This window comes from Adiantum capillus-veneris, chromosome 5 (assembly GCF_014529385.1).
Source record: "Adiantum capillus-veneris isolate H3 chromosome 5, ASM1452938v2, whole genome shotgun sequence".
NCBI classification, from domain to species: domain Eukaryota; kingdom Viridiplantae; phylum Streptophyta; class Polypodiopsida; order Polypodiales; family Pteridaceae; genus Adiantum; species Adiantum capillus-veneris.
Genome location: NC_140935.1, coordinates 59,367,312 through 59,511,490, shown reverse-complemented (window position 1 = coordinate 59,511,490; position 144,179 = coordinate 59,367,312). Strand labels below are relative to the sequence as shown.

At 43.4% G+C, this 144,179-nt stretch overlaps 2 protein-coding genes across 2 annotated transcripts; one reads left to right on the top strand and one right to left on the bottom strand.

Annotated features, from left to right (window-relative positions):
- Nucleotides 1–46,970: 46,970 nt before the first annotated feature.
- On the bottom strand, nt 46,971–139,197 carry ATAN11 (Transducin/WD40 repeat-like superfamily protein). Its single transcript, XM_086512265.1, has 3 exons — nt 139,041–139,197; nt 138,815–138,939; nt 46,971–48,454 (listed from the first exon to the last, which is right to left on the bottom strand). Exon 3 carries the CDS (start codon nt 48,436–48,438, stop codon nt 47,413–47,415), a length of 1,026 nt encoding a protein of 341 aa, XP_086368391.1. The 5' UTR covers nt 48,439–48,454; nt 138,815–138,939; nt 139,041–139,197; the 3' UTR covers nt 46,971–47,412.
- Nucleotides 84,985–87,088, top strand: LOC147457374 (uncharacterized). The gene is given in 7 exon segments (XM_086513312.1): nt 84,985–85,235; nt 85,319–85,862; nt 85,965–86,094; nt 86,152–86,322; nt 86,418–86,780; nt 86,820–86,912; nt 86,961–87,088. Coding segments are annotated over 7 exon segments (1,680 nt in total).
- Nucleotides 139,198–144,179: the final 4,982 nt, after the last annotated feature.

The window sequence follows — 144,179 nt, the reverse complement described above, 5'->3', positions numbered from 1 at the left end:
ATGAGGATGCAAAGCAAGAGCGACAAAGGGCACGAATCGAGTGGAGACGGGGAAGACTACCACCGATGTACTATCCGACGGGTCTGGAGAGCCTACCAACCTTCATGAGCTTAAGATGGTTGCACAACCAATTGAAAAGCGCACAACAATGCGGTGACGAAGTGACTGAGGAAGAGTGGGAGTACTCTCGGGGTTGCGTGACCAAGGTAAGTTTGCAATGTACGACATGCTAGTGACTTTATTTCTAAATGTTTGAACGGCCACTCATAATCTTTGTTCGTTGTAGTATAAGTCATACACAGCAGCATGGTGTAAAGGTCGACATTTTAGGGTGGAACGCATCGACAAAAAGCGTTTTACTCAAGATTGTGGAATCATGGCAAAATTTGAACAGTCTAGTCGACGACGTTCCTCTGATGCAGATCCTGTGGTGGCGGAACTCACTTACTTCGGCACGCTGCAAGAGATTTTGAGGATCTATTACAGAGGATTTTTTGTCGACTTGTTCGACGTGCAATGGTTCAAGATAATCATGGAGGGTCGCAACGCTACTGTGCATAGAGGAGAGTCTGGTTTTCTTGAGGTGGATTCTACTAAGAAATGGACTGACCTAAGAGACACTTTCGTACTACCAGAGCATTGTGAACAAGTAAGTATGTAAATAGTTAACATCCCCCTTTTACAAGTTATGTGCTTGAAAGCTCTCATGTAAGTTATGTGGCTCTGGCAGGTAATATTTCATCCTACAAAGTCTACATCAAACTGGTGGTACGTCATAGAGGTAGCCCCTCGTAGTGCAAGGACATATGAAGGCTACCATGTGCCAATCACAACGGCATCAATGGAGGAGATCAGAGAAGATGCTCAATCAGAAGCCGTTGCGGTGGTGCCAGACGAGCATCAAGATGCTACTACTCTATATGGGGTGCATGCAGAGGAGCTACAAAATGAAACAGAGGATATGTGTTTAAACAGAGAGCTCTATATAGATATAGGAAGTTATGCTGAGTTATGCGAGGATGAGAGAGAGATCTCTTAAAGCCACAAATATTGTATTTGAACAATTTTGCTCCGTGTTGTAAAAGCTCTGGCTCTCTAAGTACCTTCCATGGTGTATAACGCTCACATCTTTTGATTGAAAAGACAGTGGTACGTGCTAGTGACAAAGAAGAAAGAAACTCCTCATCATCCATACCTGCATTAAACACATGAATATTTAAACTTAATATTGAATGAATAGAGTAGACAATGACGCAAAGACCATTAAATACAATGACGTAATGACACATATAAATACAATGACGCAATGAATTGAGTGATAGAAGAGGCAAGTCGAAAACTCAGAATTTTCAATCAAAAGATGTGAGCGCGAGTAGAAAAGAGCGTTATACACCATGGAAGGTACTTAGAGAGCCAGAGCTTTTACAACACGGAGCAAAATTGTTCAAATACAATATTTGTGGCTTTAAGAGATCTCTCTCTCATCCTCGCATAACTCAGCATAACTTCCTATATCTATATAGAGCTCTCCGTTTAAACACATATCCTCTGTTTCATTTTGTAGCTTCTCTGCATGCACCCCATATAGAGTAGTAGCATCTTGATGCTCGTCTGGCACCACCGCAACGGCTTCTGATTGAGCATCTTCTCTGATCTCCTCCATTGATGCCATTGTGATTGGCACATGGTAGCCTTCATACGTCCTTGCACTACGAGGGGCTACCTCTATGACGTACCACCAGTTTGATGTAGACTTTGTAGGATGAAATATTACCTGCCAGAGCCACATAACTTACATGAGAGCTTTCAAGCACATAACTTGTAAAAGGGGGATGTTAACTATTTACATACTTACTTGTTCACAATGCTCTGGTAGTACGAAAGTGTCTCTTAGGTCAGTCCATTTCTTAGTAGAATCCACCTCAAGAAAACCAGACTCTCCTCTATGCACAGTAGCGTTGCGACCCTCCATGATTATCTTGAACCATTGCACGTCGAACAAGTCGACAAAAAATCCTCTGTAATAGATCCTCAAAATCTCTTGCAGCGTGCCGAAGTAAGTGAGTTCCGCCACCACAGGATCTGCATCAGAGGAACGTCGTCGACTAGACTGTTCAAATTTTGCCATGATTCCACAATCTTGAGTAAAACGCTTTTTGTCGATGCGTTCCACCCTAAAATGTCGACCTTTACACCATGCTGCTGTGTATGACTTATACTACAACGAACAAAGATTATGAGTGGCCGTTCAAACATTTAGAAATAAAGTCACTAGCATGTCGTACATTGCAAACTTACCTTGGTCACGCAACCCCGAGAGTACTCCCACTCTTCCTCAGTCACTTCGTCACCGCATTGTTGTGCGCTTTTCAATTGGTTGTGCAACCATCTTAAGCTCATGAAGGTTGGTAGGCTCTCCAGACCCGTCGGATAGTGCATCGGTGGTCGTCTTCCCCGTCTCCACTCGATTCGTGCCCTTTGTCGCTCTTGCTTTGCATCCTCATATTGTGAAATCCACTTTTGCATCACTGGATTGTGAAGCATGCAAAATCGGTTGACTTTAGCCTCTAGATCTTCCGTCATCTTCTTCTCAACACCGAGATTGCACATGACAATCCCAGATATGCGCTCATCATCTATGGTTCCCCATAGCGTGTCCCGGGCTTTATCAAATCTGTCTAGCCACTCTCCAATGTACACTAGGGACTCTGATACCAACCAACCTTCTGCCATGCTACCCTCCGGACGTGCCTTTTGACGCACATATCCCTTAAGCGTTTTCATGAAACGTTCTAAGAAGAACATCCATCTGGAATGAACTGTGCCAGCTATTTCCACCTCATCAACTATGTGAACAAGAAGATGCACCTGAATGGTTAGCATGGTAGTAGGAAAATGTTTCTCAAACATGCACACAAGCTCCGCAGCATTTAGTTTGGCGAATGGTATGGAGTCTACGTTGATCTCCTTTTGTGAGATCCATTGCACCAGCTTTGCAAGTTTGTAGATTGTGTTACGGATGTCGAGAGACAAACATCCCTCAATGGCAACCGGTAAAATAAACTGTAAAGTATGTGCAGCAATGATATTAAAGTCCACATTTTATGCAATGATATTAAAGTCCACTATGAACGTACCTGACACATTTTATGCCAATCGTGTGACTTCAAACCGGTAAGCTTTCCGTCTTTAGTAAAACACGTTCGGAGCGAGTGCATTACACCAGTGGGGGTCCGCAAAGATCGAATGGTCTCTTTTACTTTGCGTTCTTGGGCTCCTGTGAAAATCCATGGTGCTTTAGGGAGTTTTATCGATCCATCAGACAATGTTTGCGGCCAATATTGCTCCATACGATCCACATTTCTAAGGTCAACTCTGGCTCCCAAAGTATCTTTCTTGCCGGTCAGATGGTCCCATAGTAGATTACCCACATTCTTGAATATGTGCATTGGATCGAGCAAGTGATTGATCATGAGTCGGGGCCAGTATGGTAACTCGTACCATAGAGATAGTCTCTTCATCCCTGGAGGCAATCCGTCATCGCACATCTCCTTCTGCTCTAACCATGCTTGTGCAGACATCCTTGGTGGCTCTCTTCCCAAAAAGCCGTCGCGTAACACATGATTCTCTGGAAGATACGCTTGATGACCTTCGTAGATTTGCTTCTTCAGTGAGGGCGCCCTACGTGCATTCAGTCTAGGTCCACATGTGACACATGCTCTGTATCCGCTTGTTTGAAGCCCTGCATGTATACACATGATAATAGATCAACTATGGGAAAAAACAAGATTTACAGTGTCTGACTGAAGAGTGTCAATAGATCACCTGAGCATTCTGTTAGCCCGGGATAGTCATGCATGGTCCACATTAGAATGCCTCTGATCAAAGCATTCCGTCATCCTGTGTGTCGGCTCATATCCACCACCTCTATGCCAATCCACAATTATTGTAGCTCTTCCAATAGTGGACGAAGATACACATCCATATTCTCCACTTTATATTGCCCTGGTGCCCCTTCTTCGTAGTCAACCACGGGGGAATGTTGTAGTTGACGATGACAACGGGCCATACACTGTAAGATGTTGATCTTTGACCAAATGGATTTACGCCATCCATAGCCAGGCCTAAGCGCAAATTTCGAGCTTCCCTGGCAAAATCCGACCATGTTCCATCTATATGTTTCCAGGCTGCGCAATCTGCAGGAATTCGTAGCACACCATCCGAAGATTTATTCTCCTCATGCCATGATGCTAGGGCGGCCATGGACTTACATTCGAAGAAATGCTTGATGCGATGAAGCAGAGGAAAATGTCGCAAAACCTTTTGTGGAATTTTTGTCCCGTGGAGATCTACTCGATATCTTTCGGAATCACATTTCGGACACTTCTCCATGTCTATGTATTCCCCTCTAAAAAGATTGCAGTCATTAGGACAAGCGTGGATAGAATTGTAATCCATCCCCAAGTTTCGCAAAATCTTTCTTGCTTCATCTCGGGAATCTGGCATCACATTGTCAGCTGGTAGTATGTGCTCTTTAAGCAATCTACACAACATAAAAATACGATACAGTCGTGTAAAAATCTATCAGATCATTATACATTTAGAGTTTTATTAAAGTAAACTAATTGTAATAGATCACCTGAAAAGCGCTGTGACGCTAATGTCACTCCATCCAAACTTTGCCTGCATGTTGAGAAGAACCAGGAGTGCTTTCAGTCTAGACATACGTGCTCCATTATACAATGGTGTATCGGCTTCACTTTTCATATCATCATAGATAAGCCTTTCTGAATCCATGATCGTCTCGATCATTTCATCAATCTCGGGCTCAAACATTGCCTCGTTGGGAATGTGCTCTGCATGATCATCCCCCGAGCTATCAGAGGCTACATCTTGTGGCCTCACATATGCTGCTTGACCAAAGCGCCTGCGAACACGTCTATTGGGTTGCAAGATTGCTGCTTGTTGGCCAGCGTCAGAGTCCGACGAGTTATAATTGGCAACAACTCGATCTATAATAGATGGATCAAACTCGCCAAATTCACGAACGTGCTGCAAAGAAACACGTCTTGTCCGTCGCACAGCATGCTTGCATTGATTACAAGGACATAAGACCCTCGTTGAGAGATAGGTGATTCGGTTGGACGGTCCCACATCCTCGTCACTACTCATAATGAGGATAAAAATCTTATAACCTGGACAACAAATTTAATATTCTATTGGCATTCTTCGTCTTATCTCTCTCTCTCTCTCTCTCTCTCTCTCTCTCTCTCTCTCTCTCTCTCTCTCTCTCTCTCTCTCTCTCTCTCTCTCTCTCTCTCTCTCTCTACCTCACATTCTCCAGTCATGTCCAATCCCCGCACACCTCGATCTAGAGGTGCATGGAGATCAAAACCACCGGGTTATAATCTCGTCTTTATTGGTCAATACCTATATTTGTGGGTACAAGAAATCTACAGACCCACGTCTACATGATACTGCATGTAGTGGACAAAACCCCTTTGCCTCTTCTCTAGCTGTAGCACTTCACAGCATCTTAACATCTTTTCACAGTAGATCTTTTCACTGTTCGTCTAACTCTAAACCCTAAACCGTAAGTAATTCTTGCATGGACTCGATCTAACGTAAATAAGCGTAAATCTAAATAAACGTAAATCTAACTAACAATAAACCTAAATCTAATTTAACGTAAGTCTACATCTAACCTAATCTTTAACGTCTTTTGGGATAGTTTCCTACGACGTTAAAACTCTCTTCTTCTTGTGTGTGTGTGTGTGTGTGTGTGTGTGGGTAAACCTAAATAAACCTAAGTCTAATCTAATATAACATAAATCTAAATCTAACGTAAATTATGTTATATTAAAAACAAAGAACTAAACTAACAGGGATTATAAGAACCTTAAAACTGATTTAACACATAATTTTTCACATAACTCGGCAAGAGTTGGCATTCTCATCACTAAAGATGTGAGAGTTAACTTCCGACGGTGACGCTGCCTCATCTCCATCCACATCTGACGACAGCAATTGGCCCTTTGGACCGTTCTTGCTCTTGTTACTAACTTTGAAGTTGCTGTTGAATGACTAGAGGTTGTCTAGATGGTCATTGTCGGGGATGTAGTGACTCTTGCCGCCCTGAAGATCCACCTTCTTCCCTATCTTCTGAAGACATTTCACCAGTACTTTTGGATCGACGGAGCCCACCATGAGTGAAGGCAGCAATACCCTATATTCCATTGAGGGCTTTCTTCACCCGCTTCATGCAGGCATCGCAGTCTATGGAGACCTAAATCTAATCTAATATAACGTAAATCTAAATCTAGCGTAAATAAACGTAAATCTAACTAAAAATAAACCTAAATCTAATCTAATTTAACTTAAATAAACCTAAATCTAATTTAACGTAAGTCTACATCTAACCTAATCTTTAACGTCTTTTAGGATAGTTTCCTACAACGTTATAACTCTCTTCTTCTTGTGTGTGTGCGCGTGTGTGGATGTGTGTGCCAATAAAAAGAGATAAATGGTATAACCTTTCTATCACCCATGCCAAGTATGATAGCTTGGTTATGCCATTTCCCTCTTGAATAATAGGTCTTGAGTTCAACTCCTCGTCGGCTAGATCTTTAGGTCTTTTAATTTTAATTAGTTTCCTACGACATTAAATTAGTTTCTCTCTCTTTCTCTCTCAATGTGTGTGCGTTTTTTTGGATCGTATGCATGTTTTCTCTCTCTTTTCCTCTCTCAATGTGTGCGCTTTTTGTTTATGCATGTTCTCTCTCTCTTTTCCTCTCTCAATGTGTGCGTCTTTTGTTTATGCATGCTCTCTCTCTCTCTCTTTTCCTCTCTCAATGTGTGTGTGCGTTCTTTGTTTATGTATGTGTGTGTGCGTTTTTGTTTATGTTTGTACTCTTTCTCTATCTCTCTCTCTCTCTCTCTCTCTCTCTCTCTCTCTCTCTCTCTCTCTCAAAAACACTATGTGTGTGTGTGTGTGTGAGAGAGAGAGAGAGGGAGAGAGAAAGAGGGGAAGGGAACATGAGAGTGAGGAGAGTGAAGGAGCATACTTGGCTCTCCTTCCTCTCCTCGTGTGTGTGTGTGTGTGTGTGTGTGTGTGTGTGTGTGTGTGTGTGTGTGTGTGTGTGTGGAGAAGAAAGAGAGAGAGAGAGAGAGAGAGGGAGAGCGTTACCTGCTCCTTGCTTGAGGGCGCCGAAAAACTCAGATCTGAGATCTGAGTTTTTGGGCGCTCTCTGTTATTTTTTTTAGCCCAGCCCGCGTCGCTATTAGCGTCGCAAATTTACTTGTAAATTTGCGACGCTCATAGCGACGCCGGGAATTTTTTTTTTTGAGCGTCGCTGTGTGAGCGTCGCTAATATGAATAGCCTCTTGTAGTGACTCCATTCCACTCCGGCTTTGCTAGAACATCGTCGACGGACTTCCCCTGGCAGTGTGCGTCGACGCTCGTCTCAGGGCAGCGAGCATTGTGAGAGACGAAGCGGTGGCGGATCTTGTGGTTTCGCATGTTTTGGTGGTGGCGGAGAAACGGAGTCCCCACTTTCAGAGCGCCGCCCCTGATGCAGAGGACTAGGATACAGACGCACCCGTGCCAAACACGCATGGACGCTACTATAGGGTTAAATATGGCGGGGAGGTTGATTTCGGCACAGCACAGGGCAGGGAATTTCGACGCCATCTATAAATTCTTATACATTCAACGTATAAGAATTGTTTTATGAAGTTTAGAGACCAACTGCCCGATCATGCACGGTACATTGAGGACGCTCTGTTAGCTAGATTTCCAAACACCTCCGATCAACGTTTTTCACAACAATGGTTGGAGGGCTATATAAAGACATCTCTAAAAAACAAGCAGTCCACTGTGCGGTGCACAGTAGCCAACCAGGTCAGAGATCCAGATAGGGGTTACCACTGTGGCAACATGGCAGAGGTGGAGTGGGAGTGGGCAATTCAAGAGAAGAACGATCAAGCTGACGGGGTCATCATATAGACAACAACGCGAGGCCCGTGCAAGAAAAACTCCCACGCACTATGGCTCAGGAGGCAAGGGAGCTTGGAAGGATAAATATGTAAAGATTATTTGAATTATAACATTGATCGGTGATTATAAAGATTGTAGTTGATAATTTGATATTGTTATTACAAACTTAGGAAAATGTCACTCTCTCTCGACCAACCAAAGAGATGGTCAAGTATCAGGAGCAAATACAAAATTTGATACTTGGCGATGGTTGTTCAAAAACAATCACATCTCTCGGGAGCAATTTGACGCGGCGGTGACCACTACAAGCGGTAAGTTTAAACAAGTAATTTTGTATCAATTGTTTTGAGCTGTGAATAATTGTTTAATTTGGTTTGGGTTTATATAGAGTCAAAGTGATCCAACATACGTGCCTCTGGATGACGACGAGGATTAGATTAAAAAATGTTTTGTCAAAACTTTCGTAAAGTCCCAATGTGGCACAATGTATATACAACTATTTACTTTTTATTCTACATTTTTAATTGTCAAGGTAAAGTGAATTCAATTTCAATTCTTTGGTATTTTTTATACTCTTCCAAAACAATTGATGTTTTATTGTTTTATGCAGGTCAAACATAAAGGTGCTCATTTGGGCCACCCAAATGAGCACCTTTATTTTTGAATTAGTGTGTAGCGGTAATTTAAGCGCAGTAATAACAGCGACAAAGGTCGCCGTAATAGCAGCGGGTATATTGACGCGACTATTACCGCGCTTATTGCTGAGAAAACCACTACCGCGTTCATGGCCGTGGTTATTGCCGCCCCCGCAAATTTTTCTCTCCTTTTTCCTTTGTTTTTCCGTGGCAATGTTAGCGGTTATAAACAACTCCTCTTATAGTGAGAGATTAAAAATTTTAGAAAGGAGGGAACATAAATTCTCTCCAAGAGCTATACTAATAATATACATATAGACATATATATTATTGGGATTTCCTTGATAGTACACAAGCCAACTATTGCTAGTGAATTACATATGTTTAGCCCTTACATGCTCCTATAAATAAAAAACAATCCAATATGATGAAGATATTGACTTAGTGTAACTTGAATGGAGTAAAGTTTTTTATATAAAAAAAACTTGAAGGTTTCCAACTATACGTAAACAGATACATAAGTTAGCGACATAATACTATTTTAGCCATTGCATGTCGTATAAGTGTTGAGAGGGGGGTCATTTTTACCTCACATGGGTAAATAGGGGGATTTTTCAAAACACTTCGTTCGTAGGTGATCGCGTGTCGTTTTCTATAGAGAGTGAATCTCTCAGGGGAGGGGGAACAAATGAAGGAAACTAATGTGTCTCCTAAGAACGGCTATCCAAGTGAGCAACATCCATACCATCCAACTTGTGAAACAACAGTTGTGTAGATGCAAAAGGTATTATTGTCATTGTATCATGATCTAGGTTGTTTTCCAAAAAGAAATCCTCATTTAGTACTTGATTTTTTGAAGGATTTCCTTGCTTTTTTCTTTGAAACCATGTCTTTGTGAAAAAAATGGCTATTAGTTCTTATCACAAAAGGCAACAAAAAGGATCTCCATTCATAGCCAATCTCATAACGAAATTTAAAGAAAAATCTCCTCTCTCTCTCTCTCTCTCTCTCTCTCTCTCTCTCTCTCTCTCTCTCTCTCTCTCTTTCACACACACACACACACGCATGCACACACATGCGTGCGCACACACACGCACAATCAAAGTAGAATCTTTGCATCCAAGGATCACTACATGGATTTATATGTCATCTTAGTGAATAGGGGTGACATGATATGTATGCATCTTTAAAGAGTTAGAGATTGGCGATCGATTGGAGAGTCTCCAAGACACCAATTTAAAGCATAATATAGGAGAGAAGAAGATAGAGAGGTTTCACAATGATGGTTTTCACGATACATAAAAAACCAAGTTAAAGGGATAACTACTAAAAAAGTGATGATCTATCTATCCATTAGTGAAGGTGCGTAAACTACAGCCAGAACCTAGCAAAATATGAATAACTTCTAGAAAATATGATCACCTCACTCCACAACAATTACGTTCGCTTTAATATTGATGATTATGACCATTATGAAAAGGATATGGTTTAGGAGAGTCTCTTAACTTTTCATGAGATTATGGAGTTAATTAGCATTTTGACAAATAGACAAATGCCATCTGAGCAAGAATGGTAGGTGTAACAAAGAGGTGTAAGAGTGGTCAAAGGATGCAGTTTTCTCTCAAGAAAAATTGTACCTACCATAATTTGATGAGAATGGGAGTCTTCTAGCCTAGCATGAACCTTGATGTCCACATGCATGTTCAAAACTGTATTTCATGTTTAGCTAGACCCCTTTAGACTATGCTTCATTGTTTCAAGTGACCCTAGCACCTCGCTGGAGTATGTACATTCTAAATTCATGTTTAGCTAGACCCCTTTAGACTATGCTTCATTGTTTCAAGTGACCCTAGCACCTCGCTGGAGTATGTGCATTCTAAATTGTTTGAACCAAATTTCCTTTCCATTAGATGTTTTTTTTTTAAAAAAAACAATCCAAACAGAGGTATAGTCATATATGTTGATCAGCAATTAGTTGTACAAGCATTGTAAAGATAAATAGCTTGGACTTTGTGCATCAGAAAGTGAATACGTGCCTATTTTGCAAGAACCACATTTGAGGCAAGCTAGAATGTTTACCAGAATCTGGTGGCCAACACTCGTCATGGATGCTAATGCATACATAAAGAGGTGTGGCAAATGACAATGAACAAAAATTCCACTTAAAAATGTTGAAATGCCTATGAGGCCAATGTTAGGAGCATAAGCATTTTCCAAGTGGGGCTTAGACTCATGTAGAATACATTAGAGTAGCCATAAACTACCTAACCAAGTGGGTTGAGACAAAAGATACACAAAATAATGATGCAAGAACCGCAAGCAATTGCACAACCTTTTGCACTCTTTTAGGTTCAATAGCTCACCCTCAAGATCTCACCTCATCTTCCTATATTTATGCGATGGCAGTCAAGTTTTGAGAGCTACAAAAAAATTTCTCCACTTGAAAGATGATTTGTGCTTGATTGTAAATTAATTCTTTGGCCATAACTGCAAATCAAAACAATGTGTTCAAAATTGATTCGTAATCAAAACCACACACATCACTTAATTCACTTGTACCACTAAATTCTCCAGTCATTAAAATCACCTAATTCACTTGAATCGCCCAATCACTCAAGTCATTCGCATCACTTAATTCACTTGAATCACTTGATCACCCAAGTCATTAAAGACATGTAATTTACTTGAATCACTTAATCACTCAAGTCATTAAACAATTGATTCACTTGAGTCACTTAATCACTCAAAGTCATTCAAAACACTTAATTCACTTGAATCACTTAATCACTCAAGTCATAAAACCACTTACATCACTTAAGTCACTCAAATTTTATAGTGCATTGTACAATATACACAAAACATGAGATTTATATTCAATCATCGGCTAGTCGTAGTAGACCAGAATTGGGTACATTAGCATAACCATATCGATGGGCTCCATACATACACAGAGATAGATTGAATGCGTTGGGTCTACTTCCAAGAGCATAACTTTTTTTTGGAGATATGGGGCGATATATATTTTTTACAAAAATTTTATTTCAAGTTCTATAGGATGCTATGAGAAACAATTTAGTATGCGACACAAAGTGTGGAATACAATATAAATATTAGTTTCCCTAGAGAAAGGGGGAGGCTCGGTAGATATGTATTTTGGCGGACCCCAAGGGTAGTCTTTCCTGCTTCACCTTGACCTTCGATGATAGGGATATAAGCTTTGGGAATGCCTTGGTGGTGGGAAAAGTGGATGCAGACCCCCAATCACAGATGCCTGCATAGGCGCCTTTGTCTCCAAAATGCAACATTATGTTGTGACCATGCAGATCATTGTAAAGGAAGTGACGGTGGTGAATAAAATCTACTATCTGCAAAATTTCATTGATGATGTGAAAACATTGCTCTAGAATCTTTCAATTGTGCCACAAGTGTCCAAGTAGTAGAACGTTTGCTACCATTTGAGTTGCAGTCCTAGATCCACTGCTCGACGTGGTCACCATTCTAGAATTTGTATAAAAGTGTAGGGAGAGGAGTGTAGCGAGATATGGCCATCAAAAATATCATCCCTTAATTTTGGGTGTATACCATTGTGGCTTCTTCAAAATCTTTTTTTCGGGCCAATGTAGGATTTTGAACTAGTTCACTACGTAGATCGGCTCTGGGAAGTGAGGATTTTGTTTATAACTTGCTTTACTACAACACACCTACCCTCATGCAACAATGGCATCGACAAATCAGAAATGACTTTATCGGGGAGAAGATGCAGCACTGGAGGTTGGGTACTCTTGTCATCAAGACTTGTTGCCTCTAAAATAGAAACTTGTGGCATCGCAGAGGTGACATGATCCCTCTCTCCTTCAGCTCGCATACTTGATGCTAGATCATCTTCTGTACGCTTGCACGTTCAAGAAGAGTCAATATTTTCCTTGGCCCTCGACTCTGCATGTAGATGCTTCACAAGTTGCATTTGCTCCCACACATCAAGAAGTTAGTGAATGGTCAGATCATGCAAACTATAAAAGGAGACAATGATCTATCTGATGATTTGTCAAATTGCATTCTCTATAACTCCATTCAAGAGAAAACTAGTCTAGAAGGAGGTGGTTGGATATGCCTGCTATAATTGGACGAATGAGTGGTAGGAGATTTCTTTGAAGAGACGGGTAAAATTTGTAGGTGTGGTAGGGTCAATATGACTACGCATGTCATTCTCAGGCATTTGATGCAAAAAATGAACACAACATCCCCCTATGTACTTGCCATGTGCTTGTGAAAGTTTTGTCTCAACCATTCTTGTAAATACATAATTGTGAATGGCAAGCACAATTAAAACAAAATAAATGCTAAAAATTAAAGATAGACACACTAACTATCTTCAAACACCATTACTATGTGAGACATAGAGAGTATGTAGTATATATAATCATGCTATTCGTGTTTATAAGAAATAGAAAGATACGAGAGAGAGAGAGAGAGAGAGAGAGAGAGAGAGAGAAAGAGAGGAAGAAAAAAACATAGATACAAAGAGAAAATGAGAATAGTATGTGTGCAATCCAACCGTGTGAGGCGTCCATCTCTAGCACAAATCTAGGTGCTGCACCAAAAGTTTTCATAGATTCTCTATCAAGCCAATGTTTGAGTGTGGAACATGTCTCCAACACAAAGAATCAATTGAATATTTTTGAAAATACAAATATAGCATTGGCACGCAAGTCAAACACAACAGCTATGACAATCTTAGACTGAACACATATGATTCATCTAATAACTTGTACAACAGTAGATAAAGAGAGGAAAATTTTCAGCTCAACGCTCCTCTTGTTGTTTAAGATACTAGATGAATAACATCTACACTCTCAAGCTACAGTATCAAATTTAGAGAGAAGATAAACTTCAACTCTATTCTTTTATCATAGTTTGAGATAGAAGATGTATAACGAATGTGAATTGTTCTTGCATCACAACCAAGATGGTGCATTGATCAGTATGCCAACGCATAGATTATATTTCATTTTTCTCCTTTAATGAATAGTACTTAGAAAATTTGTAACGGAGACAATTATATCTGGCAAAAAGGTCTTCAAACACTCCTTAAACTGATCTATCTGCCATTTGTATGCAAAATTGTGCTTGATAAAATGTAAAAATATAAAAATTTGCATGTAAAAGCTAAAATTGTGCTTAGTAAAATATAAAATTATAAAAGTATGTAAAAATGTCTTCATACACACTTTAATCTTTTTCACTAAATAGTTGATTGACAATTGCTTAAGCGAAAAAAAAATTAGCCTCTTAAGTGGAAATTGTTTTGCCGCTTATGCTCACCCTGCATATTTTACACCTGAATCTCCTCAAAAATTTGACCAGGAACTATCTTTGTTATCTCCATCACTGTGCTAGCAGCAGATAACACATGTTACACCGATTATGCACCAAGTTGAAGATTTGCTATGGATGTGCGTAATATTTCCTGTCCACATTGTATAAGGTTTTGGGCTCATGGGGAGTTCCAAGTTGTATATGCTAACTAGAGAGCTCAACTTAAACCCATAGTAGAAAGGATTGTGGTGCAAGTCTTTATAAGAAATCCTTTATGCAAGAAGGTTTCATTCTTGAGTAGTCATTCTTGGGGGCTCTCTCTCTCTCTCTTGAGTGTCCACTCTATTGATTGGCCTAGCCTTGAGCTTAATGCACATGCTTAAGAGGCTAGTGCTAATCCATTATAAATAAAGAAGCATTTCTTAATCTAATCTCTACTTTCTTCATTAGTATTCATTCTTCTATACTCCATTATGTCATGAAGTAGTTTCACCTTCTCATTATTCTAGATTTGAGTGTGTGTGTGTGTGTGTGTGATGACTTCTTGCTTATTGACCACTTCTATCCTTCTATGAGCACTCGATTTGCAACATTTAACATCTCTAATTAGATCAATTAAGTTGGTCCTTAATCTTTTGATTAGTGTATGTGCCCTATTGTTTGCTTGTGTGTGGATGGGTTTAATGAAACTCTAGCACCATTCACCTTGTGTGTGTAGCTTTTGATGAAGTACCTTGATTGGCATGCGGTGATTGGAGAGGCCAACGCCAATGCAATTAGTGAGTGATTTTCATGAGTGTGCTTTGAGATTCTAGTCTATGGCAAGTCAGACTTTGGTGGGTTTAATGTGTGTAAGTGATGCTTGATTGATGATATGATTAGAGGTAGTGATTCATGGCTAATCTCTATTTGCATTGGAAGAGCATTCCCTTGAATTCTCTCATTTGATATATCCAATGATGCTCGTGCTTCCATGCCTTAGCCGGGTTGCCGATCCTAGAATTGATAATTTTGTTGGTCTTGGGTTGATTAGGTTATGCTACAATTGCCCCCAACATTTGGCGACATTGCCAAGGATTGATAACCTAAGCTAGTGAGTATAGGATGTTAAGGATAGAGTATTTTCACTACTAATTTCATTGTTTTTGAGTGTGTATAACTCAATTTTGGTTTGATTTGATGATGTTTGTGCAAGTAATTGAAGCTAATTTTTGAGTTATGAATACTCCAAACCCCCAATTTCATTAACTTCTCACTAACCATTACTAATTTTTACTAATGTTTCTAACCTAACCGCTAACATTGATGTGTAATGTATGTTCAATCCCCTTATAAGAGGTGGAATCAACACTTTTATCAAGTTCTTTGTGCTAATCCATGCCTAATTGATGATTTGAGTGTTTGATTTTTGGCCATTAATTGGTCAATTTTGGAGCCAATTTGGTGGTGCACACACTTGTGTGTGCAATGATACGTCTTCGCATGGAGCAAAGAAATAGCGTGGAGTGTGATTATGATGTAAGTGCACTCACTTGCTCGTGTCAATTTTTGATTGATTAACGTGGTTCAATGTGTGCTAATCACGTGCTAAAATTAGGTGTGTAAATCAATTGACCTGCACTTTGCACCTAATTTGATTCACTTGGAATGAAATTTATGGTGGTCAATTTTGACTAATGAATGATCTGTGTGTCAAGATTAAGCTTGATTTGCAACAAGAATTCATGTGTGTGTAATGTACCAAAAACTGTCATAAAATTCAAGTGTGTGTGCACCTAATCTTGAGTGTGTGCATGCATAGAAATTGATGGAATTGATGATATGTGAGTGTAAAATCATGTAATTGATGTGTATGTTAGGCATATTCAATCATTGGATAAGCCTAAATGCCAAAAAAAATGGGCAAAGTTTGAGTGTGTGTGTGCCCGTCCAAGACCACTTGATTTTCAATGATTGATGGCCAATTGGGGCACCGCAAATGATTTTTTATTGTGAAATGTGCATGAAAAGTGTGTGTAATCGTTAGGTGTAAGCCTAAATGCATTGCCAATTGAGCCAAATTTGAACTTTTGTGCTTAATTTTTTAGTGTGTGCATTACTTGATTAGGGAAATTAAGATTGATTTTGACAAATTAAGCATGCATGCATTAGTTTATTCTTGAACGAGGTTGCAATTTTAGCATTGCAATGAGAAATTGATGGATTATTTGCATAAAATTTTGGTCTAAATTTGGGTGTGTGTGCCTTCTCAATGGCATTTGATGTCCAACTTGAAGATGAATGATTGGTCTTGGTTGCCAATTGTGATGATTAAGACCTAAAGTTCGGTACATGTATGATGTATTGAATTGAGATGACTCAATTACACACAATTGAGGATGATTTAATGCACTACCGTTGCATTGAAGCCAAATTGATTGGAATTTTATTGAATGTGTGCCTATGTATTGATGTAATCGAATATGTATGGCCATAAAAACCAAAGTGACAAGTTCAATTGGACTTGGATGATAAAGGCTTAAAGATGAGCAATGAAAATTTGCAAAGATTGAAAGATTGGATTTGTATTGGCTAAAAAACATTTCTTATGTGCATGATTTATTGATTTTGGATGACTCAATTGGTATACGATTGAGAATGATTTATGGGTATTTTAATATGCCAAATTGATTGGAGATCCTAGAGCATGTATTCATTTGTGCAATCATGACTTGCCATAATCAAGTGTGCATAGCCTTACATGCACCAAAATGGAAAATTCAATTGCGGTTTGAATGGCTTTAAGATGGGATATGAGCAATCAAGATTGCAATGATTATGCCTGTGGTCGTGAAAATGGAAAATAATTTTGCCTTTGTATACAATGCTTAATCCAAAGTTATTTTCAATTAAGAAAGCAAATGCGTCCAGGCTTGCATATGGGTATTGATGCATGAGCGACTTTAAATGATATTTCTAATGTATTGAACACATGTTGCACCAATTATGCACCAAGTTGAAGATTTGCTATGGATGTGCACATTATTTCCTATCCACATTGTATAAGGTCTTAGGCTCATTGGGAGTTCCAAGTTGTATATGCTAGCTAGAGGGCTCAACTTAAACCCATAGTAGAAAGGATTGGTGCAAGCCTTTATAAGAAAGCCTTTATGCAAGAAGGCTTCATTCTTGAGTAGTCATTCTTGAGGATCCATTCTTGAGAGCTCTCTCTCTCTTGAATGTCCACTCTATGGATGGCATATCCTTGAGCTTAATGCCCATGCTTAAGAGGCTAGTGCTAATCCATTGTAATTAGAGATGTATTTCTTAATCTAATCTCTACTTTCTTCATTTGTCTTCATTCCTCTATACTCCATTATGTCATGAAGTAGTTTCACCTTCTCATTATTCTAGATTTGAATGTGTGTGATGACTTCTTGCTTATTGACCACTCCTATCCTTCTATGAGCACTCAATTTGTGACATTTAACATCTCTAATTAGGTTGATTAAGTTGGTTCTTAATCGTGTGATTAGTGTATGTGCCCTATTGTTTTCTTGTGTGTGGATGGATTTAATGAAACTCTAGCACCTTTTACCTTGTGTGTGTATCTTTTGATGAAGTACCTTGATTAGCATGTGGTGATTGGAGAGGCAAACACCAATGCAATTAGTGTGTGCTTGTCATGAATGCCATTACAATGCAAATAGAGATTAGACATGAATCACTAACTCTAATCACATCATCAATCAAGCATCACCTACACACATTAAGCCCACCAAAGTTCGACTTACCATGAGTGTGCTTTGAATCCTAGTCTATGGTAAGTCGAACTTTGGTGGGCTTAATGTGTGTAGGTGATGCTTGATTGATGATGTGATTAGAGTTAGTGATTCATGGATAATCTCTATTTGCATTGTAAGAGCATTCATGACAAGCACACACTAATTGCATTGGTGTTGGCCTCTTCAATCACCACATGCCAATCAAGGTACTTCATCAAAAGCTACACACACAAGGTGAAGGGTGCTAGCGTTTCATTGAACCCATACACACACCAGCAAACAATAGGGCACATACACTAATCACAAGATAAAGAATCCACTTAATTAACCTAATTAGAGATGTTAAATGTTGAAAATCGAGTGCTCATAGAAGGATAGGAGTGGTCAATAAGCCAGAAGTCATCACACACACTCAAATCTAGAATAATGAGAAGGTGAAACTACTTCATGACATAATGGAGTATAGAGAATGAAGACTAATGAAGAAGGTAGAGACTAGATTAAGAAATGCTTCTCTAATTACAATGGATTAGCACTAGCCTCTTAAGCATGGGTATTAAGCTCAAGGCTAGGCCATCCATAGACTGGACACTCAAGAGAGAGAGAGAGAGCTCTCAAGAATGGATCCTCAAGAATGACTACTCAAGAATGAAGCCTTCTTGCATAAAGGCTTTCTTATAAAGTCTTGCACCACAATCCTTTTTACTATGGGTTTAAGTTGAGCCCTCTAGCTAGCATATACAACTTAGAACTCCCAATGAGCCCAAAACCTTATACAATGTGGATAGGAAATATTGTGCACATCCATAGAAAATCTTCAACTTGGTGTATAATCGGTGTAGCATTTGTTAAACTTAGAACTCCCAATGAGCCCAAAACCTTATACAATGTGGATAGGAAATATTGTGCACATCCAAAGCAAATCTTCAACTTGGTGTATAATCGGTGTAGCATTTGTTAGCCGCTACTAACATTCCCCCCTTCCTAATTTGGCGCACGTCCTCGTGTGCCGCTAAAGCAGAGCACGGAGACATGGTAGAAAGCACGTCCATGGAATAAATGTTGAGCTGCAAAACATAAAACATGTCATGAGTATCAAAATCCAGCAAGGATGAATAAAACATGAAGTACAGTGAACAATCCTGCAAAGTGAATTTTTGCTTCTATAAGATGGGTCAATCGTAGTCAAAAAAACAACATAAAGCAAAAAAACAAGGAGACGGCTAACCCCTATCAACCCAGGGCATTGGTTTAGGGCCTTGACCAAGCGAGCCAAGGTGATTCCCCTCGCTTGCCAAGTACCAATAAGACGCTAGGCCTTACATAGACACGACATACATTGAATTTTTCTTTTCATGTGTCTAGTAGAATTTTTGCTACTTTTTCTTGACACTTTTTTGCTTCATTTAGCACTTTTTTATTGCTTCCATCATGAGATTGCTTATGGCAAATGGACTAATGGGACTAAAGCCTAATTATATCCCCAGGTCATGTTAAAAATGAATGGAGTATTAAGACTATCATTAAGATTCTATGACTAATGAGCAATGATCCTACATTAACCTAAGGTCAAGGCTAATTACCTATGATTATCACACATAAAACCAAACTTTTAATGAGTTAATATTCACAAAGAAAAGTGTTGAAACTTTAGTATACCTAGATTTTGAAAATGAAAGAACCATAGCTTGAAAGAAAAATCACTAAATCCTAGCATAGAGAATGGAAAACAAAAGAGAAATATCATGGAAGGATTTCACCTATTCATGCTCTTTTGAACATCCTTGAGCAAGCATCCACTTTATGCAGGCAAAGCTTCTTGAAGCATAGTGTAAACACAAGCTACAATGGCCTTTTATTAACATCCAAAAAACGCACACACAAAAAAAACATTAATGAAATCCTAATGCTAGGGTCTCAATTACCCAAATATGCCAAAGGGGAAAAACCCGAAGGAAAAAAGTGCCTTTGGTTATGCACATGATCCTCTTTCTAGCCGGGTTGCCAATCCTAGGATTGATAATTTGGTTGGACTTGGGTTGATTAGGTTATGCTACGATCCTCTTAGATTGAGGCAAGCATTCCAAGCAGACATAATTCCTATTATGCATATTGTACGATTCTATGGCCAAGGAGCTAGTTAGAATCCATTATTTCATCAAGGTTTTGCAATGAATATCCTGTGCATCTTCTCTCAGTGTTGGTCAATCTTAGGTACGCTTTGTCACTGCAATTATGACATGCATTAATTCCAAGTACTTTTTATGCTTATGCTACTCCATACAACTCGACAATGTTGAATATTTGTTGATGAGATTGACAAGCTCGATTTAATTTTTGAGATTGTGTATCATGCATGGCATGTGAATTTCTATAGAAGCATAAAATGGCCATGAGCACACAAGCTCAAGAAAGTTCTTAACATGTTAGTATGTGAAGCAAGGCTTCATTCACATAGTAGCTTCTAAAGTTTGAGATATGCTACTAGCATACAAACTTGGAGGAGCTTTGAATGTATCTGAATGGTCTCTCACTAGGTGTCAACATGAAACAATCCAAGAGGGCTTACATGGTACATATGATTGCTCTCAATCTATCAAAATCCATGGCTATGAGTCAGATTCATGCAAGGAAAGAAAAATTAAATTGGAATTTTCTCTCAATTGAGCATGTGCTTTCAGATTTTGAGACAACTTGCCATAGATAGGCAACAAGGTTAGACAATTTCACTTCTTTTTTTTGCATGTTTTTAACCTTTAATTTGGAAGGATCTCTTGTTATGCAAAGAAAATTTCTTTTAAGGATATAACAAGAATCAAGGCTTCTACCCCATGCCACATTACTCCTCCTTTACTTACGATCAACGTAAATGGAAAACAACACCAAATAATATATCAAGGATAGCATTCTCCACCTAATGCTCAAGGGGTATTCAATTCAGTGTGGTCTCCACATGCATTGGAATCCCATGCTTCTTTAAGACAAGGTAAGATCTTGTTTGTTCCATGTGATTTTTTATTGATAATTCTTTTGTACAAACGGTTGCAAGGAATACTTAGAATAACCTTCTACTCAATAGCAATTGAAATTGGTGTATCTGCTTGTATTCGTTACATATGATTTACATGGATGGGCACTCTATATCATTGGCTATAAGCACAAGATGCATACACTACAAGTGCTAGTTTTCTTGTGTAGTAGACATGCATGGCTTGGCTATCAAGGAACTAGTTCATGTTCTACATGCCCGGAGAGTTCACTAAAGTATATATAACATAGCACGTGAGTTCAACTGAAGGAATTTAATATTTTTGTAAAGTTACAAAAACATGTGTACATAAGGCCTATAAGAGGTACTTTTAATCCATTTTGATGAACGCACATGATATAGGAAAATTTTACATAGTGAATGTCCCGGGTCTACATGACTCTTCTATGAGAGCCTCAAGGAAATTTCTTGTTTACATTACACTATGCAATGCATATCTTCAACAAAACCAAAGAATACGAAGTATGAATACTTTGTTCGGGTTTTGCAAATCTTTCTCTTCTTCAAAGGGGAGATACAATTGTATCAAAGATCAAATTGTGAATATGATTCCAACTTGAGAGGATCTATTGCTTTGTCTATAGTATTGGGTGTGTCTATAGAAGCACATTTTTTGGGCACGACCTAGCTTGTGAACAAAAAAATCATTTAATCAATGTTGATGGTTTCTTTTTTGCCTCTTCTATAAGGTATGGTCTTTATCCTAGAGCCACTAGAGTGTGAGTGAATGAGAGAAGAGGTGGAATTATCCCACATGTAAAGGTGTGAGGCTGTAGAGCTACTTAAAGCTCCTTATTTATGAATAAACAATAATTCCAAGTTTGCATTACATGTCTCTTGTCTATGATGAGCTTGTGATGGGTTGGCCAACTACTCAAGATAGTGTTTATGAGTCCAAGTTAATCTATCTTGGAACCTAATTTTCTTGATAACAATCTGGCCTACACACACTCACTTGTGTGTATAATGTTTGTCTATCATCCATCTTAGCTAGCACGATCCCATTCCCATCAAGTGGTATCAGAGCCATGGTGTCATGTGTGCTAGCTAGGTTTGTTGTTATGCATTTGTGTGTCAAAAAATTTCATCTCCTAATATTTCAATATGCTAGGTCACATTAGCACTTCCTCTCTTCTGATTATGATCATGAATATAGTTCCTTGCAGTTGTATTTTTTGGTTAGCACCAACTCATTTGCTTAATTAACTTGTAAATGAGGGATATGTTAATGGTACTAGACATTGAGGCACTACCCTCATTATGAGCTTGATTAGGCAAGCAATAAACGCATTCAATTTTTATAATAAGCTCTCGAATTGAGCATCATTAAGTAGGTTATTGAATTTGCATTTAGCATTACACTTAGTGTTGGAATTATTTTTTTTGCACATTTTGCATCTTCAATTAATTTTTCCATCTTCACAATCACCTAACACTACTCACATCATCTCAAAGCCTCCTTCACAAGCTCTCTATAGAGCCTTCCAGCTCTGCAATTTGAGCTCGGGAGCCCCTTCATCTCCATGCTCGAACGTATTTCTAAAATTAGGTGTGTGTGGGCATTGTGTGTGTGTGTGTGTGTGCATCCTCTGTTATACTGAGCTCAAATATTCATTTGTGGAGACCATTTTCACAAGGAGCCAAATTGAGGACTAGGCTTAGCTCAACACACTATTAATAGTTTGTGTGGGTGGAGTGAGTTCAAATGCTTGTTTGACCTTGAGGGAAAGTGGGTGGAACGCAATCGGAATTCATTTTGGCAAATACTCTTGTTGGGTCTGTTGAGGTGTGTTCACGCATGCAATTCTCTTTACGTGCATCTGGATGCCAAAGGAAATCAAGTCCAATCTTTTCCAACGTCAGATCCATGGAGGGGATTTTTATGTAAGTTGTAGTGCTCCAAGAAGGTACCAAAGCTCCTACCCTTCCAAGCCAAAGGGGCACTCCCACGTGCTTCCAACTTCATGCCCACCGGCTTGTCTTTGCGAAGGGGCCATTCCCGCGGTCGGTGCTCAGCCTCTCTATAAGCCCGCCTTCTCACACACTTGTTGCACCAAGGCAGCACCAAGCAAGAGCGGTGGCCCACACTACAAATGAGAGGAGTTGAACCAATTCAAAGGAGATTCTCAATATTCTAATAGTCATTCAAAGATTCAAAAGGCAAACTCAAAGGAATCTTCAAGGCTTCAACAAGCACAACTTTATGTTATGTATGCCACGCCTATTAAGGCATATGTGATGAAATTAAGCTTGAGGGGAGGAGCAAAGGATTATCATGAAGTTTCCATGTGTTATGCAACTTAGTTTACATAATTTTGCACAAAATTTATTTGTGCATTTTGTACAAATCCTTGCATTCATATTTTCATGTACTCAAGGCAAAAAAAAAAGATTTTCTATGATGTAATGAGTTCTAGAAACTGCCTTGGAGAGTCTCTAAGTGCAAAGACCACTCAAAGGCACCATGGGAAAATTCTCAAAAATTCACTTCAAGGGGAGGGAAAATCAGCAACAACATGAGAAGCTACAAAGGCAAGAAACCTATAAGAGGATCAGCTCATGTGGTGGAGGATGAAGAAGAAGACAAAGAAAAGGTGAGAACAACCTTGTCTATTATGATGGCATACTCTCAAGATTGTAGCCTCTCTACTTCAAGGGGAGGACTTTTCTTTTGTCATCCTTTGTGGATCTATCATCCTTTGTGGATATATATTGACATCCTGTGTGGATACCATGTGTCATCCTTATTTAGTGGATATAGAATCTTCAGTGTATTGTCCTAGTCCAAGCCCAAGGGGAGGATTATATGTAGGAAATGCGGATTACAATAAGGATCTAGTAGCAAGGAGAGTAGAGAGAGATACGATGCAAAGTAGATTAGTGGCAAATCAAAAACTTTAGATTAGCACACTATTACAAAGTGATGGCGTCATCCACCCATGCGCTCTCAAGGTAGAGTTTAGATGGTAACTTAGACAACTAGAGCAAGTAGGAATACAAGGGACTAACAATTCTTCAACAAGGATGTGTTGTGTGCATCAAGTGTGCACACCATCTATCAAACTAGTCATGAGAAGGCCTCCTTATATAGATGTAAGGGAGCCTCTAAATGCCCATGTGCAGCCATCCTTAGATAGCCAAGTCCAAGTAGGACTCTCGCATGCGTCCATGTGTAGCCATTTTTGGGTAGACAAGTCCTCCTAGAACTCAGCCACCGGCCGTCGACCACCGGCCAAAGACCACGGACAACCGGCCACTGGATGGCCATTTTCCGATTGTCTTTCGCCGGTCAAGATATTCCAGCAAAAAGGAATAAAAAGTTTCGGGGCCCTAAATTTGCTCCGTACTGTCCACAATCACAAATAGAGATCTCATCAACGTGAAAAGCTGGAATCCACCAAATATAAATGCACCATTGGCTTCTCCTCATATGGGGTCCTTACTAACTGTGCAGCATATATTGTGGTGGAAAAACTGAGAGAGGTAGGCTTTGTAAGTATACCAACACCCCCCCCCCCCCTCAATGAACACCCGAAAATGCTCTATGATGGCCGTGTGCCAACTCCAAGTTGATGACGATGTCAAAGTAGCTGGTCTTTCCCTAGAGCTGATGTGAAGTATTCTACACAATTATCTTTAGTAGGATGATAGTCTAGCTCCACAATTTCATCCTCAATTAGCTCCCGAACATAATGATACTGACCTCAATATTCTTTGTGCGTGCATGGAAGACGGGGTTCTTGGCAATCTCCATGCAACTCTGGTTGTTGCATTGAAGTGTTATTGCTAAATCAAGAGAAACACCTAAGTCCATGAGGACTCGCCTTACCCAAATTGCTTCACAAGCTGCAAAACAAGCAACTTTATACTCTGCTTTTGTTGAAGAAAGAGTGACGGTTGGCTGCTTCTTGCTAATCAAGAAAACACTCCAGAACCAAGTGCGAAACAAAATCCAGAAATTGACTTTCTAGAGTCACAATCTCCTGCCCAATCGGAGTCACAATACCCACTAAGAGTGTTTTTGCCAATGCCATAGGCAATTCCATGGCCTAAAGTACCTTTGATGTACTTAAGAACTCGCATACTTGCCTTCCAGTGAGATTCTCTTGGTTGGTTGGAAAATCTGCTTAAAACACCTACTGCAAAAGAAATATTTGTCCTAGTGTTGCACAAGAAAATTAAGCTTCCCACAAGTTTTTTGTACTTTTTAATGTCGAGTAAGGGAGAATCTTCCATGGAGAGTTTTGCATTTACCTCCATTGGATTGCTGACAGGTTTGCAATCCATCATGCCAAAATCTTTTAGGATCTCTGCTGCATACTTTTGTTGAGAGATGAAGATGCCTTTTGAGGATTGCCAAACCTCAATCCCCAAACAATAATGCAAAAAACCCAAGTCTGTCATTTCAAACTCTCACGAGTTTGTTGGATGATCTCTTTGTGGTCACTTGTGATTATCAAGTCATCGATATACAAGATATAATGACAAGCACATATAGATTCTCTTTAGAAGCACTTCTTCTAAAGCCAAGTTTTTAAAAAAACTTATCAATTTTGACATACCATACTCTTGGAGACTGTTTCAGGACATATAAAACCTTCTTCAATCTGCAAACCTTCTATTTTGAATGAGATGTCTCAAACCTTGGTGGTTGCTCAATATACACCTCCTCCTTGAGAAGTCCATTTAAAAATGCAGACACAACATCCATTTGGTAAACAACCCATAAATAGATAGCACCAAGAGCAAGCACAAGACGAATAGTTGTCATTCGAGCTATGGGAGTGAAGGTGTCACTAACATCAAACCCTTTGACTTAGAGAATCCTTGTGCTACTAACTTGGCTTTGTAGTTTTGCAAAGAGCCATCAACTTTATGCTTGAGCTTGTACACCCATTTTGTGCTGATGACTTTCTTCTTTGGAGGTCGATCAACTACTTTCCAAGTTTCATTCTTTGTGATGTTTTTGTACTCAGACTGCATCACTTCCTTCCACCTTGAATCATCCATGGCCTTGTCGACGGAGGCTGGCTCCTTCACAGAGCCCACAATTTCTGTCACAAGATCCATGTTGACGATTGTTTGGAGGATCTCCTTTGCTCCTCTATTCTCTTTTACCATTGCAAACCCCCCTCCTCTTCATGAGGATTGTGAACTTGAGGGTTTCAAACGTCAAAAAGTTGTTGAGCCCACTTTGGTAGTGGCTTTTCATGTGATGCTACAATAGATTGGTTAGATTTATTTGAGTCGTCACCATTGAACAACTCCTCCTCTTGATTTTTTACTTGACTTTGGTCTGGCACATGGTGAGTTATTTCTTCATTTGATGAGAAATTAGATGAACCTGGTTTCTCCATTGTATGTGGCCCTTCTTTAAATACCACATCTCGACTATGATGAGTATTTTCTTTGCCCGTGGATCATAGAGTCTATAAGCCTTAGAGTCTTCATTGTATCCAAGAAATACGTACTTCTTGCTTTTGGATTCTAACTTTGTTCTTTGTGAATCAGGAATATGTACATAACAAAAACACCCAAATGTTTTGAAATGCAAGACCAAAGGTTTCTTACAAGATAGGCTTCTTGAGGTGTTTTCCCTTTCAAAGCCTTTGTATAGCTTTGATTGAAAATGTACACTGTTGTACTTACTGCTTCAGCCCAAAAGGAATCTAGTATACCCTTGGCTTTGAGCATACACCTTTCCATTTCTACCACCATCCAATTGCGACTCTCCACAAATCCATTCTGTTGTGGTTCGTAAGCTGTATTAAGGTACCATTTTATGCCATGCTCGTTGCAGTAGTTGTTGAAATCATTTGAGATGTATTCTCCTCCTCGATCTATGTGAAGCTTCTTCACCTTCTTTCCTGTTTCATTTTCTACAAGCTTTTGCCACATTTTAAACGTTCCAAAAGCTTCAGACTTCTCACGAATGAAATACAACCACATCTTTCTACTAAAGTCATTGACTAACAGCAAAAAGTAGGAAGATCCACCCAAAGCGGATGTAGACATTTTAGCATAGAGATCTGCGTGTACGAACTCTAGAGGAGACTGAACTTGATTACTACTCTCTTGTGGAAATCCCTTTCTTTGTTGCTTGCCCATCATGCAAGCTTCACAAACTTCATTCATATCTGAGATTTGAGGCATGTGTGCCACCATCCCAGATTTTTGCATCTCTTTTAGCACAGCAATGCTTAAGTGATCAAACCTCTCATTCCATAATTGAGTTGTACCTTTTTCTGTAGTGATAGTAAGTGCAAAAAGTTTGTAGATCTTGTTGCACCTTACGCCCTTTCCCACTGTGTTGCCTTTAGAATCCAAGATTTTTGCTCCATTTTTTCTTGAAACGGACTTCAAGATCATGATCAATGATTGCAGCAATGGACAACAAATTCTTCTTGATTTGAGGCATGCATAACACATTAGAGAGTTCTTTAGTTTCACATGTAGCTGCTAAAAAAGAAATTATCACAGACCCTTCGGCTAGACATTTGGCATTATTCTCAACAATTACACTTATGGGTTCCTATAGACGCTTGCAAGAATTATACTAGTCATATGTCGGGATACACCACTATCTAGAATCCAAGAACCATCAACAAGTGGAGTTTGTGTTGTTGAGCATACCTCTTATAAAACGATCCATACTTCAAGGTCTATTTCAGCATTGTTGGCGGATTCTCTTTCCTTCCAAGAAGCTTTCATGGTGTCGTTCTTCTTGTCTACTTTCTTCTTTTTGTAGTCTTTAACAACATGACCCTTCTTGTCACGATTAAAACAGCTACTTGAAATTTTCCTCTTCTTGGGATTCTTCTTAGAAGCATTTGACATAGTCCTCTTGCCTTTTGCATTGGCTGTGAAGGCAGCATCACCTCCACCCTGAGTCGCAGCTCCTCTTCAAGCAACATTGCACTCAATTCTTCAAACATAAGAGGGGTTGGACGAACCTGAGTGTTGAGTGTCGTAAGGATACCATCATATCTTGCCAAAAGTATGTGAATGTAGTATCGAGCTAAATCTTCTAGAGAAATAGCCACACCAACGGCAGCTAATTGATCTTGGAGGTCCTTAATGCCTCCACCTTCTCTCCATCAGCAAGAATGTTAGAAGCAAGGTGATTTTCCAAATTTTGAATTTTGATGTGATTGTGCACCTCATATTGGCAAGCCAATATGTTCCAAGCTCATGTGCTTTAGTGGTATGCTGAACCAAAGTGAGGACAGAATCACTTACACACGTGACAATGGCGCATAATGCATCAGCATTCCTTCTTTTCCATGCACGTAGAAGAGTAGCATCCGAGGGAATTACAACGCTTGGATTTGTTGGATCATTTATTGCAGTGGGCTCTGGGTCTACACCATTTGGCCCCAACACCGTATCCAGCAATTCATATGAATTTAGAATTGCGAAAATTTTGAATTCCCACAATGTGTAGTTGGTGTCGTCAAGCTTTCCTTCGGTGAATGTTGGTGGACGAATGCAAAGCGGAAATAGCACCAACAACAGCACTTGAAGATGCCGTCATAATTGATTTTGCAAAGTAATATAAGTACTTCTCGTACTTTCTTAGCTACGAGCAGCTAGTGCTCTGATACCATGTAGGAAATGCATAATACAATAAGGATCTAGTAGCAAGGACAGTAAAGAGACACGATGCAAAGTAGATTAGTGGAAAATCAAAAACTTTAGATTAGCACACTATTACAAAGTGATGGCGTCATCCACCCATGCGCTCTCAAGGTACAGCTTAGATGGTGATTTAGACAACTAGAGCAAGTAGGAATACAATCGACTAACAATCCTTCAACAAGGATGTAGTGTCTGCGTCAAGTGTGCACACCATTCTACCAAATTTCTCATGAGAAGGCCTCCTTAAATGGTGGGGTGCATTTGGTGATGGGTTGTCTAGGATACAATCTATAATTTTTCCATAGCTCAATATGCTTCTTTTCCTCTAATCTCATTTCTTCAATGGCAGAAGGAGAAGTTTCATAAACCCTATTCAACATGGAGATGATAGATATCTCTCTTAGTAGGATTCATGGCCAAAGCTTGGATATAGGGAAGATCTTACATGGCGGGTTGGATATGGTGCAAAGAAAGGTGAAGAGAAAGGACATAAGGAGAAGGGGGAAGTTTGAAATTTGTAGTGGAAACTTTATAGCTCTTGAATAAGTTTAGAGCAACCCCCCCCCCCCCCCCCAAAAAAAAAAAAAAAAAAACAATAATCCCACTTAGTGGCCATGTCAGCTCACTCGTTTGAAATCGAGCGCTTGTCCTTCCTACATGCAAAGTGCCACTTTCTTGACAGTCAACTATCTTTGTTGTGTGCACAAAGGTTCTTCCCATTCCCCCAACATTCAAGTAGAGTAGACATAGGTATCTTCCCCCCCTCCCTCCCCCCTTTTCCATACACACACACACATAGAAATAGTGTTGTGTGTCTGCTCTAAGTATTTTTCCATGTTGTCCTTGGAAAGATTCCCTATAGCCAAGGCAACCTGCCTCTATCATCCCCTCCCCTCAATGTCTACTCTACTCTTCCCCACTTGATGTCTTTGAATATTTGTGTGTTTTGTTAGTGTTGTGCATGTGCTTGTTTTGTTTTTGCATCATGCATATGGTTTATTTCTTTGTGTGTGTTTCCTTAGTTTTTACTTGTTGGTGTGCTTGTTGAATTGCTTCATTTATCCATGCAAGAATGCTCTACAGAGATCTCGATTCCTAGTACTGACTAATGATCATAGCAATGCTGCTATATAATGATCTTTGTTGCTATGTATTGACTTTTGATCATACCAATGTTGTTGTATAATGATCTTTGCTCTAGTCTAACTATCTAGGTACACACATGAAAGCCTAGAACTTATATTAGATAGCTAAATTTGTTGCTATACTTCCATCATGCTTGCATTAAGTTTTCTATTGTTGGTCCAAGTCCACTAGTATATAGTTGTTTCACCAGCAATAAACCTAGATGTGCATGTGTTGCACAAGCTATATAGCCTGAGTTACATCTATATAGCTTCTTCACGAGGTATATAGAAAGTATACAAAGAATGAAAAGTTTTATTCAGCTAGATTCAAGAATTATATAGTTTTTCAAGATACGTAGTTGTTGTTCCAAATATACAATATTCTAGGTATAAAAGTATAGTTGTTTTTGCTAGCTATATAGTTGTTGTTCAGCTAGCCTTAATAATTAGCTAGGTGAATATAACTAGTTGATTTGGTGCACTATTTATTAGCCATACATTTGACCACGTTATTGTATGCATGTCAGTCAGTAATGTTATTTGTTTTCAGTTATTAAGGTCATTTGATGGTTAAAGAAGAGTTATAATCAAGTTTCAAAGCTATCCTTAGGGATAAATAGTGTATTTAAGACTAATGGTCATCATGTATGCTTCATGGAAGCTTTTCTAGTTCTTTTTTTGTTATAGTGTGTAATGTTATACTAATATGAATTGTTAATGTGCAGAGTTCCTTAGCTTCGTGTCATATTGAGCTTGAAAAGGAATATGGGCACTCCCAATTTTGTGTTAGGTTAAAAAAGGAGGTTGAGTCAATGGGGCAAAATGCCTTTATGGCACTCCCTCCCAAAGTACCCATGAGATTGATGTTTGCATTCTATATTGGAGACTCTTGTGCATGCATGGAATGCGGTGCTGCTTTTGATGCACCTGCACTACATGTTTTGTCTTTGCCTTTTCTGCATGTTTATCACATGTTGTGCTTTGCACACATGTGCTTAAAAGCATGGAACATGTGTGGTTGTTGAGTGCAGTGAATCTCTACCTGAGAGGGTGATGTTAATGCTAGGCCTCTGCTCAACAATCATGGCAAAGAAAGAGATCAATTGTGGTAAGTTATCTAATCCATGTTTGTGTAACAATACAGATTGAGTACTTTCCATAGTTTTTTTTTATGTTAGGCAAAGCAACCTCAGAGTATAAGGATGGAATGCTATGTCAAACTCCCAAAAGTGCACCCACAACTCTAGTAGGGGCTGGTATATTTTCTTACCCTTGCACCTACATGTGACTATAAATGCTTTTCTAAACTAACGCCTTGTAATGGAAACTAAAAAATTGTTTAAGGATGGTTTAGACAAGAGTACTGGTGTAGAGGACGTGGAAGATGGCTTGGCCATTGGGAGGCACACGACTAGTGAAGTCCAATCTTCCATACTAGGTGAGTCCCCAATGACACCAATGGATGAAGGTGAGAGGCAAGAGATTTATCTAGCTCCAAAGACACATACAATGTCCACAAAAGGTGGGCATGGGTCCACTGTGCCTATAGGATCCTCCCCAAGGAGGACAAGAAAACAAAGTACAAGTCCTGAGAAGACTCTTGCCATATCTAAGCTACCAATTATACATCAATGAACTGAAGATTTGGGCATGGACGTGTAGTTGGCAGAGACATAGGAAGAGATCAAGGAAAGCATTTCTCAAATTGAGACCTCTTTATCTCTAGAGAAGGCTACACCAAAATCAAAGCGAACACAATTGTCAACAACTGTTGACTTTGGCTATGATCTCCTACTCGAAACTTTTTTTGTAGAGAAAAAAAAGTCAACCACAAAGTTGAATTTGTAGCCCAATAGAAATCTCTAGGATGTACTTGCCTCCTTTCTGCACAAGGGGGCATGCCAAGGCAGCCCAACTTTTTGCTTTAAGGTATTTATAGATATAATTGCAAAAATTGTCCAGCCTCCATTGTTTGCCTCTTCTTACTTTGGTACATTTGGTGTCAACATGTTTCATGTCTTCATGCATTTTTTGTTAAGTTCCTTGCACATCTTGGCTTGCATTTAAGTGTCAATATGGTGTAGGTCAGTTTAATTTTCTCACCCTTCAGCTTGAGAATCACAACATTTGATGAAATTTTCAACAAAGGAAGGCTATCGACCTCTTTATTTGGGTAAACACAAGAAGCTAGTCAAAGTTCAAAATTGCGGTCCTTAGACCAAAGTGTTTGCCTAAATCAATGGGTTCTTGATAGCTTTGCTTTGCAAAACACCAAGTTGTTAATAACATAAAAACTGCAACATGTAGAGATAGTAAATTGAGCATGCAAAGTGTAGAGTGAATATGTTAGGTAGTCAATAGGACTAACAAGAAATTATATTTTTGATTACACGTTATTTGTTGTTCTTGCCCATCATGGTGAAAGGACCCGAGTGGAGTTACGTAGATGAGGTGGTGACAGGAAAAACAATGTCGTGTTTAATATGTAGCTCATGTACACCACATTTTTTTAGCAAAAATGCAAGTAGAATAAAGGAACATCTATTTAAAGTGCTTAGCAATGTTGCATCTTGTAAGTATCCACCAAGAGAAATCTTTGAAAGATTTCCTAAATATGCCAAGAATTAGGCACATGCAACATAGCCAGTAAAGGAAAGGGTGCACCCAAGGGTGTGTCTCCATCAATGGACATGAAAGTGGAGTCTTCTCTTAGAAATGAAGAGAGGGAACCAATGAGTATTCAATGTTCACCATCAATGAGTCAAAACAATGTACACCTAATCAGAGTGTCGATATCTACCCAAGCATCTCCATCAACATCAGCATTTCCATATGGATCTACATGTGTGTCAGCTAGTGATGGTGCATGAATGCTACACCAAGTGTTTGATAAAAAGTGGATGCTTGAGCTACATCTCAAGTAGACTCAAGCATTTGTTGCATGCAAGATTCCATTCAATGTATTGTGCAATCCAATTTTTGAATATGCATTGATGAGCACTACCAAAAAAGGGTTCATCGTGCTAAATTATAATAAAATATGCACAAAATACCTTGACACGGTGAAAGATACCAGTGAGTCTATCTTCAAATGCACCGTGCTGGATTTTGTACCAACATATGGTTGTACAATAGCACTTGATGGATGGACAAATTGTCAGAAGAAGCCATTGACCAATGTAATGTTGAGTTCTTTGGTGGAGGGATGGTGATGAAAAGCCAAGTACTACTTGTATGCACACAAATTGTCGGTTGTTTAAGAATGATCTCTTAATTCTAGCTTCATGGACATCGTTCAAGAAAGCAGGGAATTGATTGTTTCCATTGATAAAAAGGAGGGACGATATAGGTTCATCAATGCCGTACTAACTAATTAGAGCTGACCAAAATATGGGCATTTGTTTGCCTCTTGGTGAGGCCTGGTAGCTTATCCATGTAACATGAAATTCTCAAGGCTTGACACGAGCTTGAGGTTACTTTGTACATTTATTTTGGAGAATACAATACATCCATTCACTATTGTGAGTTTGGAAAAAAAAAAAGACTAAATGTATCCTCTTCTAATCCCATTTGAGTCAATATAATTCATGCTTTCATCCTACTTTGCTTTTCTTGCTCTTTTGCAAAATTATATCATGTAACATATCTATGGAAAGAGCTCAGTCTGCAGCCTTCTAGATCTATAATCTCCACTCAAATCGGAGATCATATGTAGGAGTTATGGAAGGCCAAAAATTATAAATTTGTCCTCCCTCTTTTTGGGGAAAAAAGTGCATTCTTTGACCACTCTTACACCTCTCTTACACACCCACCATTCTTGCACACATGGCATGTATCTATTCGTCCAAATGTTAATCACTTCCATAATCTCATGGAAAATAAAGAGGCCCTACTAGACCCCATTCTCTCCTAATGAAGAATTGGGCTTGGATTATTCATAGCCCCCTGCAAATTTTGTGTAGGTTTCTCCACCCTCCATATTCCATTTGGAGTGGCAAAATCATTGGACAAATCAAGTTTAGTGAAATCAATCTCTCTTTCTTTTCCTAGATTATCACATGATACTTGGTGATTCTAGATATTGGGATTCCTTTGTCCGCTCAATAATAGAATCATTCTTTTTGTAGCAAGAAAGATAACCTTGTGCTCTGATAAAATGTCAAATAATTAGGCTTATAGTAGCAAAATAAGCTGATAACTTATGAGAAATTAAATTATTTACTTTCATGGATGTAGGTTCATTACCAATACATGCATCACCTAGATCTACACACAATTACACATGCATTGATAAAAGAAGAAGAAAGACAATTCACACTAGTTGAAGGCTAAATTTTTGGAGCCAACCCCCCCCCCAAAAAAAAAAAAAAGTTTGTATTACTTACTTCTCCAAAAAGAGTCATTTGATCAATATAACTTTGTCATTAACATTTATTGAACACACCATAGGCTTTCAGAATCCAAGAGAGAGTATGTTCTATGATCTGTCAACATAACATGTGTTCAACAGCGCATCACAACCCATCAAAGACCTCAATTCAAAATACTCAGTGAACCAAGAAAATTATTTGGGAGAGAGGAAGACCAAGAGAAAGAGGAACTATGCATGAGATTACGACATAATACTTGTCTTAATGATGATGCTTAGTATACAGGGATTTAATATTTACGTAATTACCTAAAATTTTGTGTGATCACAAGGTCTTATTAACATATTTGCATTACAAAAAATATGTTTGAGAGCAACCTGGAAACCCACAAAAAGCCCTTCGGGAAATTCAATTTCCCTGCGAGCTCGCCAGCATTCATGTGTTCCTTGCAGGCCCATTGAGGAAATTGAATTTCCCGGTGGGCTCGCAACTAAATATATAGAGGGCCCCGATTGGGCCCGTTGGGTGTTATTTCTTGAGACACTCTGTATGTGTGTGTGAGTGTGTGAGTGTGTGAGTGTGTGTGTGTGTGTGTGTGTGTGTGTGTGTGTGTGTGTGTGTGTGTGTGAGAGAGAGAGAGAGAGAGAGACAGAGACGACGACCGTCACAGGCATGTCCTCGAGAGGAAAGAGGGAGTGAGGGGGCCGTGTGGAAGCGTGCTCTCCGTTCGCAGTGCACGACAGCAACGGAGTACGTGACCACATGACCTGAGTGTGTGTGTGTGTGTGTGTGTGTGTGTGTGTGTGTGTGTGTGTGTGTGTGTGTGTGTGTTGCGTGGTAGCGTGCTTTTTTTGTATTGCATGGCAGTCATAAGGTACCTTACCACACAATTTGAGTGTGTGTGTAAGATGTTCTATGGCATAGTGCTTACCAAGGGGCATCACCTCAGTTACGCGGGGAATATGGTGTCCTTGTGGCAATTATTGGCTCACTGCATGTGTACTATGTCGGTAATGTGGCAATTCTAGTATCCTTATGGTGAGTCAACTTCCCTTTCCCTTTCCAAAAAAACATATGGGCGTCGGTCGGTAATGCGGCTATATGATGCTCGTATGCAAGCCATTATTGCTCTTTAGATTTGCGCGGCAATCGGTCTATAACGCAACTAATTGAGTGTCTTTTGTTAGAAGCGTATGTTTTTGCATAAATGTGGCATTCAGATCATTAACCCGACCATAAACGCCATATAATTTGTATGTGCATGTGCATTTTATTTTTTTAAGTATTAAGTATATGAACTACTTGGTCGGTAATGCGGCTGTGAAGAGTATTTCATATACAAATGTTTGAATTATCTAAAATTGTTGTTTTTAAGTGTTCTTATGAAAATACATACTACCTTATCATATTCAAAAGAATGTTTTATTCATCAATCATCATTTCTATTTTAAATGCTACATTTAGAGAAGTAATATTCACATGATGCTATTTCTCTATGTCTACAAATAGCTAATATACTTTTGATTTCAAAAAGTATATGCACACATTTTGCATGGTAGACATTCATTTTAATCTTTTTAAAGAGCAAGACGTTCTTTGCAATTTATGAGCGGTTTGTCAAAATCGCACCAAATTTTCAATGTTTTTTGTATACTAGCAATGTTTTAAAATGAGCTAAAATGAGATTGGCAATATGTACATCACAAAGCACATGTCTTCTACTATATCTATTTTGTTTTAAGTGATAACATGCGAACTATAAACTCACTTCTTATGTTCTATCACAATATTTTGAAATGTTTTGGGTTTTTAACCTGCTCTATTGGATCTGGATGATTTTCTTAGGAGTTCCTGGTTTTTATTGCATTTTGCACGATCAAACATAGCATTTTAAAGTGAAAATGATTCTCAACCTGAATGAATATAATCTTGCATAATTTTTTGAATTTTTTAAGTCACAGGTATGGTTTGTCGGAACTGATGTGAAAGTGTAACGTGAAAAATATGAAATATGAAAGTGTGTTGCAGAGACTTAAAAGAAGATCTCCTTTCCACCTGCGATACGCCAAAAATAGAGCTGTGGAATAAACAATGGAAGGAGCAAAAGGTCAAGATGAAGTGAGTGAAAGCTCAATGCCAAGCCTCCTTACCCAAGAGATTGAAGATGGCCCAAAGTGGTTGTGGGTGGTCGATCGGATGCCAATAACACTGGCACAATCATGCACAGAGCATTGAATGCTAAGTGCGCTCTTTTGATCATCATTCCCCACGAGACTCTAGTGGAAGGTGCAAGGGTTGAAGTAGGCTCTTTTGGTGTATGCACATTATACACCATTAAAAGCATTTCTTTCTTTCCAGAGCACATTACATATGTAGGAAAATGCTACAAGAGAGGGAATGAGGCAAAATTTGATAACTTTCAGACAGAGCAAGGAATGCAAACACTTCACCCCTCCATTGTAAGATGCATTGGCTCCACCACAAGGGCTCCCTGGATCACAATCTTTCCATACTACAATGGGGGCACCTTGGGAGACATGATATACCCCCTGTCATTCTCCCACGGAGCATTCAGATACTACATGCATAGGCTACAATATGGCTGGAGGACTTTGCCAACCAGCAAATCAGAACTTACCTGAGATAGAGACTACATGGATCAAAGCAGTGATTGAGCAGATGCCAACAATCTTACACGCTTTAATTGATGGCATTGCGGCTCCCTCATGGAGAGATATATTGGGTGAAAGCATGTTAACCTGTCGCGCTTTTTGTGCTAATTAGCAGTTTCAAGTAGCACATCTTCGAAAAGTTGGGCGTCCGGTAAATCTCTTACAAATAATATCAAAATTTGTCGGAGGTTGTACATTTGGATTCCTTGTTTCAAGTGCTTTCTTTCTATTGATATATGATATGTCATAGATCTTGGAGATGTAGCTCAAGTTATTGTACTAGTTAGCATATGTCAAAATTGTGCTAGTTAGCATTGTCCGGGACATGAAAAAGCATGACAGGTTAACATGCTTTCACCCTATTATTAATTCTTAGGATATCATCTACGTATCTGAAAGTTTGTGAGAAGTGACTAAGCTTCTTCCAAGAATTTTTGCAACCCATGTTTTTCATAAACAATGCATTACACTCAAAAAGAATCAAGATGTAGGCTACACACGTCTAGTGAGTAGGAAAAACCCATTGGGATTCTTTTACATTGTCTAAAGAGAAGTCCACCAAATTGAATCGAATAATATTCTAAGCATTGATGGTTGTAGATAGCCAATTTGGATTTCCCAGTAAGTGAGATCTTATTAGAGCCTTGAAGCTTTCTTCCATCAAAGGCTAGGTTGATAATTTCAAGTAATATATTAGTGAGTCCAAACTTCCCGATAAGAGGGATATTTTCATAACATTGGGTAATGTATGTAGCGAGAAGACATGAAATTAATTTTCCACGAGATTAAAAATTACTTCTGTAAAGTTTTTCACAATCCAAAAAAATTTGGAATCAATCTGCAAAAAATCTTCACAAATTTTCTATTTTTTCACAAATGTGTTCAAATTCCAAAAAAATCAGATTGAGACAAGTTATGCTATCTTTGGTGATATATGTCGAGATGCAATTAGAAGCATAAGATATCCATCTAAATTTGTGTTTATGAATTGTGTACATAGGAAAGAGTAGGCAATTGTATAGTACCAAGAGAATACTCAATATTGATGCACTAATTCTCAAAGGTAGAGGAGATGAGTCTGTTATGAGATGCTAGCCAAGCAAGCCTTTTACACATGAAGATTGCATTATTTGATGCTTTGTCAAGCCTAACAATGAACCAATTTTGTGAAAGGTTTTGAAGGTAGCCTCCAATCTCCTGAGTAATCCAAGTATTGTTAGATGAGAGCAATTGAGGTGGTGAGTTTACAAAAAAACAGTCTTTCAAATAGTTGTAAAGGTCTATTTACAATTGGATTGTAGAACCCAATTAGATTATACAAACCAAGTCGGTCAAAGAGCCAAATAAGGCTGAAAAGGCAAGATGAGAATTTCTAGATTGAACCATAAAATGGTTCAAAACTTTAGCAAATAATCTTCTTGTTTTTAGATTATCCATAATTTTCAAATTACAACTACACATGTTCCCCAAATCCATCAAATATTCAAAATTGATTACATCTTATGTCAGAAACAATTTTTTTTTGAGGAAATTAGTATTTTATACTAACTTCTTGACTGGATTATGATAAGTCAACCCACCATCTTATTGTTAGTTAACACTAGTGGTAACAGGACACTTTTATGTCGTGGGACACCTTTTTGTCTTGTTAACCAAGCAACTTTCTAGAATTATTGGAAGAGATACATATTGGTTTTTGAAGTGTTCTATATCCACAAAGTTGAATTATGATCTAAGAAAAACTTGGCATTTTTGGGCATATGGATTCCATCATTTACCTTGTGCTTCCAAACAATTTTTCAACCTAAACTATGTTGAAAAAGGAGTGTTGTTTTTGGAGTTTTTTCATGATTTGTGAATATGACTACCTTTAAAGTCATCTTGGTGAGGCTTAAAGTGATATATATTTAGCTATTGTCATTTTTAACGTGCATGAATGCTTAAAATAAGTAGTACATGCCTAGATTTCAAGTTATGTAGTATATACAAGGATTTGATCGTGCAGATTTATTGACAAAATATGAAGGTTTTGGATTTTTTAGGAAAATCGGATGTTACCTGTGGTTGCAAGTATTAGTGTGGATATGGATCCCATATCACATGGACATTCTTCCTTGAGTTTTAACTAATACCCCATATGACTAAAGAAACAATGATGTTTTTTGGCACTTCTAAAAAAAATTATGGTGCCTTAGAAACCATAGATTATGATCAACAAATCATGAAAGTTACTAGGAAGAATACAAAATTTCTTTAGAGTCATTTGGACTAGATTGACTTTGCCACTTTGTTGTTTTTTGTTGAAATGCACTAACACATACACTGTGGAGGGTTTACATGACCAAATGGTAAGGAATTTTACCTAATTCTTATTTTTCCCTTATAGATTTTTCTTTTAGCTTCAACCTCAAGTCACCATTAGAACAAATGACATGTTGAGGAAGAGTATTGAATTGCTTCCCAATATCCTAAAAGGACACATTTATGTCATGTTAGGTTACCAAACTAGTGTTAATATACTCATGGTGAACCAAATTTTTATCCAAACACTGATGATAGATAGCTTTGGAAGGGAGCTAGTCCAGAAGATCGTTTTCAAACTAACAGTGTACAAAAATCATTCCTTTATTTTGCACTTCATTAAGTATCATCTTTCTTCCACATGGTCCTACATGAAAAGTAGACACCAAATAGAAGCACTCTTGCCTCTGCCTCTAGTAAAACTACTAGCCTTCTCTCTATTATTCCTAGAGGAAGATCCAAGAGTCAAAAAAGATGTAAAGGACTTGTCAGGTGAGTTAAGGGAGACATGTCATTTTAGAGTGGATGTCACTTCCTTATCAATATAGGTTTTAAGCATGTTAGTAGCCAATATGACACCCTTATTATTCCCATATTTTATCAAAAAGATGTCAAGCTCATCGGACTTAAGCTCTTTAAGAATGTCCAAAATCATGCTTCTAAAATTGGCAATCTAGGAAATAACGAAGGACTTGGCTTGACCTCCCAGCCCTCAGGGGATTCACTAGTACCTTCCGTATGGTGGCACGTGAGTGTACAATAGGGGGTTTTTTTCAAAACTCCCATAACTTCCATTTACAATAGGGGGTGCCCCCAAATTTGGGTATGTATATATCGTACATGAGGAGGAAACAGGGGAGGAGAGGGGACACAAGGGATGGGGGACTATTAAATTTGTTCCAAATAGCATTTTTCATGTTGTAGTGAACATAATTTTGAATAAATAGATGTTTATCTACATTGAAAGAGCACTCAACAATTTATAGAACATATATTTCAATACAAGGATGTTTATTTATATTTTTAATGGCTAAAATTCAATGAGGGGATCCTACATAGTAGATGACAAATTTGTTGAATAACAGTATAGATGTGTCTTTGTTGGAAAAATTTAGTAAAGGATTGCCTATTTTCCATTCAAGATGAAAATAGGTTTAGTACACATAAGGAAGGGGGGCTTTGCAAATATTCAAAAACCAATACATAGGGGTTTATGTAAGTTATATGATCTCCATAGATAGGGGTTTATATAGGTTATATGATCTTTGTAGATAGGTGTTGGGTCAAGACTCAGTATGCATGGTTATATATATTGGGGAATTTTGGCTTGAGGGTTGCTCATAGGTGATGTCCCCTTATAGAGTTAATTGTGGATCCCTTGGGTTCTAGCCAAGCATAGAAAAGTGGCAGATGAAAATCGGTTGCTTTATTTAAAAACAAAAGCTTCAAGGTGGTAAGAGCATATCACATTTCATGGTCAAACCAAATAGTACTAGATTCACATGTTGCTTTTGGATCCCAAAAAAGTGCAAGCACATTTTAGATAGGGTCTAAAAAAATTCCAAACAAGCTCTAGTCCAGATTACTCTTAGCAAATTCCATGGCCCCTTTAGTTCATATAATCCAACATTGGATTATATGAACATTTGTTGGAGGAGTGTAGAAAGTTCAAATTGAAAGGGGGTTTTATAAGTTTCCCTTTGTCGAGGAATTACACCCCCTTGAGAATCTTGGCCCACAATCTTTAAGAGTGGAGGCGGGCACGCTAGCCAAAACCACCCAAGTTCAACTAAGAATGGGGACCCAAAAAGCTTTTTTGGGAAAGATTTATAGCTGATGTTCCACACTAAAAGACTCCCCTTCAATTTGTCTAACAGGTAGGAATTTTGGACACCTTGGCTATCTCTAGTGAGGTGGTTTCACTAAGAGTGCAAAGGCTATTTTGAAATTCTTTTATAGCCTCAAGAGAAGTTGGATCTCTGAAAAAAAAAATCACCAAATTGGGAGACAATTGGAGTAGCTAGGGTGGTAACAGAAGCCAAATTGACCACATATATTTCTTCAATAAGCACCCCAATAATTATGTATGTGTTGTTATTTTAAATAGATCATACTTAAAGAGAGTTGGCTCTAGACATCAGGAACGTATTTGCAGTAAACAAAAAAATGTATTTGAAGAATTCTAGTACAATTTAATCAGAATGAGTATTCATTATAACTATCCTATACATCAAGACATGAAGTAAGTCTATAGATGAACAAGGTCTTCATCTTCAAGGTCAGGGACTACAACTAGCCTAAACACCTTTAAGCAAGGATAAGACTCTCACTTGAACAAAGCAATAGATTTTGTTAGTCTTGAATACATATTGCCAGTGTCAAAGATACTCTCAGTTGTTATCCATGTCAAACTCCACAAATTGCTAGATTAACTACAACCCTACTTAGTCCAAATATTAGGGGTTAGGAGTAAAATTTTTAAGTGTTTATCATATCCAAGGTTTGAAGCACTTTTGGTGGGACACAAAGAGGTAGTGACATCCTCAGAGTTAGTTTTCAGAAGATTGTATTGATATAAGCTCTTCTTTCTTCTCCATCTTGTTATCCAAATTTTAATGTCTTGATTTTGACCATTCCCCCTCTTCAAGGGTATGGCAAAAGACGGTATAAGAAAAAGGCTCATCTTAGATTTTCGTGGTTGCATTCTAAAAGACTAGTGCTTAATTCTTTCATATTTAAGAGAGGACTCCCCTCTTTTCAAAAACATTAGAATCCCTAAGTTAAGTATAGATTTAAAGTTTTCACAACTTTTAGGCAAAAATGGACTCCTCCTAAACCATCGACTCAACATTCCTTGTACTACCTCAAATGTTGTAGCATACATACTAATTTTTATTTTTTTTTAGTATGGTAATCCTTTTTGCACCAAAAAACACATTCATCATAACCTGAATCAACTTGATATCCTTTTGTACAAAAACACTAAATTGAACAATGGGTACCATTTTCACTAGAACCAAACATGTGTGGCTTAAAAACAGTCTAAAAACCTCTCCATACATCCCAACAAAGGTAGCGCTATGAAGAAAAATCATTTAACCTTTTCTACAAATCCAAGTATTTTCAACAAATTCAAATCACACTCACTATCTTTCGAAGTAGTATCAGCCAAATAAAAAATACAATAAATTCCTTGTATTTTCTTATCATCAGAAAGGTTGGAGCATAGTTTCCCCTCTCCTTTGTTCTATATATGTGAAGACATGGATTCCTTGATTTATCTGTGCGTATCCTTAGAATGACATGAAAGGAGAAGTTCATTAAATCGTCTACCTACCCATTTATCAACAAAGGACCTTTGTGTAGGTATCCAATAAAAAACTTGTCAGTGTTTTCAGGGGTCTAGTGGCCATGGTTGCAAAAAAGGACCTACAACTAGACATTTCTCATAGGATCAGGGTCAATAACCTAAACACAAAGAATTTGCTAATTCTTGAGCTAGTCAAGATTACTTCAACCATTTTCCATTCTAGGTGTTACCCAAGTGAAGCCATACTTAAGAGCCATGTCTTATATATCACCTTGTTAAAGATGCATTAAAAAAAAAAAAAAGAGTTCGATTTGTAGAATGCAGATTCATCACTCCCAATTTTTTCAAAATGACCAAATCCAAGTGTATTGAACAAGGTCCAAGTCAACGAGTATAATCAGAAGGATCATTACAAGATATCAAGCATCGGGCTAGGTCCTTCCAAAGTGGATTTTTTTCAGAAAGAGCCAACAAGACCATGTGTATGACCCCCTATTTTTTACAAATCAATAGGACACAATGAATGTCCTAAAATTCAAACAATAAGGCCAGGCCAAATATAGATTGTCTTCATTTTCATTTAGGCCACCTCCTTTGACAACTAAAGCAATAATTTCTTGCTATAAGGTAGTCATTTTGACAATGGGCTGAAAGTTTTTGTCAAAATATATATCCTAGTTATGCTTGAAACTTTTGAAAAACCATCTAGCCTCAAGCTTATCATAATTTGCTCTTATCTTTAACTTGTAGACCCATTTGCATGGCAAAAGTATTCTTTCCTTGTGGCAAATGTACTAAATTCTTGAGTCTTTGATTTCATAGCATTCTCCTACTTAAGCTTGTTCCCCTATAACACAGCATCATCAAAGCACGAGGATCTCCACATAATCCAATATAGGCTTGTCACAAACCATGCACGAAACCTATGACCTCTAGATGACCTTGTCAATGTTGCATGTTTCCTATGAGAAATTCACTGCTCCACTAGCGTTTTTATAGTATTAATGGATGAATTGGAATTACTTTGTGCATGGTGAGAGATACTAGGAGCATCACTCTACAAACTTTCTTCACCATCATGTGGACCATGGACAACGTATTTTCTTTGCTAATAAACAAGAGGCATACCATTTGGTAAAGTAACCTTATCTCAACTTCTTTGGGACGAATCTTGTGCATGTTATTCTCATTGTATGTGATATCACGATTATGGATTATCTTATGAGAATTTGGATCCCACGAATGATATCCCATCTCATCATCTTCTCCATAGCAAAGAAAAATGCATGTGTATGACTTCAGTCTAAGCTTTTCTTGAATCTCCTTTGGTGCATTCAAACAATCATATGAAGGTTTGTATTCAGTCCAAGCTTCTTCTAAAACACCACTATGTAGTGTCGCCATTGGGTATCTATTTAATGCATCAAGTGCAGGTTTTATAGCTTTAACCCAAAACCATTTGGCAATTTGGCATGAGATAATATACTGCGAACTTTCTCTTGAATTATGTGGCTCATTCATTTAGCAACTCCATTTTAGACACGCGAATGAGAAGAATTAAGCCCTTTGCTAATGTCATTTGGATATAATTCATAAAAGACAAATTCCCCACACTTATCCTGACGCAATTAAGCTTCTTGTTCGACTACTGATTTTAAGCATATGAAAGCCACTACTAGTGGTATAAAAGGGATCACTCTTATGCTCTAATAGATATGTCAATCTTTTTGAGTTGTGTCATCTCCAAAAGTATACACAGTAAGCAATACCACCTAGTACCTTGGTAGGCCTAGACCCACAACACATTTGAATACACTAGGTCTAACTTCTCAAGAATTTTATTTCTTTACAAACAAGTATGAAATAATCTTGCATTCTTACCAAACACAAAGTGTTCACATTTCAAACTCAATTTAAAACGAGATACATAACCCATACGAGACAGAGTGTTCATTACGCTTAGGCTTAAATGGCCTAATCGACTACATCACTAAGAGGTATTTGGCTATTCTATTAAGTGTAAAACATTATCTTAAATTGTAGGAACATACAATGGATAAAACACACCACACTTACCCCCATAGCAATGACCAAAGATCTCTTTTGAATCTTCTGCAAGCCATTGCCAAAGCATGCATGGCAGTCACAATCATAAATCTACCACTAGAAATCACTATTGGTGAGATTTTAGAAGTACCTCACATTACTGCGAGTAGATGAAGAACCGTTTGGCAAACCTCAAATGTATTTCTCAAGCACCAACTATGTCACAAGGAAAGTCAAATCCCAAGTGAGTCAAATCCAAGTGTATGCATCCACCTCTGCTACTGCCATAATTAGAGAATCACTCTCTGTGAGGAGCAACATGAAAGAATGCACCAGAATCCAAGATCCAATCTTGGATAAATGAGCCATCTTTGTTTGTCAAGAAACATGTTTGTAAGGAAGAGGCAAACAATGTGTCCTCATCATCATTTGTAACTGCATTAACCTCTTCAATTTTGGCCTTACATTTGTCCTCTTTCACTAACTCCCAACTAACTCAAAGTATTGTCAAGCCGACATGGCTAACAAGCAAAGCACTTAACATTTAGCGAAGTTGCAAAGGGGGGGTCTTGACCAAACTTCTTCGAACAGAGGTAACAATGCTCCTCATCCACTGCTTCAAAAACATAACCCTTACAACGAATGCGAAATATATATATCAAATTCGTACATGTGCCCATACTAGACCACTTGGAAATGCAAATAGGATGGGGACACTAACATACAAAGCCAATATTTACAATATTTGCTAGATGATAATATCTATCAAGTGGACTCACCGTAAACAGGAATAAGTGTCATAACCATTGAGCATAGGGTTTGCATCAAGAGAGCAAAGTGCATTTACGATTGGCATATATTTGCTCAAAATTATAAACTGACAAATATTGCAAAATTAAAAAATGGCTCATCCCACCCGTAAACTTTAATAATCATGCATACACCGGCAACAAAGACAAAATTAGTCAAAAGGATGCTTAAGAAAACATAAACTGCTCTCTTTCACGAGCTTTGGCTGTAAATAGCCTCAATTTAGATGCGTAAGATGACCAAGATGAGTCTTCTTAAAAATTTGGATGGAAAAAAACCACCACCTCTTTCAATGCATAACTATCCAGTTGTGCAACACCATTTTCAATAAACCTTGCATAGGCCACGGTCTTGACTCTATTCAACCGCATCAATTGTACACTCTTTTGGGCTGAACAAAAAAACTGGCACTCAACACACATTGGGTGCAAGGAATGGGCACTAGCTAAGGGCTACCTTTGTGGTAAGCCGTGTTTCCCACACACCCTTCGACATTCAACAACAAAGCATGGCAAAGTGGACTACATTGGAAAGCTGCTTGTCTTTAGTATCACTTTGTTGCTGCTGCTTTTAATTTTAAAAATAACAGGAAAAAAAAGAAGTGTTGTTGAAACCTTGGCTCTGCGCTGCAACGACTCTGTGTGGACACCCGAACAATAGAAATTGTACATGGAGAGTTGTTGCTACCCATAGCAAAGGTATCAGTTAGACTTTATGTATATATGTGTGGTACAGTGCCTAAATATAGCCGCACTAGAATACCTTAAAACATGAGTAGGCCTGTAGCCAGTCTTCGGGAAAAATGTGTCAGCTCAATATCATGCCGTTTTCAATTTCCAAAATGCCGGTTGAGGGCAAGGGGAAAAGGAGAAATTCCGCCCCAAAATAGAGAAACATAGTGCAAAAACCGATAAAAACAACGTAATTTTTAAAATTTCCTCTTGGCAAATTCAAGTAAAGGAATTTAGTACGATTGGAAAAATGAATTTTCCCGAACACTGCCTGTAGCATTTAATTATTGTCCAGAAAAAAAAAACGAACAAATTGACACTGAAAACACAGGCAGCATTCAAATGTAGTCCGTTCTGTTTCAGTATTTAACAGTGACATACTTCTCAACTTCCTTCTTGCTTTGATGCATTCCAGCAAGTGCAGGCAGAAAGTGATATCATCGTCTCTCTCTGGAATTTATATACAAAATGGATACGCTAGTTTGTGTGAGCATAAATTTTATTTTGTTGTTGAACCAACGAAACAACCCATTCAGGAATATGCTTGTGTGCTCGAGCATTCCCTTGCTACTTGCAGTCGATGCTAAAATGGTTAAAATGCAAGCCACAGGAAAGGGCCAGGCTACTTCAATGGGTACAAGAGCTAATTGCATTGTCATTTGGGAAAAAAGTCCATTTTTTACTTAAAAATAGCCACAGGTTACTCGAGACTCATTTACCCTGTTCGAAATCTGTGGCGCACTTCCCCATATAGCAATAACAACACTGGACATCAAGTCAGATTTGGGAGGCTCCTGCAAGCAATCCATGGTGGCTTTATCTCTATGAAGCTGAAAAAGGCTAGTAAGTAATTGAAATCATTGCTGTTGAATATTCAAAGATCAAAATGCTACATGTCAATTCTAAAGCAGGTTATGATCGACCACTTCAGTCTGCTTGACCTAGCATCTCACTTATATGCAGACATTGACACACTCATTTATAAAAATCGAGTTCATGAGATGGCAATTAATTTAGCTAGTTTGTCTATGAAGCTTATGCCATTTCTAGAACCAGCTATATTCTTGACCTTACATCGATTAAAAACCTATTCCTTGCACGGCTCTCAACACGACATAATTTAAGGCTTACCCCCTTGTGCATTCCAGCCAGCGCAAATTGCTGCCAAAAATCAGGCTACAAGCACATAAAGCTACCATAAAGGATGGACAGAAAGTAAAACTACAGCCTTCATGGCTTGAAGAAAACAAACTACTTTGCTGCTCTGATACAATGATAATTTCACCGATCTTGGATTGACAGAAGAAAAAGGGCAGGAACATGCAAAGCTGAGAAGGCTAATCCCTGGATTTGACCAACCTTAGAACTCTAAATGTTGTCTGTGCAAGCAACTTGCAACATATTCAGATTTAAAGTGGTCTCTTTCTACCATCCCAAGCATTGAATGAATTGTGTATGCACATAGATTAAGGTTTACACAAGTGTGGCCAACACGAAAATATAGAAATTCCTGAGCCCCAAAGTACCCTTATTAAACATTCGAGAAATGCCGACGACGGAGGGGCTGACCTTCCAAAAAACCCAGACCTAGTAGGGTGCGACCGTCGTAATGCGCACCACATATACTTAAATTGCACCACAGTGTCATCATACCCTAAGAATTTGCAACTTCGAAGAGAATGCAATGGCCACCCAATCAGTTTGAGTAGACGACCACTGGAGTTGATTGATTTCTGCCCCTGCTGTATAGGCGAGTATAGGATCGAGGCCACCATCAACAGGTTGATTCATCGATGACAGGTCCCAAATCAAAGCCTGCGAATCATCCCCTGCAGTGCATATGTGACAAGAGCTATGAGGTGCCCATGCGATCGCATTGACACTTGCTTGGTGGCGCTGAAGTTCCGCTACAGGTATCGTAGGGTACCTAATATCCAACACCACTACCTTCGAGCTGTCCATAAGAATTGTCGCCATATATCGAGGGTCCTGTTTGTTCCAGCCCAACCTTAGCAGGGGAGTATCTGGTTGTGGACTCTCGTAGATAATGGTGGAATGCTCTTTATCCCTCAAATCAAACACCCTTACAGAGCCATCTGCAGAGACAGAGGCAAAAACTCCAACTCCACCCCAAGCAATGTCATAGACCTCTTTGTCATGTGCAATCAGCTGTGTATCCACAGCCTCCTTTTCAATATCCCATATGGTGCAAGTTGTATCGATGCTCGACGTCCCTATCCTCTTTGGCTCTGCCTCATTCCAATCGAAAGAAGTGAGGGGTGAGCAATAATCACTATTTCTATTATTGTTCATTGTACTTTTCAGCTCCACCTTATCATCATGCACCTGCCAAATTCTGAGATAGTCCCCAGTTGTTGCCAGCAAATCTGGCTTCTGGCACTCCTTGTCAGGAACAAACATGATCTTGGTCGGAGGAAAAGGATGCTCAAACGAAAGCTGCGGGTCCGATTTGAAATCTCCTGTCTTTTCATCAAGCTGCACAATCTCAACTTTGTTACTGAACTCTTGAAGAAAGCTTCCTATCCCTAGGCGAAATCTTTTGTCCTTTCTAACACTCCAGTTCATTGCATATATCAGCCAGGAAGCTTCATAGGTGTAAATTTCCGACCTTTTCTGTGGCTCTTGTGCATACGAATCCTGATCGTTTGCCATTTGTTCCCCTCCTAAACTGTAAATAATAAACTTTATGCAGTTAGGACAAATGATTCAAGCACATGGAACAGCTCAGGTAAAAATAGACGAGTCTTTTATTAGGTCCAATGAAAGCATTGATAGACATCAAGCACATGAAAGATTCTTCTATTTAACCAGTATCAAGCAATGACTAGGTACCAGTTTATATGATGAACAAAGACTACTGTCACTCTTAAGGTATGCGAGAGACATCAAGCACATGAAAGACTCTTCTATTTAACCAGTATCAAGCAGTGACTAGGTGCCAGTTTATATGATGAGCAAAGGCTACTGTCACTCTTAAGGTATGAGGGAGATGGAAGGGAGCTAGGGTCACAAGGGGGCCAAAGGGTTGGTTAGGATGCCAAGGAGCCCATTTTACAATCTTGACAAATCTCTTTAATATGACCAATTAAGTTGTGTGACATAAAATTGCGTTTCGGCGATCTAAAACCCCGATACCGCCAAAATGTTTCGGCGAAATGGACGTAACGCCAGAAAGAGGCTTCTTTAAAGGTGAGTTTTAAAAACATTTTTAAGGCGAAATGGACGAAATGCGAGAGAGGGGGGTTTTTTAGAGGTGACTTTTGAAAACACTAGAAAGGGGTCTTTTTTAAAAGGTGAGTTTTAAAAACATTTTGGACCATTTTCCCTGACGAGTACGACTAACGGGAACTTCGAAAGCTAAATGCTGCTCTTTGTCTAGTAAATTCACTGTGCACTGCCAAGTTGAAACGATTCTCTCTGTCTCCTTTATGCACAGCTTATGGGATACTACCAGAGACAGATATGCCAGATTGACCCTTGACACAGATGTCATCATGGTTCCAGATACATGGCTTCAACATGGACAGCTTGCCTCCCTTCCAGTACTCCCTTGATGCACCATCGTTGTCTCTTAAGACGGGTGGAGATTACTAGACTCATTCACTAGGACGTGACCCCGGTGGACACCAAGAGGAAATGGATAGAGCCAACACAGGAGTTGGGCACGAAAATGGCTTTCTATAGCGAGCATCTTCTTCAACTCACAGGGGATGGGTTTGTGATTCATCCTAGCTATATGCATACACGTATCTCATGGGTTACGAAGTGCAGGATATGCCGCATATGCCAACAAAGCCAGAGACGGACGTCTTCACACCAGCTTGAGATTGAGACTGGTAGATTCAGAGGGATACCATCAGCTAGCAGGATATGCCGCCTATGCCATACAGAACCAGAGACGGAGACACATTATTTATGTCAGTGCACAGTGTATTACGAGATACGGGGTCACTTCCACTGTGTATTCAGAGAAGGCTTCGGACCCTTCTCGAGAGTCGTGAGCTATCAAGACCAAAGATGTGTTGGCATGTATCTACTTGAGTTGCACAGAGTCACAAACACACAATTTCCTGAGGAGATCTGGAGAGAGAAAATCCCAGAGACAGATTATTAATTTCTTTACACCAAACACTACACAGATAGAGGAGCAGCCACCACTGCAAAGCTCAGCTCATACTCACACCCGTGGTACTCTCATTGACCGAGCATTGGAACTAGGGAGATCGTGACGACCACGACTGAGGAGAGGAGCTTCACAGCATCGACTGAGACTACCACAAAGGATTCGAGCCAATACTACCTCGACATCCAGAGTACAAATGAGGATGGATCCATCATCCATTGTATCTTTCTCTTGTATTGGGCACCCATTGTATCAATGATCACACATACCCCACACAGTTCGAGCTAGTAGCACTTCTAGATTCATTTTAGTATTTCTTCTTTTGTACTTAGACACGGTACCAGATTCACAAGTTTGTAATGGATTAGTCTCATAGGTCATTTTGGCCTTTTGAAGACGTTAATATAACATTTCATTCATTCATTCTCTCTCTCTCTCTCTCTCTCTCTCTCTCTCTCTCTCTCTCTCTCTCTCTCTCTCTCTCTCTGCAATCCCCCCCCTCGCGCCACTGCCACAGCCCCTCCCCTCAGCCCACCCCACCCAGCACAGCCACTCCCCTCGCGCTCCCTCACCCCCATACAGGGGGCAACGTATGCGCGTGGGACTGCATGATTGGGCAGACATCAGGTCGTAGAGGGATTCGCAATGAGACAGCGCATCACCTAGGGTGCGCACAACAAGTCATTAGACCTTCGCGTAGTTGGTGCAGCAAGGAACTGGTCACACGACACTCTCAAAGTATTACGCAAGCTGAATCTATTGTTTTGCATTACGTAGGGTAAAGATTTGAGCTAAGGGGCTGCTTGCTTAGGGGCTGTTTGGCTGGAAAAAGCAAGAGAATAGATTACAGCTTGTATCTGGGCTGGACTGCGCCCTCCCCCCCCCCACCCCCCCCCCTGTTGTGACAGTGCGCCCCCATCCCCAACCCCCCACCACACGGGATTACTCGCGGCTGGACTCCGCCCCACCCCCCCCCCCCCCCAACCCGCAGGTGCATTACAGTGCGGACCTGCAAAATTTACATTTTCACATTTTCAGATTTCTTGAAGGGAAAGTTCAGAATTTCAGGATTTAAATAATTTTCAGCATTGACAGAAAATTGCAAAAAATAAAAAATGTATGATTGATATGGGGAGCACACATGTATGCATCATGCGGGACAGGGATGTATGTGTGATGTGGACATAGTGGGTTGCCTTGGCAAAAGTGCAGATTGTATTTTTTATTTTTGATGGACGTAATGACTGCTTCGCCGATATGTAAGCCCCATCCGAAGGCAACTTTTGTGCTTACAAACAAGCGGATTACACAAATGGAGAGGGAGATGAAAGACTGGAAAGCACATATGGAGGGATGGTGGAAAGAGAAGGCTAACCTTCTTCAAATGTTTCTCAACGAAGGCGCACAGTGGAAGAAAGAGAAAGAGGACCTGCATGCAGAGCTACAAGCACTTAAGGCGGACTCCAAAGCACTTAAAAAGAGGTCTCAGCTCTCAAGCGAGAACTTGCTGATAGAGCGAGCAGTGGACTAGAGGAGGGGGAATTCCAGCCTTCGGTAGTAGAGGAAATCAAGGTCATCAAAGAGCAAGTACGGATGATCAAAGAGGAGGAGAAACAAAAGATGGTAAAGACGTCTTCGTGGATGGATGTGATCACGAAGACGCAAAAGAAGGCGGATGAGGCCGAGAAGTGGATAGAAGTCGCTAAGAAAGGCAAAGGGAAAGAAGCCACATCTGTCCCCACTCCTACAATCATCAACATGACTCTAGAAGAAGAACAACGAAGGAAAACTAGAGCTTTGCATATAAGAGTAACCGGTCTAAAGGACCGAGATGATGTGGAAGGGGAAGTTGAAGAACTTCTCCGCATGATGGGTAGTGAGGCTACTCATACAAAGGCATGGAGGGTGGGGAAGAAGACACAAGGCAATGGGGAGACTTCAAAAGGGAGAGCTCTAATCATCCGTTTCCCATCCGTGGAGGCAAAGAAGGACTTCTTGAAGAAGCGTCCTACACTAAAGAAAACGGGCATATTCCTTGGAGATGACCTCACTCTCACACAGCTTGCGCATATGAGAGAGGTAATGCAAGAGATTCAAGCGGCAAGGGAAAAGGGAAAGACGGCCTTCTACAGAGATGGCCGGGTTGTGATTGTAGAGCGACGCTCCACATGACGGTGCGAGACCTGTGGGAACACCCTCAAAGTTGCCACGTGGAATTGTAATGGATCTATGTGACTTGATGTGGGCGCCTTTGAGGATAGTTTCAAGGGAAGAGACATCGTCTTCTACTCTGAGACACATCAGGCCCATGGGCAGTCTATGCCTCACATCAATGGATATAGATGGGAGACTGCCTATAGACAGGAGACACGATCAGAGCGCAGAGGGCGGGGATCAGGAGGAGTGGCAGTGTTATTCAGGGAGGAGTTGCAGCCATTGATACATATAGCCCGCAGAGATGAGCAAGCTAGGTACATGTGGGTGAGACTGAGAGCAGAGACAGACAGATATCTTTACATTGCTATTTGCTACTTTCCTCCGAGCACGTCAGTGTATGCACCACCCAGAGGACAGTCCCCTTTCTCTATTTTGGATGATGACATATGGGAGTTCTCTAGAGATGGTGACATCATCATTCTAGGGGATTTCAATGCTAGGACTGCCCATCATCAGACAGTATTTTATGATACTTCGGAGATGCTGAGAGAGCTGGATGTTGCAGAGACAGGCCTATCAAGACTATCACAAGATGGAGAACACACTGAGTATGGACGACACTTGATAGACATGGGGACTGCACATGGATTGGCCATCTTGAATGGCCTACAGAGATTTCCCGCCTCAGTGGGTTTTACATGCTTTCCACACAGACATGGAGCCAGCACAGTGGACTATGTCATGGCACAGCCGAGCCTCATCTCTAGTATCCAAGATCTCACGATTGGACCCACACCTGTTGGTGTGGCAGTGGATCATGCTCTTGTGTCAATGACCATCTCTTTTCAGTTTAGTGTAGCACACAGGCTACGGACAGCAGCCCTACTCGCTACACCTTCACGTGGGAGACAGACTCTATATACATAGATGGGATCTACAGACGCCTATGCACAGAGGAGCCAGGGCAACCTCTGGAGGAGCTTACTACTATATTGACACAGACACTACATGATGCAGCAGCAGAGGCATACCCACATACCCAGCCTGAGCAGAGACGCCGTTCGGGGAGCATGCCCCAAAACACTTGGTATGATGAGGAATGCTCGGACACTAGAGCTAGACTTCAGAGGGAGGTGCTTTTGGGGGACATCACTCACAGACAGTCACGGATTGACTTCCGACGCCTAGTGCGGCAGAAGAAGAGGGCATTTTTGGCTCAGCTAGAGCAAGATCTATATCAGCTGTTCTTGAGTCAGGACTCACGTCAGGCATGGCGGCTCTTTCAGGAGCACTCTCCGGAAAGTGGTTTGTCCGTCAACCTTGGTAAAACCAAGGTCATGGTATTTAATACCACCCCACAGTGGATCAGGAGGTCAGCACCAGCATTCACATACGGCCAGGAGACTGTGGAGTATACAGATGCGTACACTTACCTCGGAGTGGTTTTTAGTGGGCCAGCATTTTCATTGAGGAGGGCAGCAGAGACTAGACTGACCAGAGCCCATGCAGCATTGGGTAGATTGGAAAGGATGTGTTCACAAATTCAGTTTCAGGAGCCTAGGACGAAGCTCTGGCTCTTTGACACTCTGGTGGCTTCTGCATTACTTAATGGAGCTGAGATCTGGGGACCTTCATTAGATCATCACGGGAGGATAGGCCGCAGTGATGGATGGGGGGACATGGAGAAGCCTTTGGTCTCTATGATCTCGCGGCTCATTAGAGCCAAGGCCTCAGTACCACGTGCTATTGTTCGAGCAGAGCTAGCTGCCCCCCCACTAGTGGTTGAGGCACTCACCAGACCGGTCTCCTTCATACACCGCATGTGGGAACTTCCCAGAGACAGATATGCCCGCCTTGCACTTGAGTCCTCTCGACAGTTAGCCATGCAGGGAGATACAGCATGCTGGTATGGGGAGATGACATCATGGTTTCAGGCGCATGGGTTCAGCATAGACAGATTGCCTCCCTTCCAGTACTCACTGGATGCACCCTCTCTGACTCTTACACGGTCCGAGATCACCAAGCTCATCCGCCAGGACTTGACTCAGCTAGACACCAGGAGGACATGGATACAGCCAGCACAGGAGCTGGGCACGAAAATGGCTTTCTACAGAGAGCATCTCCTCCAGCTTACGGTTGATGGCTTTCTGACGAGATCAAGATACATGGACACCCACTTGTCTCATAGGATACGAGACTGGGAGATACAGCGGAGTACCAACAGAGGCCAGGACATGCCCCCTGTGTGACATCGAGCCTGAGACAGAGTTGCACTACACATGCCACTGCCCCGTCTACTACGAGATACGAGGCCGCTTCCATTGCTTGTTCAGAGAGGGCTTTGGACCATTCTCCAGAGTCATGCAGTACGAGGATCAGAGATGCTTGGGTTTGTTTTTGCTCGAGCTACGCGGACACAGAGAGAGCCTGATGAGAGGAGAGGCTAGCCAGTCCCAGAGACAGATCATAGATTTCTTTAGAGCTGCCACTGGACACCCGGAGGAGTTACTACCACAACAGAGCTCGTCGTCTCACACCAGAGGCACACTGATCGACCGAGCGACTGAGCTTGGAAGATCCAGACGCCCACGACTGCGGAGGACTACACAGCATCGACGGAGGCTGCATCAGAGGATTCCGATCACTTTGGCTCGACATGCACGACGCGCCCGGTCAGACTACTGACCATGGAGGAGATTGATGAGATCCGCCAGCGACCGATGCTCGATCTCTTGTGATCTAGCTATCCCAGCTAGCTGCTGTTCACACCTAGTAGTTTAGGATTTCATAGCATTTTATTGTGACATTAGTCATTTCATTTTTGTCATTGTTGTCATCTTGTTACCCTGACTCTGACTTTGTATCAGATCCACCACATTGTAACTTTCTGGTCTCATAGGTCACTTTGGCCTTTTGAAGACGTTAATATAACATTTCATTTCATTTCATTTCTCTCTCTCTCTCTCTCTCTCTCTCTCTCTCTCTCTCTCTCTCTCTCTCTCTCTCTCTCTCTCTCTCTCTCTCTCTCTCTCTCTCTCTCTCTCTCTCTCTCTCTCTCTCTCTCTCTCTCTCTCTCTCTCTCTCTCTGTGCGCTATGCGTCATTTGCAAGGTGGTCTCGTACGGTCACGTACGTTTTGTCCACGTACGAAGACGTACGGTACTCATCGAACTAGAAACTTTTATGTCATACGACATGGTTACGTACGTTCAAAAATAAAAACATGCAATTCTTAACCCTAGATTTTAGACTTGGGACAATTAGACAATTGATTATCACATTGAACAAGAAGGCAACTTGCAAGTGCCAAGTGCCGACACTCAAGAGTTGAGGATCAAGACAATGAGACACAATGGGCAATGAGACAATGAGACAATCAAGCAATGAGAGAGAGGGAGAGGGAGAGAGAGAGAGAGAGGAGTCTAATGGAATCCAAAGCAATGTGTGTGTGCGTACGCGCGCGCGTGTGTGTGTGTGTGTGTGTGTGTGAGAGAGAGAGAGAGAGAGAGAGAGAGAGAGAGAGAGAGAGGCATGGGGGGGGGGGGGGGGGGGGGGGGGAATCCTAGGCTAGGTGGGAGGGATTTTATGCCAAAAGGTAACCCAAAAACCTCCCAAAAAAAAGCACAGTCAATGGACTAAAAAACCGGTCAAACGTACTAAAAAACCACCAGAAGCAACGGACACCTTGACCGCACGGGACGCCACCGTACGCCTCGTTCAGTCCAACAGACGAGAACAACCTTGGTCATTTGGAAGCAGGAAAGAGAGCATATTATGCATTTGAGATGTAAGGTGCAGCGGAAGTGAATGTTGAACTTTGCTCAAGATGAGTGCTTCGAACTATGCTCAAGGGTTCCTTTTACTTACGGAAGGAAGAGCCTTCCGTTCCTTTAGTGAGAGAGTGCAAGTGATTACAAACAAAGTGGATAAACACTGTGAATGAAGGTGTTGAGACTGAGAGATAGAGAGAGAAGAATACGACACCAGAAAGTTGTCAAACCCTCCTCCAAGGGCCCCTCTCTCTATGGCGAGAGAGGTCTACGCTATTGATTGCACAAATTTGGTACAAGATACTGATGCAAGTCGTGAGACTATGATGCAATGTGTGTCTAGGTCCGAGACGACGATGACGACGCAGACGGCGACGACGTATCTGCTGAAAACGCTGGTATGCTGCTGAAAAAACGCTGGTATGCTGCTAGAAAAACGCAGACCTGAGGTTCTTTAAATTGCTGACCTAAGGTTCTTTAAAACGCTGATCTGCTGAGCCTTCAAAACGCTGAAGTGCTCGCTGAAATGCTGAGCCTTCAAAACACTGGTCTTGCTTGCTGAATTCGCTGATGTTTTAGGGCTGAAAACGCCAGGCATCAAAGCTGAAAACGCCGGTGGTTCATTGCTGAAAACGCCAGGGCCTTAGGGATCTTGCTTGAGAGAGAGGGAGAGATGCCTGTTGCAAGCCCGTTGCCTATGCACTTCTTCCACTTCTGCCAGATAAGCCTAGCGCTAGGTTTGCGTATATATTATCTTAGTAAAATTGCCCTCCCTAGTTCCCAACAAAAGTCACTTAAAATAATAAGTGAAAAATGTCAAAACTAGGGAAATTAGGTCTATGCACTGTAAAAATGCTCTTGATGGGTTCTGATGGAAATCTGATGATCATGCTATGTGCAACCAGAGGATATGCATCTACTCTAAGTGTCTGGACATGCACGGTCTGCGAACAGACTCACAAAAGTGCCAGATCGCTTCCTAATCTAACTGAACTGAACCCATGTCGTGAAGTCGCTTGTCCACGTGCACATAGGGTTAGATGTGTCACGTGACATGAGAACAGGTGTAATGCGGGAAATATCGAGTGTTGGGTTCTCAAGAAGTACCTTTTTGATGCATTGGTGACATCGGTTCTTCTTTATGGAGTTGGAAGTGTGGGACGGAAGCATCTCAAAGTCTACTTGGAAAGAGTTTGAAAATGTCCAAAAGCGTTTTCTTACAAACTTTGTCCAAGTTAAGACACAAACACCATATATGCTCCTACTTCTTGAGTCAGGATCTCTTCCAATTCAGGTTATGGGCAGGGTTGTGGAGTACATGATAAAGATGCGTCAAAACCCCTCACCTCAACTTCCTACAATTGCATAGGAAGCAACCAAAAAAGTTCAAGAGATGAGAAGTGGTTTGGGACATAGGATGCATTACACTTGCTACATGATGCTTCAATTGACTCCCAAGTGAATAAAGCTTTTCTACAACGCCAATGTAATACGGCTTGGGAGAAATCCGGTGGGTCACGCTTAATACATTACACCATGTTCTTCGCTGAAAGAGGAAACCATACTCACTTACATGCTTGAGCCTATCTACTTGTCGGCAATACGGACTATCGCAGCCATTCGGCTTAGCTTCCATTCCCTTCGATGCGAGACAAGGTGTTGGGGCAATGGAGAAGAGTCAAATCGACTATGCACATTATGCTCAATGCAAGTTCGAGAGTCTGAGTACCACACACCACAGGAGTGCTCAGCTTTTGGTCACATCCGAACTTGCTCCTCTCACATTTTCAGCCATGACTTAGACCTACACACTTTCCTCTCCTAGCCACAATATGGGCTCTCCATTGCGACTCTCATCACCACAATTTTGGAGCATCGAGAGTCACTCATCAACCATACACATACTACATCACATGTAACATTGGTCCCACAGGTCATATTTAACCTCTGAGGACAATAATAAAATCTCTCTCTCTCTCTCTCTCTCTCTCTCTCTCTCTCTCTCTCTCTCTCTCTCTCTCTCTCCGCGCTCCAGCTTCTAATGACGCGCTCCCTCTCTTCCTCGCGCACCCCCCCCCCCCGGCAACCCACCTACAACAACCGCCTGCTTGCGCAGCACCAGGGCCGTGCTTATTCCCTTTACTCTCCCACACTACCCGCTGTTGTCCACCCTGCCCACCCCCTCGTTACCCAATATTGTTCATTGCTCGGCCCGTACAACGTAGAGGGCGGTACTATTTCAATTACCTGTTAACTTTACACAGAGCACTGAGAAGGGAAGAGAACACAGTTGCGTCCAACGACTAGAATGTCACTGCGCACACGAGACTGACACCCTGTAGGCCCCAAAGACTGGCACCCCTTTCGGTATTTCTTTATTCAAATTAAGGTAGACGATCCGACCACTTAGCACAAGCTTTCACAAAGCTGTCCAAACCTAGCGAGGGCTGAAAACGCAGGTTTTCGAACGGATTTCGACAGCATAATGGCGCAAAAACCCCTGTAGGTCAAAAACACCTATCTAGGACGGATTCCCTCGATATCTGGAAGCTTTCTGGTGAGCTGTCACAGAAATTCAGCGGGCTGTAATTCTCTGTTTTTTACTGCCGGGAGCCCAAAAGCCTGTACACGCATCCCAAGGCTCTCACGAGGCTCCCCCGATGTTCCCTTGCAATTTAGGTGCGAAACCCTAAACCTGCAGAAAAACACAGCAGGCTGTAATTCCCTGTTTCGGATCGTTTTTAGCGGAGCGAACACGCCTACGCGTGTCCCAAGGGCTCCCGCACGCAATGGGACAGTTCCCCTATCAATTGGACGAGTTTTCACGCGAGAAAACTCTCCCAACTCGCAATCTCGATGGAACTGTGCGTACCTGTGGGGGATTAGCAATTAGCTAATCCGGTTCCTATTCAGAAGGCTCTTGCCTTGGCAAACACGCATAAACCCCCAGAACTGTACATAGCTCAAATGAGAAGCCCACTAGTGGGGCATAACATACTGTACGTAGGGGAGAAAGAGAGCAGTATGTAGCGTGCGGGGCATCACTCCCGTCACCATACTGTGCATAGAGGGCAAGGTAAGCATTCCATAGCTTCTGTACCTGCTACAATCCACCTGAGGCTGAAAATGGCGCCCCCTTTGTTGATATGCAGCTCGTTTTTGCCTCCCAGAGTGGCAGAATCGCTCACAGGCTGACACGTCGCCCAGTTTCCGAGTTTAGGCTTTCCCTGCTAAAAATATCCCAACTGGTGCGTCAGTTGACTTGGCAACAGAGCAATAAAATGTTCCCCTTGTCATTCGAGAGCTAATGACGCGAACACATTTTCCAGTCAAAAATAGTAGTTCCCTAAATTTTAGGAGATGCTTCCATGGCGTCCCTATCGGTCTCCTGACCATCATTGAAGACTACCATTTGACCAACATCTACAATGTGGGTTAATTTACTGGCCCCTTTCAACTTATAAAGTTGCTATGACTTGACGAGTGGCCCAAATTCCAGTTTGGCGCACACGAGCTTCCAACTCATCAGAATTCAGTGCTAACTGGCCCGGGCAATCCCTATCTGACCGACCTAGATCCCCGATGTGAGAAAACCATTTGGCTGCAGCCGTTTCACACTGGCCATGCAATGTCCACTTGCACCTTTTCAAGGGTTTTGGGACAAACAAGTAAAAATAAAATAAGTATATCTAATACTTATTTACGGAAAGCAACAGGAAAAATACACCTGGTGACACACCCCACCCTTGAAATACTGCAAGCGACCTCGCTTGCATGCCAATAATACATGCGGATATCTCCTAATATCACATATATTCTATGATGGGAATCCAAGATATACATGCTTCCGGAAATGTAGCGTTGGACGATTAAACAATCCCACCAACCTCGCTATGACACATATATCAAGCATAGAAGTCTTCTAGTGTACTCTTGAGCACAAACTTCTCTAGCTAAATTCTGTATGGAAAGAGTAGATACAATTGCTTAACTACTCTCTTGAGCATCATGAACCATGCTCTTGCCTTGCTCCAAAAAGGCTACATGAAGTCACTATGGGTTCCATTTGAAAGGCTTCAAGATACAATTGCAATAGCTGAGGTGAATCAAGTAATTCAGACTCTTCCATCCATTTGGCATCTAATGATGGATAGTTCTTGAACTTCACCAAATAGCGTCTTGCAACCTTTCCTCTAACCTTTCTTTCTTTATGTGCCAATATCTGTTCAGGAACAAGGATTTCATCCAATTCTTCCACTTCGTGTTGTTCCTCATCAAGCATATTCTCTGGCACATCACCAACAAAGGGCCTTAGAAGGCTGACATGAAAAGCAGTATGTATTTTCCAGCCTTCTGGTAGCTTTAACCTGTAAGCTACATTGCTGATCTTTTCTAAAATCTGAAAAGGACCATAATATCGCATACTGAGCTTAGGAAACAAGCGTTCCTTGCCTTTCCTTTTCCTTAACCTGGCCTTTTCAAAGCGCAAAAGTACCCAATCACCAAGTGAAAATACAAGTTCACGACGGTGACGATCAGCAGCTTTCTTTTGCTTAGCCTGAGTCTTCTCAAGAGCAATCTTTATCTTCCTGTATGTTTCATCCATATCTTGCACATACTTGTCTGCCTCAAATATCTTGTCCTTAGTCTGCAAAATGGGCGGGACTTTCTTTCCTCCTTCCACTATCTCAAATGGTGCCTTACCTGTTGACGTATGCACAGTGTTATTGTAAGCATATTCAACCAATGGGAGATGGTGTTCCCAAGTTGCCTTGTGCTCTGAGACATAACATTTGAGTAGGTCCAAGACAGTAGAATTTGCCTCTTCTGACTGTCCATCAGTTTGCGGATGAAACGAAGAAGAGAACTTGAGCATAGTGCCCATGTTCTCAAACAATGCCTTCCAGAACACACTCCTCATACGTGGATCCCTGTCACTGACAATTGACTGAGGCATCCCATGATATTTAAAGATATTGCTCATGAATATCTTGACCATGTGTTCTGGCTTTATCTTCTTCCTAACAGGAATGAAATGGGTCTACTTACTCAACCTACAAATGATAGTCCAAATCCCATCATTTCCTGTTTGCGTCCTTGGAAGATCGAAGATAAAGTCCATTGCTATACTTTCCCATGGCCTATCAGGGATCGGCAATGGCTGCAACAATCCCAGTTGCTTTTGTCTGTCAAATTTGACTTTTTGGCATACTAAGCATGATCTTACAAATGTGTCAACATCTTGACGCAAAGCTCGCCAATAGAAGAATGCCTCAACCCCTTTCACTGTCGCATCAATTCCACGATGCCCAGCATAAGGTGGAGCATGACTTTCCATCAAAATCTTTGGCCGTAACTGTTTAGTAACGCATAACTTTCCATGCATCATGAGAAAGTCATTCTTAAGCATATAGTGCTCATGATGTTGCCCATCAACAAGCTGGTCATAGATCCTTGCAAAATCTAAATCTTCAGCATATTGTGTCTTCATTTCGTCTAGTTCACAATGGTACGGAATTGACACTGCTAAAATTTGGGGCTTTCGTGACAACGCATCAGCCACCACGTTCTTTCTCCCTTGCACATGCACAATCTGAAAATGGAACATTGACAAGATGTTTGCCCATCGCATGTGCTTCTCAGACAACTTCGTCTGTGTAAGAAAATATCGCAAGGTTTGATGATCCGTTTGCACAACAAAATCAGCCCCTAGCAAATAGTGTTTCCAACTAGTGAGAGCATGAATTACTGCCAGCAATTCTTTCTCATAGACTTGCATGTTCCTTTCAGTCTTCAAAAGAATTCTGCTCTCATATGCGACTACTCGGCCATTCTGCATTAAAACTGCACCAAGACTATGGCCACACGCATCACATTGAGCCACAAAAGGTTTAGAAAGATCTGGCAAAATAATTACCGGATCTGAAGTCAGCTTCTCTTTCAAGTGTTTGAACGCTAAAATCTCCTTGGCTGTCCACTTGAAAGTAACTCCTTTTCCTTGCAGTGCATGGAGTGGAGAAGCAATCTCAGCAAAATTTCGGATGAACCTCCTATAATAGGAACATAAGCCTAGAAAGCTTCGAATGTCATGTACGGACTTCAAGTCTGGCCATGACCTAATTGCTTCCACTTTAGCGGGATCCATGCGTACCCCATCCTTTGAAACAATGTGCCCAAGGAAGTGAATTTCTTGCAAAAAGAACTCACTTTTCTTCGCATTAATGAGTAGCCTATTCTTGCGTAGCTCATTGAAAACTGCGGTCAAGTGAATCTTATGCTTCTCTTCAGACTTTGAGTAGACAATCATGTCATCAAAGAAGGTACCCACGAAGTTTCTATGTGGTCTAAAAATTATGTCCATCGTTCTATTAAACGTGGTAGGAGCATTTGTGAGACCAAATGGCATGACAAGAAACTCATAGAGACCAAATGTTGTCCTGAACGCAGTCTTATGGACATCTTCTGGTCTAATGCGTATCTGATGTACCCGCTCTTCGGTCTATTCTTGTAAACAATGACGCTCCCTCAAGCCGATCAAGAATGTCATCTATCCTCGGTATGGGGAACCTGTTCTTGATAGTATTCTTATTCAAGGCGCGATAGTCAATGCACATGCGCCATGAACCATCCTTCTTCTGCACTAAGAGTACAGGCGAACAAAAAGGGGATGAACTGGGCTGAATCAGCCCCTTCTCTAAAAGCTCGTTGACCTGACCCATAATCTCTTTCTGTTGGGCTGCACTAACCCTGTATGGTGGTCTATTCGGTGGACTAGAACCTGGCACAAGATCTACAGTATGATCCTCAGGTCTCTCAGGAGGTAACTCCCCTGGCAAAGAGTCCGAAAAACAATCACTGAAACCACTCAAAAAAGTTGACCTGTCTTTATCTAAGGTAGACAAATTAGATACAACTTGAGGTACTTCTTTTGCAAAGATCAAGTACGCAGAAAGATGATTCTTTATTACAGATGAAATAGCAGAAGCAAAAACAACTGGAACAGACTCGCCTTTAAGCTTTACATCAAGGACATGAGTCTTTCCTATATGTACAAGGGTAATCTTTTTGTTGTAAGTATCCACCATAGCATGCAACCTGTAACACCATGGGATACCCAATAACACATCACAGCCCTCAAGCAACATAATATGAAATTCTTCCGCATCCACATAGCTCTGAATGTGCAGACGAAGCTTTCCCAGAATGGGAGTAACAGGCTTTGAATGTCCTGGGCATGCCAAGCCTGCTTCGCCTGTCATACCCATCTCCTCTACACGAATGCCCAACTTTGATGCCAATTCTGGTGATATGAAATTTGCACGAGCTTCTGGATCAAAGAAAACCAGCACTGTCTGGTCTCTAACTTTGCCCCAAGCTCTGCACAGCTCCGTGGCATCTGTGTTTGGCTGGTCTCCAACCAAATCTGGAACAAGTCCTGCACTTGGCTTTGGCTTCTTCCCTTTATGGTCTGACTTGTCATCCTTATCCTGTGACTTCTTCTGTGGGCACTCATTTGCAAAGTGTCCTTCCTGTTCACAAATGTAGCATTTCTTGGCCTCCCTAAGAGCTTTCCTTTCTTGAAAAGTTTTGCCAGAAAAATGCCTTTTTTGTCCTTGTCCCCATTCCAAAGAAGATTTAGACTGCTTCTTGGACGTATCAGCTTCTTGAGTGGAGGGCTTCTTTGCAGGAGACTCAAAAGGCTTTGCTGCAACCTTGCCCTTGGCTGAAAACTGTTTGCCCTGGGCCCCTTTCTTGTGGCTATTAAATCCATCGGAATCTCCCTTCGACAGATTGTTGGCCACTCTTGCATTCTCTATCAATTGAAACATATTCATGACAGTAGTCTTTGTGCAATAGTCCCTGATTTTCTTGGGCAATCCGCAACAGTACTTCTCAATTTGTTCTAACAAAGGCACAAACCTGTAGGAGGTGACTGGCAACAGTGCGGCCCAAAACCGTTTATTGTACTCTTCCAGATCCGCACACTGTTTAGCATTCAACTCGTGCCATTCCGTCATCACATCCACTTCAAAAGTGTTTGTCAACCATGCAGACGCAAAAAGTTGTTTGAATTGGACCCACGTTGTTGGGGCTTGACCTTGGTTCAACAATGCGGTCCGCCATTGAAGCGCATTCCTTTTCAAGAAAGTGGCAGCCTTGCATATCTTTGAAGATTCCGTGAAGTTGCCTCCAGCATAAGCTGCATCGAACTGCTGTATGAAGGTCAAAGCCTTTAATTGGTCCTCAGTTCCTCTGAAAGTTTCAAACTTCACTCCCTGCCCACCTTCCTTGTAATCCTTAGGCTGACTCAAAGGAGCCACATTATCATAAACACGTGCCTGTAACAGTGGTGCTCCATGAGTGTTCATTCCAGCACTCGCATCAACTGTTTTCCCTGTCATATCTGCATTTTGTACGCATGGTTGGGAAAAACCAGCCATACCAAATTGCGTTCCAGGCACTCGAAACTCGCCATAGGCACCCTGAAAACCTGGTTGGACACCCATGTTCGCGTACATAGGGTTACCCATGCCTGTTTGCATTGTCCCGAACACATTCCCTGGCATATAACCTGTGGAAGGTCCAGCCATAGCTTGAAACACTGAACCACCTCCAAAATAACCAAGATAAGTATTGGGTAATGGAAGGGTCTGACGCATAGCCTGTTCATTGCTCCCTTGACCATTCACAAACGGTTCATGTCCAGCCAAAGCAAGTTGCTTTGGATCATTGGACACCGCTAGTTGCTCAACCACATGGGCTTTCCCTCGAGCATCATGAGTCCTCTGCGCATTGGAAATCTCCTTTTCTTGCACAGTCATGCCCTGTGTAGGAGGCTAAAAACCTTGTGTCGGAGCCTGTAAGAATTCCTGCATCCTTGGGTTGTTAGCCAACTGCTGAAACATGTCCATGCAGCAACGCAGTTGAGTTCTAAACAACATGTCCTCTTCTTGAAGAGTTGAAGGAATTTTCTCTGTGCCATGTGAGGAAGATCCCTCTTCAGGTACTTGGTCTCTCTTCTCTGCCATATCGACAAGCTATGTGTTGCTTTCACCCACAACAATCCACGCTGCACTTTTTGAAGAAAAAGTGACTCCCGTCGATGGAACCATATAACCGGCCCGTACAACATAGAGGGCAGTACTATTTCAATTACCTGTTAACTTTACACGGAGCACTGAGAAGGGAAGAGAACACAATTGCATCCAACGACTAGAATGTCACTGCGCACACGAGACCGACACCCTGTAGGCCCCAAAGACTGGCGCCCCTTTCAGTATTTCTTTATTCAAATTAAGGTAGACGATCCGACCACTTAGCACAAGCTTTCACAAAGCTGTCCAAACCTGGCGAGGGCTGAAAACGCAGGTTTTCGACCGGATTTCGACAACATAACGGCGCAAAAACTCCTGTAGGTCAAAAACACCTGTCTAGGACGGATTCCCTCGATATCTGGAAGCTTTCTGGTGAGCTGTCACAGAAATTCAGCGGGCTGTAATTCTCTGTTTTTCACTGCCGGAAGCCCAAAAGCCTGTACACGCATCCCAAGGCTCTCACGAGGCTCCCCCGATGTTCCCTTGCAGTTTAGGTGCGATACCCTAAACCTGCAGAAAAACACAGCAGGCTGTAATTCCCTGTTTCGGATCGTTTTTAGCGGAGCGAACACGCCTACGCATGTCCAAAGGGCTCCCGCACGCAATGGGACAGTTCCCCTGTCAATTGGACGAGTTTTCACGCGAGAAAACTCTCCAAACTCGCAATCTTTCGCGATGGAACTGTGCGTACCTGTGGGGGATTAGCAATTAGCTAATCCGGTTCCTGTTCAGAAGGCTCTTGCCTTGGCAAACGCGCATAAACCCCCAGAACTGTACATAGGTCAAATGAGAAGCCCACTAGTGGGGCATAACATACTATACGTAGGGGAGAAAGAGAGCAGTATGTAGCGTGCGGGGCATCACTCCCGTCACCATACTGTGCATAGAGGGCAAGGTAAGCATTCCATAGCTTCTGTACCTGCTACAATCCACCTGAGGCTGAAAATGGTGCCCCCTTTGTTGATATGCAACTCGTTTTTGCCTCCCAGAGTGGCAGAATCGCTCACAGGCTGACACGTCGCCCAGCTTCCGAGTTTGGGCTTTCCCTGCTAAAAATATCTCAACTGGTGCGTCAGTTGACTTGGCAGCAGAGCAATAAAATGTTCCCCTTGTCATTCCAGAGCTAATGACGCGAACACATTTTCCGATCAAAAATAGCAGTTCCCTAAATTTTAGGAGATGCTTCCATGGCATCCCTATCGGTCTCCTAACCATCATTGAAGACTACCATTTGACCAACATCTACAATGTGGGTTAATTTACTAGCCCCTTTCAACTTATAAAGTTGCTGTGACTTGACGAGTGGCCCAAATTCTAGTTTGACGCACACGAGCTTCCATACTCATCAGAATTCAGTGCTAACTGGCCCGGGCAGTCCCTATCTAACCGACCTGGATCCCCGATGTGAGAAACCCATTTGGCTGCAGCCGTTTCACACTGGCCATGCAATGTCCACTTGCACCTTTTCAAGGGTTTTGGGACAAACAAGTAAAAATAAAATAAATATATCTAATACTTATTTACGGAAAGCAACAGGAAAAATACACCTCCTGGTGACACATCCCGTGCCCCACACCCACAACAACCCCCATACACACACACACACACATTAAAACACACACACACACACACATACATATACACATCCACATAGTGCCATAGGGCCGTGACAATTCCCCGGCCACGCAAATACGAGAAGGATGGCCAAATCAAAGGAAGAAGTGGGGAAGGAACTGAACAAATCGGACGACAAGATGAAAGACAACAAGGAAGTTGTCGACGCCTCCATCACCACCATGATCAACCACCTTGTGAAGCTCGAGAAAGCAATGGAGCACCTCACCAAGGAGAAAGGAGGCATAGAAGAGGGAGAAGGAGAAATGGGAGGCGGAAAGAGAGGAGGAAATGGGAGAAAAAGAAAGGAAGAGTTGAAGGAGCAAATCAACCTCTTGCGTGCTTCTATGGCATCCCTCACTCCCGAAGGGGAGATCAAAGCGAAAGCCAAGGAAGCCTTCAAGGAGGAGATCACCAAAGCTCTCACCGCACGCATCAAAGACAAATTGGAAGCCAACAAGGATAGATGGGTCGAAGTCGTCGAGAAGAATATCAAAAAAGAGGCAAAAGAGGAAGCCCAAAAGGATGAGGCGCTCATTGTACACACAATCATTGAGGAAGAGAAGATGCACCAAGCCCGACGTCTCAATGTACGAGTGACGGGCATAAAAGAAGAAGAGGGGTCCACACCGGAAAGCAATGGCAAAGCCCTATGCACAAAACTCGGCTACAAGGAAGAAGAGGAGCTACCCTTCTCCAAGGCGTGGAGAGCCAGCAAATATTTACAGAAAATAGCCCTCATCCTCCAATTCACCTCCAAGGAGTCTCGAACATCCTTTGTCACAAACGTGAGCGCATAGCAATATAGAATATACTCGGATAAATAAAATTTATCACTTAATACTGAAGCCACAGTATTAGAGAGAAATAGAGAGAGAGAGAGAGAGAGAGAAGATCAACACAGTAGTCAGGACCAGAAGGTGGGGTGGTCCCCCCCCGGTAATAGTATCTTTATTACTGAGGAGAAGTCTATACAAGCACTTGAACCGAACGTATTACCACGTTCATTCTAGAAAAAGACTTATGGTTCCCCGAAGCCTCAGCTTCCTATTTCTAGGGCAAAACCCCATTCCAAGGAACTCTCCATCTTACCTTCCAGACTCGGGATATAGCATCCCTGCAACTCTCTTCCGACTTGATTTCCAAAGTCCTCTTCTTGCTAAATAACTCTACTTTCCTGGACACAAAGTCCTTCCCTTGGAAACTTCAACTTCGGTATCACATCTCGAGAGTCTATCACTCTCGGATCCGTGGATCTACTTCCCAAACTCGGGTACGAAACCGTTGGGCTGATCTGGCTCTAGTTCCTCATAGCGCTTTTCTCCTGTAGAAGCTCATGCCGTCCTCTACTCTACTCCCTCACTAAGAAGAAGTACACCTCCAAACAAATACTTAGAGATCATAACATGAAAATCGATACCTTCAAAGTCTCGACGCTCGAAACGCAACTCGGTTCTCAAAAAGCAATTCCCCGGAAGAGATCTCTACATAGAAAATCCTCTCTTCCAATCCTACACACAAAAGGGGTGTGTTCTCGGGTTCCTTCTCATAAATCAGCCCCGCCTACGACGTTTATGGGCTGTAAACAGAGAAAAACTATAGCTTGTGGCGATGGAAACACGCTCCGTAGGCACTTCTGCGCGAGGGAACTTACGCACTGGGTCCTCGTACACTTGGGGCAGCCCTGGGCATCACCGGCTTTGCGGCTGAAATCTGCACCAGCTTCTCCTCCTTGCGAAAAACTGGTCTTCCCTCTGGGAGAGGACATGTGATGCTTTTATAGCTCCCTGGCCACAGCAAAGATAGCAGAGCGCTGGCTGCACGCGAAGAGATTGCGGCTGTTTTTTTTTTCTCTTTTTTTTTTTGGGCGCTGTTCTGCCAGAAAGAGAGAGAAATCGCTGGCTGGTTTTTTGCTGCTTTATTTTCCAAGGGGCTGCCCACTTATTAAGTGGGCGGTCGGCATATTTTTGAAAATGGTTTGAATCTGTCCAAAAACTCAATAAAACCTTATAAGTTAGAAACAATGCTTACACAGCACTTTCCAAGCGTCGCTAGATGCAATCACATGCACAGTTGCAATGCAGACATAGAATTCCTCACGGGACTTTCACGAAAAGCAATCCCGCTTTCTCAATCTGTTTTTCCTCAAAGTTTCCTTTGAACCGATCTTCATTCAAGTGCTTGTTTTTCCTTGTGCACAATTCTAACCTAGTTCGGAATTTCCTCTCGGCTATGGATATCCCCTTTCCGATGCACCCGTCACCCACCTTGTGACACATCAATAATACCCATCACCTAGTCCTTTCCTACCGAACTTATGGGGAAACTATCTCCTTCGCGATGCTCTATGTCACCCATCCTATGACGCTTCAGAGATGTCCATTCCCAGGTGGTCGGATACTTCTTCCTGATACTCCTTGTCACCCATCCGATGTCGGATGTGACACATCAGAAGTGCCCGTTCCTGGTGGCCTTACAGATATTCCCTTTCACAATGCTCCCGTCATTACTCCGAATGACGCACTAGGAATACTCTCTACTCGGATGTCTCCAGTGAGAAAAACCCTCACTTAAAATTCCAATAAGTCATTTAGAATTATTCTTCTTGGTGTTCCAAGCGAGAAAACCCTCTCACTTATAAATCCAATAATTCATTTAGGACTGTCAGATAAAGCCAATTTTCTTGGTGTTCCAAGTGAGAAAACCCTCTCACTTATAAATCCAATAATTTAGTTAGAATTATTTTTTTGTCAAATAAAGCCAATTTAGCAACATCCTTCATCCAAAAGAGTGTTATCTTGAGAGGGCTAAAGGGGCCTCCTATTTACCTTGACGACAACCTCACAAAGATACAATAGGACCATCACCGAGCATGCATGCCTAGAGTCAAGAAAGCTCGTAAAGAAGGCGGTATACCGAGATGGTAGGGTCATCATTGCTATTGCTTAGGGACTCGCGGCCTGTCGAACACATGAGATCCACCTCACGGTTTGGAACTGCAACAGGGATCTATGGACACATCCAGAGAGGTTGGAGGAGGTGATGAGAGGATGGGACCTCATTCTTCTGATAGAGACATATGAGAGGATGGGACCTCATTCTTCTGATAGAGACATATAAGAGCCCAAAGAGAAATCTACCGAGGATCCAAGGCTTTCAATGGGAGCCTTCACATTGAGGGAGCACTCGCCAGCACACCACACAAGGGTCAAGAGGGGTGGCTATACTCTTCAGACAGGGACTCCAAAGCAGGATACAAAGCAGGATACAGATTGTTGCACAGGACCATACGCCCGTTACCTTTGCATCCGCTCTTGAGTTATCATGGGATAGGATTATCTAAAATTGCCCTATGCTACTACACCCCCTTAGGCTCCAAATTCCCTACCATAGAGACAGAAGGGAAGTGGGAAGAGAGATTATCCCCATATACATGTCTGTCTGAAACCCGCCCGTAGGGCAGTCAGCGCAGGCTTTCACCCGAAACTTTACTTTAGACTTTAGGACACAAAGAAAATTCGCAAATAGAAACCTATAACGGGAATGATACTTCAAACACACGGCTTGGAAGCTAGAGTGCTACCAAGCAGACGCCGACACCTGTTGGCCCCAAAGACAGGCGCCCCTTTCGGTATTTCTTTATTGTATTCAAAGAGGGAATAAAACCTATGATTTCCTACGAGCTGCTCCGTTTTATCCGGGCTGAAAATGACTTGTTCTGGCCCTATTTCGACATCATAATTGTACTAGGATGATTCACAGACAATATCCCCACGCAAAAAGTGACTTTCCCGACGCATACGGAAAATTTGCAAAACCTGGCAAGAATCTGCATCATGCTGAATTCTCTGTTTTCTGCCTTGAAAAAGCGCCAGATCATCCGCACAACGGTCCCCTAGCGTCCCCGGACCTCCTGGGGGTATTAGGGACCATTTAGGGCCGAAATCCTAAACCTACAAAAATACACACCAGGCTGTATTTCCCTGTTTTGGGCTCCGTTTCGCGAGCCGGTCGCACCCGTAGCAAGTCCTCTAGCTCCCACACCTATAGGGCTACTTTCCCCTTTGAATCGGACAAGATTTCTCGCGTGAAATCTCTCCGAATTCACCTGTACTTGCAAGGAATTAGCAACTAACTAATCCAATACCTGTGTAAGAGGCTCTTGCCTGGGCAATCGCGCATGAACCCACACAACCGTACATAGGTCAAATGAAGAGCCCTCTTGTGGGGCATCACATAACTGCACGGAGAGAGAGAGAGAGAGAGAGAGAGAGAGAGAGAGAGAGAGAGAGAATGTTGTGCAAGGCTTCAGTTCTTACACTTCACTGTACATAGAGGGTAGTCAAGCACATACAACAATCCACCGTACGGCTGAAAAATGCAACCCACGTTTCATTTCAATGTTTCTCTCTCTTAAATTGGAAAATGCCCAAAAATGTGTCAAGTGGCACTCATTCATTAATTCCCCGCTTTGGACCTTCTCGTCTAAAAATATCTCACCCGGTCGCTCAGTTGACTTAGTGGCAGAGTAATAAAATGTTCCTCTTGTCATTCTAAACCTAATGACGCGAACAGATTTCCTGGCCCAAAATAGTAGTTTCCTAAATTTTAGGAGATGCTTCCATTAGACTCTCACTAATCATTTGACCGTCTTTCACCACTGGGAGCACGTCCAAAAATGCAATGTAGCCCAGTTCTCGGGTGATTTTCTCTTGGTGACCCCACCTTGGCACTGTGCCTCATTTAAGTTAGTTTCCTAGTATCCACCAACTTATTAAGTGCGGCGAGGGGACCTAGATGACTTTGAATTGAGCCTAGACACCCTTTACTACTGGAATTCCAATGTCGACCAACTTCCCGTCTGCGAGTGAAACTACTCTTTCACATTGGCCATACAATGTCCGGCCATTTGCAACTTCAAAAAGAGACTCTCAAAAATTAAACGGAAATCATCATAAAGAAACCAACAACTAAGGTTGCCACGTCCTCGTGTCACCACCCGTGGGCAAACAGATGACGTGGCATGCTGACATAGCAGACAATACGGATTTTTGCGTTTTGCGTTGACAACTGTTGACGTGGTAGGCTATACGGATTTTCGCAAATTACACTGACTGCTTTTCTGACAGATTTTTGGAACAAGTTGCTTTTGGGACCTTTTGCTTTTGAATTTTCTCCTTTTGGGGCCCTGCTTTTGGCATCCCTTGTAAGAATAAAAGAGCTCTAAGGGTCTCACTTCTCAAAGCATATGGACGTAGAGTCTGAGAGAAGAGGACCCTTCGAGAATTGTACTTTGCTCAAAGATTAATATAAAGGAAATACCGAAAGGGACGCCAATCTTTAGGGCCAATCTCTTTAGGCACGAAACTACGTCGACCCATGTCGACCAAATTAAACTGTGATTTTAAAGTTGAGTATTTTAAATGATTATGTCCTGTCAGATTCCTGACTTCGGGTGCCCAATCATGTGACATCTACACGAGGCGAAGTCCTCCTTATGGGAGATTTCATTGCCAGGACCAGTATGAGACACGCGACACAGAGGACCCACTGGCCCTATTCGCCATACAAGAGGAGGCCACCATGAGAGATTCGGCAGACACGGCTCGCATTACAGAGTACGGCCATCATTTGCTTAGATTAGGCTCTCAGCACCGTCTCGATATTTATAACGCGATGGCACAATGACCCATCTCAAGAGGGCTGTCACAAACTGTTGACGCGTCAAGCCACTGAAGAGTGGAGCCAATCTACACCTCTCTCCCAAGGAGCCTAAACCCTAAGAAGCAACAGCAAAAGAAGAAGCAAAAGAAGTTCCCACCAACTCATGGGACTCCGTCCGATGGGGCCCCAAGTGACTTAAAGATATTAAAAAAAAGCAGGACCAAAACACGCGGACACACAGGCTCATTTGCATAAATTGTTGATGACATGGTAGTTGTACGGGCCCCTTCAAAACGCGATGCAGTGCCACGTGGCAGATTGTATTGACCCAAAAATACCATTATGTGTCACGTGCGCACTGCAATTGCACCACATAGACAAGCTTCCGCTACAGTCTAGCGTTAGTCTTAGCTTAGGACCTGGCCTCGCACCCTTGTGAGCCTAGCTCGCACTCTTGTGAGCCTCTAGCAGGACGTGCATGTCCAGGCCGTTCATAGTTGCATACCCTCTCTTGCACAGTTAAGTCACTTAAGCAAATAGGCATATGAACAGTCACTTAAGTCATTTATTAATAAGTGACTTTGACATGACATTTATTGAAAGTAGGTAGGGCAAATGGCTAAAAGACCTATAGATGAAGCCCCTTGGGCGCCAGTAGAAGACAGAGGAGGCAGAAGAAGATGGTAGTACCTCCTCTTAGCAGTACCAACGCTTGGGCAACATTAGTCCAGCGTTTTCAGCCCATAACCTCGTCGTGATTGCAGTCCTCCTCGCAGTACCATCAGCGTTTTTAGATCATCTAGCAGGGACCAGCGTTTTCAGTTTTCAGCCATCGTTGTTCCCAGCGATAGAAGATCAGCCCACAGCCTCGTCGTCGTCGTCATCGCAGTACCAAGTATCTCCAGTAGTACCATTAGCACCTCAACACAAGTACCCCTCGTCGTCGTCGTCGTCGTCGTCGTCAACGACGCAGTACCCCAACATCTAGCATCCCTTACGTTTAGGCTTGGCTCTTGCCTAGCTTAGCCTAGGGATTGTCAAGACCTCAGTGTCCTCAGCACCCAAGTACCTTCAGTACACAAAAGTACCAACAGTACCAAGCACCAAGTACCCGCAATACCCAAACCAATACCAAGCACCCACTATAATACCCGTCAGCATCTAACGTAATACCCGTCAGTATCTCAACAGTACCAAGCATCTGCATCAAGTACCCATTAGCATCTCAACATTTAGCATCAATGTCTCAACATTGTGCAAGAAATGAAGCAAGTACTTGCTCTCACAACACAGCAAGGGGGCCCTTGAGGGTGGTCGGGACCCAACATGCTCTCTCTCTCTCTCTCTCTCTCTCTCTCTCTCTCTCTCTCTCTCTCTCTCTCTCTCTCTCTCTCTCTCTCTCTCTCTCTCTCTCTCTCTCTCTCTCTAAAAAAATCAGGGCTGTATATTATTGAGTACAATATAATCCCCAGCAGATGCCAAAATAGCCTATCACGTGGGGTGTACAAGCTGAATGTAAGGAGGAGAGCCACTATAGTGACTACTCGACTAGAACAATCTCATGGTGGTCGGTGTGATGAGTGGAGGAGAAACCACCGAGGAGGGGCATAATGCCACGTAATTTGGCCACCTGTCAGTGTGAAGAAGAGTGGGGATCGGGCCCAGCGCCGAAGGAAGGCAAATCGGCGAGCCTCGGCTGCTCGAGATGTACCTGAGGAAGAATCCCACTGCCAAATCAGGGTGTGAATGATGTCCAGCCAAATGGCAGTGAGGGTATCCTAAAGGAGCTGTGGAGCCGCACTTAGAATGTGAAGACAACGAGCTCTCCAAACATTCCATAGTGTAATACTAGTGATGACTGAAAAAACTTCATCACGTGTCTGAGAATCCCCCTGCCAAGCAATCTGTGGTAGCATAGCCAAAGTCCCTCGCCGATAACCAGTCGAGGTAAGCATGAAGGATGGATCTGTGTCTGAGCCCTCGTAGAAAAGATGTGGGCCGGGCATCGCCATCAACCATGAGACAGATCCCCAAGTGAGAAATCCATGCTGAACACCTGCTCTGCTAAGTAGAAAGCAAACTGCAAGCCACACTACATGGGAAGTTGAGCATGACCAAAGACAGTGTGCAGGTGACTCAAGTAGTTGCAAAGGACAGCGACTACATAACGGATCATGACCCATAGTAGCTAGCCAACTCCCAACTGGAAGTCCCGCATGTGCAATCATCCACATGAAAAAAGAAATACGACGAGCCACATGTAAATCCCAGATGGCAGACCAAAACTGCTGCAGATAGGCATGGGAGAGGCCTGAATGTAACCAGAAACGCATACGAGTAGGCTGCTCTGGTTGCTGTCTCATCAATGCTAACCTTCCAATCCTGACAGTGTACTCAAAGAATGATACAGGTGCACCGGCGGGGTTAGAGTGAGGCCAATGCCACTCTCCTAGGTCCCAATAAAGCTGAGATAGGGCACGACCCTCCCACACCCAAAGCCTCCAAAGTGCAGCATCAGCGGAAGCGAAACGGGGGTCAACACAACGACGCTTCCCGCAGGAGCCAACTACTCGTATGGCCTCCCATCGAGCGCCGGGGGAGACAAGGTGCGGAGAGGTGGCATCATATGTCAATCTAGCATGAATCCCCTGAGAGTAGTCAGTATCAACTGTGAACAGCATGGTGTCTAAACGAACTAATAAGAGAGTGCTATGAGCAAAGAGGCCTTCCTAGCCACAATGGGGAGGCATCTGAACTGTGCCTCGCATGACTGCATCCCACTGTGAAGGAACGGCAGAATCAATCTCAAGCAGTTTGTCTGTCTGTCACCCCGCGACCAATGTCATAATGTTCTGCCACAAAATCTGCATCCAGCATACGTGTCTCATGAAACAACCGCATAGAGGCAGCAGGGCCAGTGTCCCAAGCAGCCCAATCAATGTGAGTCCTCTTTCCAAGCTGACGGGGTGGATTAACCGAAGAATCAAGAACTGCAGCATTCCAAATGAGAGGCCGGCGCTCAATCTCCTCACAACATGAGGGAGGTGAGCGTATGATAGCCCGTCGCATGGAAACCCAAATCTGAAGGAGCGATCGGATGAAGGGTGAGAGGGTGGTGGTGGACAAGGGGGCATCCGTAAAGAGAAAACGATACCCTGTATGCCAAGTATGACCGTCTCTAGTGCCGAGTCGTGGAGTCACTGCGCAAAGAGCAGCCTAAAGAAGCATCTTCCAAGGTTCTTGGCCGGGAAAAAGACCCCGAACAATAAGCTTGGTAAGAAGGGCGCGGCTCTGTAACTCTGGATCAATAATGCCAAGGCCTCCCTCTGACCTAGGACGAATAATCGTGGACCAGCAAACTCGAGCACGAGTATCAGTAGTCCCATCTGTGCCACTCCATAAAAAGTTCCGCACTAGTCAGGGGAGCTGAGCTATCACACCGGAATGTAACATCCAACAAGAGGCCATATACCATATTGTAGCCAGAATGACCTGGTTGGTGACCAATGCACGGCCAGCCAACGACAGATGACGTGAAGACCAATGGCATAGCTTCCTGCGAATAGACTGTAGTATGGGTGCAAACTGCTGCTGTGAGGAAACATCAAATCCAACCTGAAAGCCCAGATATCTGCATGTCTGACCCGGCTGTAGCCATGTGAAACCATCAGCTACCCCCCAAGTAGGTATGTCATCACTGCCAACCAGTAACCCATAGGATTTATGCCAGTTAATGCGTGCACCACTGGCAATGCAAAAAACCTCTAGGGCCTCCCGCATGGCGTCAAGAGCAGCTAGCAAATAGCGCAACATGAGCATAGTGTCATCAGCAAACTCCTGATCGATAAGGTCTGGAGCTGTAGGTACTGGTATGGTCAAGCCACGAAATGCATGACTCTGAGCTCGAAGAAAGTCGGACATAGTCTCTCCTACAAACAGATACAGGTATACTGCTATAGAACATCCCTGACGGACAGATCGAGAAAGCTCAAAACTGCGATTGACACGGCCACCAATAGTAATAGCACTCTTGGCAGTTCTGAAGAGAGCGGAAATGCCTGAGATCCATCTCGAAGGGAAACCCATCCTGGCTAAAGATCCTTCGAGAAAGTCCCACTCAACACGATCGTATGCTTTCTCGAAGTCAAGGATGAAAAAAGCGAGAGGTTCAGAAGATGATCTGGCCCACTCTACTGCCTCATAAAAAGTGAAGATATTATCCAGGATGCATCGATCCATGACAAAGCCTGTCTGAGAAGTATGAATAATATCTGGTAAGAACGGCCGCAAGCGATGGCTGATCAGTAACGCTAATATCTTATAGACCGAAGGGAGTAGGGTAATAGGTCTCCACTATCGGAGCTGAGTGGTGTCACCCCCCTTCGGAATAAGAGATATGAGACCTGAACAAAGATCCTGATGCAAAGATGTCCTAACAACCACGAAGCAGTGGTATATGTAATACATCCCAATATGTCAAAAAGAAAGCTCTAGTGAGGCCATCCTCTCCTGGACAAGAGGATGGATCAAGACTCTCTATAGCAGCATGGAGCTCTGCAAGTGTGAAGGGTGCCAACAAGATCTCTGCCATGGTGTCTATACAACGGTGTCGAGTGTGATGCCAGATCTACTCACGGGCAAGTAAAACCTCAGTAGTGCATACATCAGCAGTGAACAATGTCTCAAAATAATCTGCAGACATATCAAGAATAACATCAGGATGCATATGTAGTGTCCCCTGAGCATCGCACAAAGTCTGAAGGGTGGTGCCAGGAGGGCACTCTTTATGCGCAACGAAGAAGTCTTTATTCATTCGATCAGCTTTAGCTATCCAATGAGATACTGAAGCATGATGAGTGAACTCAGACCTAGCCTCCTGTACGCGACGAATCTCTTCTGTGAGCTCTGTCTGTCTGGCAGCGAGATAAGCATCCTGAGGCCAATCCTCAAGCAGGCGTTGAGTGGAACCAAGAGGGATGTGAAGATCAGACTCGCGTACTCTCAACTGACGATGAATAATAGCAGTTTGGTCACGGCAGTAAATACTAGACTGAGTAATGCAATGAGCAAGAAACTCTCCAGGGGGTCCACAATAAGAAGCATCCGTGGACCATAAGTCACGAATCTGCTGCTGCAATACTTGAGTGGTGAGAACACTGTCAGGGATGCGGCAGCCTTGTCTCTGTGCAGAGGATCTAGTGAAGGAGATAAACAATGAGATGGGTAAATGATCTGAGAGGCTGGTCCCTCTCCATATAGTAGTAAATCCGCCTAGAACTGCTGCCTAAGGGCCAATGTAAAAACGATCAAGTCGCTCTAATAATCTCCACTGTTGTCTCTGAAACCCCCAAGAGTAATGAAGTGTAGCAGGGTGGTGGCCAAAAGAGGGTAAGTGCCAAGCATCAACACCTTGAATAGCTAGAAGAAATCGATCCCAAGCTGCTCATCGGGAGAAATGGATGATAGAACTGGAGGTGTGATGGCTCGCCAATCAGAGTCGCTCTCAACGTTGTTGAAGTCACCTCCAACAACCCAAGAGTCTACAGCAAGTAGAACAGCAGCCAAGACGGACCAAAAAGTAGGCCTCTCCCGAGGGGTAGTGGGTGCATAGACTGACATAAAACCAATGATAGATTCCCGAATCCGAATAGAAACATAAACTGCTCTACCAACGACAAGGGTACCATGCTGCTGAACTGAGGCCAAGTAACGTGGCCCCACTGAGATGCATACACCGCAACTCTGTCCATGAAGGCCCAGAGCAGGCTCCCAAAAAGTACGGGTACCCGAGGCCATGAGATTGCCAAAGGGAGTGGCAATCTTATGCTCCTGTACTAGTAATATATCCACAGTGCCCACTACATGAGCATGTAAATCTCTGCGAAGTAAAAGCTTACGGGAACCTTTTACCGGAGAAGTCTGTAAACCATTAGCATTCCAAGAAACTACATGTAAATCCATAGACTGCATGAAAGAGTTTGTATAGCATCTGACTAACTGCGCATCTTCTTGGAGGCAGCTGGGCCATCCAAGGGGTGAGCTTCAGGAGGTAGGAAAGCAACCCGCAAGCCCTCTCTGAGATATGGTGTCTCATTGCACCAACTGCGGACCTCAGCTTGTTTACATTGCATTACCGATGCTACAGCTTTGACACCCCAAATGCGCATAGACATAGGAAGCACCACATCTGAGGATACATGAATGACTATAGGCAATGAATAGCAAGCATAAACATCACTCCACTCCATAGCACCAATACATGAAGGGTAGTGAGGAGACAAAACATCAGGAGCGGAAGTAGACAACCATAAATGAATCTGAGTCATAGTCTGTGCGTGCACAAAATGTAGAACCTGATCCTCGGACCATTCCTGAGCAGCGTGGAATGGAAGGAAAAAGGAATGGGTCGGCTGAGAGCGACTGCCTATTAAAGAGGGATCACAACCTGTCTTGTGATGCATAAGGTAGAGCTGCACCCGCAATGGCCCTTCTGAGTCACCGCACATCTCAGCCCGATGAGTGCCCCAGGAAAGAGGGCAAGAGCTCAGAAAACTGCGTGGGACGTAAGTATGAGCTGCTGAGGGAGGGGGATGATCAGAAGGTGGGAGGGGGGAGAGTAAGGGCGAGAGGAAGAGGAGGAGAAGGGAGAGGTAGTAGAGGTGAATGATCCATCTGCATGGGAACAGGGACCTCGGGAAGAGGGGAAGGAGCGCGCGGGGGAACTGCAGGTGAAGGAGGAGCTGGTAGCAGAGGTAAGTGATGCTGTGGCGAAGAAGAAGAATGGCGAGGAGATGCAGGGGGTAAGGGGGTGGTGGAAACTTGAGAGGGAGCAGGAGAGGTAACACTGGGGACTGGCTGCGTTGTTGGTTGCTAACGAGGACGGAAGGAATGATTACGACCCACAGTCTGCCATGCTGCCTCAGTGGGAGCTGAAGCGGAGGGAGGAACATGGAGGGTCGGAGCTCGAGGAGCACCTGTAGACTGTTGAGGTGCTCGAGTAGTAGTAGGAGGAACCGGCTGTTGACGCTGACCACGTGGCTGAGCATGACTGCCACGAGCCGACTGTTGTTGCCGCCAATGGCATGGCAGGGTGGGGCAATCTCGCGCCAAGTGTCCCATCTCGTGACAGCGTAAGCACTGTCCTGGGCGGCCAGTGACTACCATTCGGAGGGAGTATTCTCGATCGCGCACAGCCACAGTAACTGTATCTGGTAATGAAGTATCCCCAAACACCAAGACCTAAATGCGAGGTGGGCCAGATGAGAAGATACAAGATCCTGGAACTACCGTGCCAAAATGAGCAGCAATCATCTGAAGGAGATGCTCATCAATACAATGGAGAGGCATATCCGGGAAGGAGAGCGTCAGAGGGAATCTCGGAATAAGGTGTCGATTGTCAAACTCCTCAGTGGAAAACTCAGGATACCACCTCGTCAAGTATATCATCTTGCGATCAGAGAGTATCGGAGAGCGAGCCAGGAGAGATGAGGCAGTGGCGGGATCTGAAAGACGTACCATGAATATGCTCCTGCCAAGGAATGTAAGCTCACAGATCCATCCCTGAGTAGTGCCCAATGCAGTCTGACACCAATCACGTATAGAAGATCGAGGTGGAGACTGTCCAATCATCCGACCAACCAAGGCATGCTGAGCCAAGTGTTGTACTTTTGAGTCAATGTGTGTCAACAGGTCGCCAGTGCAGTCCATGCGAAAGACAAGTGGTGATGGAGCGCCGTGTGTAGCACTCGAGACCGGCAAAGCCGCCATGAAGAATGGGCGAGACTGGCAAACGGTAAAAGCAAGACCCGAAGTGAAGCTTGGACTCTCTCTCTCTGTCTCTCTCTCTCTCTCTCTCTCTCTCTCTCTCTCTCTCTCTTGCAGGCAGTAGATAGATGCGCGCAGAGCACAATTAGCGATTCTCACAGGGTTTCGGGCTGTTAGGGTTTCGCAACGTTCAGTTTTCGGGCTGTTAGGGTTTCGCATGGCAACAGTCAGGTACGCCCAGGCTGCAACCGACGTTTAGGGTTCGTGCAGGCAAGCAGTTGCAGGGTCGCGCATGGAAGCAGGGCAGTATCGCGCGCAGAGAGCAGAGGCTGTTTCGCACGCAGGCAGGGCAGGGCTCTCTCTCTCTCTCTCTCTCTCTCTCTCTCTCTCTCTCTCTCTCTCTCTCTCTCTCTCTCTCTCTCTCTCTCTCTCTCTCTCTCTCTCTCTCTCTCTCTCTCTCTTTTTTGTGAAAAAATGTCAGGGCTGTATATTATTGAGTACAAAATAATCCCCAACGGATGCCAAAATAGCCTATCACGTGGGGTGTACAAGCTGAATGTAAGGAGGAGAGCCACTATAGTGACCCATGAGTGGAGGAGAAACCACCAAGGAGGGGAATAATGCCACGTAATCTGGCCACCTGTACGTGTGAAGAAGAGTGGGGATCGAGCCCAACGCCGAAGGAAGGCAAATCGGCGTGCCTCGGCTGCTCGAGATGTACCTGAGGATGAATCCCACTACCAAATCAGGGTATGAATGATGTCCAGCCAAATGGCAGTGAGGGTATCCTAAAGGAGCTGTGGAGTCGCACTTGGAATGTGGAGACAACGAGCTCTCCCAAACATTCCATAGTGTAATACTAGTGATGACTGAAAAAACTTCATCACGTGTCTGAGAATCCCCCTGCCAAGCAATCTATGGTAGCATAGCCAAAGTACCTCGCCGATAACCAATCGATGTGAGCATAAAGGCTGGATCTGTGTCTGAGCCCTCGTAGAAAAGATGGGGGCCAGGCATCGACATCAACCATGAGACAGATCCCCAAGTAAGAAATCCATGCTGAACACCTGCTCTGCAAAGTAGAAAGCAAACTGCAAGCCACAGTACATGGGAAGCTGAGCATGACCAAAGACAGTGTGCAGGTGACTCAAGTAGTAGCAAAGGACAACGAGTAAGTACATAACGGATCATCACCCATAGTAGCTAGCCAATTGCTCTCTCTCTCTCTCTCTCTCTCTCTCTCTCTCTCTCTCTCTCTCTCTCTCTCTCTCTCTCTCTCTCTCTCTCTCTCTCTCTCTCTCTCTCTCTCTCTCTCATATTGTGTTCAGTTTAGTTTCTCTTTTTAAGTGAAGTAAAGTAACCATGTGTTTGTGCGGGGTACTAGATTCGAGCTAAATCCTTCAAGACTTCCAATGCACCTGACAAGATGTCACCATGACCAAGTAGAAGAGTTTTGTCACGAAGAAAGTCTCCATCGCGACAAGTTGTTTTTTTGTGGTTTCAACCCATAGGCATCATAGACGGGGCTCAAGTCCAAGACAAAGAAAATAGAATCTATAACTACGTTGACTATAGCTCAATTTCTAAGAAATGATTTACGAAAAATAACTTTATTGTGCATTGTGCACATATAAATTTTTTATGTGGATCCAAAGAATTTTTAAACCGATAAATTCTCAGAGCAACGCACCATAAGCCGGATTTCTAGTGTTTCACATAGTAGGATAGTAAAAGATTAGCCGGACATAGAGTAGAGCGCACCAGTACGAGCACATGAAAGAAGATGATGAGCGCGCGGCGGTGTGTGCAAGTGAAAGAGCACGCGAGAGTGTGCGGGGTGTGTGCGTTGCAAAGAAGGCGCTGAGTTGCAAGAAGGGAGCGCTAGCAAAACGATGGAGCAGGGAGAGAGAGCGCTCGTTGGTTTGTAAGGGGATAAGTGAGTGAGTTGTAAAAAACTCACTATCCCTTTATTATTTGTACAAGGACCACTTTAATAAGTTAGTGGCCAAGTTCAATGTGAACTTGGCCAAAGGTTAGTACCTTTAAAATATACATTAAAAGGGGGCCATTTGGGCCTTCAACCCAACAACCTCCCACATAAAGGCATAAATGGCGCCTTTAAGCTACGTGACTCCCACCATCTCTATGCATAGATGATGTTGTGCTTTGGGTAAGCACTTAGTGAGAGCATCGGATGGATTTTGTGATGTATGGACCTTAACCAATGTAATAAGGCCATCCTCAAGCACTTCTCATATGAAGTGATACCGCACATCAATATGCTTTGTGCGTGCATGAAACATGGCGTTCTTTGCTAGACATATGGCACTCTGGCTATCACAACCAAGCATAGGTGCCTTGGCAAGCAAACCAAACTCACTGCATAGGCGTGCTAACCAAATAGCTTCTTTGGAAGCTTCAATGGCTAAAATATATTCAGCCTCTGTCGTAGACAATGCAACAATCTTTTGCAATCTAGAACACCATGAAACAGCACCTCCCGCAAGAGTAAATACATAGCCACTTGTGGATTTCCATCTATCCACATCACCAGCCATGTCAGAGTCACAAAATCCCTTCAACTCCATTGGTCCTTTACCATAGCAGAGGCATTTATTTTTAGTCCCTTTCAAGTACCTCATAATGGACTTCACTGCATCCCAATGCAACCTGCCTGGATTAGCCATAAACCGGCTCACAACTCCCACTGCATGGGCTATGTCAAGCCTAGTAGCAACCATAAGTGAACCACAAGCTGAAGCATAAGGCACACTTTGCATGTCATTGGCTTCTTCCTTGGACTTGGGACAATCATCCTTGGAGATTTTGACATATGGCTGTAATGGCACACCAAGAGGCTTTGCTTCAGCCACATTGATAGCAAGTCACATCACCCTTGCCTTTGCTTGCATTTCCCCTTTCTTTACTCTTACTCTTACTCTTACTCCTTTGTGCATAAGCATTCTTCTTTTCTGTCCTGCCTCTAACCATGTTGGCAAAGCTACCTCCCTCTCCACTTGCTTTCCTCCTGATTTCTTCATTCAAGATAAAACCCCTAACACCATCAAAGGTCAAATTGGGGTTATTGGACAACGAAACTACCAAAGTTTCCCATGACTCAAGTAAGGTCATAAGCAAGAAGATAGCTTTCAGCTTATCATCAAAAGGGGGCAAGCCAAAATCCTATAACTGCGACAAAGTACCTGCGAATAATGACAAGTGCTCTCCCGCGCTCTTGGACTCATCTAGTTGCATACCAACAAGTTTTCGCATCAAGTGCACCTCGTTGACAGGTGTTGTATTTTCATACATTCCCTTTAACTTCTCCCACATATCAAAAGCAGTCGTGAGACCTTTCACATCAATGACGGTCTCATCGGTCATGGCCATTTTAATGTATGTAACGGCCTTCCTGTTCATGCTAACCCATGCTTCATCCATCATATTCTGTGGCTTCACTTGTTGAAGTGCCCCTTCGCAATCCTTAAGAAATAGGATTCCCTTAATCCTGTCTTTCCAAAGATCAAAATCTGTTCCATCGAACCTCCTAATCTCGAAGAGGTTCTTCACATCCGAAGAAGATGAGGCCATAGTTGCACGAAATAAGAGGGATAATACACTGAATTTTTGGGCAAAATGTGCAAAAATCGGAGTATAGCCTCACAAAGATGTGCACTACAGCTCCAAATGGTCACAAGAGCAATTTGGGGCAAAATAGGTCGATTTGGGCACAAAATTCAATTTCTGAAATTTATGCGCAAGAAATTTCACAGAGCGAATTCATGCTCGAAAACAACAAATTTAGTTGTTTTTAGCCTCAGCAGACATACATAAGGCTAATACACAACCTTTAGAAGCATGTAAGCGCAAAAGCCCCAATTTGTAGCATCAAAATTGCATGAAATTGAGCCACAAATGGTCATACATTGCCAAAATTTGTCAAATGTGCGTGGATTGCATCTATTTGCACTTTCCCCAATGTAATCGCACCATTAAAGAACACTTGCAAAAACCTGCGTAAATCTGAAATTTGCTTAAAACACCTGTTTTAGGGCTTGTTTTTCGGCAATTTCAGTGTTTTTGGCATAGAAACAAGGGACGAGGGGACACGGCCCTTTTATGCGGGGACGGGACGGGGGACGTCGGGACGCAGACGAGGACCCGTTTTTGGGACGTGGGGACGTCCCTCACAGGGGACGGGGCACAGGACGGGGGTCTCCGGTGACCAACACGGATGGGACACGGGCAGGAGACGGGGCTGCAGCTTGGGGGGGGGTTTCAAATTTCAAAAGCACCCTTTTGGGGGGGAATTCAAATTTCAAAATCCCACTTTTGGGGGGCCTTTCAAATTTCAAATTTAAAGTTCAAACCCCCATTTTGGGGGGAGCTCTTTCTACTTAAGAGCACCCACTTCCAAGCCTCAAGGCTCATAGCCTCATAGTATCTACTATCATACCCAAGCCTCAAGGCTCAAGGCCACTTCCTTGAAGACTTGAAGTTCCTCTCTCTCTCTCTCTCTCTCTCTCTCTCTCTCTCTCTCTCTCTCTCTCTCTCTCTCTCTCTCTCTCTCTCTCCCTCTCCCTCTCCCATCAAGCTTTCTCCTACTCTTCGTTCCTTCTCTTCAACCCTTCTCTAATATCTATCATCAATGGCATCTCAAGATGGATCCCAAGCTTCTCTAAGCCCTCCTCCTTCTCCTTCCTCCGGCCCCGCTGCCGCTTCTCAACCCCCTTCCTCCGCCGACTTCACATGGACATGGTGAAGTGAGGTGATTGCTCCCAAGTCCGGTGTTGGAGGTGGAAGCAAGCCGTGGAAGTACCGCCGTTGTGGCTACGAGCGCAATGGTTCCGTAAGGAAGTTGCGTGCCCACTTCCTTTACGAAAAGGACATCAAGTTCAATTTTGCCCGCAAACCGGCTCGGAAGAGGAGAACCAAAAGCTCCTAAATCTTGAGAGGATATAAAAGAAGCCAAGAAGAATCGTACCAAGCGTCGCACGGTGAATCCGAGGGAGATGGCCACGGCGGCTTTCATCCAAGCATCGGCATCCCCTTCTTCGGCATCATTTTGTGCATCAACTGGCACCAACGGTGACCGCCCACCTCCACTCTCTACCAACCCTTCATCGTCATCTGTCCCTCATTTCCGTCCACCAAAGCGGCAAGCAACTCTTGGAGATAGTTGGAAACCGGCCTTGAAAGAGGAGGTAGATGTCGCCGTAGCAAGATTTTTCTACCACGACCATATTGCTTTCAATGCAGCACGGTAAGCCAAGCTAAGCTTTAATCTTTAGTTTATACAATGTACATCACTCAAGTCTCATTTACACTTTCTTTTTGACATAAAAGATCTCCATATTTTAAAGAAATGGCACGGAAGATCGGAGAGTTTGGACCCACATATGTCCCTCCCTCTTCGGAGAGCTTGCGCACCACTCTTCTTGACAGGGAGAAAGTCATGGTGGAGGCGGCATGTGCATCCACAAGGGCTTCATGGAAGAAGAATGGGGTATCCCTCATTGTGGATGGGTGGAGTGATACCCGTCGCCGCTCCATTCATGGCGTGGTGGCATATTCTCGGGGGCAGATGTATTTCATAGACTCCCATGATGCATCGAGGACCGGGAAGAGTGCGCAAGTACTTGCATCGGAGTGGCCGCTTACCATTGAGAAGGTGGGAAAGCATGATGTCATTGCCATCGTCACCGATGGAGAAAATAGCAATCATGCTGCCGGAGCCATCATTGAATCCCTTTATCCACAAACCACGGTCACATATTGCATGGCTCATTGCCTCAACAATCTTCTCAAAGATATAGGCGCCTTGGAATGGATTTCCCCCGTCATTGAGCATGCCAATTCAATGGTGACTTATGTCAATAATCATCAAAAGGTAACCATTAAGTGTTAACCAATCTTATTTCAATTCGAATCTAATTTCAATATGGAAGGCCAATTCTCATTTTAAATGTTGAAACTTGATTTTTCTAAATAGGTGAGGGTTGAATTTTCAAAGAGGTCAAAGCTAGCTCTTCTCAAATACTCGGAGACTCGCTTCGCCTACAACTTTATTATGCTCCATCGCTTGAGTTCATGTAGTGGCGCATTGAGGGGACTCTTCATTAGTGATGAGTTCTTCGCAATGCCCGAGTCAAAAAGTGTCAACGGAGTGGCATGCCGAGCACGGGCCGACATGCCGGAATGGTGGGAGGAAGTAAAGACGATCTCCAAAATGGTGAAGCCTATCATCCACCTCTTGCGGGTGTTGGATTCCATGAAGCCTTACATCGGCAAGATATATGAGGCCATGGACACCATGATTGACTCTATTGAAAAACTTGTGACCGACCCCGATACATATTCACGTCGCACGAGTCACTTTTAAGTTTTCCCTATGCTTTACAAGTTTACTCGCTTGAGGTTTAACTTTGTTTTGAATCTTCATAACATAGGTACGAGGAGATCCAAGAATTGAGTGTGTCAAGGTGGAATGCCTACCATTCTCCTCTTTATGCAGCCGCTTATGTAGTGGATCCACAATTCCAACAAGGGAACCAATGGTAGGACAAAGAGGTGATGAATGGTTGGTAAACCATCCTTGCCCGCCTTGTGCCCGACCCAAAGGAAAGGACCGAGATTCGGAGGCAAATCAATGTCTACAGGAATGGAAAGGGAGAAATTTGTCACATGCCCGATGCACAAGCATCTCGCTTTGAGATGGGGAGTGCTCTTTGGTGGGAGGAGTTTCGGCCGGGATTGGGCGGTTTACAGGATTTGGCTATTCGCATTCTTAGCCAAGCATGCACTACGAGTTGCTTGGAGCAACTTTGGAGTGTGTAGGCTCATGTAGCCTCAAAGAAGAGGAATCGTCTTGATGTACAGAGAGCCAATGATCTCATATATGTCTCATCAAATTTGAAGATGCTTTCCAAGTCAGATCAAAGTGATGATTTCGCGTAGTGGGCACTTGCTGAGGATGATCCTATCCCAGAGACACAGATAGATGCAAAGGTGCCAAAGCCAGAGATTGAGACAACACCACTTGAGGATGATTTTTTGGATCAAATGGACTATGCAGAGCCAGTTGACATTCAGTTGGCACCATGGGCCAACATGTAGAGTCTAGAGTCTAGACCTCTTGAGTCTCGAGTCCTTCCCTTTTTAACTCTCAATTATGCTAAACTCTACTTATCCACTCTTCACTTGTACATCATTATGTTTTGCCCCTTGACGAGGACGATCGATGCTTGATCACCACACCAATGGTGTACTGTGTCGCGCACGCCGCACGCCCTTTGTTATATTTTGGTGTTATGTAATATGAATGCAAAAACCACTTTTTCTTTGCAATCTTGTGCTCTAAGTGTTCACTATTGTCTCAATATTAAATTTGCAAAGAATTAGTGTTTTTTAAAGCGCGTCCCTCGTCCCCTGTTTTGCCACGTCCCCGTCCCCGGGATCCGCCCGTCCCCGAGACCCGTCCCCGTCCCCATGTGACTATGGTTTTCGGGTAGCGGGGACTTAGCAAAAGTATTCCCACACCTTAATACACCATTTGCAAAACCTGTATTTTGTTGTCATAACCTGTAATTTGCTGTTTTTGACCTAATTTCAGCCTATTTCCGGTCAATTTGGGTTGCCGGGAGCTCTCTAGTGTCCGGGGACGAGTCTTTTGGCAACGAAATTGCAAAATCTCGCGTGAAAATTGACCTTCTTGGCTGAAATTCAGCGTTTGCAGGTTTGGGGGCAAACCCTAATCGGGCTCTGATACCAGTTGATGAGCGCGCGGCGGTGTGTGCAAGTGAAAGAGCACGCGAGAGTGTGCAGGGTGTGTGCGTTGCAAAGGAGGCGCTGAGTTGCAGGAAGGGGGCGCTAGCAAAACGATGGAGCAGGGAGAGAGAGCGCTCGTTGGTTTGTAAGGGGATAAGTGAGTGAGTTGTAAAAAACTCACTATCCCTTTATTATTTGTATAAGGACCAATTTAATAAGTTAGTGGCCAAGTTCAATGTGAACTTGGCCAAAGGTTAGTACCTTTAAATTATACATTAAAAGGGGGCCATTTGGACCTTTAACCCAACAGAAGATGGGTCCCTATGACCACATAACTATTTACTTTAAATTATCTTGTTGTTTTGTTCGCAGTTGGAAACACCCGAACACTGATTTCCATGTCATATTAACTTTACAGTGGGTTGTGCATGTGAGAGCAACTAAAGTGCTTGACTTAGAACCTTTTTTTTTTCCGATCAATATTTTAATAATTTGAGTGCCTAACGCAATTTGAATAGGGTCAAAAGTAACCTTTTCAGGTAAAAAACATGGAGTTCTAAAGAACAACAACATGGGTCTTTTAGTATGGAACACCTCTCTCTCTCTCTCTCTCTCTCTCTCTCTCTCTCTCTCTCTCTCTCTCTCTCTCTCTCTCTCTCTCTCCACACAGAAAAAATGCTAGAAGAACCTTTTGGTCACGAGAGGAAGCTTGTGTACGTCTTCCTAGCTTAGAGCACACTCAACAAGCGCGCTCTCATGACTCTCTATCCTAGCAGAGGAGAATTTGGAAGGTTGTCTTTGGTGGTTTTAAAGAGGAAAGTTATTGTTCAAGAAATTCCCAGCCCATTCAACCTTTCTATGTGAACGTTTTCAGCAAAGAAGACCTTTACTCGCGCATAATCGAGTACGATACATCGGAAGAAGTTCAACCCAGCCCAATAGAGTAATTTGGACAGAAATAAGCCCACACAGGCTTGTGGTAAGAGATTTTCAGCAAGTCTTTATGCATATGATTGATTGATCAACATAAATGCTTCATATGACACTCCATTGAGGCATGATATTCCGTAAGAACGATAGGGACTTCGTTTCTAAGTAGTGATTAAAAAAATTCGAGCTTAGGAAAACATTTCCTTTCTTACAAGCAGATAGAAAACCTACCCTTTTTCTCTCAGTAAAATAAGATTCAAGACAGGGAAAGAGCACTACCGCTCTCCTTTTGCGATTCATGCGCTTGTAAAAAGATTTTTCCCCATTAAGAAAGATTAACCAGCCCATCTTCTGGTCCCCATTGTCGTGTCGATTAATCTCTTTTTGTACATAATTGATGTATTTGATTGCCACAAAATAATGATGTGGTAGTACCTAACCAGCGAAGAGAGAGAGAGAGAGAGAGAGAGAGAGAGAGAGAGAGAGATGTGTGCGGACAGACACTTAGAAAACGTGCCACAAACTACAACCCACACGTCGACAGCCGGCTACAAAGAAGAAGATAGTTGAAAAGTATTCCATTAAAGGTAGTCTACTTTTGAGACAAGCCAAAGTGTGTAACCAATGATAAAGATATCCACTAGCAAATTTTGTATGAGTGTCATAAAAGCAATAGAAATTGATCTATATACCTTCATAAGTTCAGAATAGTCTAAACTCACAGATAATAAGAGGGAATAAAGCACTCATAAAACTATAAAAGCAAGGGACACGAGGGGGGGGGGGAAAAAACCAGCAAACAAACTAAAGCTTTTTATTTGCTACAAAACAAAACAAAACATTATTGAAAAGACATGCGCAATAAGTTGATGCAGCTTACTTGGCTTAAAACAAGTACTTTATAGAAATTAATCATTAAATGATTTATTGGAATGATATAGAGATCAAAGACGCTATCAAGACGCTGATGTTGCCCGCACCCCACCCCACCCCCCCCCCCCTCGCGCCATCGCTTCCCTCGACTCCCACCCCACGCGTACCCCCCTTGCTCTGCCTCCTGCGCGCAGCCTGCCTGGCTGCCCCTGGAGCGATCTGCCCAGCCTGCTACCTCACACCGCTGCCGTCGCCTACCCCTCCCGCTGCCCTATACCCTACCCGCTTCCTGCCCAGCCCCACCCACCCTGTCCGCTGCCCGCCCAGCCTTCCCCGCCGCCGCCGCCCACTCCTTTGCCTGTTTTTTTGCCCCGCCCGCCTTCATTTTCTTTTCAGCCTATCCTGCTTGTCAAGCTTCGCCAGCTCTCTTGGCATGCTTGGTCCAGCGGGAGCTTCCCCCCTCATCGACTCTTCTCCACAACAGTAGACACGGATGGGGGCTCAAGCTCCGCCACAAAGGAACTCCAATGAAGTCCCCTCGCCCGATCCCGCTGAGCCCACCATTCGACTTGCTCTTTCACCGACAGAGCAAGCGAGCCTCGCCGCAGAGGTGGAGCGCCTCCAGGGACCTCCGTCATCTGCAAGATTCTCAACACCAGACCTAGCTGAGGAGAGTTACGTGACCTTCTCCAGGCCCGCCTTCTCGCAGAGGTGGGCAAGATCTTGGACGTTCAATTCCTTGGACGCGGTTACTATCAGATAGAGTTTGAGACCTCCGAGATGGCGTCCAAGGTCATCGCGATGAGTCCCCTGACCATCCGAGCAGTTAGAGCTCGCTTTCAATGGTGGAGACATGGTTTTGACCTAGCTTCAAATGTTCTAGCAGAGGAGGCAAACCTTCCCATCCCGTCTGCTTTCCTTGTTTGAGGAGGGAGTACCTACCACTTCTGTCAAGGATAGCCTCAGCGATTAGGACTGTCCTAGAGACACCTCGCACGGCAACCTCTGTAGCTGCCAAGGCGGCCGGCATTCTCTTAGTTCGCGTTCTGGTTAGAGACACCCACTCTCTCCCGAAGGTCATCCTACTTCCTCGGGTGAGTGGGGGTTGGTTTAGACAGTGCGTGAGTAATTCAGGCCTCCCGAATCAGTGCTTCATTTATTGATAGATAGGCCATCTTGTGAAGGCATGTCCACGGAGGAGGCCCCGACCTACACCACAGGCCCAGCCCCAGCCTTCAAGGGCTGGCCAACAACAGCAGGAAGAGACACAGAGCACACAAGCAGAGCCACCCTCCGAGCCTGGGGCTCCAGCGGAGGAGGGATGGCAGCACGTTCGTGGTCGACGACGATAGGGGCCACAACGACAGCCTAGCACTCAGAGTGGTCCTCAAGCGCCTGCCCAACAACAGTGGCTTCCCGCGGGGAACCGATACGGTCCTCTTCAGCAAGACGAGGTCCCGGATCCAGCCTCCACCTCAGCTCCACCTTCGACAACCCCCCCTCCCCCCGAGTTCCCCCCCTCCTCTTCAGCCCCCCCCCTCGCCTCCTGCTCCCTCCGCCTCTCCTCCTCGCCCCCCTACCTTTACCGATCCCCCTCGCCCCTCTTCTCCCCCCCCTTCCCCCTGTTCCTACATCCCCCCTCTCGCTCCAGTCCCACAGTCGACCCAGGGGACAGGGCCATCCTCGACTGCCAGGAGATCTCTTGGCAACGCCTTTGCCACGAGTCGCTTGGAGAGAGAGAGGGACAGCCTTTCTTGCGACCCCCTCTTCTGGTACAGACGTCTCCCTTTGCAGCAGTCCCTCGTGGTCTGACATGCTTTGACATTCAACGCCGATGAGACTTCTTTGCCTACGATTTTACACGCTTTCTCGGCGACTCCTCACCAGAACTTGAGGCAGCCTGCTTCAGGGTTCATGTTCTGTTCCTGGAAGCTAGGGGGATAGAGGCCTTGGACTCGGCGATTGGCTTCTCTTTTGCCCTTTGCGACACAGACCAGACTAAGTGGACTCTCGACTCAGTGTTGGAGTGGCTACTAACACAGGCCCTAGAGTTCTCTCATCACATGGGAGACCTAGGAGTTGCAGACATGCTTCAGACTCTTTGGCCAAAGAGTCAGGCACTCTTTGCAGTCACGCTTATCTAGAGGACGCTCGGATGCGGATTACTCCCCATCCAAGCCAACCTCGAAGATAGCACGTTTAGTTGCTGGGGCAGCATCTGTTCTCTCTCCCTCCCCATGAGGATCGTCTCATGGAGCGTACAGGGATTAGGTGGGTCCCAGTTTCAGCGTCATAGGGGCCGATTGCGTCAGGAGCTGCAACGATGCCTTGTGGGAGGAGAGATTGACGTTATGCTACAGGAGCATCATCTGTGCGAGAGCCGCATTAGACGTTGTGGTCAGCTTTTACGTGGACGATATGATACTTTTTGGTTAGCTGCTTTTGGACCTAGAGGCATCCAAGGTGGGGTATGTATGACTATTGCGGATTCTTTGCGGCGGGCCATTGTGGGCAGAGGGATTATTGTGTCAGGCAGGGCTCAGTGGATCAATATGCAGGTTCAGGGTTGTCTTGTGGGCTTCCTGAACATCTATGCGCCCAATGTGGCGAATGCACGAGCAGAGCTTTGGCCTGAGTCTCTACCTCGGGCAGAGCAGTAGTGCATAGGGGGTGACTTCAACATATTGGAGGACCCCTCTGACAAGATTGGTGGTAGCCATGCTACTGTGCATGGAGTTGAGCTGGCAGCTTGGGAGAGGTTTTGTATAACTCTGAGGGTTTCAGATGTGTAGCAGCATCCTAGCTTTGTGAGCCCCCAGAAAGCCTAGCCTTCTCTCGTTCGGACCGCAAAGTGGGAGGAGTGAATTTATCGCGAATAGATCGCTTCTACACTAGTGACCACTTCTGTGACTTGGGTGGGACAGTTGGCATTCTGGAAGGGACTTCCTTCTCGAACCATGCACCAGTGATCCTCACAGTGACAGATAGGCAGAGGAGGGGGAGCACGATGCTTCGCATCCCTAAGAGAGTCTTGCTGGACTGTACACTGAGAGAGCGAGTAGAGGCTCTTTGAACAGAGCTTAGACATGTAGGATTCTCCTGCTGACAGAGTGGCCTCGGGACTAGCTCAGCTTAATCGATTCTTTCTTCAGGAGTCTTTGGCTCGCCTGGCTGCAGCGAGAAAGGAGGAGCAATGTCTCCAATGAGGCGTTGCTTCCTTGCAGAGGTGCAGGAGCAGCATCCAGACAATCCTTGGTTGGAGGAGCAGTTACAGCAGGCTTGCCAGAAGCTTGTTAGCACAGAGGAGCGGCGGCATGAGTTTGCTTTCCATCGACAGGCATCCCAGTGGACACAAGTGGGTGACAGAGTGACTTGTGCTTTCTTTGAGGCAGTGGGACCACGGCATTCGCAGGACAAGGTCAGTCAATTGAGAAGGCCTGACGGGTCAGTTGCTTCTGAGCCGGAGGACATGCCTTCAATTGCAACTGACTTTTATCGTGAGTTACTATCTGCAGAGCCTCAGTCAGAGCGTCAAGATGCATGCAGAAAGCAGGTGGGCACACGTGCCTTGTCTTGTGACTGAGGAGGTGCATCAGAGGCTTGAGTTGCCACTTCAGCTTGAGGAGTTGCACACGGCTCTTAGTGCACTCCCCCGTGGTAGTTGTCCAGGTGAGGATCGCTTGACTCCCAGTTTTTTCTTGGAGTATTGAGACTTGCTTGGCCCAGATCTTTGTAGTGCTTTTCAAGACATCCTGCACACATGCGTGATGCTTGACATCATGAGTGAGGGCCTGATCTACCTCATTCCCAAGGAGGGTAGCTCCTTGGATGAGATTCGACATTGACGCCCCATCACCATCCTCAAATCATCCTACAAAATTCTTACCAAGTCTCTGAGTTTGAGGATCCAACCCCTTCTAGAGAGCCTTATACATGGGACTCTGACAAGTTTTGTCAAGGAGCATAGTATCCTTGACAACATCTTTACCTTTTGGGAGGCTTCTGCCCTCGCGCAGCTTCGTGGTGAGGATCTGGTGATTCTTCTTCTCGATTTTGAGAAGACCTACGACAGAGTTGATTGAGACTTTCTGGAGAGCACTCTACGCGGGATGGGCTTCTCAGATGCTTGGATCAGAGGGATGTCAGCTTTGTACAGACCGGCACACAGTCGAGTACTTTTGTGAGGAGGTAGAGGTGATCGTTTCATGCTCACATGTTCGGTCAGACAGGTCTGCCCTCTTGCCCCCTTCCTCTTTCTGTTCTATGCTGAGGCGATGAGCAGGTTTTTGGTGTCGAAACAGGTTTGTTTACGGGGCTTAGCATTCCTATTCGGGGAGATGAGCTACTGGACGCTGAGTTTGCAGACGACTCAGCCTTGTACTTGCATGGCCAAGAGGCCAACCTTCACAAGTGTGACCAGGCTCTAGAGACCTTCTGTTGTGCATCTGGCAAACTGATCAACTGGAGAAAGACAGTGGCTTTCTCCGTTGGTAGTGCTCGTGTGCCCGATTGGATGCCAAGTGAGAATTTCAGGTGGATCCCCCCAAGGACTGCAGTTGTAACAGACTTGGACACTCCAAGTCAAGAATCAATCGCAATAGCACCAAATAACCACTTCAAACAATTCACAGATCACAATAGATTTGCATAGGCCCGGCGGAGTTCCGTGCCTAGAGATATTGGCCCCAAAGACTGGTGCCCCTTTCGGTATTTCTTTTTGTATTACCCAATTCAAAGTACAAGAGAGTGGGTCAGGTTTCACTCTCAGACTCTACGTCCAGATGCTCTGAGAAGTGAAGGCCCAAGCCACTTATTTAAAGGTTTACAAGGGATGCCCAAAAGCAAAGCCCCAAAAGCTTGACAGCAAAAGCCTGAAAGCAAAAGCTACTGCTCTCTCTCTCTCTCTCTCACAGAGAGCCAAACTGAAAGCAAAAGCACTCTCTCTCTTTCTCATTGCGTAGAGAAGAAAAAGCAACATCCGTACGGCTGGCCGCAAACCGCGCTGTAATTCACAAAAATCCGTACCAACTGCCACGTGGCATCCTCCCAGCAATTTTAGGGTTTCCTGGAATTAGGGTTTCAGCAAGAAATTAGGGTTTGCTGCAAATTAGGGTTTTTGGCAGATTTTAGGGTTTGCACGAATTTTAGGGTTTCTGGTAGAAATTAGGGTTTTTGTTGTCTACCACGTCATCACTTTGTGACATACCCCCCTCTTGAAAGCATTGTAATCGACTGCAATTACGCCTGCAAAACCAACAAAAGCCATACACCGTCTTAGCGGACACTGACTGTTAGTACCTACGTACTAGTGACAGACATCTAGCACATGTAGCAAATCGACAGTCAAATCATAGGACATCACTAGACATCACAGGACATCACATGACATTCAACATTCATTCGGATCTTAGACCATGATTTATCGGCAATGTAGCTAGCAATCACAATCGGGACCTCATCGATGTCCGATTGACTAACCCCTATTGCAACCATGTCTATTCGAGATCAATCAGACCAAAATGCTGCACTCATTTTGTCTATCAGTTCCTGCACTTAAGAGAAGTCAAGAACAAATCAGTATCATAATCAAGAATTCCATTTCATAAAGTCATCCAGCAGAATACTGTCAGCTCTCAATATCCCTGAAGCTCAAAGAGACATCAGTGACTTTAGTATCAAAATCAAGGCATCTGAGACAAAGGAGCGGAGTAACTCCCCTCTTTGGCATCCCACTGCACCAGATCTTCAGCCAAGCTGAATTTCTAGGTTCCGTTTGGAGTAGACTATGCTAAACCAAACCAAAACATCGAAAGAAAGTTTCACGATCCGAGGAGTATCTGCTAGGTCCTCCTCCTCCATCCACTTCGCATCAAATGCACGAAAGTTCTTGAACTTAACCAAGAACTGCCTTCGGACTTTACCTTTAGTCTTCGTATCCTTATGTGCCAAAATCTGTTCAGGAACAAGGATCTCCTCGTTTTCTTCCACTTCGGGTTGCTCATCAAGCTCCGCATCATCAGGCACATCACCTTTAAAAGGTTTCAAGAGACTCACATGGAATGCATTGTGAATCCTCCAAGTATCTGGCAGTTTCAATCGAAAGGACACATCATTTATCTTTTCAGTGATCTGGAAAGGTCCGTAGTATCGCATACTAAGCTTTGGAAAAAGCCTCTCCTTTCCCTTTTTCTTTCGTAGGCGTGCCTTCTCAAAACGTAAGAGCACCCAATCATCCTCCTTCAGTTTCAAGTCGCGACGATGGCGATCCGCTGCCTTTTTCTGTCGTTCTTGAGACTTCTGCAAAGTCTCGCGAACCTTGGCAAAAGCCGTATCCAAATCTCGCGAATATTCATCCGCTTCAAATATCTAATCGTTCGTGCTCAGGAAGGATGGAACCTTCGCAGCACGTTCAACAATCTCAAATGGCGTCTTCCCCATCGAAGAGTGTATCTTGTTATTGTAGGCAAATTCCACCGAAGGTAAGTTCTATTTCCATTGAGTCTTCTGCTCCAAGATACAAGACTTCAATAAATCTAAAACCACTGAATTGGCAATCTCAGATTGCCCGTCAGTCTGCAAGTGGAATGATGACGAGAACTGCAACCGCGTGCCAATGTTCTCCCAAATTGCCTTCCAAAACAAACTCATAAATCTGGGGTCTCTGTCGGAGATAATCGTCTCAGCCGTGCCATATAATCGGAAAATCATCCTGATCATTCTGTATTCTCGGGAGATCAAAAATGAAATCCATTTCAATATTTTCCCAGGGACGGGTGAGTATGGGTAAAGGCTGTAACAATTCCTATGCCTTATGCTTGTCAAACTTGACCTTGTGACAGCACAAACTCTTCCACATCCTTTTTGAGTCTCGGCCAAAAGAAGTATCTCTCTACCCCTTCATGGTGGTAGCAATGCCGCGGTGACCCATAAAAGGTGGACAGTGGCATTCAGTCATAACCTTTTCCTGCAACGGCTGTGTAACGCACAACATAGTCTTTCTCATCAAGTAGCCTTCCCGAAGGGAGTATCCAGCTTCTGTCTCCCCATCCCGTATCCGTGTGAAACTATCTGCAAAATCTATATCTGTGGCATACCGATTGATCATATCCTCAAAGTTCCTATGATTATCGCGGAAATAGCCAGAGCCAACGGCTTCCGAGACAAAGCATCTGCCACCACATTCTTCTGTCCCTGCACATGGACAATCCGGAAGTAAAACTGTGACAAGATGTTCGCCCACCGTATCTGCTTTTCCGAAAGCTGCTTCTGTGGCAAGAAGTAGCGCAAACTCTGGTGGTCTGTAAAGACAGTAAAATCCGCTCCGAGTAGGTAATGCCGCCACTTAGTAAGAGCATGGATAACCACCAAAGCTCTTTCTCATAAATCTGTGTTGTCATCTCCGGCCTAGAGAACAATCGGCTCTCGTAAGCAATGATATGGCCTTCTTGCATCAAGACCGCACCCAGACTACGACCATAAGCATCACAAAATACTTCAAATGACTTCTGCAAGTCCGGCAAAGTCAAATCTGGTCCTATAGTCAATTCTCTTTCAATATCTGAAAGGCAGTCACCTCTGTGGATCCCCACGAGAAAGGGACTCCTTTCTGTATCAAGATATGCAAAAGGGAAGCAACCTCTGCAAACTTTCGAATGAACCGTCTGTAGTACGAACACAGTCCCAAGAAGCTTTCAACTTCATGGACATTCTTCAAATCGGGCAATCACGGATAGTGTATCTTGGTCGGATCCATTTGCACTCTGCTGAGACAAAATGTCCCAAAAAAAATGTATCTCTGAAGCATATGATCTCTGTGTTCTGCTTCATTCTTGGAGAAAACAATGATATCATCAAAGAAAGTGCCAACAAATAGCTTGTACTCTTGAAAAATCATGTCCATCATCCGGTTAAATGTCGCAGGAGCATTGGTTAAGCCAAAAGGCATCACCAAAAACTCAAATAACCCAAAAGTCGTCCGAAAGGCTATCTTGTAGACGTCTCCCGGCACGATTCGGATCTGATGATATCCACTCTTCAAGTCAATCTTGCTAAAGCAGGAGGATCCCTGTAACCTGTTGAGTATACCATCGATCCTAGGAATCGGGAATCTGTTCTTAGTGGTGATTTTGTTGAGAGCACTATAATCGATGCACATTCTCCAAGATCCGTCTTTCTTCAAATCCAACAACAGTGGAGAGCAATACGGTTAAGTACTATATATACCTTCATAAGTTTAGAATAGTCTGAACTCACGAATTATAAGAGGGAATAAAGCACTCATAAAACTATAAAAGCAAGGGACACAAGAAAAGAAAAGAAAAACAAAAACAAACAAACTAAATCACTTTGTTTGCTACGAAACAAAACTAGATAAAACAAAACATTATTAACTTAAAAATGATTTTAAAAAAGGCATGTGTAAAATAAGTTAACGCAACGTATTTGGCTTAAAACAAGTACTCAACTTTAAGCAAAAAAAGAATAAGACATCTTAAAAACTTAATCCTAGAAATCAAACTTCACACAACTTCTTCTAACGAAACACATTCTTAAGTCCTCAGGTAAGCTAAAAACGAAATCGAAAAATGAATACTACTACAAACCTACGAAGAGCAAAGAACCAAACTTGACAATATGTCATCTCAACTTCGCTGCTTGTCCAAACAAGAAGAATAAGATTATCACCTTTATCATGCATAGCTTGGACAACAACTATGACATCCCTACTCACGTCGTCAGTGCCCAAGAGTAAGTGCATGTTTATATAGAGGTCATTCATGCTTTGAACGTACTCTACAAAACCAACGAGCTGAGTTTCTATCACCCTCCGGAGGTGATGGGCATACTCAGCCATGATAAAGGCTAGCATTTATCAAGCTATATTAAAAATACTAGAAGCGCTAAAGATCAAAACAACAACATAAGGTGTTATTAAGTCAAACAATAAGTGGGCTTTTTGGCTCCCCACTTCTATTGAATTTACTACTGATTATCTTGAACATTCCAAAGGAAGAAACATTAAAAATAAACTTACTACGATGCAAAAATGAACAAACATTTTTCATGATTCTTTTGAATGAGTATCCTTTTTCAACTAGTAAAGAAATAAGATGGCAAGATTGAGCAACAAAAGTAGATTTACTAGAACAAAGACAACAAAATCTAAATAGTTGAGAGCAAATGACACCGTACTTAGCTAAAAGAGAAATGTTCGAAGAAATGTGAGGCATACGGATGATTTTTAGATTGGCATATTCTGGTTCAAACCGCTTATCATAGATATCTACTTCTAATCCCAAGGGAGTCTGGAAAATCTTAAGGTCTAAAAAGTCACAACAATCACTATTTGTGGTGCAGTTAAGTTCACAAAACTCCTTGGGATAAATTCCTCCGCCTAAAGAACTCGAATTCAAGTACATAAAATCTTGAAAAGAAGGAACGTCAGGGACAAAAAGATCATCTACAAAGCGTCTTACATTGCATAACTTGTGCAAAAATATTGGGCAAGTGTTAGCAAGGACAAGACGCTCCATAAAATCAAACTCATAAGTAAAAAGATAGAAATTAGCAAGAAAAACAACACAATTGGTACCCATAGGGATACCAATTGTTTACTTGAAAAGAGAGTCGCCGATGGTTATATATAGATTGTCCAAAAGAAAATCTAACCAAGATATGATGTCAATGTCATCTACAATCCTGGTGAATCTCTTTCTTCCTTTGTCTACATCTACATTCTTAGTTTTCGACCATAAGAAGTCAAAGTTCAAGGCTGACTTTTCTACTATCAATGCCTTGTACCTATCCTTCTCAAGCTTGTACGCAAAAACTTTTGAAATAAGAGACTTGACTCTAAATCTAAGGTCCTCCAAATTTAGCTTCGTGTATAGCGTTGTAAAGTCAAAAGTTTGGAGACATAAAGGAGAAGATTTCTCCTTGAGGCTTCTTGAAGAGTTCAAAAACTTTAAAACAGGAATCACACCTACTGAATCATTTAAAGTCCAACTTGAATCGGTAGGTACGTCTGCTTCCTTTAGCATGTTTATCCACAATTCATTCACGCTAGGTAAAATGGCTTTGAAACAATAACTAAGCCATTTGGAAACCTCGGTCAAAGAGGTGTTACAAGAAGCAGCTATAAATCTAGGCTTTATAGGGTTCTTGTGGAACTTCCAAACGGTATATAAAAAAGGTAATTTAGGCTGGCACTTGAAACCAAAAGACTTACAAAAGTCTTGATGTTTCAAGATAACCTCTTGCATAGAAAGATCACAATCATTGTAAGTCTAAGAGTTTACCTCACCTAACAAGCATTCTAAATAGAACTTTTTGCACGTAACAACAAAGTTATTAGAGCACTTATCTACATAAATGATTACAAAATCACGATGAAATTTCCTAAGAGCATCACGATCAGAAGCAGATAAGCTATTCCTTCCTGAAGAAACGTTCCGAGAGCAAGATGCTAATTTCAAAGAAGCTTTCTTGAGGATTACAGCCTTCCAATGGGTAAAAATACCTTGAACTCCTAAAGACTCCTCAAACTTTACTACGAAACTAGAAATTCCTTTTTCTATGGCTTTGAGAAGGCAAGAGTCGTTTGAGGAAGGGAGCCTATATTTAGTACCTCTTGAGAAAAGGTCTTTCAAGGAATTTGAAAGAAAGAATAGAACAATCGGCAGTAACTACATGACCCAAAGCTCCATTTACGTAAAAAGAAAAGGTAGTTTTACTACAAGGGCAATCAATACTTGAGATTGCTAGTCTCTCTTGCTTTTTAAGGTTACGTCCTATGTCACTATAGTTGAAAGCTTTTTGTCCTAAAGTTTTCACATATTTGAAAGCTACGACAGGATGGTTCCATACCTTTCTCACACAAGGAGGGAGAGCATCCAAAGCTTCTTGAGATCTCAAAATAGAGCTTAATCCAATCTTGTCTAAGTCAAGGGAGGTAAAGATAGTTATCAACAAATCTTTCTTTCCAACCAAGGGATTTTTCAGACTAGGACATTTGGACTTCAGAAATTTGCCTAACAGTACTCGAAGTTGAGTACTATGAGACTCTCTTAGCTCCAAATCTTCATAAGAGTAGTTCTCAAGGGTATACAAGAGCTTAAATAGGATCCTTATATTATACCTTTCAAATAATTTATAAGAAAAAGAACCCAATTCCATAGCTCTAGATAGGTGAAGTACTATGCTGGACAAGACCCTTTTCCGAGAGGTTTTTCACTGGGTTCATAATCTTTTCATTCTGTACTCAGCTCACACGATAAGGTGGCCGGTTCGGTCGCGTGCTTCCAGGTATCAGATCAATGCATTGATCTTCAAGCCCTCTGAAAAGCAATCGGCATGAGTGTGGAGAAAAAGGGCGTTCTTTTTATCAGGTCAAAACATATTCAACCTTTATCCATCGTTCAGATCTCTCCCAAAAGAATGAGTAAGAAACTGAAGTTCATCAAGTACAATCTCTAAACCCTTCATTTATCAAAGTCGCTTTCTTGGCCTGGTAGTCAACCACGACATAGTTCTTGTGGTACCAAGGGATCCTGAGTAGAACGTCACTCATGTGCCCTGAACACCCCTGTCATTGCAAACGAAGTTTGCCAATGCTCGGTGTAATGGCAACATCCCATCCGGGTGCCAGTCGAACTACCTCCGCCTGTGGCGTCAATCTATCGGGCGTAATTTCCAAATCGAGCCGCCAATTCCAAGTGAAAAGAAGTTGGCCTTGGCTCCTTCAAAAGAGCTTCCTGATCCTTCACTTTGCCCCAACATCGGCAAAGTTTGTACTTTCATTGATTAGATTCGGTGCAGGTCCCACGCCATGTGGTACCAGTTCTGCTTTCTTATCTGCCTTTTCTACCACGTTCCTCAACTGCTCTCGAACTCTCAGGCTTGTCGTCGTCTATATCATTATGTTCTTTCTGTGCCTTTTTAGGGCACTTCGCGGAGATATGTCCCTATTCCCCGCATCCAAAGCACTTCCCCTCTCTGATGAAGCGAGCTCTCTCCTCAGGAGTAAGCTTGGTTCGTGCATCCTTTTTCTCTAGGTTGCTCTTTTTCTTTCTACTTTCATTCCCAGAAGTCTGTTCGGCTCGTTATGTCATGGCCTCATCTGCGGGGTAGGTCAGACTGCCAGAGTGAATGGCAAAGCCCCGCTTCGCATGACTCATCAACTCCTGAATAGAAGCTGACTTCTGTTCCAAGCAGTGATCTCAGATCTCTGTAGATAGACCCAAGGTGAACCGCTCAATCTGTTCTCTAAACGAGATCTTCATGAATGAAGAGGCCGGTAGAAAAGAGCTCCAGAATCTTTCACAATAATCATTGATTGTATCTTTCTTGGTCATCCGAAGATGGTTCCAAGCAGCTCGTATATCTCGTTCATATTCTTGCGTCAACCAAGAAGAAATAAAAAGCTTTTTAAATTTCAACCATTTAACTGGCGCAGTCTTGTTTAAAGAAGTGTGGAACACCAAGTACGAGCATTCTCCTTAACGTAAGAGGTAGCTCTCCGAATCTTGGAGTGCTCTGAATAGCGTCCTCCCGCGAAAGCAATGTCAAACTGTTGTATAAAAGACAAAGCCTTCGAAGCATCTGAGTATCCTGAAAAAGTATCAAACTTGATCGAGTGGCCACCTTCCTTAAACTCTCGAACTTTCTTGCTTTTATCTTCAAGAAAGTCATGCTGATTGGCTTTGTAAAAATTCTTCTTGTTCGCATAGAAGTTTCCATCATCAGAATCTGAGCTGTATGTAGACGAGTCCTCGGTAGAACTATCAGTCTCTGGGTGAGATTTAGTCTTCTTTGCCTTTTTCTTGCCCTTTCCGAAGCTTTGTGTCTTGCTTCGCTTTTTACCTTTTCTGTCTTCTTCGCTCAAATCTGAAGAGCTAGAAGAACTGTCAGAAGAAGAAGAAAAAGAAGAAGAAGACCTGGGTACTCCTTCAAATCGAACACGCTTCTTCTGTTTCTTTGCCTTGTCAAATGTCGACTGACGACCCAAATATCCCGGGAAGTCAATGCTTTTCTTCTGCTTTTTGCCGTGCTTTTTGGCTTTCTTTGTGCCGTGCTTTTTGGCTTTCTTTGCGCGTCAAAAAGCTGAGCAGTCCGTGCATCAACCACCTCTTGTAATTCCTTCTCTGAATACTCTTTGTAATCAGAAAGTTTCTTGAGAGCGGGTTTCAGTGGTGGTGTAGTGATTTTCTGCCACTGTTCATGCACTTCCTGAAAAGAAGTCTCGCTCATATATTTTGCCAATTTCGGATCCTTCGCAAAACTGAGCATCATCTTTGTTGCATCGCCGATCAATTGACGACGCTTCATCTCTCTTTGCTCCGCCTGAGTAGGCCGAGGCGGGCCATACTCTGTTAGAATCTTCGTTGTGATCCCAACCCGCATCTCCAGATGCAGAGGGAGTCGACTGATCCTTGCGTGAAGCCATAGGTGCCGCGGAAAAAAAAATTGGGGATCGGATTTCCCGTAGAAGAGAAATCAGCCATGCTCTGATACCACTGTAACAGACTTGGACACTCCAAGTCAAAATTCAATCGTGACAGCACCAAATAACCACTTCAAACAATTCACAGATCACAATAGATTTGCACTGGCCCAACGGAGTTCCGTGCCTAGAGATATTGGCCCCAAAGACTCGCGCCCCTTTCGGTATTTCTTTTGTATTAATCAATTCAAAGTACAAGACAATGGGTCGGGTTTCACTCTCAGACTCTGCGTCCAGATGCTCTGAGAAGTGAAGGCCCAAGCCACTTATTTAAAGGTTTACAAGGGATGCCCAAAAGTAGAGCCCCAAAAGCCTGAAAGCAAAAGCTACTGCTCTCTCTCTCTCACACACAGATCCAAACTGAAAGCAAAAGCACTCTCTCTCTCTTTCTCATTGCGTAGAGAAGAAAAAGCAACATCCGTACGGCTGGCCGCAAATCGCGTCGTAATTCACGGAAATCCGTACCAACTGCCACATGGCATCCTCCCGGCAATTTTAGGGTTTCCTGGAATTAGGGTTTCAGTAAGAAATTAGGGTTTGCTGCAAATTAGGGTTTTTGGCAGATTTTAGGGTTTGCAGGAATTTTAGGGTTTCAGGCAGAAATTAGGGTTTCTGCTATCCGCCACGTCATCCTTTGTGACAGCAGTTTGGTACTTGGGTTGTCAGGTTGGTTTGGACTTGTCTCCCGAGCGGCAGATTGCTCCCCTCCTCCTGTCTATCAGGAGGAAGTTGTTACATTGGAGCTCCGCACGACTTTCTCTTGCAGGCAGAGTTGTAGTGGCCAACCAGGTGTTGTTGGCTACTATGTGGTACATCACTTCTTGCTGGATCTTCTCGAGTTATTGTATCAGCCAGTTAGAGAGGTTGATCAGGAACTTCCTTTGGTCAGGGCGTGACACTCAAATAGCCCGGGCAGGTCATCACTCTTCCTTGTTCTTAGGGAGGGCTTGGGATCATAGACCCAGCACAGCAGAGCAGAACCCTTCTTAGGAAGTTCATCATCACAAGACCTCTGCCAGGTGAGGAGCCCTGGAAGGAGTTCTTGCTCCAGCGGCTTCGTGCTAGGGTGCCTCAAGCTGGAGGCCCCTGGCAACCTTCGACCAGATGGATTTTCATAAAGATGTGCAGAGTTGGCTTGAGCAGGAGACCGAAGGACCGCTTCGCTATGAGTTTGCTCCGATCTTGGGAGCATCTACGGTGAGGCCTGGAGCAGTGTCAACCTACCTGCACCGAGGAGCGCCAGAGACAGCCCCTTGTTTGGAACCCCATGGTTTGCACTCAGAGAGGCCACTTGATTGGTAGTCGGCCTCATGTTTCCTGGGGTCCCATGGCAACGGGTCTAGCACACTCTCTAGGTGACTGGTTACAGTTTTCACGCTTGTCAGAGGAGCTGCAGGGCTTTCAGCTCTACAAGGCATGAGAGGGGTGGAGAGCATGTGCCAAGACATCTCAGAGGCAGTACCAACTGAGTGGCTCACACCTCTCTAGCCAACAGTGCCCAGATGGATGGGAGCCTTCACGCGACTGGAGGTTCTCATCTCAGTTCGGGCTTGCTCAGAGACTGTACCCTCCCTATTTTTCGAGATACAAGGTGAGGGACACTTACACCGAGTTGCAGTAGAGGCCCCACAGGTGGCAGAGTGCTGTTTTCAGAGGATCCGAGTGGTGAGCATCTGTGGGAGGACTTGCGTCATTGATCCTGACCCAGCAACTCTTGACACTAGACACTAGAGACTGTGGGCTTGGGAGAGCTGTCCACTGGCACGAGTACAATGGGATCCTGGAGAGTGGCTTTGGAGGGACCCATTCTCCTCTGCATACCACCCACGCGATCCTTTCTTTTAGTACACTGTTCGATTGGGATGTCACATACTGGCAGCACAGAGAGAGGCTCGCCCTGCTACAGCACCTCATTGGCAGGAGGAGGGTCTCACAGCTGAGTTCTTGGCAGCTTTTTGCAAGAGGTTATGGGACTCCAGACAGTCGAGGCGAGTCACTTTGTTCCAGTGGCTGGTCGCACACAGAGCTACAGTAGTTGGGAGCTAGCTTGTACATAGTGGTCTCTCGGCCGCATGTGCAGCTTGTGACCATCTTGTGGAGAGTCAGCATCATTGTCTTTAGGATTGTCCTTTGGCACAGCAGGTGTGGCTTCGTGTTCTTCGGCTGATGCCTGCTCTTTCCATGGCTCGGAAGTACACTTGGGGGGCAGCTGCTTGGTCCACTCTCATGGGCCCGGCACTTCAGTTTGAGCTATCTTCCACCAGCAGGATGATAGTGATGCAGGGGGGGCGACCTACACTCCAGTCTGCCACAGAGCTTACTCCACAGGAGTGGTGCAGTGAGAGAGGAGTGCTAGGAGCTCATCAGTGGTCTGACACTCTGGTTCATCTCGCGGGCCCGCTGCTTCCGCATCTTTGATGCTAGCCCTGTACCACCAGCAAAGACTGTTCGCGATCTTTGGCTAGAGCTGATCCATACTCTTCACAGGACAGCTCGAGAGACTACAGGGCAGCTCCGACCGCATGCGGGAGCGCCGAGAGGCTTCCCTTCCACTCTAGCGTCCTGGGCCTTTTTTCCCCATGGTCCAGGGTGTACTCGGATGGCACTACCGTCCACCTGTGTGGCTTTTCCCTCCTCCCATTTCTTGATTTAGCCTCATTGTACATATGCTGTTTTTTCATTGGGAGTCTCTCCCCATCCTGATTATTGTAGGCCTCTCTTGAAGAGGTGGTTGTAGCCCTATGGGCAGTTTCACTAACTAATAGAAGGGATCTCTTTCTTGGAAAAAAAAATGATTTATTGATAAATTTGACTTGGTAAAGTTTTTGGGTGAAATTGTTACACATTTGCCAACCTAGGAATCCGACTGATGAGGGGAATAGCTCGTTGGATTCCTCTTAACCTAAAACTACATGCACGTCATGCCAAATGCCCATTGTAGTTCTATCAAAATGCTCGTACAAACCATTTATCCGAGAGGGTTCCAAAACTGGAAAACCTAATCTAATGGACCACTGATCCTCCTAAGATTCTAGACACTTCTATCTAGGGATAGGTGGAAAATTGGCTCTGGCAATCAATGAAGCATGTCCACGTGGCACACAGAGCCATGTGCATGTGACACCTGTCAACAAGGAGTGGGGACATTGTTCCCAGTTCTACTCCCGCATAGGTGATCAACCAATCAAAACACTACCCTCCCTACCTTTCTCTCGGATCAACAATTGAATGGCAAGAACCATGCCATTTGGAAAGCAACCATGATGGCAGTCTTCGACTCTTACGAGCTTGGAGGCATTGTTACGAGCAACTTTCAAAAGCCAAAGGATCCTACGGGAGCGAAGTTATGAGAGCGTGTCAAGCCTTGAATTTGGTGTATCATAATCCTCAACAGTACATAATCAATCATCAATCACATACGATTGATGAAGGATGCGAAGTTGATTTGGGACCTGCTTTCTTCACTATATGATGGAGTCTCTCCAATAAAGCGAATAGTCTTAGACGCAAAGAACTCATCCATGAGGGTCCTCAACTACACCTCGGTCATCAATCACATCCAATTGATAAAGGACGCGAAGTTGATTTGAGATCAGCTTTCTTTACTATATGACCGAGTTTCTCCAATGAAGCGAATAGCCTTAGAGGTGCAATTGAGGACCCTAGACCCAAAGAAATCATCCATGAGGCATCACATCACTAAGACGTAGGAGCTTCGACAAGAGCCACTTCATATGGAAAAGCTTATCATTTCACACGATGTCACAAAATTATGACGTGGCATGACCACCTGGACAACCCTAGCAGATAAAAAGTCGCTCTATAAGTTGTTCCCAACTTATAGGTACCAGCCGACAGGGCCCAAGGGACACAGGACTCAAATTAAAGGCTGGCGGACAGGCTGTATCATACGTACTAAACTTGATCTTCTTCTCAAGTTGTGAGAGTGACCTGCTATTCTTCTTCTTGTGTCTTCTTCCATGCCTGGATCTCGGAGTAGAGAAGAACGAACTTGTCTCCAAAGATGAAGAAGAGGGTGAAGAATATCACGTCTTTGCCTTCGTCAATGAGATTTTCTGTATGAATGAGGTATCTCCTTGTTGCTTGACGACAACCCATCTGAAGAGGCACTGGATGAATTTGACAAAGAGGATGTACTTCGGCTTCGATGGTCTCTCTTCCTTGAGATAGACTGTCCTCTTTTGCCTTGTCCATTCTCCTTCTTCGTGGTTGACGGGCTTCATGATCGGTTCCTTTCATTAGGATTGCGTTCTTTGTTGGGGATGCTCCTCCTTGGCTTCATTGGGCTTCTCACCATTCTCGAGTTTGAGGAGTTGTTCTCATATGGAGCGGTTCTCCTCTTGCAAACTTTGAAGAGCTTGTAAGATAGCAACGTTAGTTTCCTCCGTTAGCAAACAAACAGATGCTCAGGCAAATGTCACGAGGACGTAGCAGCTGTTAACTATGTCACTAGGATGTGGCAACTGCTAACCTTAGTTGTTGGTTTCTTTCCAATGATTTTTTTTTTTCTTTTTGAGACCCTCTTTTTGAAGTAACAAACGGTCGGACATTGTATGGCCAAGGTGAACGGTAGTTTCACCCACAGACGGGAAGTGGTCGACACTGGAATTCGTATAGTAAGAGGATGTCTAGGCTCAGAGCAAGATCATTTAGGTCCCCCCGTCGCACTTAGCAAGTTGGTGGATACTAGGAAATGAACTCAATTAAGGCATAAAGTCAAGGTGGGACTACCAACTGAAAGTATCCGACAATTGGGCCACATTGAACTTTTGGATGCGGTCCCAATGAGGATAGATGGTCAGAAGACCAGTGGGAGCCCAACGGAGGCATCTCCTAAAATTTAGGGGAATGCTATTTTGGGCCGTGAAATGAGTTCGCGTCATTACCTCCGGTATGACTAGGGGAACAGTTTACAACTCTGCCGCGAACTCAACTGAGCAACCAGTCGGGAGATTTTTAGCGACAAACCCGAAATCGAAAAATGTTTGTAAATGCGCCAAGTGGCACATTTCTGTGCACTTGCCTCACAAAGGAAGAGGTAGCGCTGAAATTTGAGCTGGGAGAGGCCTCATTATGCAAACCGTCACAAGTTAAGAGCTATGGAGTGCTTCCTTTCCCTCTATGTACAGTGTGGTGCTAGGAGTGATGACCTGCACACTACACACTCCTCTCTCTCTCCCCTACGTGCAGTTATGTGATGCACCACAAGAGGGCTTTTCATTTGACTGATGCACATTTGTGTGGGTTCATGCGCAATTGCCGAGGCAAGAGCCTCTTACACAGGTACTGGTTTAGCTAGTGGCTAATCCCCCGCAAGTACAGGTGAATTGGGAGAGGTTTCACGTGAGAAATCTCGTCCGATTCAAAGGGCAAGTAGCCCTACAGGTGCGGGAGCTCGAGGACGTGCTACAGATGCGATCGGCACGCGAAACGGAGCCCAAAACAGGGAATTTCTCACAAGACGGGCAACACGTGCCAATAGAAAAGAACAGACTGAACAAACTTTTAGCACTTCAATAACAATTGAACTGTGAGAGAGAGAGAGAGAGAGAGAGAGAGAGAGAGACGCGACACGGAGTGGCGGAATTCCACCCCAGAGAGTATTGGCCTCAAACCTTCACGCCCCTTTCAGTATTTCTTTATATTGCATCAACACAATACAAGCCGGTACTCCAGACTTTGCACCTTCTCTAGGAAGCATGCCAGAGAATGAGCCCTAACCTCATATTTAAAGGCCCTTGGCCTAAAAAGCAATTACAGTGAAAAGCCTTCAAACTTAAAAGTATCTGGTCCAAAAGCAAAGCCAAAAAGCTGCCAGTGTAATCACGAAAATCCATAGAGCCTGTCACGTCATCAACCATCACAATTTTTCAAAATCTCCCTGTTGCCCTTAGGGTTAGGGTTAGGGTTTGCAGCTTTAGAATTAGGGTTTGCAGGTTTTAGGGTTAGGATTTCTAGAATTAGGATTTGCAAGTTTTAGGGTTAAAGTTTCCAGAATTAGGGTTTCAACAGTTAGGGTTTTTGGCAAAAATTAGGGTTAGGGTTTCTGCTCTCGAGCAACCACGTCATCACTTTGTGACAGTTTAGGCCCCTCGGCCACATCTGTAGGTTGGCTCCATTCTTTAGGCTTTGACACGTCAGCAGTTTGTTACATCTCCCCTTCTTGAAAGAGAGTAATCGTCCGCGATTACAACGTATCTGCAAAACAACTCAAGTTAGCTCAAAAATTTCCGAGGGGACATTCAGTTTGCTCTTTTGATCAAGGAGTTAGCTTCTCCTTTCTGCTCTTTTGATCAAGGAGTTAGCTTCTCCTTTCTGCTCTTTTGACCAAGGAGTTAGCTTCTCCTTTCGTCCAAATCGGAACTCTTGATATTCCGGCATAGTAAAATTAGCCATCACACCCAGACCGTACTGATCTTCCACCGGTGTCTTGATGCACTAAAATTACATACCCAGGCAATCTCATCAAATTAGGAATATTCAATAGTTGGCACATCACAACGCAACACAAATGCTTACATATGCATGTTTCAAGACATAGAAACATAAAGCAAACGCTCCCCAGGCATCGGCCTGCGTCGTTCGGAGGTTTTCAAGCATACAACGAAACGCTCCCCAGGCATCGGCCTGCATTGTTCCGAGGTTCAAACAACAGTATTTCTCACTTCTCCACTTGGGAGTAAAATCACCAATCATTGAAACCAGTATCAAACCAGAGTCAAACAATTCAAATCGGCACCAAAACAGGTTCAAAACAGATAGCATCCATTTCAAACAAATTCCAAATAGGATCACCAAACAAGTTCTCAAACAGATTTCAAACCTAAAAAGCAATCTCGACATCAGTCGAGCTCGAAAAGTCGACTGACTTTCCATCTTAAAACCTACACCAAAAATTAGAGTTAGGTTCCTTCCATGAGGTCGTAGCCGAGCACAGCATGGTCCATCAGCTCTTGGACAGACAGTGTTTCTTTAGCAGTGATGGTAGTCCCAAGATAGCAATCGCACCGAACTTCCAAGGTTATCAACTCAAGAAGAGACATCTACTAAGAGATGTCGAGAAATTTCAAGATATAATCTGCTAGGGTTTCCATGGCAAGCATTTCAGGATACCCCCCTCTGCCAGAAGTTGCACTCTAAAGGAAGATGTCAGAAACCATATAACTTCGGGCAAAAATTTTCTTGAAAGCTTGCCAAGTCCTTGGAGTATGCTGCTTGGTAGCTATAGACATCAACATCTGCATGTCACTGCTTTTGAGAAAAACAGTGACTCGAAACAAATATCGGATCCTTCTTTGCAAGTGATCTTAATGGCTTATGCCCTTCAAGACATGAGCGGTGAAGACAGGAGCGCGTCCGATGCGCGATGAAGTAAGGGTGGGAATGGCTAATAAGTCCAGGTTGGAGGGCGAAAATCTCTCCAATAAAATTCCATCAATAGCTCTGTCTGCTCTTTTGTAGGACCGGTATGCTTTTAGAAAAGCACACGCCTGATGCTCTGATACCACTGTCACAAGACGGGCACCACATGCCAATAGAAAAGAACAGACTGAACAGACTTTTAGCACTTCAATAACAATTGAACTGTGAGAGAGAGAAAGAAACGACACGCGACACGGAGTGGCGGAATTCCACCCCAGAGAGTATTGGCCCCAAACCTTGGCGCCCCTTTCGGTATTTCTTTATATTGCATCAACACAGTACAAGCCGGTACTCCAGACTCTGCACCTTCTCCAGGAAGCATGCAAGAGAATGAGCCCTAACCTCATATTTAAAGGCCCTTGGCCCAAAAAGCAATTAAAGTGAAAAGCCTTCAAACTTAAAAGCATCTGGTCCAAAAGCAAAGCCAAAAAGCTACCAACGTAAATCACGGAAATCCCTACAACCTGCTACATCATAAGCCAACGCAATTTTCAAAAATCTCCCTGTTGCCCTTAGGGTTAGGGTTAGGTTTTTGCAGTTTTAGGGTTAGGGTTTCCAAAATTAGGGTTTGCAAGTTTTAGGGTTAGGGTTTCCACAATTAGGGTTGGGGTTAGGGTTTCTGCTCTCGGATAGCCACGTCATCACATTGTGACAGTTTAGACTCCTCGGCCACATCTGTAAATTGGCTCCATTCTTTAGGCTTTGACACGTCGGCAGTTTGTTACAGAATTACAACCTGCTGTGTATTTTTGCAAGTTTAGGGTTTCAGCCCTAAACGGTCCCTAATACCCCCAGGAGGTCTTCAGGGCAGAAAACAGAGAATTCAGCGTGCTGCAGATTCTCACCAGGTTTTGTAAAGTGTCCGTATGCGTCGGGAAAGTCATCGATTGCGTGGGGATACTGACTGTGAAGCCTCCTAGTACAGTTATGCTGTCGAAATCGGGCCAGAACATGTGTATTTCAGCCCGGATTATGCAGGACAGCTCGTAGGAAATCACAGATTATATTCCCTCTGTTAAAGAATAAAGAAATACCGAAAGGGGCGCCAATTTTGGGGCCTACAAGTTGTCGACGTCTGCTCGAAGCATTCTAGCTTTCGAGCCGTGTGTGTGCTTAAGTGTTAATTTCCTGTAGCAAGTTCCCTTTGCAAAGTGCTCTCTGTGTGTGTGTCTAAAGTAAAGAATTTCGGGTGAAAGCCAAAGCCTACCACCCCACGGGCCGATTTCATGGTTCCATTGCCGGGACATCAATCACTTTTTCCTCAAAGAGTAAGTCTCGGTTGTTTTGGGTAAGACAGAGGAACGCGGAATTACACTATCGCCGACAAAGGGAAGGGCATTATGGAATAGGGTTCCTCTTCAAAGGACAGACAGTAAATCCCTATGGTTTTCGAGATTGGCGCGAGCTCACAGCCACATCAATCTGTACCTCCTGTCAATGTGAATGTCCCTCCATTAGTACAGGGCTTTATGACTGGGCAACTTGAGGATGATGTGTTCATGACTGGAAGCACACCACCGATCATCAAAGTTTACGCTACTTCTTGTCACAGAAGTAGCTTTCAGAAAAGCAGATGCGGTGGGCTAACATCTTGTCACAGTTTCACTTCCAGATTGTCCATGTTCAAGGACAGAAAAACTTAGTGGTAGATGCTTTGTCTCAGAAGCCCCTCGTCTTGACTATTTCCGCGATCCAATGGGACAAAAAAAAATTACCTTTGGTGGAATTTGCCTACAATAACACGGTTCACTCTTCAACGCGAAAGGCGCCATTTGAGATGATTGAAGGTGCTCCGAACGTTCCAACCTTTCTCGGCACTGAAGACAAGATTTTTTAAGCCGACCAGTACACAAGGGACTTGGACACTGCTTTTGCCAAGGTCCGGAAGGCTTTAGAGAAATCTCAAGCACGACATAAGAAGGCAACAAATTGACATCAAACGAGAATTGAAATTAAAGGAAGATGGTTGGGTGCTCTTAGGTTTTGAGAAGGCAGGCCTAAGGAAACGAGGGGAAAGGAGCTGCTTTTTCCAAAGCTTAGCATGAGGTGCTATGGCCCTTTCCAGATTAAAGAAAAGATAATGATCTCCTTTCAACTCAAGCTGCCCGATACTTGGAAGATTCACAATGCATTCCATGTGAGTCTTTTGAAACCTTTTAAAGGTGATGTGTCGGTTGATGGGGAACCTGATGAGCAACCCGAAGTGGAAGAGAGCAAGGAGATACTCGTTCCGAAACAGATTTTGGCACACAAGAAAAGAAAGATAAAAGGTAAAGTGATTTGGCGGTTCTTGATTAAATTTAAGAACTATCCGGCGTTAGATGCGAAGTGGATGGAGGAGGAGGACCTAGCAGATACTCCTCAGATTTTGGACCTTTACCTTGAAGCATTCGGTTTGGCTTAGTCTACTCCGATAGAACCTCGAACTCAGCAAGAGTGAATCTGGTGCAACGGGTTTGCACAAGAGGGGAGTCACTCCGTTCCTTTGTCAACAGGTTACCTCGATTTGAATAAGGTCACTTATGTCCCATTTGGATTTCAGAGATACTATTGAGCTGACAGTTTTCTGCTATATTCCCGAAATTGAATATGATTGATTTGTACTCTCTCACTTGGCTTGTTTCAGTGCAGGATCTGAAAGACGAAATGACAGCAACATTTCGGTCTCATAAATCTCTATAGACATGATCGCAATAAGGATTAGTTAATCGGGTATCAGTGAGGTCCGGAATGGATCTAGATGCAATTACTGAATAGGTTGCTCGCAAACATGGTCTAAGATTTGGAAAGAATTTTTTATTGATTTGTCATGTGATGTCTTGTGATGTCGAGTGATGTCCTATGATGTGACTGTCGTTTCTGTACAAGTGCTAGATGTGTCGTGTCTAGTGCATCGGTACTAACAATCAGTGTCTACTAAGATAGTTTATGGCCTCTGTCTGTTTTGCAAGCGTAATCAAGGGCGATTACAATTCTTTCAAGATGGGGGTATATCACAACTTAATGATGTGGCACTGCAACCCGGACACACTCACAAAGTGATGACATGGTTGATTGTATGGACGCCCGAAAAGTACACTGACTGACTCACGTGGCAAATTGTACGAACCCGGAAACGCGCTGATTGACTGATGTCACAAACTGCTGACGTGTCAAAGCCCTGAAGAATGGAGCCAACTTGCAGATGCGGACTGAGGGGCTTAAACCCTAAGAAGAACAAGTAACAGAAGAAGAAGTCCTACCAGCTTATGGGGACCCCGTCCGATGGGGCCCCAAGTGACATAAAGGATTAAAATAAAGCAAGACCCACAAAGAGCCAAAAACTGATGACATGGCAGATTTTCAAAAATTTTGTTGACTGCTAATGTGGCAGAACTGTACGCATTTCCGCTTTTTACGCTGGCAGTGCTGACGTGGCTGGACTGTATGGATTTCCATGATTTATGATGGCAGCTTTTTGGCATTGCTTTTGGACCAGAAGCTTTTGAGTTTTGAAGGCTTTTCACTGTGACTGCTTTTTAGGCCAAGGGCCTTTAAATATGAGGCTAGGGCCCATTCTCTGGCATGCTTCCTGAAGAAGGTGCAGAGTCTGGAGTACCGGCTTGTACTACGTTGATGCAATATAAAGAAATACCGAAAGAGGCGCCAAGGTTTGGAGCCAATACTCTCTGGGGTGGAATTCCGCCAGTCCGTGTCTCGTGTCGTCTCTCTCTCTCTCTCTCTCTCTCTCTCTCTCTCTCTCTCTCTCTCTCTCTCTCTCTCTCTCTCTCTCTCTCTCTCTCTCAATTCAGTTGTTATTGAAGAAGTGCTAAAAGTCTGTTCAGTCAGTTCTTTTCTATTGGCACGTGGTGCCCGTCTTGTGACAGCTGACGTGACAGTTGTTTGGATTTTTCACGTTTTACGTTGGCTGCTAACGTGACTTGGCTGTAAGGATTTCCGCAAATTACGTTGATTGTTTTTCTGGCAGATATTTGAAACAAGTTGCTTTTGGAACTTTTTGATTTTGAGTATTGATTTTGAGGCTCTACTTTTGGCATCCCTTGTAAGAATAAAAGAGCCCTAAGGGTCTCACTTCTCGGAGCATCTGGACGCAGAGTCTAAGAGCGAGCACCTGCGGGTAGTTGTACTTTGCTCAAAGATTAATATAATAGAAATACAAAAAGGGACGCCAGTCTTTGTAGCCAATATCTCTAGGCACGGAACTACACCGGGTCGACTCTCTTGAAATTTGTGAAGTGTTTTGAAGTGAGTCTTTGTTTTGTCGCGACACAATCTTGACTTGGTGAACGTACGCGGAGAATGGATCTTCCGGCTACACAGACCGCCTACAGATACGCGTAGAACGAACCACCCGACCATAGCCACCATCCGGCAACTCCCCCGTGCTAGGGCCAACGTCCGAGGACGTAGATGTGCACCTGTAAGACCGAGCGTCCCATACCACCCGGCCTCACCTCCTCGAGGTGACCTCCCGCACTCCTAGCCTCGCGGGCTAACCACTGGTACTCTGCCAGTGGGGGTTGATAACTGTAAATGAGGCCTTTGCCTCCCCCTTCTATAATAATGGCCGACCACATTGGTCGGGTTCACACCACGTCCACCCGGACACCGGACGCCCATCTCGACGGCATCTGGGCTAGATCCCCTCTCCTGTGAGGGGGACATAACATACTTCCCCCCTTAAGAACCATTGATGTCCTCATCAATGAAGTGGGGATACTGAGCCTTCAAAGCTCTAACAGGTTCCCAAGTAGCAAACCTTTCACATTGACCCTTCCATTTAATTAAGTACTCGTCATAAGCCTTTTGACGTGAATGACGGGTACAATGATCTAAAACTGCGTCTAGTTCTCAAGGAATATACTCAGTTTGCATATCTTGCCATACATTTTCCTCGATAGGCACAACAACGTCGGCTTTGCCCAATTTCACTTTAAGGCGGCTGACATGAAACACTGGATGTACACTAACATCCGAAGGAAGAGCCAATTTGTAGGCAACTTGGCCAATTTTCTTTGTGATCAAGAACGGACCACAATATCTAGCTGAAAGCTTATAATGCTTTCCCGTTCGCATAGTCTTGGAATCCTTGGGTATCTTCAGATAGACCCATTGTCCCACATCTAGAGTCCTTGGAGATCTCTTTTGATTAGCATAAGTAGTGACTCGATCACGAGCCGTTCTTATACTATCCTTAGCCAATTCGAGCATTTCGTGCATGTCATACAGAAAATCACGAGCTTGGCATTCCTTGACTTTCTCTAAGCCAAAAGCAATTGGGGATTTAGACTCGAATCCATACATCAACATGAATGGGCTAAATCCAATAGCAGAATGCTTGCTGCTATGATAAGCAAACTCTAATTGTGGAAGATACCTTTCCCAGTCAGACTGCCTATGAGAGACATAGACTGTCAACATGTCCTCTAACGTCTGATTCATCCTCTCAGTTTGTCCGTCGGACTCAGGATGGTCAGAAGACGACATACTTAACTTCGTCTGAAGATGAGCGAACACATCTCGCCAAAATCGGCCAGTGAACTTAGTATCTCGATCACTGACGATATCCTCTGGCAGACCATACAGCTTATAAAGTTGATCGACAAATAAAACCACCAACTCATGGCTTTTTACTGTCGACTTCGTTGGTATAAACTTTGCCATTTTTGTGAGTCTATCGACCACAACCCAAATAGCGTCATTGCCCCAACTAGTATTTGGCAAACCAACGATGAAGTCCATGGAAATACTTTGCCACTTGGCATCTGGGATTTCCAATGGGTGTAGCAGGCCAGCCTTCCTAAGGCGCTCTGCCTTATTGACCTGACACTAAGCGCATCTTTTCACATAGCTCTCTATGTAAGAGCGCATTCTTGGCCAATAGAAATATCGTTTGACCAAAGCCAAAGTTCTTTGGATGCCTGGGTGCCAGGCGCTAGGAACATCGTGGCATTCGCACAAAATCCTTTGTCGAATCTCATCGATTTCCGACACGCAAACTTTACCATTTCTGAACAATAGTCCACCTCTAATGGAATATTGTCGCTGTCTCGTCTCTCCAGCACGACTCACTTGGGTCTTTGGACCACCAAAGCTTGTATGCGAGTCATGCCCCGCTTTGACCTCGTTCCATATCTTGCCAAAATGGCCATCGGAACAACATAGCCCTCGGGGAGAGAGATACAAATCCGTCGAGATTTCAGCCATAGAAAAGGCATTGACCTCAGGAATCCTACTGAGCACATCGGCAACTCGGTTGCTCGATCCTTTTCTATAACGGATCTCAAAGTCAAACTCTTGCATAAGCTCAACCCATCTAGCCTTCCGGCCTCTGAGATCACCCTGATCACAGATATGGCGCAAGGAGTGATGATATGTCCAGGCAACAAACGTAGAGCCATACAAGTAGTGCCGCCATTTCCTCAGAGCGTGGACTAAGGCATAAAGCTCCTTCTCGTACGTTGGATAACGCATTTCAGCATCAGAAAAGCTTCTTACTTTCAAATGCAACAAGACGTCCATCCTAGTATAATGCCACACCAATAGCATAATCACTAGCATCCGTTTCAACCACAAACGGTTTGCTAGGATCCACAATGTGCAATATTGGCACAGTAGTCACAAATGCTTTAGTGTCCGAAAGCTCTCGTCGAGACACTCATTCCAGACAACAAGGGGATTACCTTTACGATGAGGACCCGAAGTTTTCGGCCGACCCTTTCACCCCTCCTTTTAAAAGTTGCGTAAGCGGAGCAGCAACTTTAGAGTAATCTTGCGAAAGAATCCAGTAAAGCCTAAAAAAGGACTTTACTTGGCGTACATTCTTCGGAATGGGCCAATTTCGTACTTTATTCAACTTTTCAGGGTCAACGCGAATTCCATCACGAGTAATGATGTGACCTAAGTACAGAAGCTCTTTCTTAAAGAATTCACATTTAGAAGCCTTAGCATAAAGCTACTTCGAGAACAGTGCGTGTATGCACTAGGTGCTCAGACAAACTTCGGCTGTAGATCAAGATATCATCGAGAAATACAACAACGAAGTTGCCTAAAAATGGTCTCAGCAGATCATTCATCATCTGCTGGAACGTGGCTGGAGCATTGGTCAAACCAAAAGGCAAGACCAAAAACTCGTAGTGACCATAACGCGTATGAAAGCCTGTCTTAGGAATATCTTCCACTTTGATCCGTATCTGATGATAGCCTAATCGCAGGTCTATCTTCGTAAAATACAACGATCTATGGAGCCGATCTATCAGATCGTCCATGCACGGAAGCGGATACTTGTTCTTGACATTCATCTTATTCAACCCCTTGTAATCCACGCAAAAGCGCATAGTGTTATCCTTTTTTCGAGAAAGTAACAATGGCGCTCCCCACGGGGACTTACTTGGTCGAACAAAACCCCTGTCGAGATGATCTTTCAGTTGTCGCTGAATCTCGTCCTCCTCGGTTTTACTAAACCGATAGGGTTGCTTTGAGAAGGGTTAGCTACCAGCCACCAACTCAATGCCATGATCTACTCCTCTCGAAGGCGGCAAGCCAGGAGGTAGATCGTCAAGAAAAACATCCTCGAAATCAGTCATGATTTCTCGGATAAGGTTGGATTCGTCGAAATCCCCATTCAACAGAAGAACATGAAACATTTTTACGAAATTCAGTGACAGAAGTACCAAGCACTAATGAATCAAACCAAGCAAATGGTACACATTGATAAAAGTCAACATCAGAAGACTTTATTTGTTTATACATTTCCAAAGCAGTAACAACTGGTATTGCAAAACCATTATTTACAGACTTCTAATTACAAAGCGACACAGATATGAGGCATGTTCTGCTTAACAAAAACAAGAGAGTGATGTACATAGTCTATATACAATGAGTCTTGTTTATCATTAAACCATGGAATTCCTAAATAACATCTGCTCTGTCCACGCGCATGATGTGGAAATCCAGGTTCTCTTTGTAATCAGCCAGCTCGAGCGACAAGTCTGGAACCATCCGATTCCATACATCCGTATCCACGCCACGAGCCATCTTCACGCGATACTCATGGTCAATGTCCCGCGTCCGCAGGCTCACTTTCTGCACCAATTTTGCATCCACAAAATTGTGTGAGCTTCCATTATCAAGGAGTACGGTCATGTCATGACCATTGAGCTTCCCGGGGAAACGGAGAAGATCGAGCTTATCAAACACTTTGGTGCTAAAAGTACAAGTAGTGCATGAATTGTGCGCTAAATGATGGATTTCAACTTGAACGACATCAGAGTTACCTGAGATCTCGTGAATCTGAACCGAAGGACGACCTTGCGGTTTCTATGTCTTCTTCTTCTTGGGGCAATCCTTGATTTGGTGACCCGCCTAGCCACATCCGAAGCAAGCCCCCTTCTTCATTGCATCAGCAATTGAAGCATTTCTGGCTTTCTTCTTCTGTTGAGAAGATCTCGGCGGTGATTTGGACTTATGCTAGAATCGCGGTCGCTTCCTCGAAGCACCCTCACCGGATTGATGGTCTGCAGTTCTTTTCTTCTCATAGTTCGCTCCATTTATCAAATGGAATGTCCTGGCCTTTGCCACTGCATCCTCGACATCAGTCGGTGCTTTGTCCTTAATTAAGGCCCAACGATAGTCATCATGCAATCCCAGCAAATACATATGCACAGCGTGCGTAGAATCCACCTTGCAGAAGGTGAGCGCCTCTTTGAAACCTGTCGTATATTTATCAAAAGACAGAGTTTTCATTGAAAGACACTGCAATTTACCATACGCTTTCAAAGGGTCCAGTTTGGCGAAATCCCTCTTGAATTTCACACAAAAGTCAACCCACGTCGTAGGCTTCTCTATCATGTCGCACCACCAGGTAAGCGTCTTACTGCGCAGATAGAGAGGAATCGTTTGGATCCTTCGTTCATCATGCTCCCATGGAGATCAAAGTATGTAGTCCACTGGTGCAGCCAGTTATTTACGGCCAGTTCCGTACACTGCTACTCTTCACCTGAGAAATTTGTAGTTTTGTACGGAATTGTGGCAGTCGGACCACCCTGTGAACGCCCAAAAGCAGCAATCTGCATCCACAATTGTTGGAGATGGGTGTCGCCCTCGAAAATACAAGCAGTCGTCGACTAAGCCATATTTTCGAGAGGAGAGAGTCTCCCATGGAGATCAAAGTATGTAGTCCACTGGTGTAGCCAGTTATTTACGGCCAGTTCCGTACACTGCTACTCTTCACCTGAGAAATTTGTAGTTTTGTACGGAATTGTGGCAGTCGGACCACCCTGTGAACGCCCAAAAGCAGCAATCTGCATCCACAATTGTTGGAGATGGGTGTCGCCCTCGAAAATACACGCAGTCGTCGACTAAGCCATATTTTCGAGAGGAGAGAGTCGAGAGCTGAGCCCCTGTACGACCCCTTCGAGAGAGGCCAAGCGAAGGTTCGTCTGAACATTTGCGTTTTCCAAAGCGGTAACACGCTGGTCGAAACTCTGGAAAGTACTTGTAATCCATGTATAGAGAGCATGCGTGAATGGAATTTGGATGTTACCTGGCGCGTCGTCACGCTGCACATCTGAGCTGGAGGAATCCATGGCGAAGTGCGTGAAAAACTGGAAGTTTCACGCGAAACCGAGCCTTTTCTACACTTTTCGGTCGCGAAAAGTTGAAGTGCGAGGAGCTCCACGCGTCGACGTGAGCGTCTGAAGGCGAACAGGTGATGGCGGGAGCGCGGGAGTGCGAGCAGATGAGAGAGAGTAGGCTTTCGAGAGGAGCAAGAGAGCCAAAATTGAGTTCTCTGTAAGCTCTCTGCAAGTCTCTTTAAGTGAGTTTCAATAAATGACAGGTTTCATACCTTTTTTTTAAAAAACCAAAGTGTCATGGGCACCCTTAATAAAAAAGGGTCAATTGATTAATAAAAATGTGGCTTTGAAACTCAACGCAAGGCCAAAATCTGCCAGCGTAAAAAAAATCAGCGAAGGTTGCAAATACTGCCGACGCGTGGAGAGAGGGTGAGCGCTGGTGCAATTGGGAGGCTTGCGAACGCTGGTGCCCCACACGCGACAAGCTTTAAAAAAAAGCTCCACGCTGGTTCCATGCTAGAACCTCACGCTGCCTCCTCCCTCCACCTCAGAAAAAAAACCAACAGCACTGTACTCACAGGAGAGAGGTACTCTCTCTCTCTCTCTCTCTCTCTCTCTCTCTCTCTCTCTCTCTCTTCACTGCAACAATACACAGAGAGGGAGTTTGGTAAAGGATGCTGAATTTTATGCCCAATGAGCAAATTAAACAGCAATGGAGTGATTTTCATCGAAAACGACATGAAAAAATCAGCAAATCTTGTATTCTACTCCAATAAAACACAAGAAGTCAGCAAAATTGCTGATTTTAAACACTCCCGCCGATTAAAGACACTGATTCTTATCCAAAATCAGTAAAGTAAGCATTAAATTTCACCTGTACACGTGCTCATGAGAAGAAAATAATTAATTAAGCAGTTAATTACTAAAAATTACGCGAACTAGAGGTTCCCCAACTCGAACCGATCCGTAGGTGTGCACAGAGTCCTTCGTGCAGCCAAGCCGGCTCTGATACCATGAAACGAACGCGGAATATGGATCTCCCGGCTACACAGACCGTCTACAGATATGCGTCGGACAAACCACCCCACCATAGCCACCATCCGGCAGCTCCCTCGTGCTCAAGCCAGCGTCCGAGGACGTAGGCATGCACTTGTAAGACAGAGCGCTCAGCGTCCCATACCACCCGGCCTCACCTCCTCGAGGTGACCTCGCGCACTCCTAGCCTCGCGGGCTAACCACTGGTACTCTACCAGTGGGCGTCAATAACTGTAAATGAGGCCTTGGCCTCCCTTTTATAATAATGGCCGGCCACACTGGCCGGGTTCACACCACATTCGCCCGAACACTGGACGCCCATCCCGACGGCATCCGAGCTAGATCCCCTCCTGTGAGCGGGACATAACACTTGGGGTGTCCAAGTTTGTTACAAGAAGAGCGCAAAATTGAAGGAGAAAAGCTAAAATTTCATATTTACAAGTGTGCTTCCCTGAAAAACAGCAAGCTAGAGAGAGAGAGAGAGAGTGAGAGAGAGAGAGAGAGAGAGAGAGAGAGAGAGAGATGGCTTCTTGAGGATGAGGGAATAGTAGGAGAGAGATGGTGATGGTAGTGAAGGAGGTTTCTTGTGCTGATAGGAAGAGGAAAATTAAGCAACTAGGAGATGGTGAAATGAGAGGGAAAGAGGCTTTATTGATAGGGAAGTTGCCACAAGAAGAAAAGTAAAAAGTTGTGACTAGTGTTTAGTAAGAGATAAAGTTGGTGTGACAAGTGTCAGGTGCACATCTAGCCCTATGTGTATGTGGACAAGCTACTTCATGACATGGGTTCAGTTCAGTTAGCGTAAGAAGTGTTCTGGCACCTTTGTGAGTCTGTTCGCAAACCGTGCATGTCCAAACACTTATGTAGATGCATATCCTCTGGTTGCACACAGCATGATCATCAAATTACAGTCAGAACCCATCAGGAGCATTTTTACAATGCATAGACCTAATTTCCCTAATTTAGCCATTTTTCACTTATTGTTAATAAGTGACTTTTGTTGGGAAACTGGGTAGGGCAATTTGGCCAAGTGACTATATAAGAAACCTAGCGCTAGCACTTTCTGGCAGAAGAGGCGGCAGAGTTCCAACAACTAGCAGTGCACCTTCTTAGCAAGAACCGGCAAGAGACTCAGCGTTTTCAGCCACAAGACAACCTGGCGATTTGGTTCTTCCAAGATCAGCCAACGTTTTCCAGATTCCAGTCCTAGCGTTAGCAGATTCCAGAATTTAGGCTTAGCGTTTTTGCAGTTTGCAGACAAGACCACCGTTTTGCACACAGATCCCCTCGCATTTTTGGTTGCAGATCTGCCTCGGCGATTTGCAAATTCTCGACGTCAAATCAGCCATTGCATCAGCGTTTTCAGTTTTCAGCACTTTCCGCACCGAAAGTCCCAAACCTCGCAGATCTCACCTTCCCGCAACAGATCCTCGTCGCAAGGTCAGATCAGAAAGAGTTTGCAAATTCAATCTGGAAAGCGTAGAGAGATGTTTTCAGCGCGCCGTCGTCGCATCGTCGTCATCGACATAGAGTCAGAATTCAGCAGATAAAGATTTGCAGATTTCAGCCATTAGGGTTTTCAAATTTCAGCCTGTCTCGTCGTCGTCGACATCGTCGGCAAGTCCATAGCATTGTAGAGATTTGTGCAATCAAAAATACACCGCTCTCGCCATAGAGAGTGGGGCCTTCGGAGGAGGGTTTGACAACATTCTCGTGTCGTATTCTTCTCTCTCTTCTCTCAGTCTCAGCACCTTCATTCACAGTGTTTGCCACTTTGTTTTGTGATCATTTGCACTCTCTCACTAAAGGAACGGAAGGCTCTCCCTTCCATAAGTGAAAGGAACCTTGAGCACGGTTCGGAGCATTCATCTTGAGCAAAGTTCAACATTCACTTCCGCTACACCTTACATTGGTATCAGAGCTTTGGCAGTGTTTTGTATCACTCAAGAAAAGAACCACAAAAACAAAATTTGCTTGTTGCGGTCGCACGTAACCCAAGTCCTCTTGGGCGTGTCGATTCCTAATCGTGTTTTTGAAGAGTGACAGGAAACCCAAGAAGGAAGGGCTTGTCCAGCCTCCCCTTGTGCCTCTTTTCACTCATTGAGAGCGAACCGTGCACTTAGCGGCTGGCCAATCGACGTGAGGTGGGAAAAAGCAACCTTGGTGTGAGCGCAAGGCCGCAAAGGGGTGCGCCCGCGGGAAAGAGAAGAGCTCGGGTAAGAGAAGATCCTTCTCTAACACAGATTGCAAGCTAAAGAACAACCTCAAGACTCCAGAACCACAAGAACCCAAGACCCACAAGGACCCAAGTTCCTCGTGAACTTAAGAACCCAAGACTTCAATGTATGGTCATCAGCCGAAGCGGAATAGATACTTCGCATGGAAGTGGGGAAGAAGAATTTTCCGCACCACGAGGTTTTTCCGACCCTCCCTCTTCCCCATCTACGCCAAGGATTGCACCAACTCCTATGGAGACTTTCAACAAGATGATGATGGACAGGAGTTAGAACACGAAGCAAGAAAGGCAGAATTTGATCGTGAACACGAAGCAAGAAAAGCAGAAAGAAAGGCAGAATTAGATCATGCACATAACGAAAGAATGGCAGCCATAAAGCGTGAGCACCAAGAAAGAAAAGCAGAAATGGAGCGCAAACACCAAGAAAGAAAAGCAAAATTGTCTTGTGAGCACGAAGAACGACGGTTAGCCTTTAAGCGTGAGCGCGAGCAAGCGCGCTTGGCGGCCGAAGACAGAAGGGTAGCCTTGGAGCGTGAGCGTGAGCGTGAGCGTGAGCAAGCGCGCTTGGCGGCCAAACACAGAGACCAACACATGCAAGAGTTGGTCCTACTTTTTTCTAATGTGCAGGCACAAAGTGCGAAGAATCGGGAGAAGGAGACTCTCTCAGTCTTGTCTTCTCCAAAGCATGACAGACATGATTTGCATGATAATGATAAGCATGATGATTTGCATGATCAAGATGTGATTATTCACAAACATGATGATTTGCATGATCAAGATGTGATTATTCACGAGCATGATGATTTGCAAGATAATGATGTGATTGTTCACAAGGATGATGATTTAGTTGATATACTTTGTCTAGAGAAGCTAACCTCATTGCAGATTCGATCAATCATATTGGCTTACGAGTCGAGGTCCAAAGAACCCCCACAGGAAGTATTGTGTATGCGCATGATTAGTCAACATGCATTGTTGGAGTGTTTCATTCGTGATGGTTTGCTGTATTTTAGTCACCTTCTTTATGTGATCCCTTTTCATAGGCATGATATATTGCACGAGGAACACGATTTACTCATGAATAAGCACGGATATATGCGGATTATTCATGACAAGATGAAATGTTTGTATTCAAATAGTTCACATTCCATGTCTCTTCCTTGGCATGACACAGTTTCTGAAAGAGCACAAGAAGGATTGAGCATCAAGCATCGTCTTTTCCATTGTGATTTGCCACAGTTGATTGATTTAGATCAGAAAGACAAGTTTCGATTCCATTGTTTGCGTGTGTTTGATGAACGGTTTGGCACTCCATCTCTATGTTAATCTACATTGCATGCACACTCTTTAAAGAAGAATAGAATTTTTCGAGTCACTTTACATGGAATGGGTATGTTCATGTTTTTGTGTTGGTAGTGGTTTCACGAATTTTCATCCTCATAGATTCTTGAAGAAGGTAGACGCATGATTATAAACAGAGTTTAAACATTGAAGGAGCCACAGATGACTGTGTCGCTTTCGGGGCAGCCCAAAGAAGCAAGCGTTGCAGACCTTTATGAAGTTCAAGTATCGCATGACCCACGTATCAAAGTGGGCTGGCGAAGAGTCCTTTCCAAGATTCCAGACGCTATTGGCGATCTCCCTCGACGACATACAGTTCGTTACCAGTACCTCACTTTCAAAAGGAGGGGATGTCACGTGCACATGTAACCCTATGTGTATGTGGACAAGCTACTTCATGACATGGGTTCAGTTCAATTAGCTTAGGAAGTGTTCTGGCACCTTTGTGAGTCTCTTCGCAGACCGTGCATGTCCAGACACTTAGAGTAGATGCATATCCTCTAGTTGCACCCAACATGATCATCAGATTACAGTCAGAACCCATCATGAGCATTTTTACATTGCATAAGACCTAATTTTCCTATTTTAGCCATTTTTCACTTATTATCAATAAGTGACTTGTTGGGAAACTGGGTAGGGCAATTTGGCCAAGTGACTATATAAGAAACCTAGCGCTAGCACTTTCTGGCAGAAGAGGCAGCAGAGTTCAAGCACCTAGCAGTGCACCTTCTCAGCAAAAACCGGCAGGAGACTCGGCGTTTTCAGCCACAAGACAACCTAGCGTTTTGGTTCTTCCCAGATCAACCAGCGTTTTCCACATTCCAGCGCGTTAGCAATTTGCAAAATCGGCCCTAGCGTTAGCAAATTCCAAAATTCAGGCTTAGCATTTTTGCAATTTGCAGACAGGACCACATTTTTGCACACAGATCTTCTGGCGTTTTTGGTTGCAAATCAGCCTCGGCGATTTGCAGATTCCCGGCGTCAGATCAGCCATTACATCAGCGTTTTCAGATTTCAGCGCTTAGACTCCGCACCGCAAGTCCAAAACCTCGTAGATCTCACCTCCCTGCATCAGATCCTCGCCGCACAGTCAAATCAGAAAGAGTTTGCAGATTCAGCCCCAAAACGCAGATATCAGCATCTGCGTTTTCAACGCGTCGTCGTCGCATCGTCTTCATCGACATAGAGTCAAAATTCAGCAGATAAAGATTTGCAGATTTCAACCATTAGCATTTTCAAATTTCAGCCTGTCTCGTCGTCGTCCTCATCGTTGTCAACATCGTCAACAAGTCCATAGCATTGTAGAAATTTGTGCAAACAATAACAGACCGCTCTCGCCATAGAGAGGGTTTGGCAACATTCTGGTGTCGTATACTTCTCTCTCTTCTCTCAGTCTCAGCACCTTCATTCACAGTGTTTGCCACTTTGTTTTGTGATCATTTGCACTCTCGCACTAAAGGGACGGAAGGCTCTCCTTTCCATAAGTAAAAGGAACCTTGAGCACAATTCAGAGCACTCATCTTGAGAAAAGTTCAACATTCACTTCCGCTGCACCTTACAACAAGTGTCCACACTTGTCTCTTCCTTTAAAAGCTTTTTGACAAGTATCCACACACTTCTCTTCCTATGAAAGCATTTTTGACAAGTGTCATCTTTTGGAAAGTTCGTAACAAGTGTCCCACCACGTGTCCTATTGGACTTTCCTTCTAAAAATCTCCCCCCTAGAATCTTCTAGAAGCTTCCATCTTGGAACTGCTAAAAACACATCAATATGGGTATCAAACGAGAGCTCTTTTCAAGTACAATACAGTATTTGCTTCAAACATGGATGAGGAGATAAAAGCATTCAATACATTCAGCCTGTCACAAACGGGAGCGCATAGCAATATAAAATATACTCGGATAAATAAAATTTATCACTTAATATTGAAGCCAGAGGATATAGAGAGAAATAGATAGAGAGAGAGAGAGATAAAGTGAGAAGATCGACACAGTACTGGGGACCAGAAGATGTGTTGGTCCCCCCCCGTAATAGTATCTTTATTACTGAGGAGAAGTCTATACAAGCACTTGAACCGAACGTATTACCATGTTCGTTCTAGAATAAGACTTGATGGTTCCCGGAAGCCTCAGCTTCCGATTCCTAGGGCAAAACCCTATTCCAAAGAACTTCCGTTCCTTGTTCCAATTCCTCGAGAATCAAGGTTCTCGCCTCTGGATCTCACCTTCCAGACTCAGGGCATGACATCCCTGCAACTCTCTTTTAGAACTCTATTTCCAGAGTCCTCTTCCCGCAGAACAACTCTGCTTTCCCGGACACGAAGTCCTTACTTGGGAATCCCAACTTCCGGATCACAACTTGAGAGAATACTTCTCTCCGATCCATGGATCTACTTCCCAAACTCACGTACGAAACCCTTGGGCTGATCTGGCTCTAGTTCCTCGGAGCGCTTTTCTCCTGCAGAGGCTCATACCTTCCTCTGCTCCTACTCCCTCACTAAGAGGAAGTACACCTGCAAACAAATACTCAGAGTTCATAACATGAAAATCGTTACCTTCAAAGTCTCGATGCTCGAAACGCAACTCCGTTCTCGAAAAGCAATTCCCCGGAAGAAATCTCTCCATAGAAAATCCTCTCTTCCAATCCTACACACAAAAGAGGTGTGTTCTCGGGTTCCTTCTCGTAAATCAGCCTGTCTACGACGTTTATGGGCTGAAAACAGAGAAAAACAGCAACTTGTCGCGATGGAAACACGCTTCGTAGGCACTTCTTCGCGAGGGAACTCGCGCGCTGGGTCTTGACGACATCTGGTACACTTAGGGCAGCCATGGGCATCACCTGCAACGTCTTCTTTACGGCTGAAATTTGCAGCAACATCTCCTCCTTGCAAAGATTGGTCCTCCTCTCTGAGTAAGGGCATGTGATGCTTTTATAGCTCCTAGCTACGGGCACGAATAGCTGCTCGCAGAGAGATCGCGGCCGTTTTTTTTTCTTTTTCTTTTTTCAAAAAAAAACTCTTTTTTTTTTTCGCTGCTGTGCCAGAAAAAGAGAGAGAGAAAACGCTAGCTGATCTATTGCCTTATTTATCAAATGGCTGCCCACTTATTAAATGGGCAGCCGGCGTATTTTAAAAATAGTCAGAACCTGCCCAAAAACTCAATAAAACCTTACAAGTTAAAAACAATGCTTTCACAGCACTTCCCAGGCGTCCCTGGATGCAATCACACGCACAATTGCAATGCAAACATAAACTTCCTCGCGGGAAAGGCATCTGCTTTCCCGAAAAGCAATCCCGCTTTCTCAGAAAGCATCTGTTTTTCCTCATAGTTTCCTCTGAACCCATCTTCATTCAAGTGCTTGCTTTTCCTTGTGCACAATTCTAACACAGTTCGGAATTTCCTCCCAACTATGGATATTCCCTTTCCGATGCACCCGTCACCCACCTTGTGACGCATCAGGAATACCCATCACCTAGTCCTTTCCTACCAAACTTACGGTACAATCTCCTTCAGGATGCTCTATGTCACCCATCCTATGACGCATCAGAGATGTCCGTTCCCGGACGGTCGGATACTTCTTTCCGATGCTCCCTGTCACCCATCCGATGTGACGCATCAGAAGTACCCGTTCCTGGTGGCCTTACAGATATTCCCGTTCTCAGTGCTCCCGTCATTACTTTGAATGACGCACTAGGAATACTCTGTACTCGGATGTCTCCAGTGAGAAAAACCCTCTCACTTAAAATTCCAATAATTCATTTAGAATTAGTTTCTTGGTGTTCCAAGCGAGAAAACCCTCTCACTTATAAATCCAATAATTCATTTAGAATTATTTGTCTGTCAAATAAAGCCAATTTAGCAACACAGCCCACATATGCATAATGAGCAGTCTTCATGATCATGCCATCTTATTGATCTAGCGGATCTAACCAACACTCCAAGGCATCAACCCTTTCTATGTGCAAGTATGATCCCGATATGCACGAGCTACAAGTCACAAACGCCCTGTTGAGTTATCCAGGTGCGAGTGTGCACTATTTATGTTCTAACCCACTGCGTGGGTCCACCATAACCTCTGACTACTCATTGGTGAGGTGCAGTATTCTAGCTATCTTGTTTTACAAAAGCAAAATACACTTGTGAAATTTTAAGACTAATAGAAAGAGGATACAAGTTCGTTTCTATTGGGATGTGATAAAAGCATTGGGGTCTTCTTGGCATTTTTGCCCATCGCTATCGCTGCCCCTTTCTCAGCGGACTGCACCCCCTCTGTGGCTAGCGTTTTAGAACGCCCCCTCCCCAAGCGCCCAACAGGGCAACACGATGGCAACCAACTCCCCCCCATCGCTAACGTTATAGAACGCTCCCTATTGAACTCCATGGCGGGGACGGCATTTTTTCCCCCCCTTGCAAGGAGCGATTTAGAACACTGCGTCTTCTACCTCCCTCACTACTGACCACGTTTCAAAACGCCTTCCTTTTTTCTCCTCGTCGTTCCCCCATTGCTTGCTTCGAGCGTTTTCAAAATGCTACAGAGTTGTTGTTGATTTATCTGATAGGAAAATAATTCTAAATGAATGATTGGATTTATAAGTGAGAGGGTTTTCTGAGTACCAGGAACGGGAAAACGGAACGGGAATGCGGAAAATGCTATTCCCTGTTACGGGTACTCACGTTTGAAACACGGAACGGGAACTTGGAATGGGAACGGGGAACGGAGACCTGAAAACGGCCATTCCCTGTTACTATGGTTTTCTCACTTGGAACACCAGGAAAAAATAATTCTAAATGAATTATTGGAATTTTAAGTGAGGGTTTTTCTCACTGGAGACATCCGAGTACAGAGTATTCCTAGTGCGTCATTCAACATAATGACAGAAGCACTGAGAACGGGAATATCTGTAAGGCCACCAAGAACGGGTACTTCTGATGTGTCACGTCAGATGGATGACAGGGAGCATCGGAAAGAAGTATCCGGCCATCCAAGAACGGATATCTCTGATGCGTCATAGGATGGGTGACATAGAGCATCCTGAAGGAGATTGTACCGTAAGTTCGGTAGGAAAGGACTAGGTGATGAGTATTCCTGATGCGTCACGAGGTGGGTGACGAGTGCATCGGAAAGTGAATATCCATAGTCAAGAGGAAATTCCGAACTGTGTTAGAATTGTGCACAAGGAAAAGCAAGCACTTGAATGACGATGGGTTCAGAGGAAACTTTGAGGAAAAACAGATGCTTTTGGGAAAGCGGGATTGCTTTTCGGAAAAACAGATGCTTTCCCGCGAGGAAATCTATGTCTGCATTGCAACTATTCATGTGATTGCATCCAGGGACGCCTGGGAAGTGCTGTGAAAGCATTGTTTTCAACTTATAAGGTTTTATTGAGTTTTTGGGCAGATTCAGACTATTTCTAAAAATACGCTGGCCACCCACTTAATAAGTGGGCAGCCATATGATAAATAAGGCAACAGATCAGCCAGCGTTCTCTCTCTCTCTCTTTTTCTAGCAAAACAGCGGGGGGAAAAAAAAAACCGCCGCGATCTCTACACGAGCAGCTATTTGTGCCGTGGCCAAGAGCTATAAAAGCATCATATGCCCTCACTCAAAGGAGGAGATTAGTTTTGCAGAAAGATGTTGTTGTTGCAGATTTCATCCGCAAAGAAGACGTTGCCGGTAATGCCCATGGCTGCCCCAAGTGTATCAGATGTCACCAAGACCCAGTGCGCGAGTTCCCTCGTGAAGAAGTGCCTACGGAGTGTGTTTCCATCGCAACAAGCTGCTGTTTTTCTCCGTTTTCAGCCCATAAATGTCGGTAGACGAGGCTGATTTACGAGAAGGAACCCGAAAACACACCTCTTTTGTGTGTAGGATTGGAAGAGAGCATTTTCTATGTAGAAATCTCTTCCAAGGAAATGCTTTTTGAGAACCGAGTTGTGTTTCGAGCGTAGAGACACTCGAAACTTTGAAGGTAACGATTTTTATGTTATGATCTCTAAGTATTTGTCGCATGTGTACTTCCTCTTAGTGAGGGAGTAGGAGCAAAGGAAGGCATGAGCCTCTGCAGGAGAAAAGCGCTCTAAGGAACTAGAGCCAGATCAGCCCAAGGGTTTCGTACCCAAGTTTGAGAAGTAGATCCACGGATCGGAGAGAGGTAGTCTCTCAAGTTGTGGTCCGGATCGGGATTCCCAAGTAAGGACTTCGTGTCCAGGAAAGCAGAGTTGTTATTTCTGAAAAGAGAGTTGCAGGGGTGTCATGCTGTCACGTGACACATCCCAACCCTATGTGTCCGTGGACAAGAGGGTTCAGTCAGTCCGATCAAGTTAGATTAGCAGTGATTTGGCACTTTTGTGAGTCTATTCGTAGATCGTGCATGCCCAGTCACTTAGCATAGATGCATATCCTGAGTTGCACGCAGCATGATCATCGGAATTCCCATCAAAATCCATTAGCATCAGTTAGGGGAATTTTCCATTGCATTTAGCCTATTTTCCTATTTTTTGGGTTTTTCACTTACTATTTTTAAGTGACTTTCCTACAAAAGTAGGTAGGGCAATTTTGCTAAGTTAATATATAAGCAAACCAAAGTTCACACTTTCTGGCAGAGGAGCAGAGAGCACAACAGGCTTCCCCAAGCAGCAGGTGTTCTCTCCCTCTCAGCAAGAACCTCCCCATCCCCTTGGCGAGGCCAAACCATCAAGCATAGCGTTTTCAGCATAGAGCATCTTTTCCTCGCCGGTGTTTACCAAATTGCCATCGCCATTCCTTGTGCTACCTAGCGTTTTCACCCATTGCAAGGGATCGCCAGCAAGAGGAAGGACCAGCGTTTTTTCACCTTGTTCACGCCAACGTTTTTGCAAGATACTAACGCCAGCAACACTCAGCTTTTTGCAGCGTTTTGGGGACCAGCCTTGGCAGCGTTTTCAGCCAGTGTATCAACACCCAAAACGCAGCTTCATCAAGCCCAAAGGAGGAGGTTTTTACACAACGTTTTTACCTCAGTATTTCAGCCAACAAGCAAGACCGATTCAGCCATTTACAGCAGAGAAAAACACAGCCAATTCAGCCCCGAAGTGGCACAGGTTTTCAGCTTTTGCCCCTTTGCGGACAGCAGATAAAGAAGCATCTATTTCGGCCCGGAAATCTTCATCGTCTTCACCGACATAGTTCCCGTTGCATTAGTCCATTGCATTAGCATTGTACGCATTTGTGCAATCAAGTAGACCACTCTCGCCAACCACAGTGGGGCCTTCGGAGGAGGGTTTTACAACCTCTCGGTGTCGTATCTCTTCTCTCTCCTTCTCTCAGTCTCATTCACTTGCACGCACAATCCACTCACTTGTTCGTGATCATAGCACTCTCCACAAGACGGAAAGCTCTCTCTTTCCCCAAGAACTAAAAGGAACCTTGACCAATGAAGATCACTAATCTTGAGAAAATACAACATTCATTCCGCTGAACCTTACACATGCCCTGAATCTGGAAGGTGAGATCTAGAGGCAAGAACCTTGGTTCTTGAGGATTTGGAATAAGGAACGGAAGTTCCTTGGAATAGGGCTTTGCACTAGGAATAGAAAGCCGAGGCTTCCGGGAACCATCAAGTCTTATTCTAGAACGAACGTGGTAATATGTTCGGTTCAAGTGCTTGTATAGACTTCTCCTCAGTAATAAAGATACTATTACGGGGGGGGAGGGGGGGAGACCAGCCCATCTTTTAGTCCCCAGTATTGTGTCGATCTTCTCACTCTCTATCTATTTCTCTCTATATCCTCTAGCTTCAGTAATAAGTGATAAATCCTATTTATCCGAATGTATTGTATATTGCTATGCGCTCCCGATTGTGATAGTGGTATCAAAGCATGGTCTCCTCTCTTTCTCTGTAAAGAAGGACGACTCTGGGAAGATACGGGAAGAAGCCATGACAAGCCAAGAGAGAATTAAGCAGGCGGAACCCTAAGTCCTGCAAGGAAAAGCTTGCAGAGTTGGAAAAAAAATTCTCTTTGCAAGGAGTCAACACACGACTTGGGATTCTCCGAGAAGGCGACAAGAGCATGACGTTCAAGAACCTAGAGAATGCAAGGAGCGGAATGCTCGAGATACTTTGAAACCTAGAAAATATTCATGAACATCAATCCAGAACCATAGCCAAGAAATCCCGTCATTCCAGGAAGGATATGAAGAAGGTCTTTAGACCTCATAACACTACGGTCAAGTTTCATACTTTTGACGGAAGGGAAGATGTTCCCAAAGCTACCGCTTTCATTCGACAGTTTGAAGTTGCCTTTGCAAACGACAATTTCTGAGAAGCATCGAAGGTGAGACATGTGACCAAACACCTCAAGGGGATTGCAAGTACTTGGTGGTATACCAAAGCTCTGCAAGGAACTTACAACAGGACTTGGATTCAATTCAAGGCTGAATTTTCCGACAAATTTTTTTTCCTCTACACTTTGAGGAAAGCATTCAAGAAGATTGGGATCAGTTTGCCCAATGGGAACACGAGCAAGTCAAAGCAAGTAGTGGTTCACTCTTGCCAAGGTAGCTCTATTCTTGATCCTCTCTGAGGAAGGAAAGTTGAACAAATTTAACGAAGGACTTTTGCCCGAATTTTGTAAACGCATACTTTGCAACAGACGGTGGAGTCAGCAATAAAAGTTGAAAGTGTATACCTTAGTGTACATAGAATACAATCCCCACAGTAGGACGAGAACCATTGAGCAGAGAAACAACGAATCTCCTCGAAGGATACATTGCTATCCGGAGAAAGTTTGGAGTAAGGGAGTTCAATCTAACTCTTGAGTTCAATCTAACTCTTGAGTTCTTGAATAGAAGACGCTCAAACTTTAAGTGAGAGGGAAAATCTTTGATCAAAGTTACATCTTTTGAGGAAATCATGAAGTGCATGGTGCTTGTTTGCTCTGTTGTACGACGTATGGTTATGTCTGACCAAGACTACTCACTCGCGAGTGTTTATGAGAGTAGGATCAATTTGAAACATTGTTTTCTGAGATGAATTGGTTTGCTCAACTAGCCGGAAGGTCAACTATTGATTTGGTATCCTGTAGTCCTCCAACAAATTACTTGCTATTGCGGGTAGGACGGCAGAAAGGAACCTTTCCGAAATTTCAAGCAGAGTAAAAGCTTTGGCTAAGCTTGAAGCCTAAACCAATTAATGGAAGCTATGGTGGTGCTTTTCGCACAAGTGAATGAACACTCTCTTTACGACGGCAAGAACCAGCGACGATCACGGCTTGTGCTCGACGAATCCAAGGATTGAAATCCTAGATTATTTGATGAACGAGTTTTGCTCTAAAATTGAGCCAAGGGATCGTCAAGTTGAGCGTCTTTGCTCTAAGGATATTACGAAGGGAAGGTAATTTCCCAAGTTCACCAAAACTCTAACACAGCTTAAGAATTATGTACACCTTTGGGTACATGGATAACACACGAAGATGCAGACCTATGCCAAGGAACAAGACGGGAGTTTGTTATACTCTCTTGAGCGCCTTTTTGCACACAAGGATAATCCGACACAAGAATCTCTGGTTGAGATGTGTTCGGTAAAAGAAATTTGAGTTTCTCTACCCGAAGCGAAGGCCCAGAATAAGAACTTACCTTGGTAAGATAGCACACTTTGTCTGCCGCAGGAAGATTCACATGAGCTTAATGCTCGACATGCCCTATGTGGGAGGACACAAGAGGTTTAATATCCTCAGGACTAATAGCGCAAGGTTATGCGCAAGGACATAGACCTAGATTGATTTCTAGGAGGATTATTCTTCTTGGGATTGAGAAGGTGGAATTGAGTTAATAGATTCTCGAATGAGGAAACTTCCGATCTGTTGGAAAGACGCGAATGACAAGTTCTTACATGGCTCGTAAGTTTGATGATTGGTGAAGGATATCCTCAAGGTACTAGAGGAAGGGCATGAACCGAGAAGTATTGAATTATTGAATTTTTGTTTAATTTAAATTTTAAATTCTCTTTTGAGAAAGGACCCGCTCAACTCACCATTGAGCAAGATTTTGAATTTTTTCGGTTTCTCCCCGAGCAGTTCGGTTAGACCTCTACAGTTGAGGACAATTGTTTATAAGTGAGGGACGTTGCTAAATTGGCTTTATCTGATAGGAAAATAATTCTAAATGAATTATTGGATTTATAAGTGAGAGGGTTTTCTCGCTTGGAACATCAGGAAAAAATAATTCTAAATGAATTATTGGAATTTTAAGTGAGGGTTTTTCTCACTAGAGACATCCGAGTACAGAGTATTCCTAGTGCGTCATTCAAAGTAATGATGGGAGCACTAAGAACAGGAATATCTGTAAGGCCACCAAGAACGGATACTTCTGATGCGTCACATCGGATGGGTGACAGGGAGCATCGGAAAGAAGTATTCGACCATCCGGGAACGGACTTCTTTGATGCGTCATAGGATGGTGACATAGAGCATCGTGAAGGAGATTGTACCGTAAGTTCGGTAGGAAAGGACTAGGTGATGGGTATTCCTAATGCGTCACAAGGTGGGTGACGAGTGCATCGGAAAGGGAATATCCATAGTCAAGAGGAAATTCCGAACTGTGTTAGAATTGTGCACAAGGGAAAGCAAGCACTTGAATGAAGATGGGTTCAGAGGAAACTTTGAGGAAAAACATATGCTTTTTGAGAAAGCGGGATTGCTTTTCAAGAAAGAAAATGCTTTCCAGCAAGGAAGTCTATGTCTGCATTGCAACTGTATCAAGAAAGCAGATGCTTTCCCGCGAGGAAGTCTATGTCTGCATTGCAACTATTCATGTGATTGCATCTAGGGACGCCAGGGAAGTGCTGTGAAAGCATTGTTTTTAACTTATAAGGTTTTATTAAGTATTTGGGCAGATTCATACTATTTTTAAAAATATGTTGGCTGCCCACTTATTAGCCACCCACTTAATAAGTGGGCAGCCATATGATAAATAAGGCAACAGAGCAGCCAGCGTTCTCTCTCTCTTTTTTTGGCAGAACAAGCATCACATACCCTCACTCAAAGGAGGAGATCAATTTTGCAAGAAGAAGATGCTGTTGCAGATTTCATCCGCAAAGAAGACGTTGTCGGTGATGCCCATGGCTGCCCCAAGTGTATCAGATGTCGCCAGGACCCAATGCGCGAGTTCCCTCGCGAAGAAGTGCCTACGGAGCGCGTTTCCATCGCAACAAGCTGCTGTTTTTCTCTGTTTTCAGCCCATAAATGTCGTCGACGGGGCTGATTTACGAGAAGGAACCCGAGAACACACCTCTTTTGTGTGTAGGATTGGAAGAGAGCATTTTCTATATAGAAATCTCTTCCGAGGAATTGCTTTTTGAGAACCGAGTTGCGTTTCGAGCGTCGAGACGCTCGAAACTTTGAAGGTAACGATTTTTATGTTATGATCTCTAAGTATTTGTCGCATGTGTACTTCCTCTTAGTGAGGGAGTAGGAGCAGAGGCAGGCATGAGCCTCTGCAGGAGAAAAGCGCTCTGAGGAACTAGAGCCAAATCAGCCCAAGGGTTTCGTACCCAAGTTTGAGAAGTAGATCCACGGATCGGAGAGAGGTAGTCTCTCAAGTTGGGATTCCCAAGTAAGGACTTCGTATCCGAGAAAGCAGAGTTGTTCTACAAAAAGAGGACTCTAGAAACAGAGTTGGAAAAGAGAGTTGCAGGGATGTCATGCCCGGAGTGTGGAAGGTGAGATCTAGAGGCAAGAACCTTGGTTCTTGAGGATTTGGAATAAGGAACGGAAGTTCCTTGCAATAGGGCTTTGCTCTAGGAATAGGAAGCCGAAGCTTCCGGGAACAATCAAGTCTTATTCTAGAACGAACGTGGTAATACGTTCGATTCAAGTGCTTGTTAGACTTCTCCTCAGTAATAAAGATACTATTACGGGGGGAGGGGGGACCAACCCATCTTTTGGTCCTCAGTATTGTATCGATCTTCTCACTCTCTATCTATTTCTCTCTATATCCTCTGGCTTCAATAATAAGTGATAAATCCTATTTATCCGAATGTATTTTATATTGCTATGCGCTCTTGATTGTGAGGTTTACCTGCCTTGGGAGTTGAAGTTCAAAGAGAGGCATCAAAGGAGTTTTTGATCGGCTTTGGGAATTAAGAAGGCGGCTTGTAAGGGCAATAAAAGTGGAGCGGCTTGGGAGATTCTTTTGAGGCCTCTTTGAAGTGCCAAGAAGCGAGACCATTTATTTCAAGATCTAGTACCTGCAACATGTGCCCCCCTTGCTCGAGCGCCAACGACAAACTGAATGGCAATAAATACGCTCGTTGAAATTTGATCATGCAACTCTAGTTCACACAAAAAGGCTTATGGGATATAGTTGACGACTCGAAGCCATGTCCTAACGAGGGATACAAGCAACATGTACACTCGCCTTCAGGATGAGAAGCATCTAAAATCATGTGTTGATTGGGATGCGAGCAATGCGAAAGCAATGTCGGCCACTGCGGAATCTCATACAAAAGAAATTTCTCCAGCCATACAGACTTTGAAGACTGCCAATGATATGTAGTTCACGCTTGTCGCAATGTTTGATTGAGATTCTACGATGCAAGCAATCACCCTTCTAGGACAATTATTTGCCATGAAGTTTCCAACCCGATGATGATCAATGCAATCCTTTCTTACGAAGGCTAAGGTTATTCATGATCAACTAACAGGGGTTTAGGGTTTAGGGTTGGGGGGTATGTCACAAGGTGATGGCATGGCTTATTCCATTGAAGAGAGCCTGTTTTAAGTGCCAAAAAGTAGTTGAAACAAAGCAGATAATAAAAGAATATGATGACAAGGCATCTATATAGACATCCCAAAAATCACACCGCAAATTGCAAAACTTAACAAAAATCCCAATTTTCCAAAACTAGCCAAAAGGATGCCAACTTTTCATATCGGATGCTTTTTGACCTAGGGTCTTTCAATATGAGACTTGGAAGCCCCTATTGGAAGCCCCTTCTGCCATTGCAGTGTTTACAATTGTAGAGAAGATCTCCCCACAATTATACCGCTGTCTGAGCAATATAAAAGAAAAACCAAAAGGAACACCAAGGTTTGAAACCAATGCATTTGGGAGTCAAACTCCGCCACTCCGTGTCTCTCATATACTCTCTCTCTCTCTCTCTCTCTCTCTCTCTCTCTCTCTCTCTCTCTCTCTCTCTCTCTCTCTCTCTCTCCGCATGCGTGCACGTGCACAAAAGAAGTGGGGCTTGGTACCCTTGTGAATTACGTAATCAAAAAATTACATGTTTGAATGCATTACATCAACCCGTAGGCATACAAGGATAACGGATCAAATAGTGAAAAAACCCTTGGGATATTCAATGATTACAAACCATGGGAGAAAAACTACTAGTAAAGCAAAGTTACAAAAGATTGGGTGATACATCAAAAGCTAGGAGCAAGGGAGTGAGGGAAGAAAGTCGCAAAGAGCTAAAGCAAAAGCAAGCCACTCTGACGTTGAGAGGAGGCCGAAAACTCCAGCAAAGAATCTCCAATAACCAACTCCAAATCTCCAAGACCGTATACAACGACGCATCCCAACTAAAGAGACATCACCGCTACAAGACGACTCTGCACCAAAAATCCGAGAGGGAGATAGCCTCTTGCCATCCCTGGCAATGATCAACAGGGCTATGAAATTCTTTGACCTGCAAGCAGAAGCTACTAGTATATGGTGCATATATGAAGGCAAGGCGGAAACTGCCCAGCACACCCACCAAACCTAATCCACCCATCAAGGTGAAAAAACAAAAAAGAACAAGCAATAAGCAAACTAAACATGCAAACATACATGCACACACACCTCAAGCAAGAGCAATCATGAAAAACGCACTCACCCCAAGCACATGCGTATCCACAAGCATGTGGTAACCTCTTAAACAAAGGATGTCCTCATGAATCTGAATGAAACTCCATGTCAGAACCCAAATCATCATATAGACGTTACATGACCAGTTATGTTGCGCAAAACTTTCTAGACAGAGGTTCTATTTGATCGAATGAAAACACCCACATTCTAGAGAGAAATTCTGTCTACTTTCTAGATAGAATTCTACTTTATTGAATGAAAACACCAACTCAAGCACATTGCGGGAAAATTGCTGAAGAGAAAACACACGTATTACCTGTTTATAGGTTTCACACTTGGACAGAACTGATCTCTAGTTGCACGCTGCAAGATTAAGACGGCAAAAGAGATGTAGAGAATTCAATGTCGAACCTGGATCATACTGCTGAAAATTTCATTTTTCTGGAAAAAAAAGTCAATCAGCAAGACTCGAGTGCATTGATACGCAAAATCTCTCTCTCTCTCTCTCTCTCTCTCTCTCTCTCTCTCTCTCAGACGTGCACCTCCGTTTTGGCAAATCCAGACGAGGCGAGAGCTGAAATGGTGACAGCTACGGCGTCATCTTGAAGCAGTCAGAGACAAAGACAGAGTGTCTTTCTTCAAACGATCAACAGGGGAAAATCCGAAAAGATTGATTATAAAGAATGGAAGGATGAAGCTTTATAGTCAATTTAGGGTAGAGCCTCATTTAAATTGGGTGAGGCCATGTGATTGCTGAATGTTTCTTTAATGATAAAATCCTCCATTTTCCGTTAGCTCATGAGATTGTTGGAGTCTCTGCATGACCTTTGAGAGCCTCAACACTAAATCCCATGGGGTCTTTAGTGAAGACCCATGATGGTATCGAGTGCCAAAAGCTAAAATGGGCATAGGGGGCACCAAAAGCCATGCGCCTCCGTGGTTACGCCATCATATTACCATAGCCTAGGTAATGAATTCGAATCCCTAATGCCTTGCCCATGTGCACATCTTGTTTATTGTCCACCTGCTTTCAAATTCGTGTGTTTCACTCCTAGTCGTTGTTACGAGTCTGGGCACCCTCTTATTGTATGTGGTTATCTGCAATTGGGATAGCTGGCTTAATGATTAATTATGTGTTGTCTATTTGATTTTACTAATAGTGAGTTGATGATGATTTGTAGATTGATATTCTGAGAGTTGGGAAGGAGGCGCCGATGAATAATAATCCTCTCGCATTTTACCTTTGCACAATATTTTAGACTTTTATTCAATAAGCCACTATTGCTGCTTGTAAATAGCTCTAGTGAGAACTCATCCTTAGGGGACATGCAATAAGCGATGTGCTCCACTCAAGTGTTAAAGTGGACTAGTTGTAAAAGAGGGGCTTCCAATTTTGGTACCCATAACTCAAATAATAAATTAAATACCAAACTCCACAAGAAGGGTGCCCGTGGAATTTGGAGCTATGATTTTAGGCCTTTCTTGTGTAGATGCTCTCAATTTTCCCTTTCCCCTCTCTTAACGTATGTCTTGGGCTATGGAGCTTCCCGGTGTCATCTTCATGTGTAAGAGTTTGTCCCCTTCCTTCTTTCTCAGTGTACCATTATGTGTAGTTATGTCAACATCTTTATCCCTTATTTCTGTGTCAACATCTTCCCCTTCCATCTCTCCCTTTTCCTTTCTCCATTAAAGCAAGGTCAAAGTTGAATTTCATGGCCAAGGGCGGAAGCTAACCCTTGCTCCCAACAATGGTATCAGATCGAAGGTTTTGTTTAACGAGGAGTAATTATATGAACATGGCGGCTCGATCAACAACCGAGAAGCTCATGTTAAGAAGGTCGAGGTAACTTTAATTTTGTTGAGGTTACAATGATTATTGTATGTAGATGAGTGATTATAGAATCAAAGCAAGAAACAATGGATTTTTCAATGACGAGATGATTATCTAAAAGAGGCTTGGCAAGCTGTTTTCGAAACAAGTGTAAGGAAAAGGAAAATTTATCATTTATTCATCCAAGTTCTGCCAACCGGAGAGAGAGTAATAGTATTTTTCAAATCATTGGATTTTTAAATTATTTTTCTTGTTTATTTTACTGTTTGTCTTCATCATGTGTTGCAATTAATTACATCTGTTGAGATTTAAATATGGGCACAAGTACCGGTTTCTCTTGTTGAAAAACACATCACCCATCAAGAGCTCATAATTGTTCATAACCCTCACAAATTTCCTTTCTACTTATGGCTCGATAAAATTTAGCTTTGGAGTTTGCAAGAAAGATAGTGTTAATATAGCTTAAAAATATAGTTTATATGAAAGGCATCTTAGGGATAGAAGGGAGAGTGAAAAGGTATTATACATATGTATATCTCTTGGATTTCACTCATAAATAGTTTTGACAAGGGCAAATTATAGTTTGATTTGTAATATCTCCGATGGAGAATTGGAAGGAGTACCAAACATTGTTACCTGTTATTTTATTTTATTTTTGGGACTAAGCCTTAAAGTCCTCAAAAAAAAAAGAGAGGCGGCATCCATCTTTCTAACAAAGCTCTCATAGAGTGAGAAAAAAAAACTCTTGTTCACGGACTAGAAGGCAGACAGCAGTTGTCCCGCCTTGACTGCATTGACAATAGCATACACCAATGCAGATGGTCCAACTTGCATGTTGATAATCAATAATGAAGTTGGATAGCGACAATCGAGCAAGTACAGAACAGTAGAATGGCTGCTCTTAATCATTGGACAAAGCTAGTCAAACCATAGTTTGTGAGGAGTAGCAAGGCATTGAAACCTGATAGCTCAAATTTCCTCCTTAAGCAAGAGAGTATGCAGTGCAAAAGCTGGCCGAAAGTGGCCCCGGCCTCATGCCTGAGAATTTAGAAACCAAGCTCCAACGCATGGGAGCATAATCGTTGGCCGACAGAAGCTTGCAATAGCTGACAAAAGGCTAAATGGAGTCTGTGAGTCCGTAGCAAGTTCAAACATGTAGCTCATGAGTCGCGAGCTACAAGACGTTGATGTTGTTGGCAAGTTGATAGCAATTTGATGGCGCTCATAAGCTTCTCGGCCTTGATGTTTACACCCTTTGCATCTGTAGATGTTATGCCTTGCCTTTGAGTGAGTGCCTACACATGCAGTTTGCTCGCCACAAAGTGAGGCCAAAAAGTCTTGCATGTCGGCGTTTACTGCAGTAGTCCTCATCGTTTTTTGTACTGCCTCTCCGGTGATTCACCTCCTACAGTCGGGTACAAGCCGAAGTTTTCCAATCGTCATCATCCCCTCTCACCTTGTCAAGGCCGTGATTTACCTCCCAGACTCAAGTACACCATACGAAGGATCTGTGGGGCCAGTCGATTGTAGGTGGGCTCGCCAGTCTCGCATATCTTACACACATAGCACTGACCAGCTGCAACCACGGAGCTCAAACACACTTTTACTCAACTGGCCATTGTCTTTCTCTGCTCAACATTGTTCGGCAGTTATCTTTTTGACACTTGTCTTAAGTTATGGTTATTAGCCGTGCTTTACAACTTTAAAGGTGGGCCTTTAAACCTCTGCATGCGCATATATTGCCGCATGCCTTTTAGTGAACATCTCAAAGCATGTTGCAGTTACTCTCTAAAAGCCCTGCATATTGGCGGCCAACGCAGCAATAAACATTTCATTCAAAAAGAAAAGAAATTAAAGTAGTCATAAAAACAAAATGAAATCGTTTTCTAAGACTTCATTCCCACCAACGAGTTAGGTCTTCGAGCGAGCTGAACGAAGAGAGCTTTGGAGCAGCTTTTTTTTTTTGGAGTGCCGCCCTCCCTACCTCCCCTTCCTCCTCCTACTACCCATGTGCTTCCTCCTCCTCCTTAGCATCCTCCCTCTCCTCCACCCCCTCTCTCCATCTAGTCCTCTAACCGCTCTCCCTTCCTCCACCTCCTCCTCTAGCAACCGCAATCCCTTTCCCAAATTCCTCTTCTCCTACTCCCTTCTTCCTATCTCTTTTCTTGTTACTCTATAACCCCTATCCCTATCCCTATCTCTCTCTCTCTCTCTCTCTCTCTCTCTCTCTCTCTCTCTCTCTCTCTCTCTCTCTCTCTCTCTCTCTCTCTCTCTCTCTCTCCCCCCCCCCCTCCTATCTCTCTCCCCCACCACCACCCTCTCTTATTGTCTTTCCTGTGTGTGTGTGTGTGTGTGTGTGTGTGTGTGTGTGTGTGTGTGTGTGTGTGTGTGTGTGTGTGTGTGTGTGTGTGTGTGTGTCCTGTCATAAAATCTAATATCTAACCAACCCAAATGATTTTCTCATATTAAATTGATCACTTAATGTGGGAGAATAAACGAGAACAAGTGTTAAGATATAGATATGTGCTTTTAGATCTATCTCAACACAGGGCCAATAGTAAAGGGGCCCAAATGGGAGATGGTCTATCAAGAGCAAGGCTAACCAATGGAGCATAAGACCTTAGGGTTAGCTTCATTGAAGACCTCCAATAATGTGTGTAAAAGTCCTTTGACCTTAGGTAAGCTAGGGCTGAGCTTGAGGTGGGAACCCGGCCCAAGCTCGAGGTGCTTGACCTGCTTGAGGTGCTTGTCGTGCTTGAGGTGTTTGTCCTGCTTGAGGTGCTTGATTAAGGTGCTTGAGGTGCTTGACTTGCTGCTTGATTAAGGTGCTTGAGGTGCTTTGACATGCTTGCCTGAGATGCTTGTGGGAATACCCCCTAGTCCAAGTGCTTTGTCATGCTTGATGACTAAGGTGCTTGAGCTCCTAAAGTCAAAAGCATCCCTACAAGAGGGGGGGCGAGCCCTTTTCCTAGGGATTAGAGAGAGAACACACACTCACACTCACAAGGGAAGCCCCAGCTTGAAGAGGCAGCAAGGACACATGTCAGGTCCCTACCCATGTTACCTTCATGTGTTGCTTGAAGCCTATTGGCAAGGCTTCAAAGGGGTCCAATTATAAATTACTTGAATTATCTAATTGTTTTTGCATTTATCAAGTCCTCTCTCTCAAAGGGGAAAGGGGGACACTTGTCCCAAGGCTATCCCTGTTGCTTGTAATGGCTTCTGCTTGTGATTGGCTAGGCCTGGAGGGGTCCAATGAGCTTCAAGCATGAGCTACAAGGGGGGGTCGACCCAAGCAAGCTAGGGGGGTGCTTAGGGGGTATACTCACCCACACACACTCACAAGCACTCTCATTGTGTGCCATGCAAAGAGGAAGAGCTCCCTCTCCAAGGAAGTAAAGGTTGAGAGCCTACACCAACACTCTTGGCTATGGAGTGCAAATCCAACCAAGAGCCATGCTTCAATGCTTAAGCTTGCCATCTCCTTCTTCTTCATTACTAGGCTATTATGTATGCTAGCAACAAGAGTATGATAAGTGAGGAACTAATTCTTTCTCCTACGAAATGTTTCTTCTTCCTCTTCCCTACCCTCATTCCCTGCTAGCTCTCTCCACCTTCGAAGGTGTTTGAGGTCTTGGGACTGAGGCTTGGTATAGTTAAAGCTTTCTTCAAGTTTAGGTTATGCTATGATGGTGGAGCATGAAGCTTTCCATCTTCATTGCTTCACCTAGGTCACAAGGAACACAAAGAATGTATTGTAACAAGTCTCTCTTTATGGGAGAAATCATAATACAAATGCCTATTGGAGGGGGGACCGGCTCCACATAAATCCGGTCCTCAACTGTTGTCA

Excerpts from the sequence above, each read along its gene's own strand:
- ATAN11 (XM_086512265.1), bottom strand. The coding sequence starts at position 48,438 with ATGGCAAACGATCAGGATTCGTATGCACAAGAGCCACAGAAAAGGTCG.